We start from the raw sequence: 142,380 nt of genomic DNA, 5'->3' as shown, positions 1-142,380 counted from the left end.
GCGCTAGGCCTACCCACACAAGTGAGGTATCATTTGTATCAGGAGACTTGGGGGAATGCTGGGTGGAAGGAAATTTGTGGCTCCTCTCTGATTCCAGAACTTTATGTCATCGAAAAATGAGGAAAATGTGTTTTTTTAGCCAAATTTTGAGGTTTGCAAAGGATTCTGCGTAACAGAACCTGTTCAGAGCCCCACAAGTAACCCCATCTTGGATTCCCTAGGTCTCTAGTTTTCAAAAATGTACAGGTTTGATAGGTTTCCCCAGGTGCCAGCTGAGCTAGAGGCCAAAATCCACAGGTAGGCACTGTTTCCTATGAAAAAATGTGATGTGTCCATGTTGCGTTTTGGGGCATTTCCTGTCACGGGCGCTAGGCCTACCAACACTAGTGAGGTATCATTTTTATCGGGAGACTTGGGGGAACGCTGGGTGGAAGGAAATTTGTGGCTCCTCTCTGGTTCCAGAACTTTCAGTCACCGAAATGAGAGGATAAAGTGTTTTTTTGGCCAAATTTTGATGTTTGCAAAGGATTCAGGGTAACAGAACCTGGTCAGAGCCCCACAAGTCACCCCATCTTGGATTCCCCTGGGTTTCTAGTTTTCAAAAATGTGATGGTTTTCTAGGTTTCCAACAGGTGCCGGCTGAGCTAGAGGCCAAAATCCACAGCTAGGCACTGTTTTCTATTAAAAAATGTGATGTGTCCACGTTGTGTTTTGGGCCATTTCCTTTCGTGGGCGCTAGGCCTGCCCACACAAGTGAGGTACCATTTTTATCGGGAGACTTGGGGGAACACTGGGTGGAAGGAAATTTGTGACTCCTCTGAGATTCCAGAACTTTCTGTCACCGAAATGAGTGGAAAACTTGTTTTTTTAGCCAAATTTTGTGGTTTGCAAAGGATTCTGGGTAACTGAACCTGGTCAGAGCCCCCAAAGTCACCCCTACTTGGATTCCCCTAGGTCTCTGGTTTTCAAAAATGCACAGTTTTGGTAGGTTTCCCTAGGTGCCGGCTGAGCTAAGGCCAAAATGTACAGGTAGGCGCTTTGCAAAAAACACCTCTGTTTTCTTTAAAAAAATGTGATGTGTCCACGTTGCATTTTGGGGCATTTCCTGTCATGGGGGGGTTAGGCCTACCCACACAAGTGAGGTATCATTTTTATCGGGAGACGTGGGGGGAACGCTGGGTGGAAGGAAATTTGTGGCTCCTCTCTTGTTCCAGAACTTTCTGTCACGGAAATGTGAGGAAAATGTGATTCTTTAGCCAAATTTTGAGGTTTGCAAAGGATTCTGGGTAACAGAACCTGGTCAGAGCCCCACAAGTCACCCCATTTTGGATTCCCCTAGGTCTCTAGTTTTCATAAATGCACAGATTTGGTAGGTTTCCCCAGGTGCCGGCTGAGCTAGAGGCCAAAATCCACAGGTAGGCACTGTTTTCGATGAAAAAATGTGATGTGTCCATGTTGCGTTTTGGGGCATTTCCTGTCGCGGGCACTAGGCCTACCCACACAAGTGAGGTATAATTTGTATCAGGAGACTTGGGGGAATGCTGGGTGGAAGGAAATTTGTGGCTCCTCTCTGATTCCAGAACTTTCTGTCATCGAAAAATGAGGAAAATGTGTTTATTTAGCCAAATTTTGAGGTTTGCAAAGGATTCTGCGCAACAGAACCTGTTCAGAGCCCCACAAGTAACCCCATCTTGGATTCCCTAGGTCTCTAGTTTTCAAAAATGTACAGGTTTGATAGGTTTCCCCAGGTGCCAGCTGAGCTAGAGGCCAAAATCCACAGGTAGGCACTGTTTTCAATGAAAAAATGTGATGTGTCCATGTTGCGTTTTGGGGCATTTCCTGTCACGGGCGCTAGGCCTACCCACACTAGTGAGGTATCATTTTTATCGGGAGACTTGGGGGAACGCTGGGTGGAAGGAAATTTGTGGCTCCTCTCTGGTTCCAGAACTTTCTGTCACCGAAATGAGAGGAAAATTTGTTTTTTAGCCAAATATTGAGGTTTGCAAAGGATTCTGGGTAACAGAACCTCGTCAGAGTCCCACAAGTCACCCCATCTTGGATTCCCCTAGGTCTCTAGTTTTAAAAAATTCACAGTTTCAGTAGGTTTCCCTAGGTGCCGGCTGAGCTAGAGGCCAAAATCTACAGGTAGGCACTTTGCAAAAAACACCTCTGTTTTCTTTCAAAAAATGTGATGTGTCCATGTTGCATTTTGGGGCATTTCCTGTCGCGGGCGCTAGGCCTACCCACACAAGTGAGGTATCATTTTTATCGGGAGACTTGGGGGAACGCTGGGTGGAAGGAAATTTGTAGCTCCTCTCTGGTTCCAGAACTTTCTGTCACCGAAATGAGAGGATAAAGTGTTTTTTGGCGAAATTTTGATGTTTGCAAAGGATTCAGGGTAACAGAACCTGGTCAGAGCCCCACAAGTCACCCCATCTTGGATTCCCTTGGGTTTCTAGTTTTCAAAAATGTGATGGTTTTCTAGGTTTCCAATAGGTGCCGGCTGAGCTAGAGGCCAAAATCCACAGGTAGGCACTGTTTTCTATGAAAAAATGTGATTTGTCCACGTTGTGTTTTGGGCCATTTCCTGTTGTGGGCGCTAGGCCTACCCACACAAGTGAGGTACCATTTTTATCGGGAGACTTGGGGGAAAGCTGGGTGGAAGGAAATTTGTGACTCCTCTGAGATTCCAGAACTTTCTGTCACCGAAATGAGTGGAAAACGTGTTTTTTTAGCCAGATTTTGAGGTTTGCAAAGGATTCTGGGTAACAGACCCTGGTCAGAGCCCCACAAGTCACCCCATCTTGGATTCCCCTAGGTCTCTAGTTTTCAAAAATGTACAGTTTCGGTAGGTTTCCCTAGGTGCCGGCTGAGCTAAGGCCAAAATCCACAGGTAGGCACTGTTTTCTATGAAAAAATGTGATGTGTCCATGTTGCGTTTTGGGGCATTTCCTGTCACGGGCGCTAGGCCTACCCACACAAGTGAGGTATCATTTTTATCGGGAGACTTTGGGGAACGCTGGGTGTAAGGAAATTTGTGGCTCCTCTCTGGTTCCAGAACTTTCTGTCACCGAAATGTGAGGAAAATTTGTTTTTTAGCCAAATTTTGAGGTTTGCAAAGGATTCTGGGTAACAGAACCTGGTCAGAGCCCCACAAGTCACCCCATCTTGGATTCCCCTAGGTCTCTAGTTTTAAAAAATTCACAGTTTCAGTAGGTTTCCCTAGGTGCCGGCTGAGCTAGAGGCCAAAATCTACAGGTAGGCACTTTGCAAAAAACACCTCTGTTTTCTTTCAAAAAATGTGATGTGTCCATGTTGCATTTTGGGGCATTTCCTGTCGCGGGCGCTAGGCCTACCCACACAAGTGAGGTATCATTTTTATCGGGAGACTTGGGGGAACGCTGGGTGGAAGGAAATTTGAAGCTCCTCTCTGGTTCCAGAACTTTCTGTCACCGAAATGAGAGGATAAAGTGTTTTTTGGTGAAATTTTGATGTTTGCAAAGGATTCAGGGTAACAGAACCTGGTCAGAGCCCCACAAGTCACCCCATCTTGGATTCCCCTGGGTTTCTAGTTTTCAAAAATGTGATGGTTTTCTAGGTTTCCAACAGGTGCCGGCTGAGCTAGAGGCCAAAATCCACAGGTAGGCACTGTTTTCTTTGAAAGAATTTGATGTGTCCACGTTGTGTTTTGGGCCATTTCCTTTCGTGGGCGCTAGGCCTACCCACACAAGTGAGGTACCATTTTTATCGGGAGACTTGGGGGAACGCTGGGTGGAAGGAAATTTGTGACTCTTCTGAGATTCCAGAACTTTCTGTCACCGAAATGAGTGGAAAACGTGTTTTTTTAGCCAAATTTTGAGGTTTGCAAAGGAGTCTGGGTAACAGAACCTGGTCAGAGCCCCACAAGTCACCCCTAATTGGAATCCCCTAGGTCTCTAGTTTTAAAAAATGCACAGTTTCGGTAGGTTTCCCTAGGTGCCGGCTGAGCTAAGGCCAAAATCAACAGGTAGGCACTTTGCAAAAAATACCTCTGTTTTCTTTCATAAAATGTGATGTGTCCACGTTGCGTTTTGGGGCATTTCCTGTCGCGGGCGCTAGGCCTACCCACACAAGTGAGGTATCATTTGTATCAGGAGACTTGGGGGAATGCTGGGTGGAAGGAAATTTGTGGCTCCTCTCTGATTCCAGAACTTTATGTCATCGAAAAATGAGGAAAATGTGTTTTTTTAGCCAAATTTTGAGGTTTGCAAAGGATTCTGCGTAACAGAACCTGTTCAGAGCCCCACAAGTAACCCCATCTTGGATTCCCTAGGTCTCTAGTTTTCAAAAATGTACAGGTTTGATAGGTTTCCCCAGGTGCCAGCTGAGCTAGAGGCCAAAATCCACAGGTAGGCACTGTTTTCTATGAAAAAATGTGATGTGTCCATGTTGCGTTTTGGGGCATTTCCTGTCACGGGCGCTAGGCCTACCCACACTAGTGAGGTATCATTTTTATCGGGAGACTTGGGGGAATGCTGGGTGGAAGGAAATTTGTGGCTCCTCTCTGGTTCCAGAACTTTCTGTCACCGAAATGTGAGGAAAATTTGTTTTTTAGCCAAATATTGAGGTTTGCAAATGATTCTGGGTAACAGAACCTGGTCAGAGTACCACAAGTCACCCCATCTTGGATTCCCCTAGGTCTCTAGTTTTAAAAAATTCACAGTTTCAGTAGGTTTCCCTAGGTGCCGGCTGAGCTAGAGGCCAAAATCTACAGGTAGGCACTTTGCAAAAAACACCTCTGTTTTCTTTAAAAAAATGTGATGTGTCCATGTTGCATTTTGGGGCATTTCCTGTCGCGAGCGCTAGGCCTACCCACACAAGTGAGGTATCATTTTTATCGGGAGACTTGGGGGAACGCTGGGTGGAAGGAAATTTGTGGCTCCTCTCTGGTTCCAGAACTTTCTGTCACCGAAATGAGAGGATAAAGTGTTTTTTTGGCCAAATTTTGATGTTTGCAAAGGATTCTGGGTAACAGAACCTGGTCAGAGCCCCACAAGTCACCCCATCTTGGATTCCCCTGGGTTTCTAGTTTTCAAAAATGTGATGGTTTTCTAGGTTTCCAACAGGTGCCGGCTGAGCTAGAGGCCAAAATCCACAGCTAGGCACTGTTTTCTATGAAAAAATGTGATGTGTCCACGTTGTGTTTTGGGCCATTTCCTTTCGTGGGCGCTAGGCCTACCCACACAAGTGAGGTACCATTTTTATCGGGAGACTTGGGGGAACGCTGGGTGGAAGGAAATTTGTGGCTCCTCTCTGGTTCCAGAACTTTCTGTCACCGAAATGTGAGGAAAATGTGTTTTTTAGCCAAATATTGAGGTTTGCAAATGATTCTGGGTAACAGAACCTGGTCAGAGTCCCACAAGTCACCCCATCTTGGATTCCCCTAGGTCTCTAGTTTTAAAAAATTCACAGTTTCAGTAGGTTTCCCTAGGTGCCGGCTGAGCTAGAGGCCAAAATCTACAGGTAGGCACTTTGCAAAAAACACCTCTGTTTTCTTTAAAAAAATGTGATGTGTCCATGTTGCATTTTGGGGCATTTCCTGTCGCGGGCGCTAGGCCTACCCACACAAGTGAGGTATCATTTTTATCGGGAGACTTGGGGGAACGCTGGGTGGAAGGAAATTTGTGGCTCCTCTCTGGTTCCAGAACTTTCTGTCACCGAAATGAGAGGATAAAGTGTTTTTTTGGCCAAATTTTGATGTTTGCAAAGGATTCTGGGTAACAGAACCTGGTCAGAGCCCCACAAGTCACCCCATCTTGGATTCCCCTGGGTTTCTAGTTTTCAAAAATGTGATGGTTTTCTAGGTTTCCAACAGGTGCCGGCTGAGCTAGAGGCCAAAATCCACAGGTAGGCACTGTTTTCTATGAAAAAATGTGATTTGTCCACGTTGTGTTTTGGGCCATTTCCTGTTGTGGGCGCTAGGCCTACCCACACAAGTGAGGTACCATTTTTATCGGGAGACTTGGGGGAACGCTGGGTGGAACGAAATTTGTGACTCCTCTGAGATTCCAGAACTTTCTGTCACCAAAATGAGTAGAAAACATGTTTTTTTAGCCAGATTTTGAGGTTTGCAAAGGATTCTGGGTAACAGAACCTGGTCAGAGCCCCACAAGTCACCCCATCTTGGATTCCCCTAGGTCTCTAGTTTTCAAAAATGTACAGTTTCGGTAGGTTTCCCTAGGTGCCGGCTGAGCTAAGGCCAAAATCTACCGGTGGGCACTTTGCAAAAAACACCTCTGTTTTCTTTCAAAAAATTTGATGTGTCCACGTTGCGTTTTGGGGCATTTCCTGTCACGGGCGCTAGGCCTACCCACACTAGTGAGGTATCATTTATATCGGGAGACTTGGGGGAACGCTGGGTGGAAGGAAATTTGTGGCTCCTTTCTGGTTCCAGAACTTTCTGTCACCAAAATGTGAGGAAATTTTTTTTTTTAACCAAATATTGAGGTTTCCAAAGGATTCTGGGTAACAGAACCTGGTCAGAGCCCCACAAGTCACCCCATCTTGAATTCCACTAGGTCTCTAGTTTTCAAAAATTTACAGGTTTGGTAGGTTTCCCCAGGTGCCAGCTGAGCTAGAGGCCAAAATCCACAGGTAGGCACTGTTTTCTATGAAAAAATGTGATGTGTCCACGTTGCGTTTTGCAGCATTTCCTGTCGCGGGCGCTAGGCCTACCCACACAAGTGAGGTATCATTTGTATCAGGAGACTTGGGGGAATGCTGGGTGGAAGGAAATTTGTAGCTCCTCTCTGATTCCAGAACTTTCTGTCACCGAAATGTGTGGAAAACGTGTTTTTTTAGCCAAATTTGGAGGTTTGCAAAGGATTCTGGGTAACAGAACCTGGTCAGAGCCCCACAAGTCACCCCATTTTGGATTCCCCTAGGTCTCTAGTTTTCAAAAATTCACAGTTTCAGTAAGTTTCCCTAGGTGCCGGCTGAGCTAGAGGCCAAAATCTACAGGTAGGCACTTTGCAAAAAACACCTTTGTTTTCTTTCAAAAAATGTGATGTGTCCACGTGGCGTTTTGGGGCATTTCCTGTCGCAGGCGCTAGGCCTACCCACACAAGTGAGGTATAATTTTTATCGGGAGACTTGGGGGAACGCTGGTTGGAAGGAAATTTGTGGCTCCTCTTTGGTTCCAGAACTTTCTGTCACCGAAATGAGAGGATAAAGTGTTTTTTTGGCCAAATTTTGATGTTTGCAAAGGATTCAGGGTAACAGAACCTGGTCAGAGCCCCACAAGTCACCCCATCTTGGATTCCCCTGGGTTTCTAGTTTTCAAAAATTTGATGGTTTTCTAGGTTTCTAACAGGTGCCGGCTGAGCTAGAGGCCAAAATCCACAGCTAGGCACTGTTTTCTATGAAAAAATGTGATGTGTCCACGTTGTGTTTTGGGCCATTTCCTTTCGTGGGCGCTAGGCCTACCCACACAAGTGAGGTACCATTTTTATCGGGAGACTTGGGGGAACGCTGGGTGGAAGGAAATTTGTGACTCCTCTGAGATTCCAGAACTTTCTGTCACCGAAATGAGTGGAAAACGTGTTTTTGTAGCCAAATTTTGAGGTTTGCAAAGGATTCTGGGTAACAGAACCTGGTCAGAGCCCCACAAGTCACCCCTACGTGGATTCCCCTAGGTCTCTGGTTTTCAAAAATGCACAGTTTCGGTAGGTTTCCCTAGGTGCTGGCTGAGCTAAGGCCAAAATGTACAGGTAGGCGCTTTGCAAAAAACACCTCTGTTTTCTTTCAAAAAATGTGATGTGTCCATGTTGCATTTTGGGGCATTTCCTGTCGTGGGGGGGTTAGGCCTACCCACACAAGTGAGGTATCATTTTTATCGGGAGACGTTGGGGGAACGCTGGGTGGAAGGAAATTTGTGGCTCCTCTCTGGTTCCAGAACTATCTGTCACGGAAATGTGAGGAAAATGTGTTTTTTTAGCCAAATTTTGAGGTTTGCAAAGGATTCTGGGTAACAGAACCTGGTCAGAGCCCCACAAGTCACCCCTACTTGGATTCCCCTAGGTCTCTGGTTTTCAAAAATGCACAGTTTCAGTAGGTTTCCCTAGGTGCCGGCTGAGCTAGAGGCCAAAATCTACAGGTAGGCACTTTGCAAAAAACACCTCTGTTTTCTTTCAAAAAATGTGATGTGTCCACGTTGCGTTTTGGGGCATTTCCTGTCGCGGGCGCTAGGCCTACCCACACAAGTGAGGTATCATTTGTATCAGGAGACTTGGGGGAATGCTGGGTGGAAGGAAATTTGTGGCTCCTCTCTAAATTCCAGAACTTTCTGTCATCGAAAAATGAGGAAAATGTGTTTTTTTAGCCAAATTTTGAGGTTTGCAAAGGATTCTGCATAACAGAACCTGTTCAGAGCCCCACAAGTAACCCCATCTTGGATTCCCTAGGTCTCTAGTTTTCAAAAATGTACAGGTTTGATAGGTTTCCCCAGGTGCCAGCTGAGCTAGAGGCCAAAATCCACAGGTAGGCACTGTTTTCTATGAAAAAATGTGATGTGTCCATGTTGCGTTTTGGGGCATTTCCTGTCACGGGCGCTAGGCCTACCCACACTAGTGAGGTATCATTTTTATCGGGAGACTTGGGGGAACGCTGGGTGGAAGGAAATTTGTGGCTCCTCTCTGGTTCCAGAACTTTCTGTCACCGAAATGTGAGGAAAATGTGTTTTTTAGCCAAATATTGAGGTTTGCAAATGATTCTGGGTAACAGAACCTGGTCAGAGTCCCACAAGTCACCCCATCTTGGATTCCCCTAGGTCTCTAGTTTTAAAAAATTCACAGTTTCAGTAGGTTTCCCTAGGTGCCGGCTGAGCTAGAGGCCAAAATCTACAGGTAGGCACTTTGCAAAAAACACCTCTGTTTTCTTTCAAAAAATGTGATGTGTCCATGTTGCATTTTGGGGCATTTCCTGTCGCGGGCGCTAGGCCTACCCACACAAGTGAGGTATCATTTTTATCGGGAGACTTGGGGGAACGCTGGGTGGAAGGAAATTTGTGGCTACTCTCTGTTTCCAGAACTTTCTGTCACCGAAATGAGAGGATAAAGTGTTTTTTTGGCCAAATTTTGATGTTTGCAAAGGATTCTGGGTAACAGAACCTGGTCAGAGCCCCACAAGTCACCCCATCTTGGATTCCCCTGGGTTTCTAGTTTTCAAAAATGTGATGGTTTTCTAGGTTTCCAACAGGTGCCGGCTGAGCTAGAGGCCAAAATCCACAGGTAGGCACTGTTTTCTATGAAAAAATGTGATTTGTCCACGTTGTGTTTTGGGCCATTTCCTGTCGTGGGCGCTAGGCCTACCCACACAAGTGAGGTACCATTTTTATCGGGAGACTTGGGGGAACGCTGGGTGGAAGGAAATTTGTGACTCCTCTGAGATTCCAGAACTTTCTGACACCGAAATGAGTGGAAAACATGTTTTTTTAGCCAGATTTTGAGGTTTGTAAAGGATTCTGGGTAACAGAACCTGGTCAGAGCCCCACAAGTCACCCCATCTTGGATTCCCCTAGGTCTCTAGTTTTCAAAAATGGACAGTTTCGGTAGGTTTCCCTACGTGCCGGCTGAGCTAAGGCCAAAATCTACAGGTGGGCACTTTGCAAAAAACACCTCTGTTTTCTTTCAAAAAATTGGATGTGTCCACGTTGCGTTTTGGGGCATTTCCTGTCACGGGCGCTAGGCCTACCCACACTAGTGAGGTATCATTTATATCGGGAGACTTGGGGGAACGCTGGGTGGAAGGAAATTTGTGGCTCCTTTCTGGTTCCAGAACTTTCTGTCACCGAAATGTGAGGAAAATTGTTTTTTTAACCAAATATTGAGGTTCCCAAAGGATTCTGGGTAACAGAACCTGGTCAGAGCCCCACAAGTCACCCCATCTTGAATTCCACTAGGTCTCTAGTTTTCAAAAATGTTCAGGTTTGGTAGGTTTCCCCAGGTGCCAGCTGAGGTAGAGGCCAAAATCCACAGGTAGGCACTGTTTTCTATGAAAAAATGTGATGTGTCCACGTTGCGTTTTGCGGCATTTCCTGTCGCGGGCGCTAGGCCTACCCACACAAGTGAGGTATCATTTGTGTCAGGAGACTTGGGGGAATGCTGGGTGGAAGGAAATTTGTAGCTATTCTCTGATTCCAGAACTTTCTGTCACCGAAATGTGTGGAAAACGTGTTTTTTTAGCCAAATTTGGAGGTTTGCAAAGGATTCTGGGTAACAGAACCTGGTCAGAGCCCCACAAGTCACCCCATCTTGGATTCCCCTAGGTCTCTAGTTTTCAAAAATTCACAGTTTCAGTAGGTTTCCCTAGGTGCCGGCTGAGCTAGAGGCCAAAATCTACAGGTAAGCACTTTGCAAAAAACACCTTTGTTTTCTTTCAAAAAATGTGATGTGTCCACGTGGCGTTTTGGGGCATTTCCTGTCGCAGGCGCTAGGCCTACCCACACAAGTGAGGTATCATTTTTATCGGGAGACTTGGGGGAACGCTGGTTGGAAGGAAATTTGTGGCTCCTCTTTGGTTCCAGAACTTTCTGTCACCGAAATGAGAGGATAAAGTGTTTTTTTGGCCAAATTTTGATGTTTGCAAAGGATTCAGGGTAACAGAACCTGGTCAGAGCCCCACAAGTCACTCCATCTTGGATTCCCCTGGCTGTCTTGTTTTCAAAAATGTGATGGTTTTCTAGGTTTCCAACAGGTGCCGGCTGAGCTAGAGGCCAAAATCCACAGCTAGGCACTGTTTTCTATGAAAAAATGTCATGTGTCCACGTTGTGTTTTGGGCCATTTCCTTTCGTGGGCGCTAGGCCTACCCACACAAGTGAGGTACCATTTTTATCGGGAGACTTGGGGGAACGCTGGGTGGAAGGAAATTTGTGACTCCTCTGAGATTCCAGAACTTTCTGTCACCGAAATGAGTGTAAAACGTGTTTTTTTAGCCAAATTTTGTGGTTTGCAAAGGATTCTGGGTAACAGAACCTGGTCAGAGCCCCACAAGTCACCCCTACTTGGATTCCCCTAGGTCTCTGGTTTTAAAAAATGCACAGTTTTGGTAGGTTTCCCTAGGTGCCGGCTGAGCTAAGGCCAAAATGTACAGGTAGGCGCTTTGCAAAAAACACCTCTGTTTTCTTTAAAAAAATGTGATGTGTCCACGTTGCATTTTGGGGCATTTCCTGTCGTGGGGGGGTTAGGCCTACCCACACAAGTGAGGTATCATTTTTATCGGGAGACGTGGGGGGAACGCTGGGTGGAAGGAAATTTGTGGCTCCTCTCTGGTTCCAGAACTTTCTGTCACGGAAATGTGAGGAAAATGTGATTCTTTAGCCAAATTTTGAGGTTTGCAAAGGATTCTGGGTAACATAACCTGGTCAGAGCCCCACAAGTCACCCCATTTTGGATTCCCCTAGGTCTCTAGTTTTCATAAATGCACAGGTTTGGTAGGTTTCCCCAGGTGCCGGCTGAGCTAGAGGCCAAAATCCACAGGTAGGCACTGTTTTCTATGAAAAAATGTGATGTGTCCATGTTGCGTTTTGGGGCATTTCCTGTCGCGGGCGCTAGGCCTACCCACACAAGTGAGGTATCATTTGTATCAGGAGACTTGGGGGAATGCTGGGTGGAAGGAAATTTGTGGCTCCTCTCTGATTCCAGAACTTTCTGTTCTTGAAAAATGAGGAAAATGTGTTTATTTAGCCAAATTTTGAGGTTTGCAAAGGATTCTGCGCAACAGAACCTGATCAGAGCCCCACAAGTAACCCCATCTTGGATTCCCTAGGTCTCTAGTTTTCAAAAATGTACAGGTTTGATAGGTTTCCCCAGGTGCCAGCTGAGCTAGAGGCCAAAATCCACAGGTAGGCACTGTTTTCAATGAAAAAATGTGATGTGTCCATGTTGCGTTTTGGGGCATTTCCTGTCACGGGCGCTAGGCCTACCCACACTAGTGAGGTATCATTTTTATCGGGAGACTTGGGGGAACGCTGGGTGGAAGGAAATTTGTGGCTCCTCTCTGGTTCCAGAACTTTCTGTCACCGAAATGTGAGGAAAATTTGTTTTTTAGCCAAATATTGAGGTTTGCAAAGGATTCTGGGTAACAGAACCTCGTCAGAGTCCCACAAGTCACCCCATCTTGGATTCCCCTAGGTCTCTAGTTTTAAAAAATTCACAGTTTCAGTAGGTTTCCCTAGGTGCCGGCTGAGCTAGAGGCCAAAATCTACAGGTAGGCACTGATTTCAATGAAAAAATGTGATGTGTCCATGTTGCATTTTGGGCATTTCCTGTTGCGGGCGCTAGGCCTACCCACACAAGTGAGGTATAATTTTTATCGGGAGACTTGGGGGAACGCTGGGGGGAAGGAAATTTGTGTCTCCTCTCTGGTTCCAGAACTTTCTGTCACCGAAATGAGAGGATAAAGTGTTTTTTTGGCCAAATTTTGATGTTTGCAAAGGATTCTGGGTAACAGAACCTGGTCAGAGGCCCACAAGTCACCCCATCTTGGATTCCCTTGGGTTTCTAGTTTTCAAAAATGTGATGGTTTTCTAGGTTTCCAATAGGTGCCGGCTGAGCTAGAGGCCAAAATCCACAGGTAGGCACTGTTTTCTATGAAAAAATGTGATTTGTCCACGTTGTGTTTTGGGCCATTTCCTGTCGTGGGCGCTAGGCCTACCCACACAAGTGAGGTACCATTTTTATCGGGAGACTTGGGGGAACGCTGGGTGGAAGGAAATTTGTGACTCCTCTGAGATTCCAGAACTTTCTGTCACCGAAATGAGTGGAAAACGTGTTTTTTTAGCCAGATTTTGAGGTTTGCAAAGGATTCTGGGTAACAGACCCTGGTCAGAGCCCCACAAGTCACCCCATCTTGGATTCCCCTAGGTCTCTAGTTTTCAAAAATGTACAGTTTCGGTAGGTATCCCTAGGTGCCGGCTGAGCTAAGGCCAAAATCTACAGGTGGGCACTTTGCAAAAAACACCTCTGTTTTCTTTCAAAAAATGTGATGTGTCCACGTTGCGTTTTGGGGCATTTCCTGTCACAGGCGCTAGGCCTACCCACACTAGTGAGGTATCATTTTTATCGGGAGACTTGGGGGAACGCTGGGTGGAAGGAAATTTGTGGCGCCTCTCTGGTTCCAGAACTTTCTGTCACCGAAATTTGAGGAAAATGTGTTTTTTAGCCAAATATTGAGGTTTGCAAAGGATTCTGGGTAACAGAACCTGGTCAGAGCCCCACAAGTCACCCCATCTTGAATTCCCCTAGGTCTCTAGTTTTCAAAAATGTACAGGTTTGGTAGGTTTCCCAAGGTGCCAGCTGAGCTAGAGGCCAAAATCCACAGGTAGGCACTGTTTTCTATGAAAAAATGTGATGTGTCCATGTTGCGTTTTGGGGCATTTCCTGTCACGGGCGCTAGGCCTACCCACACTAGTGAGGTATCATTTTTATCGGGAGACTTGGGGGAACGCTGGGTGGAAGGAAATTTGTAGCTCCTCTCTGGTTCCAGAAGTTTCTGTCACCGAAATGAGAGGATAAAGTGTTTTTTGGCCAAATTTTGATGTTTGCAAAGGATTCTGGGTAACAGAACCTGGTCAGAGCCCCACAAGTCAACCCATCTTGGATTCCCCTGGGTTTCTAGTTTTCAAAAATGTGATGGTTTTCTAGGTTTCCAACAGGTGCCGGCTGAGCTAGAGGCCAAAATCCACAGGTAGGCACTGTTTTCTTTGAAAGAATTTGATGTGTCCACGTTGTGTTTTGGGCCATTTCCTTTCGTGGGCGCTAGGCCTACCCACACAAGTGAGGTACCATTTTTATCGGGAGACTTGGGGGAACGCTGGGTGGAAGGAAATTTGTGACTCTTCTGAGATTCCAGAACTTTCTGTCACCGAAATGAGTGGAAAACGTGTTTTTTTAGCCAAATTTTGAGGTTTGCAAAGGAGTCTGGGTAACAGAACCTGGTCAGAGCCCCACAAGTCACCCCTAATTGGATTCCCCTAGGTCTCTAGTTTTAAAAAATGCACAGTTTCGGTAGGTTTCCCTAGGTGCCGGCTGAGCTAAGGCCAAAATCTACAGGTAGGCACTTTGCAAAAAACACCTCTGTTTTCTTTCAAAAAATGTGATGTGTCCACGTTGCGTTTTGGGGCATTTCCTGTCGCGGGCGCTAGGCCTACCCACACAAGTGAGGTATCATTTTTATCGGGAGACGTGGGGGGAACGCTGGGTGGAAGGAAATTTGTGGCTCCTCTCTGGTTCCAGAATTTTCTGTCACGGAAATGTGAGGAAAATGTGTTTCTTTAGCCAAATTTTGAGGTTTGCAAAGGATTCTGGGTAACATAACCTAGTCAGAGCCCCACAAGTCACCCCATTTTGGATTCCCCTAGGTCTCTAGTTTTCATAAATGCACAGGTTTGGTAGGTTTCCCAAGGTGCCGGCTGAGCTAGAGGCCAAAATCCACAGGCAGGCACTGTTTTCTATGAAAAAATGTGATGTGTCCACGTTGCGTTTTGGGGCATTTCCTGTTGCGGGCGCTAGGCCTACCCACACAAGTGAGGTATCATTTGTATCAGGAGACTTGGGGGAATGCTGGGTGGAAGGAAATTTGTGGCTCCTCTCTGATTCCAGAACTTTCTGTCACCGAAATGTGTGGAAAACGTGTTTTTTTAGCCAAATTTTGAGGTTTGCAAAGGATTCTGGGTAACAGAACCTGGTCAGAGCCCCACAAGTCACCCCATCTTGGATTCCCCTAGGTCTCTAGTTTTCAAAAATGCACAGTTTCGGTAGTTTTCCCTAGGTGCAGGCTGAGCTAAGGCCAAAATCTACACGTAGGCACTTTGCAAAAAACACCTCTGTTTTCTTTCAAAAAATGTGATGTGTCCACGTTGCGTTTTGGGGCATTTCCTGTCGCGGACACTAGGCCTACCCACACAAGTGAGGTATCATTTTTATCGGGAGACGTGGGGGAACGCTGGGTGGAAGGAAATTTGTGGCTCCTCTCTGGTTCCAGAACTTTCTGTCACGGAAATGTGAGGAAAAAGTGTTTCTTTAGCCAAGTTTTGAGGTTTGCAAAGGATTCTGGGTAACATAACCTGGTCAGAGCCCAACAAGTCACCCCATTTTGGATTCCCCTAATTCTCTAGTTTTCATAAATGCACAGGTTTGGTAGGTTTCCCCAGGTGCCGGCTGAGCTAGAGGCCAAAATCCACAGGTAGGCACTGTTTTCTATGAAAAAATGTGATGTGTCCACGTTGCGTTTTGGGGCATTTCCTGTCACGGGCGCTAGGCCTACCCACACAAGTGAGGTATCATTTGTATCAGGAGACTTGGGGGAACGCTGGGTGGAAGGAAATTTGTGGCTCCTCTCTGATTCCAGAACTTTCTGTCATCGAAATGTGAGGAAAATGTGTTTTTTTAGCCAAATTTTGAGGTTTGCAAAGGATTCTGCGTAACAGAACCTGTTCAGAGCCCCACAAGTAACCCCATCATGGATTCCCTAGGTCTCTAGTTTTCAAAAATGTACAGGTTTGATAGGTTTCGCCAGGTGCCAGCTGAGCTAGAGGCCAAAATCCAAAGGTAGGCACTGTTTTCTATGAAAAAATGTGATGTGTCCATGTTGCGTTTTGGGGCATTTCCTGTCACGGGCGCTAGGCCTACCCACACTAGTGAGGTATCATTTTTATCGGGAGACTTGGGGGAACGCTGGGTGGAAGGAAATTTGTGGCTCCTCTCTGGTTCCAGAACTTTCTGTCACCGAAATGTGAGGAAAATGTGTTTTTTAGCCAAATATTGAGGTTTGCAAAGGATTCTGGGTAACAGAACCTGGTCAGAGTCCCACAAGTCACCCCATCTTGGATTCCCCTAGGTCTCTAGTTTTAAAAAATTCACAGTTTCAGTAGGTTTCCCTAGGTGCCGGCTGAGCTAGACGCCAAAATCTACAGGTAGGCACTTTGCAAAAAACACCTCTGTTTTCTTTCAAAAAATGTGATGTGTCCATGTTGCATTTTGGGGCATTTCCTGTCGCGGGCGCTAGGCCTACCCACACAAGTGAGGTATCATTTTTATCGGGAGACTTGGGGGAACGCTGGGTGGAAGGAAATTTGTGGCTCCTCTCTGGTTCAAGAACTTTCTGTCACCGAAATGAGAGGATAAAGTGTTTTTTGGGCCACATTTTGATGTTTGCAAAGGATTCTGGGTAACAGAACCTGGTCAGAGCCCCACAAGTCACCCCATCTTGGATTCCCCTGGGTTTCTAGTTTTCAAAAATGTGATGGTTTTCTAGGTTTCCAACAGGTGCCGTCTGAGCTAGAGGCCAAAATCCACAGGTAGGCACTGTTTTCTATGAAAAAATGTGATTTGTCCACGTTGTGTTTTGGGCCATTTCCTGTCGTGGGCGCTAGGCCTACCCACACAAGTGAGGTACCATTTTTATCGAGAGACTTGGGGGAACGCTGGGTGGAACGAAATTTGTGACTCCTCTGAGATTCCAGAACTTTCTGTCACCGAAATGAGTAGAAAACATGTTTTTTTAGCCAGATTTTGAGGTTTGCAAAGGATTCTGGGTAACAGAACCTGGTCAGAGCCCCACAAGTCACCCCATCTTGGATTCCCCTAGGTCTCTAGTTTTCAAAAATGTACAGTTTCGGTAGGTTTCCCTAGGTGCCGGCTGAGCTAAGGCCAAAATCTACAGGTGGGCACTTTGCAAAAAACACCTCTGTTTTCTTTCAAAAAATGTGATGTGTCCACGTTGCGTTTTGGGGCATTTCCTGTCACGGGCGCTAGGCCTACCCACACTAGTGAGGTATCATTTATATCGGGAGACTTGGGGGAACGCTGGGTGGAAGGAAATTTGTGGCTCCTTTCTGGTTCCAGAACTTTCTGTCACCAAAATGTGAGGAAATTTTTTTTTTAACCAAATATTGAGGTTTCCAAAGGATTCTGGGTAACAGAACCTGGTCAGAGCCCCACAAGTCACCCCATCTTGAATTCCACTAGGTCTCTAGTTTTCAAAAAATTACAGGTTTGGTAGGTTTCCCCAGGTGCCAGCTGAGCTAGAGGCCAAAATCCACAGGTAGGCACTGTTTTCTATGAAAAAATGTGATGTGTCCACGTTGCGTTTTGCGGCATTTCCTGTTGCGGGCGCTAGGCCTACCCACACAAGTGAGGTATCATTTGTATCAGGAGACTTGGGGGAATGCTGGGTGGAAGGAAATTTGTAGCTCCTCTCTGATTCCAGAACTTTCTGTCACCGAAATGTGTGGAAAATGGTTTTTTTTAGCCAAATTTGGAGGTTTGCAAAGGATTCTGGGTAACAGAACCTAGTCAGAGCCCCACAAGTCACCCCATCTTGGATTCCCCTAGGTCTCTAGTTTTCAAAAATTCACAGTTTCAGTAAGTTTCCCTAGGTGCCGGCTGAGCTAGAGGCCAAAATCTACAGGTAGGCACTTTGCAAAAAACACCTTTGTTTTCTTTAAAAAAATGTGATGTGTCCACGTGGCGTTTTGGGGCATTTCCTGTCGCAGGCGCTAGGCCTACCCACACAAGTGAGGTATCATTTGTATCAGGAGACTTGGGGGAACGCTGGGTGGAAGGAAATTTGTGGCTCCTCTCTGATTCCAGAACTTTCTGTCATCGAAATGTGAGGAAAATGTGTTTTTTTAGCCAAATTTTGAGGTTTGCAAAGGATTCTGCGTAACAGAACCTGTTCAGAGCCCCACAAGTAACCCCATCTTGGATTCCCTAGGTCTCTAGTTTTCAAAAATGTACAGGTTTGATAGGTTTCCCCAGGTGCCAGCTGAGCTAGAGGCCAAAATCCAAAGGTAGGCACTGTTTTCTATGAAAAAATGTGATGTGTCCATGTTGCGTTTTGGGGCATTTCCTGTCACGGGCGCTAGGCCTACCCACACTAGTGAGGTATCATTTTTATCGGGAGACTTGGGGGAACGCTGGGTGGAAGGAAATTTGTGGCTCCTCTCTGGTTCCAGAACTTTCTGTCACCGAAATGTGAGGAAAATGTGTTTTTTAGCCAAATATTGAGGTTTGCAAAGGATTCTGGGTAACAGAACCTGGTCAGAGTCCCACAAGTCACCCCATCTTGGATTCCCCTAGGTCTCTAGTTTTAAGAAAAATTCACAGTTTCATTAGGTTTCCCTGAGCTAGACGCCAAAATCTACAGGTAGGCACTTTGCAAAAAACACCTCTGTTTTCTTTAAAAAAATGTGATGTGTCCATGTTGCATTTTGGGGCATTTCCTGTTGCGGGCGCTAGGCCTACCCACACAAGTGAGGTATCATTTTTATCGGGAGACTTGGGGGAACGCTGGGTGGAAGGAAATTTGTGGCTCCTCTCTGGTTCCAGAACTTTCTGTCACCGAAATGAGAGGATAAAGTGTTTTTTTGGCCACATTTTGATGTTTGCAAAGGATTCTGGGTAACAGAACCTGGTCAGAGCCCCACAAGTCACCCCATCTTGGATTCCCCTGGGTTTCTAGTTTTCAAAAATGTGATGGTTTTCTAGGTTTCCAACAGGTGCCGTCTGAGCTAGAGGCCAAAATCCACAGGTAGGCACTGTTTTCTATGAAAAAATTTGATTTGTCCACGTTGTGTTTTGGGCCATTTCCTGTCGTGGGCGCTAGGCCTACCCACACAAGTGAGGTACCATTTTTATCGGGAGACTTGGGGGAACGCTGGGTGGAAGGAAATTTGTGACTCCTCTGAGATTCCAGAACTTTCTGTCACCGAAATGAGTAGAAAACATGTTTTTTTAGCCAGATTTTGAGGTTTGCAAAGGATTCTGGGTAACAGAACCTGGTCAGAGCCCCACAAGTCACCCCATCTTGGATTCCCCTAGGTCTCTACTTTTCAAAAATGTACAGTTTCGGTAGGTTTCCCTAGGTGCCGGCTGAGCTAAGGCCAAAATCTACAGGTGGGCACTTTGCAAAAAACACCTCTGTTTTCTTTCAAAAAATGTGATGTTTCCACGTTGCGTTTTGGGGCATTTCCTGTCACGGGCGCTAGGCCTACCCACACTAGTGAGGTATCATTTATATCGGGAGACTTGGGGGAACGCTGGGTGGAAGGAAATTTGTGGCTCCTTTCTGGTTCCAGAACTTTCTGTCACCGAAATGTGATGAAATTATTTTTTTTAACCAAATATTGAGGTTTCCAAAGGATTCTGGGTAACAGAACCTGGTCAGAGCCCCACAAGTCACCCCATCTTGAATTCCACTAGGTCTCTAGTTTTCAAAAAATTACAGGTTTGGTAGGTTTCCCCAGGTGCCAGCTGAGCTAGAGGCCAAAATCCACAGGTAGGCACTGTTTTCTATGAAAAAATGTGATGTGTCCACGTTGCGTTTCGCGGCATTTCCTGTTGCGGGCGCTAGGCCTACCCACACAAGTGAGGTATCATTTGTATCAGGAGACTTGGGGGAATGCTGGGTGGAAGGAAATTTGTAGCTCCTCTCTGATTCCAGAACTTTCTGTCACCGAAATGTGTGGAAAATGGGTTTTTTTAGCCAAATTTGGAGGTTTGCAAAGGATTCTGGGTAACAGAACCTAGTCAGAGCGCCACAAGTCACCCCATCTTGGATTCCCCTAGGTCTCTAGTTTTCAAAAATTCACAGTTTCAGTAAGTTTCCCTAGGTGCCGGCTGAGCTAGAGGCCAAAATCTACAGGTAGGCACTTTGCAAAAAACACCTTTGTTTTCATTCAAAAAATGTGATGTGTCCACGTGGCGTTTTGGGCATTTCCTGTCGCAGGCGCTAGGCCTACCCACACAAGTGAGGTATCATTTTTATCGGGAGACTTGGGGGAACGCTGGTTGGAAGGAAATTTGTGGCTCCTCTTTGGTTCCAGAACTTTCTGTCACCGAAATGAGAGGATAAAGTGTTTTTTGGGCCAAATTTTGATGTTTGCAAAGGATTCAGGGTAACAGAACCTGGTCAGAGCCCCACAAGTCACCCCATCTTGGATTCCCCTGGGTTTCTAGTTTTCAAAAATGTGATGGTTTTCTAGGTTTCCAACAGGTGCCGGCTGAGCTAGAGGCCAAAATCCACAGCTAGGCACTGTTTTCTATGAAAAAATGTGATGTGTCCACGTTGCATTTTGGGGCATTTCCTGTCGTGGGGGGGTTAGGCCTACCCACACAAGTGAGGTATCATTTTTATCGGGAGACGTGGGGGGAACGCTGGGTGGAAGGAAATTTGTGGCTCCTCTCTGGTTCCAGAACTTTCTGTCACGGAAATGTGAGGAAAATGTGTTTTTTTAGCCAAATGTTGAGGTTTGCAAAGGATTCTGGGTAACAGAACCTGGTCAGAGCCCCACAAGTCACCCCTACTTGGATTCCCCTAGGTCTCTGGTTTTAAAAAATGCACAGTTTCAGTAGGTTTCCCTAGGTGCCGGCTGAGCTAGAGGCCAAAATCTACAGGTAGGCACTTTGCAAAAAACACCTCTGTTTTCTTTCAAAAAATGCGTTGTGTCCACGTTGCGTTTTGGGGCATTTCCTGTCGCGGGCGCTAGGCCTACCCACACAAGTGAGGTATCATTTGTATCAGGAGACTTGGGGGAATGCTGGGTGGAAGGAAATTTGTGGCTCCTCTCTGATTCCAGAACTTTCTGTCATCAAAAAATGAGGAAAATGTATTTTTTTAGCCAAATTTTGAGGTTTGCAAAGGATTCTGCGTAACAGAACCTGTTCAGAGCCCCACAAGTAACCCCATCTTGGATTCCCTAGGTCTCTAGTTTTCAAAAATGTACAGGTTTGATAGGTTTCCCCAGGTGCCAGCTGAGCTAGAGGCCAAAATCCACAGGTAGGCACTGTTTTCTATGAAAAAATGTGATGTGTCCATGTTGCGTTTTGGGGCATTTCCTGTCACGGGCGCTAGGCCTACCCACACTAGTGAGGTATCATTTTTATCGGGAGACTTGGGGGAATGCTGGGTGGAAGGAAATGTGTGGCTCCTCTCTGGTTCCAGAATTTTCTGTCACCGAAATGTGAGGAAAATTTGTTTTTTAGCCAAATATTGAGGTTTGCAAATGATTCTGGGTAACAGAACCTGGTCAGAGTCCCACAAGTCACCCCATCTTGGATTCCCCTAGGTCTCTAGTTTTAAAAAATTCACAGTTTCAGTAGGTTTCCCTAGGTGCCGGCTGAGCTAGAGGCCAAAATCTACAGGTAGGCACTTTGCAAAAAACACCTCTGTTTTCTTTAAAAAAATGTGATGTGTCCATGTTGCATTTTGGGGCCTTTCCTGTCGCGGGCGCTAGGCCTACCCACACAAGTGAGGTATCATTTTTATCGGGAGACTTGGGGGAACGCTGGGTGGAAGGAAATTTGTGGCTCCTCTCTGGTTCCAGAACTTTCTGTCACCGAAATGAGAGGATAAAGTGTTTTTTTGGCCAAATGTTGATGTTTGCAAAGGATTCTGGGTAACAGAACCTGGTCAGAGCCCCACAAGTCACCCCATCTTGGATTCCCCTGGGTTTCTAGTTTTCAAAAATGTGATGGTTTTCTAGGTTTCCAACAGGTGCCGGCTGAGCTAGAGGCCAAAATCCACAGGTAGGCACTGTTTTCTATGAAAAAATGTGACTAGTCCACGTTGTGTTTTGGGCCATTTCCTTTCGTGGGAGCTAGGCCTACCCACACAAGTGAGGTACCATTTTTATCGGGAGACTTGGGGGAACGCTGAGTGGAAGGAAATTTGTGACTCCTCTGAGATTCCAGAACTTTCTGTCACCGAAATGAGTGGAAAACGTGTTTTTGTAGCCAAATTTTGAGGTTTGCAAATGATTCTGGGTAACAGAACCTGGTCAGAACCCCACAAGTCACCCCTACTTGGATTCCCCTAGGTCTCTGGTTTTCAAAAATGCACAGTTTCGGTAGGTTTCCCTAGGTGCCGGCTGAGCTAAGGCCAAAATGTACAGGTAGGCGCTTTGCAAAAAACACCTCTGTTTTCTTTCAAAAAATGTGATGTGTCCACGTTGCATTTTGGGGCATTTCCTGTCGTGGGGGGGTTAGGCCTACCCACACAAGTGAGGTATCATTTTTATCGGGAGACGTGGGGGGAACGCTGGGTGGAAGGAAATTTGTGGCTCCTCTCTGGTTCCAGAACTTTCTGTCACGGAAATGGTAGGAAAATGTGTTTTTTTAGCCAAATTTTGAGGTTTGCAAAGGATTCTGGGTAACAGAACCTGGTCAGAGCCCCACAAGTCACCCCTACTTGGATTCCCCTAGGTCTCTGGTTTTCAAAAATGTACAGTTTCGGTAGGTTTCCCTAGGTGCCGGCTGAGCTAAGGCCAAAATCTACAGGTGGGCACTTTGCAAAAAACACCTCTGTTTTCTTTAAAAAAATGTGATGTGTCCACGTTGCGTTTTGGGGCATTTCCTGTCACGGGCGCTAGGCCTACCCACACTAGTGAGGTATCATTTATATCGGGAGACTTGGGGGAACGCTGGGTGGAAGGAAATTTGTGGCTCCTTTCTGGTTCCAGAACTCTCTGTCACCGAAATGTGAGGAATTTTTTTTTTTTTAACCAAATATTGAGGTTTCCAAAGGATTCTGGGTAACAGAACCTGGTCAGAGCCCCACAAGTCACCCCATCTTGGATTCCCTTGGGTTTCTAGTTTTCAAAAATGTGATGGTTTTCTAGGTTTCCAATAGGTGCCGGCTGAGCTAGAGGCCAAAATCCACAGGTAGGCACTGTTTTCTATGAAAAAATTTGATTTGTCCACGTTGTGTTTTGGGCCATTTCCTGTCGTGGGCGCTAGGCCTACCCACACAAGTGAGGTACCATTTTTATTGGGAGACTTGGGGGAACGCTGGGTGGAAGGAAATTTGTGACTCCTCTGAGATTCCAGAACTTTCTGTCACCGAAATGAGTGGAAAACGTGTTTTTTTCGCCAGATTTTGAGGTTTGCAAAGGATTCTGGGTAACAGACCCTGGTCAGAGCCCCACAAGTCACCCCATCTTGGATTCCCCTAGGTCTCTAGTTTTCAAAAATGTACAGTTTCGGTAGGTTTCCCTAGGTGCCGGCTGAGCTAAGGCCAAAATCTACAGGTAGGCACTGTTTTCTATGAAAAAATGTGATGTGTCCATGTTGCGTTTTGGGGCATTTCCTGTCACGGGCGCTAGGCCTACCCACACTAGTGAGGTATCATTTTTATCGGGAGACTTGGGGGAACGCTGGGTGGAAGGAAATTTGTGGCGCCTCTCTGGTTCCAGAACTTTCTGTCACCGAAATTTGAGGAAAATGTGTTTTTTAGCCAAATATTGAGGTTTGCAAAGGATTCTGGGTAACAGAACCTGGTCAAAGCCCCACAAGTCACCCCATCTTTAATTCCCCTAGGTCTCTAGTTTTCAAAAATGTACAGGATTGGTAGGTTTCCCAAGGTGCCAGCTGAGCTAGAGGCCAAAATCCACAGGTAGGCACTGTTTTCTATGAAAAAATGTGATGTGTCCATGTTGCGTTTTGGGGCATTTCCTGTCACGGGCGCTAGGCCTACCCACACAAGTGAGGTATCATTTTTATCGGGAGACTTTGGGGAACGCTGGGTGGAAGGAAATTTGTGGCTCCTCTCTGGTTCCAGAACTTTCTGTCACCGAAATGTGAGGAAAATGTGTTTTTTAGCCAAATTTTGAGGTTTGCAAAGGATTCTGGGTAACAGAACCTGGTCAGAGCCCCACAAGTCACCCCATCTTGGATTCCCCTAGGTCTCTAGTTTTAGAAAATTCACAGTTTCAGTAGGTTTCCCTAGGTGCCGGCTGAGCTAGAGGCCAAAATCTACAGGTAGGCACTTTGCAAAAAACACCTCTGTTTTCTTTCAAAAAATGTGATGTGTCCATGTTGCATTTTGGGGCATTTCCTGTCGCGGGCGCTAGGCCTACCCACACAAGTGAGGTATCATTTTTATCGGGAGACTTGGGGGAACGCTGAGTGGAAGGAAATTTGTAGCTCCTCTCTGGTTCCAGAACTTTCTGTCACCGAAATGAGAGGATAAAGTGTTTTTTGGCCAAATTTTGATGTTTGCAAAGGATTCAGGGTAACAGAACCTGGTCAGAGCCCCACAAGTCACCCCATCTTGGATTCCCCTGGGTTTCTAGTTTTCAAAAATGTGATGGTTTTCTAGGTTTCCAACAGGTGCCGGCTGAGCTAGAGGCCAAAATCCACAGGTAGGCACTGTTTTCTTTGAAAGAATTTGATGTGTCCACGTTGTGTTTTGGGCCATTTCCTTTCGTGGGCGCTAGGCCTACCCACACAAGTGAGGTACCATTTTTATCGGGAGACTTGGGGGAACGCTGGGTGGAAGGAAATTTGTGACTCTTCTGAGATTCCAGAACTTTCTGTCACCGAAATGAGTGGAAAACGTGTTTTTTTAGCCAAATTTTGAGGTTTGCAAAGGAGTCTGGGTAACAGAACCTGGTCAGAGCCCCACAAGTCACCCCTAATTGGATTCCCCTAGGTCTCTAGTTTTAAAAAATGCACAGTTTCGGTAGGTTTCCCTAGGTGCCGGCTGAGCTAAGGCCAAAATCTACAGGTAGGCACTTTGCAAAAAACACCTCTGTTTTCTTTAAAAAAATGTGATGTGTCCACGTTGCGTTTTGGGGCATTTCCTGTCGCGGGCGCTAGGCCTACCCACACAAGTGAGGTATCATTTTTATCGGGAGACGTGGGGGGAACGCTGGGTGGAAGGAAATTTGTGGCTCCTCTCTGGTTCCAGAATTTTCTGTCACGGAAATGTGAGGAAAATGTGTTTCTTTAGCCAAATTTTGAGGTTTGCAAAGGATTCTGGGTAACATAACCTGGTCAGAGCCCCACAAGTCACCCCATTTTGGATTCCCCTAGGTCTCTAGTTTTCATAAATGCACAGGTTTGGTAGGTTTCCCAAGGTGCCGGCTGAGCTAGAGGCCAAAATCCACAGGTAGGCACTGTTTTCTATGAAAAAATGTGATGTGTCCACGTTGCGTTCTGGGGCATTTCCTGTTGCGGGCGCTAGGCCTACCCACACAAGTGAGGTATCATTTGTATCAGGAGACTTGGGGGAATGCTGGGTGGAAGGAAATTTGTGGCTCCTCTCTGATTCCAGAACTTTCTGTCACCGAAATGTGTGGAAAACGTGTTTTTTTAGCCAAATTTTGAGGTTTGCAAAGGATTCTGGGTAACAGAACCTGGTCAGAGCCCCACAAGTCACCCCATCTTGGATTCCCCTAGGTCTCTAGTTTTCAAAAATGCACAGTTTCGGTAGTTTTCCCTAGGTGCAGGCTGAGCTAAGGCCAAAATCTACAGGTGGGCACTTTGCAAAAAACACCTCTGTTTTCTTTAAAAAAATGTGATGTGTCCACGTTGCGTTTTGGGGCATTTCCTGTCACGGGCGCTAGGCCTACCCACACTAGTGAGGTATCATTTATATCGGGAGACTTGGGGGAACGCTGGGTGGAAGGAAATTTGTGGCTCCTTTCTGGTTCCAGAACTCTCTGTCACCGAAATGTGAGGATTTTTTTTTTTTTTAACCAAATATTGAGGTTTCCAAAGGATTCTGGGTAACAGAACCTGGTCAGAGCCCCACAAGTCACCCCATCTTGGATTCCCTTGGGTTTCTAGTTTTCAAAAATGTGATGGTTTTCTAGGTTTCCAATAGGTGCCGGCTGAGCTAGAGGCCAAAATCCACAGGTAGGCACTGTTTTCTATGAAAAAATTTGATTTGTCCACGTTGTGTTTTGGGCCATTTCCTGTCGTGGGCGCTAGGCCTACCCACACAAGTGAGGTACCATTTTTATCGGGAGACTTGGGGGAACGCTGGGTGGAAGGAAATTTGTGACTCCTCTGAGATTCCAGAACTTTCTGTCACCGAAATGAGTGGAAAACGTGTTTTTTTAGCCAGATTTTGAGGTTTGCAAAGGATTCTGGGTAACAGACCCTGGTCAGAGCCCCACAAGTCACCCCATCTTGGATTCCCCTAGGTCTCTAGTTTTCAAAAATGTACAGTTTCGGTAGGTTTCCCTAGGTGCCGGCTGAGCTAAGGCCAAAATCTACAGGTGGGCACTTTGCAAAAAACACCTCTGTTTTCTTTCAAAAAATGTGATGTGTCCACGTTGCGTTTTGGGGCATTTCCTGTCACGGGCGCTAGGCCTACCCACACTAGTGAGGTATCATTTTTATCGGGAGACTTGGGGGAACGCTGGGTGGAAGGAAATTTGTGGCGCCTCTCTGGTTCCAGAACTTTCTGTCACCGAAATTTGAGGAAAATGTGTTTTTTAGCCAAATATTGAGGTTTGCAAAGGATTCTGGGTAACAGAACCTGGTCAGAGCCCCACAAGTCACCCCATCTTTAATTCCCCTAGGTCTCTAGTTTTCAAAAATGTACAGGATTGGTAGGTTTCCCAAGGTGCCAGCTGAGCTAGAGGCCAAAATCCACAGGTAGGCACTGTTTTCTATGAAAAAATGTGATGTGTCCATGTTGCGTTTTGGGGCATTTCCTGTCACGGGCGCTAGGCCTACCCACACAAGTGAGGTATGATTTTTATCGGGAGACTTTGGGGAACGCTGGGTGGAAGGAAATTTGTGGCTCCTCTCTGGTTCCAGAACTTTCTGTCACCGAAATGTGAGGAAAATGTGTTTTTTAGCCAAATTTTGAGGTTTGCAAAGGATTCTGGGTAACAGAACCTGGTCAGAGCCCCACAAGTCACCCCATCTTGGATTCCCCTAGGTCTCTAGTTTTAAAAAATTCACAGTTTCAGTAGGTTTCCCTAGGTGCCGGCTGAGCTAGAGGCCAAAATCTACAGGTAGGCACTTTGCAAAAAACACCTCTGTTTTCTTTCAAAAAATGTGATGTGTCCATGTTGCATTTTGGGGCATTTCCTGTCGCGGGCGCTAGGCCTACCCACACAAGTGAGGTATCATTTTTATCGGGAGACTTGGGGGAACGCTGAGTGGAAGGAAATTTGTAGCTCCTCTCTGGTTCCAGAACTTTCTGTCACCGAAATGAGAGGATAAAGTGTTTTTTGGCCAAATTTTGATGTTTGCAAAGGATTCAGGGTAACAGAACCTGGTCAGAGCCCCACAAGTCACCCCATCTTGGATTCCCCTGGGTTTCTAGTTTTCAAAAATGTGATGGTTTTCTAGGTTTCCAACAGGTGCCGGGTGAGCTAGAGGCCAAAATCCACAGGTAGGCACTGTTTTCTTTGAAAGAATTTAATGTGTCCACGTTGTGTTTTGGGCCATTTCCTTTCGTGGGCGCTAGGCCTACCCACACAAGTGAGGTACCATTTTTATCGGGAGACTTGGGGGAACGCTGGGTGGAAGGAAATTTGTGACTCTTCTGAGATTCCAGAACTTTCTGTCACCGAAATGAGTGGAAAACGTGTTTTTTTTGCCAAATTTTGAGGTTTGCAAAGGAGTCTGGGTAACAGAACCTGGTCAGAGCCCCACAAGTCACCCCTAATTGGATTCCCCTAGGTCTCTAGTTTTAAAAAATGCACAGTTTCGGTAGGTTTCCCTAGGTGCCGGCTGAGCTAAGGCCAAAATCTACAGGTAGGCACTTTGCAAAAAACACCTCTGTTTTCTTTAAAAAAATGTGATGTGTCCACGTTGCGTTTTGGGGCATTTCCTGTCGCGGGCGCTAGGCCTACCCACACAAGTGAGGTATCATTTTTATCGGGAGACGTGGGGGGAACGCTGGGTGGAAGGAAATTTGTGGCTCCTCTCTGGTTCCAGAATTTTCTGTCACGGAAAAGTGAGGAAAATGTGTTTCTTTAGCCAAATTTTGAGGTTTGCAAAGGATTCTGGGTAACATAACCTGGTCAGAGCCCCACAAGTCACCCCATTTTGGATTCCCCTAGGTCTCTAGTTTTCATAAATGCACAGGTTTGGTAGGTTTCCCAAGGTGCCGGCTGAGCTAGAGGCCAAAATCCACAGGTAGGCACTGTTTTCTATGAAAAAATGTGATGTGTCCACGTTGCGTTCTGGGGCATTTCCTGTTGCGGGCGCTAGGCCTACCCACACAAGTGAGGTATCATTTGTATCAGGAGACTTGGGGGAATGCTGGGTGGAAGGAAATTTGTGGCTCCTCTCTGATTCCAGAACTTTCTGTCACCGAAATGTGTGGAAAACGTGTTTTTTTAGCCAAATTTTGAGGTTTGCAAAGGATTCTGGGTAACAGAACCTGGTCAGAGCCCCACAAGTCACCCCATCTTGGATTCCCCTAGGTCTCTAGTTTTCAAAAATGCACAGTTTCGGTAGTTTTCCCTAGGTGCAGGCTGAGCTAAGGCCAAAATCTACATGTAGGCACTTTGCAAAAAACACCTCTGTTTTCTTTCAAAAAATGTGATGTGTCCATGTTGCGTTTTGGGGCATTTCCTGTCGCGGACGCTAGGCCTACCCACACAAGTGAGGTATCATTTTTATCGGGAGACGTGGGGGAACGCTGGGTGGAAGGAAATTTGTGGCTCCTCTCTGGTTCCAGAACTTTCTGTCACGGAAATGTGAGGAAAAAGTGTTTCTTTAGCCAAGTTTTGAGGTTTGCAAAGGATTCTGGGTAACATAACCTGGTCAGAGCCCAACAAGTCACCCCATTTTGGATTCCCCTAGGTCTCTAGTTTTCATAAATGCACAGGTTTGTAAGGTTTCCCCAGGTGCCGGCTGAGCTAGAGGCCAAAATCCACAGGTAGGCACTGTTTTCTATGAAAAAATGTGATGTGTCCACGTTGCGTTTTGGGGCATTTCCTTTCGCGGGCGCTAGACCTACCCACACAAGTGAGGTATCATTTGTATCAGGAGACTTGGGGGAACGCTGGGTGGAAGGAAATTTGTGGCTCCTCTCTGATTCCAGAACTTTCTGTCATCGAAATGTGAGGAAAATGTGTTTTTTTAGCCAAATTTTGAGGTTTGCAAAGGATTCTGCGTAACAGAACCTGTTCAGAGCCCCACAAGTAACCCCATCTTGGATTCCCTAGGTCTCTAGTTTTCAAAAATGTACAGGTTTGATAGGTTTCCCCAGGTGCCAGCTGAGCTAGAGGCCAAAATCCAAAGGCAGGCACTGTTTTCTATGAAAAAATGTGATGTGTCCATGTTGCGTTTTGGGGCATTTCCTGTCACGGGCGCTAGGCCTACCCACACTAGTGAGGTATCATTTTTATCGGGAGACTTGGGGGAACGCTGGGTGGAAGGAAATTTGTGGCTCCTCTCTGGTTCCAGAACTTTCTGTCACCGAAATGTGAGGAAAATGTGTTTTTTAGCCAAATATTGAGGTTTGCAAAGGATTCTGGGTAACAGAACCTGGTCAGAGTCCCACAAGTCACCCCATCTTGGATTCCCCTAGGTCTCTAGTTTTAAAAAATTCACAGTTTCAGTAGGTTTCCCTAGGTGCCGGCTGAGCTAGACGCCAAAATCTACAGGTAGGCACTTTGCAAAAAACACCTCTGTTTTCTTTCAAAAAATGTGATGTGTCCATGTTGCATTTTGGGGCATTTCCTGTCGCGGGCGCTAGGCCTACCCACACAAGTGAGGTATCATTTTTATCGGGAGACTTGGGGGAACGCTGGGTGGAAGGAAATTTGTGACTCCTCTCTGGTTCCAGAACTTTCTGTCACCGAAATGAGAGGATAAAGTGTTTTTTTGGCCACATTTTGATGTTTGCAAAGGATTCTGGGTAACAGAACCTGGTCAGAGCCCCACAAGTCACCCCATCTTGGATTCCCCTGGGTTTCTAGTTTTCAAAAATGTGATGGTTTTCTAGGTTTCCAACAGGTGCCGTCTGAGCTAGAGGCCAAAATCCACATGTAGGCATTGTTTTCTATGAAAAAATGTGATTTGTCCACGTTGTGTTTTGGGCCATTTCCTGTCGTGGGCGCTAGGCCTACCCACACAAGTGAGGTACCATTTTTATCGGGAGACTTGGGGGAACGCTGGGTGGAAGGAAATTTGTGACTCCTCTGAGATTCCAGAACTTTCTGTCACCGAAATGAGTAGAAAACATGTTTTTTAGCCAGATTTTGAGGTTTGCAAAGGATTCTGGGTAACAGAACCTGGTCAGAGCCCCACAAGTCACCCCATCTTGGATTCCCCTAGGTCTCTAGTTTTCAAAAATGTACAGTTTCGGTAGGTTTCCCTAGGTGCCGGCTGAGCTAAGGCCAAAATCTACAGGTGGGCACTTTGCAAAAAACACCTCTGTTTTCTTTCAAAAAATGTGATGTGTCCACGTTGCGTTTTGGGGCATTTCCTGTCACGGGCGCTAGGCCTACCCACACTAGTGAGGTATCATTTATATCGGGAGACTTGGGGGAACGCTGGGTGGAAGGAAATTTGTGGCTCCTTTCTGGTTCCAGAACTTTCTGTCACCGAAATGTGAGGATTTTTTTTTTTTTAACCAAATATTGAGGTTTCCAAAGGATTCTGGGTAACAGAACCTGGTCAGAGCCCCACAAGTCACCCCATCTTGAATTCCACTAGGTCTCTAGTTTTCAAAAAATTACAGGTTTGGTGGGTTTCCCAAGGTGCCAGCTGAGCTAGAGGCCAAAATCCACAGGTAGGCACTGTTTTCTATGAAAAAATGTGATGTGTCCACGTTGCGTTTTGCGGCATTTCCTGTTGCGGGCGCTAGGCCTACCCACACAAGTGAGGTATCATTTGTACCAGGAGACTTGGGGGAATGCTGGGTGGAAGGAAATTTGTAGCTCCTCTCTGATTCCAGAACTTTCTGTCACCGAAATGTGTGGAAAATGGTTTTTTTTAGCCAAATTTGGAGGTTTGCAAAGGATTCTGGGTAACAGAACCTGGTCAGAGCCCCACAAGTCACCCCATCTTGGATTCCCCTAGGTCTCTAGTTTTCAAAAATTCACAGTTTCAGTAAGTTTCCCTAGGTGCCGGCTGAGCTAGAGGCCAAAATCTACAGGTAGGCACTTTGCAAAAAACACCTTTGTTTTCTTTCAAAAAATGTGATGTGTCCACGTGGCGTTTTGGGGCATTTCCTGTCGCAGGCGCTAGGCCTACCCACACAAGTGAGGTATCATTTTTATCGGGAGACTTGGGGGAACGCTGGTTGGAAGGAAATTTGTGGCTCCTCTTTGGTTCCAGAACTTTCTGTCACCGAAATGGGTGGAAAACGTGTTTTTGTAGCCAAATTTTGAGGTTTGCAAAGGATTCTGGGTAACTGAACCTGGTCAGAGCCCCACAAGTCACCCCTACTTGGATTCCCCTAGGTCTCTGGTTTTCAAAAATGCACAGTTTCGGTAGGTTTCCCTAGGTGCCGGCTGAGCTAAGGCCAAAATCCACAGGTAGGCACTGTTTTCTATGAAAAAATGTGATGTGTCCATGTTGCGTTTTGGGGCATTTCCTGTCACGGGCGCTAGGCCTACCCACACTAGTGAGGTATCATTTATATCGGGAGACTTGGGGGAACGCTGGGTGGAAGGAAATTTGTGGCTCCTTTCTGGTTCCAGAACTTTCTGTCACCGAAATGTGAGGAAAATTGTTTTTTTAACCAAATATTGAGGTTTCCAAAGGATTCTGGGTAACAGAACCTGGTCAGAGCCCCACAAGTCACCCCATCTTGAATTCCACTAGGTCTCTAGTTTTCACAAATTTACAGGTTTGGTAGGTTTCCCCACGTGCCAGCTGAGCTAGAGGCCAAAATCCACAGGTAGGCACTGTTTACTATGAAAAAATGTGATGTGTCCACGTTGCGTTTTGCGGCATTTCCTGTCGCGGGCGCTAGGCCTACCCACACAAGTGAGGTATCATTTGTATCAGGAGACTTGGGGGAACGCTGGGTGGAAGGAAATTTGTGACTCCTCTGAGATTCCAGAACTTTCTGTCACCGAAATGGGTGGAAAACCTGTTTTTGTAGCCAAATTTTGAGGTTTGCAAAGGATTCTGAGTAACTGAACCTGGTCAGAGCCCCACAAGTCACCCCTACTTGGATTCCCCTAGGTCTCTGGTTTTCAAAAATGCACAGTTTCGGTAGGTTTCCCTAGGTGCCGGCTGAGCTAAGGCCAAAATGTACAGGTAGGCGCTTTGCAAAAAACACCTCTGTTTTCTTTCAAAAAATGTGATGTGTCCACGTTGCATTTTGGGGCATTTCCTGTCGTGGGGGGGTTAGGCCTACCCACACAAGTGAGGTATCATTTTTATCGGGAGACGTGGGGGGAACGCTGGGTGGAAGGAAATTTGTGGCTCCTCTCTGGTTCCAGAACTTTCTGTCACGGAAATGTGAGGAAAATGTGTTTTTTTAGCCAAATTTTGAGGTTTGCAAAGGATTCTGGGTAACAGAACCTGGTCAGAGCCCCACAAGTCACCCCTACTTGGATTCCCCTAGGTCTCTGGTTTTCAAAAATGCACAGTTTCAGTAGGTTTCCCTAGGTGCCGGCTGAGCTAGAGGCCAAAATCTACAGGTAGGCACTTTGCAAAAAACACCTCTGTTTTCTTTCAAAAAATGTGATGTGTCCACGTTGCGTTTTGGGGCATTTCCTGTCGCGGGCGCTAGGCCTACCCACACAAGTGAGGTATCATTTGTATCAGGAGACTTGGGGGAATGCTGGGTGGAAGGAAATTTGTGGCTCCTCTCTGATTCCAGAACTTTCTGTCATCGAAAAATGAGGAAAATGTGTTTTTTTAGCCAAATTTTGAGGTTTGCAAAGGATTCTGCGTAACAGAACCTGTTCAGAGCCCCACAAGTAACCCCATCTTGGATTCCCTAGGTCTCTAGTTTTCAAAAATGTACAGGTTTGATAGGTTTCCCCAGGTGCCAGCTGAGCTAGAGGCCAAAATCCACAGGTAGGCACTGTTTTCTATGAAAAAATGTGATGTGTCCATGTTGCGTTTTGGGGCATTTCCTGTCACGGGCGCTAGGCCTACCCACACTAGTGAGGTATCATTTTTATCGGGAGACTTGGGGGAATGCTGGGTGGAAGGAAATTTGTGGCTCCTCTCTGGTTCCAGAATTTTCTGTCACCGAAATGTGAGGAAAATTTGTTTTTTAGCCAAATATTGAGGTTTGCAAATGATTCTGGGTAACAGAACCTGGTCAGAGTCCCACAAGTCACCCCATCTTGGATTCCCCTAGGTCTCTAGTTTTAAAAAATTCACAGTTTCAGTAGGTTTCCCTAGGTGCCGGCTGAGCTAGAGGCCAAAATCTACAGGTAGGCACTTTGCAAAAAACACCTCTGTTTTCTTTAAAAAAATGTGATGTGTCCATGTTGCATTTTGGGGCATTTCCTGTCGCGGGCGCTAGGCCTACCCACACAAGTGAGGTATCATTTTTATCGGGAGACTTGGGGGAACGCTGAGTGGAAGGAAATTTGTAGATCCTCTCTGGTTCCAGAACTTTCTGTCACCGAAATGAGAGGATAAAGTGTTTTTTGGCCAAATTTTGATGTTTGCAAAGGATTCAGGGTAACAGAACCTGGTCAGAGCCCCACAAGTCACCCCATCTTGGATTCCCCTGGGTTTCTAGTTTTCAAAAATGTGATGGTTTTCTAGGTTTCCAACAGGTGCCGGCTGAGCTAGAGGCCAAAATCCACAGGTAGGCACTGTTTTCTTTGAAAGAATTTGATGTGTCCACGTTGTGTTTTGGGCCATTTCCTTTCGTGGGCGCTAGGCCTACCCACACAAGTGAGGTACCATTTTTATCGGGAGACTTGGGGGAACGCTGGGTGGAAGGAAATTTGTGACTCTTCTGAGATTCCAGAACTTTCTGTCACTGAAATGAGTGGAAAACGTGTTTTTTTAGCCAAATTTTGAGGTTTGCAAAGGAGTCTGGGTAACAGAACCTGGTCAGAGCCCCACAAGTCACCCCTAATTGGATTCCCCTAGGTCTCTAGTTTTAAAAAATGCACAGTTTCGGGAGGTTTCCCTAGGTGCCGGCTGAGCTAAGGCCAAAATCTACAGGTAGGCACTTTGCAAAAAACACCTCTGTTTTCTTTCAAAAAATGTGATGTGTCCACGTTGCGTTTTGGGGCATTTCCTGTCGCGGGCGCTAGGCCTACCCACACAAGTGAGGTATCATTTTTATCGGGAGACGTGGGGGGAACGCTGGGTGGAAGGAAATTTGTGGCTCCTCTCTGGTTCCAGAACTTTCTGTCACGGAAATGTGAGGAAAATGTGTTTTTTTAGCCAAATTTTGAGGTTTGCAAAGGATTCTGGGTAACAGAACCTGGTCAGAGCCCCACAAGTCACCCCTACTTGGATTCCCCTAGGTCTCTGGTTTTCAAAAATGCACAGTTTCAGTAGGTTTCCCTAGGTGCCGGCTGAGCTAGAGGCCAACATCTACAGGTAGGCACTTTGCAAAAAACACCTCTGTTTTCTTTCAAAAAATGTGATGTGTCCACGTTGCGTTTTGGGGCATTTCCTGTCGTGGGCGCTAGGCCTACCCACACTAGTGAGGTATCATTTTTATCGGGAGACTTGGGGGAACGCTGGGTGGAAGGAAATTTGTGGCTCCTCTCTGGTTCCAGAACTTTCTGTCACCGAAATGTGAGGAAAATGTGTTTTTTAGCCAAATATTGAGGTTTGCAAAGGATTCTGGGTAACAGAACCTGGTCAGAGTCCCACAAGTCACCCCATCTTGGATTCCCCTAGGTCTCTAGTTTTAAAAAATTCACAGTTTCAGCAGGTTTCCCTAGGTGCCGGCTGAGCTAGACGCCAAAATCTACAGGTAGGCACTTTGAAAAAAACACCTCTGTTTTCTTTCAAAAAATGTGATGTGTCCATGTTGCATTTTGGGGCATTTCCTGTCGTGGGCGCTAGGCCTACCCACACAAGTGAGGTATCATTTTTATCGGGAGACTTGGGGGAACGCTGGGTGGAAGGAAATTTGTGGCTCCTCTCTGGTTCCAGAACTTTCTGTCACCGAAATGAGAGGATAAAGTGTTTTTTGGGCCACATTTTGATGTTTGCAAAGGATTCTGGGTAACAGAACCTGGTCAGAGCCCCACAAGTCACCCCATCTTGGATTCCCCTGGGTTTCTAGTTTTCAAAAATGTGATGGTTTTCTAGGTTTCCAACAGGTGCCGTCTGAGCTAGAGGCCAAAATCCACAGGGAGGCACTGTTTTCTATGAAAAAATGTGATTTGTCCACGTTGTGTTTTGGGCCATTTCCTGTCGTGGGCGCTAGGCCTACCCACACAAGTGAGGTACCATTTTTATCGGGATACTTGGGGGAACGCTGGGTGGAAGGAAATTTGTGACTCCTCTGAGATTCCAGAACTTTCTGTCACCGAAATGAGTAGAAAACATGTTTTTTTAGCCAGATTTTGAGGTTTGCAAAGGATTCTGGGTAACAGAACCTGGTCAGAGCCCCACAAGTCACCCCATCTTGGATTCCCCTAGGTCTCTAGTTTTCAAAAATGTACAGTTTCGGTAGGTTTCCCTAGGTGCCGGCTGAGCTAAGGCCAAAATCTACAGGTGGGCACTTTGCAAAAAACACCTCTGTTTTCTTTCAAAAAATGTGATGTGTCCACGTTGCGTTTTGGGGCATTTCCTGTCACGGGCGCTAGGCCTACCCACACTAGTGAGGTATCATTTTTATCGGGAGACGTGGGGGGAACGCTGGGTGGAAGGAAATTTGTGGCTCCTCTCTGGTTCCAGAATTTTCTGTCACGGAAATGTGAGGAAAATGTGTTTCTTTAGCCAAATTTTGAGGTTTGCAAAGGATTCTGGGTAACATAACCTGGTCAGAGCCCCACAAGTCACCCCATTTTGGATTCCCCTAGGTCTCTAGTTTTCATAAATGCACAGGTTTGGTAGGTTTCCCAAGGTGCCGGCTGAGCTAGAGGCCAAAATCCACAGGTAGGCACTGTTTTCTATGAAAAAATGTGATGTGTCCACGTTGCGTTCTGGGGCATTTCCTGTTGCGGGCGCTAGGCCTACCCACACAAGTGAGGTATCATTTGTATCAGGAGACTTGGGGGAATGCTGGGTGGAAGGAAATTTGTGGCTCCTCTCTGATTCCAGAACTTTCTGTCACCGAAATGTGTGGAAAACGTGTTTTTTTAGCCAAATTTTGAGGTTTGCAAAGGATTCTGGGTAACAGAACCTGGTCAGAGCTCCACAAGTCACCCCATCTTGGATTCCCCTAGGTCTCTAGTTTTCAAAAATGCACAGTTTCGGTAGTTTTCCCTAGGTGCAGGCTGAGCTAAGGCCAAAATCTACATGTAGGCACTTTGCAAAAAACACCTCTGTTTTCTTTCAAAAAATGTGATGTGTCCACGTTGCGTTTTGGGGCATTTCCTGTCGCGGACGCTAGGCCTACCCACACAAGAGAGGTATCATTCTTATCGGGAGACGTGGGGGAACGCTGGGTGGAAGGAAATTTGTGGCTCCTCTCTGGTTCCAGAACTTTCTGTCACGGAAATGTGAGTAAAAAGTCTTTCTTTAGCCAAGTTTTGAGGTTTGCAAAGGATTCTGGGTAACATAACCTGGTCAGAGCCCAACAAGTCACCCCATTTTGGATTCCCCTAGGTCTCTAGTTTTCATAAATGCACAGGTTTGGTAGGTTTCCCCAGGTGCCGGCTGAGCTAGAGGCCAAAATCCACAGGTAGGCACTGTTTTCTATGAAAAAATGTGATGTGTCCACGTTGCGTTTTGGGGCATTTCCTTTCGCGGGCGCTAGACCTACCCACACAAGTGAGGTATCATTTGTATCAGGAGACTTGGGGGAACGCTGGGTGGAAGGAAATTTGTGGCTCCTCTCTGATTCCAGAACTTTCTGTCATCGAAATGTGAGGAAAATGTGTTTTTTTAGCCAAATTTTGAGGTTTGCAAAGGATTCTGCGTAACAGAACCTGTTCAGAGCCCCACAAGTAACCCCATCTTGGATTCCCTAGGTCTCTAGTTTTCAAAAATGTACAGGTTTGATAGGTTTCCCCAGGTGCCAGCTGAGCTAGAGGCCAAAATCCAAAGGTAGGCACTGTTTTCTATGAAAAAATGTGATGTGTCCATGTTGCGTTTTGGGGCATTTCCTGTCACGGGCGCTAGGCCTACCCACACTAGTGAGGTATCATTTTTATCGGGAGACTTGGGGGAACGCTGGGTGGAAGGAAATTTGTGGCTCCTCTCTGGTTCCAGAACTTTCTGTCACCGAAATGTGAGGAAAATGTGTTTTTTAGCCAAATATTGAGGTTTGCAAAGGATTCTGGGTAACAGAACCTGGTCAGAGTCCCACAAGTCACCCCATCTTGGATTCCCCTAGGTCTCTAGTTTTAAAAAATTCACAGTTTCAGTAGGTTTCCCTAGGTGCCGGCTGAGCTAGACGCCAAAATCTACAGGTAGGCACTTTGCAAAAAACACCTCTGTTTTCTTTCAAAAAATGTGATGTGTCCATGTTGCATTTTGGGGCATTTCCTGTCGCGGGCGCTAGGCCTACCCACACAAGTGAGGTATCATTTTTATCGGGAGACTTGGGGGAACGCTGGGTGGAAGGAAATTTGTGACTCCTCTCTGGTTCCAGAACTTTCTGTCACCGAAATGAGAGGATAAAGTGTTTTTTTGGCCACATTTTGATGTTTGCAAAGGATTCTGGGTAACAGAACCTGGTCAGAGCCCCACAAGTCACCCCATCTTGGATTCCCCTGGGTTTCTAGTTTTCAAAAATGTGATGGTTTTCTAGGTTTCCAACAGGTGCCGTCTGAGCTAGAGGCCAAAATCCACAGGTAGGCACTGTTTTCTATGAAAAAATGTGATTTGTCCACGTTGTGTTTTGGGCCATTTCCTGTCGTGGGCGCTAGGCCTACCCACACAAGTGAGGTACCATTTTTATCGGGAGACTTGGGGGAACGCTGGGTGGAAGGAAATTTGTGACTCCTCTGAGATTCCAGAACTTTCTGTCACCGAAATGAGTGGAAAACGTGTTTTTTTAGCCAAATTTTGAGGTTTGCAAAGGATTCTGGGTAACTGAACCTGGTCAGAGCCCCACAAGTCACCCCATCTTGAATTTCACTAGGTCTCTAGTTTTCATAAATGCACAGGTTTGGTAGGTTTCCCCAGGTGCCAGCTGAGCTAGAGGCCAAAATCCACAGGTAGGCACTGTTTTCTATGAAAAAATGTGATGTGTCCACGTTGCGTTTTGCGGCATTTCCTGTTGCGGGCGCTAGGCCTACCCACACAAGTGAGGTATCATTTGTATCAGGAGACTTGGGGGAATGCTGGGTGGAAGGAAATTTGTAGCTCCTCTCTGATTCCAGAACTTTCTGTCACCGAAATGTGTGGAAAATGGTTTTTTTTAGCCAAATTTGGAGGTTTGCAAAGGATTCTGGGTAACAGAACCTAGTCAGAGCCCCACAAGTCACCCCATCTTGGATTCCCCTAGGTCTCTAGTTTTCAAAAATTCACAGTTTCAGTAAGTTTCCCTAGGTGCCGGCTGAGCTAGAGGCCAAAATCTACAGGTAGGCACTTTGCAAAAAACACCTTTGTTTTCTTTCAAAAAATGTGATGTGTCCACGTGGCGTTTTGGGGCATTTCCTGTCGCAGGCGCTAGGCCTACCCACACAAGTGAGGTATCATTTTTATCGGGAGACTGGGGGAACGCTGGTTGGAAGGAAATTTGTGGCTCCTCTTTGGTTCCAGAACTTTCTGTCACCGAAATGAGAGGATAAAGTGTTTTTTGGGCCAAATTTTGATGTTTGCAAAGGATTCAGGGTAACAGAACCTGGTCAGAGCCCCACAAGTCACCCCATCTTGGATTCCCCTGGGTTTCTAGTTTTCAAAAATGTGATGGTTTTCTAGGTTTCCAACAGGTGCCGGCTGAGCTAGAGGCCAAAATCCACAGCTAGGCACTGTTTTCTATGAAAAAATGTGATGTGTCCACGTTGTGTTTTGGGCCATTTCCTTTCGTGGGCGCTAGGCCTACCCACACAAGTGAGGTACCATTTTTATCGGGAGACTTGGGGGAACGCTGGGTCGAAGGAAATTTGTGACTCCTCTAAGATTCCAGAACTTTCTGTCACCGAAATGGGTGGAAAACGTGTTTTTGTAGCCAAATTTTGAGGTTTGCAAAGGATTCTGGGTAACTGAACCTGGTCAGAGCCCCACAAGTCAACCCTACTTGGATTCCCCTAGGTCTCTGGTTTTCAAAAATGCACAGTTTCGGTAGGTTTCCCTAGGTGCCGGCTGAGCTAAGGCCAAAATTTACAGGTAGGCGCTTTGCAAAAAACACCTCTGTTTTCTTTCAAAAAATGTGATGTGTCCACGTTGCATTTTGGGGCATTTCCTGTCATGGGGGGGTTAGGCCTACCCACACAAGTGAGGTATCATTTTTATCGGGAGACGTGGGGGGAACGCTGGGTGGAAGGAAATTTGTGGCTCCTCTCTGGTTCCAGAACTTTCTGTCACGGAAATGTGAGGAAAATGTGTTTTTTTAGCCAAATGTTGAGGTTTGCAAAGGATTCTGGGTAACAGAACCTGGTCAGAGCCCCACAAGTCACCCCTACTTGGATTCCCCTAGGTCTCTGGTTTTAAAAAATGCACAGTTTCAGTAGGTTTCCCTAGGTGCCGGCTGAGCTAGAGGCCAAAATCTACAGGTAGGCACTTTGCAAAAAACACCTCTGTTTTCTTTCAAAAAATGCGATGTGTCCACGTTGCGTTTTGGGGCATTTCCTGTCGCGGGCGCTAGGCCTACCCACACAAGTGAGGTATCATTTGTATCAGGAGACTTGGGGGAATGCTGGGTGGAAGGAAATTTGTGGCTCCTCTCTGATTCCAGAACTTTCTGTCATCGAAAAATGAGGAAAATGTATTTTTTTAGCCAAATTTTGAGGTTTGCAAAGGATTCTGCGTAACAGAACCTGTTCAGAGCCCCACAAGTAACCCCATCTTGGATTCCCTAGGTCTCTAGTTTTCAAAAATGTACAGGTTTGAAAGGTTTCCCCAGGTGCCAGCTGAGCTAGAGGCCAAAATCCACAGGTAGGCACTGTTTTCTATGAAAAAATGTGATATGTCCATGTTGCGTTTTGGGGCATTTCCTGTGACGGGCGCTAGGCCTACCCACACTAGTGAGGTATCATTTTTATCGGGAGACTTGGGGGAATGCTGGGTGGAAGGAAATTTGTGGCTCCTCTCTGGTTCCAGAACTTTCTGTCACCGAAATGTGAGGAAAATTTGTTTTTTAGCCAAATATTGAGGTTTGCAAATGATTCTGGGTAACAGAACCTGGTCAGAGTCCGACAAGTCACCCCATCTTGGATTCCCCTAGGTCTCTAGTTTTAAAAAATTCACAGTTTCAGTAGGTTTCCCTAGGTGCCGGCTGAGCTAGAGGCCAAAATCTACAGGTAGGCACTTTGCAAAAAACACCTCTGTTTTCTTTCAAAAAATGTGATGTGTCCATGTTGCATTTTGGGGCATTTCCTGTCGCGGGCGCTAGGCCTACCCACACAAGTGAGGTATCATTTTTATCGGGAGACTTGGGGGAACGCTGGGTGGAAGGAAATTTGTGGCTCCTCTCTGGTTCCAGAACTTTCTGTCACCGAAATGAGAGGATAAAGTGTTTTTTTGGCCAAATTTTGATGTTTGCAAAGGATTCTGGGTAACAGAACCTGGTCAGAGCCCCACAAGTCACCCCATCTTGGATTCCCCTGGGTTTCTAGTTTTCAAAAATGTGATGGTTTTCTAGGTTTCCAACAGGTGCCGGCTGAGCTAGAGGCCAAAATCCACAGGTAGGCACTGTTTTCTATGAAAAAATGTGACTAGTCCACGTTGTGTTTTGGGCCATTTCCTTTCGTGGGCGCTAGGCCTACCCACACAAGTGAGGTACCATTTTTATCGGGAGACTTGGGGGAACGCTGGGTGGAAGGAAATTTGTGACTCCTCTGAGATTCCAGAACTTTCTGTCACCGAAATGAGTGGAAAACGTGTTTTTGTAGCCAAAGTTTGAGGTTTGCAAATGATTCTGGGTAACAGAACCTGGTCAGAGCCCCACAAGTCACCCCTACTTGGATTCCCCTAGGTCTCTGGTTTTCAAAAATGCACAGTTTCGGTAGGTTTCCCTAGGTGCCGGCTGAGCTAAGGCCAAAATGTACAGGTAGGCGCTTTGCAAAAAACACCTCTGTTTTCTTTCAAAAAATGTGATGTGTCCACGTTGCATTTTGGGGCATTTCCTGTCGTGGGGGGGTTAGGCCTACCCACACAAGTGAGGTATCATTTTTATCGGGAGACGTGGGGGGAACGCTGGGTGGAAGGAAATTTGTGGCTCCTCTCTGGTTCCAGAACTTTCTGTCACGGAAATGTGAGGAAAATGTATTTTTTTAGCCAAATTTTGAGGTTTGCAAAGGATTCTGGGTAACAGAACCTGGTCAGAGCCCCACAAGTCACCCCTACTTGGATTCCCCTAGGTCTCTGGTTTTAAAAAATGCACAGTTTCAGTAGGTTTCCCTAGGTGCCGGCTGAGCTAGAGGCCAACATCTACAGGTAGGCACTTTGCAAAAAACACCTCTGTTTTCTTTCAAAAAATGTGATGTGTCCACGTTGCGTTTTGGGGCATTTCCTGTCGCGGGCGCTAGGCCTACACACACAAGTGAGGTATCATTTGTATCAGGAGACTTGGGGGAATGCTGGGTGGAAGAAAATTTGTGGCTCCTCTCTGATTCCAGAACTTTCTGTCATCGAAAAATGAGGAAAATGTGTTTTTTTAGCCAAATTTGGAGGTTTGCAAAGGATTCTGCGTAACAGAACCTGTTCAGAGCCCCACAAGTAACCCCATCTTGGATTCCCTAGGTCTCTAGTTTTCAAAAATGTACAGGTTTGATAGGTTTCCCCAGGTGCCAGCTGAGCTAGAGGCCAAAATCCACAGGTAGGCACTGTTTTCTATAAAAAAATGTGATGTGTCCATGTTGCGTTTTGGGGCATTTCCTGTCGCGGGCGCTAGGCCTACCCACACAAGTGAGGTATCATTTTTATCGGGAGACTTGGGGGAACGCTGGGTGGAAGGAAATTTGTGGCTCCTCTCTGGTTCCAGAACTTTCTGTCACCGAAATGTGAGGAAAATGTGTTTTTTAGCCAAATATTGAGGTTTGCAAATGATTCTGGGTAACAGAACCTGGTCAGGATTCCCCTACGTCTCTAGTTTTAAAAAATTCACAGTTTCAGTAGGTTTCCCTAGGTGCCGGCTGAGCTAGAGGCCAAAATCTACAGGTAGGCACTTTGCAAAAAACACCTCTGTTTTCTTTCAAAAAATGTGATGTGTCCATGTTGCATTTTGGGGCATTTCCTGTCGCGGGCGCTAGGCCTACCCACACAAGTGAGGTATCATTTTTATCGGGAGACTTCGGGGAACGCTGGGTGGAAGGAAATTTGTGGCTCCTCTCTGTTTCCAGAACTTTCTGTCACCGAAATGAGAGGATAAAGTGTTTTTTTGGCCTAATTTTGATGTTTGCAAAGGATTCTGGGTAACAGAACCTGGTCAGAGCCCCACAAGTCACCCCATCTTGGATTCCCCTGGGTTTCTAGTTTTCAAAAATGTGATGGTTTTCTAGGTTTCCAACAGGTGCCGGCTGAGCTAGAGGCCAAAATCCACAGGTAGGCACTGTTTTCTATGAAAAAATGTGATTTGTCCACGTTGTGTTTTGGGCCATTTCCTGTCGTGGGCGCTAGGCCTACCCCCACAACTGAGGTACCATTTTTATCGGGAGACATGGGGGAACGCTGGGTGGAAGGAAATTTGTGACTCCTCTGAGATTCCAGAACTTTCTGTCACCGAAATGAGTGGAAAACATGTTTTTTTAGCCAGATTTTGAGGTTTGCAAAGGATTCTGGGTAACAGAACCTGGTCAGAGCCCCCACAAGTCACCCCATCTTGGATTCCCCTAGGTCTCTAGTTTTCAAAAATGTACAGTTTCGGTAGGTTTCCCTAGGTGCCGGCTGAGCTAAGGCCAAAATCTACAGGTGGGCACTTTGCAAAAAACACCTCTGTTTTCTTTCAAAAAATGTGATGTGTCCACGTTGCATTTTGGGGCATTTCCTGTCACGGGCGCTAGGCCTACCCACACTAGTGAGGTATCATTTATATCGGGAGACTTGGGGGAACGCTGGGTGGAAGGAAATTTGTGGCTCCTTTCTGGTTCCAGAACTTTCTGTCACCGAAATGTGAGGAAAATTGTTTTTTTAACCAAATATTGAGGTTTCCAAAGGATTCTGGGTAACAGAACCTGGTCAGAGCCCCACAAGTCACCCCATCTTGAATTCCACTAGGTCTCTAGTTTTCAAAAATTTACAGGTTTGGTAGGTTTCCCCACGTGCCAGCTGAGCTAGAGGCCAAAATCCACAGGTAGGCACTGTTTTCTATGAAAAAATGTGATGTGTCCACGTTGCGTTTTGCGGCATTTCCTGTCGCGGGCGCTAGGCCTACCCACACAAGTGAGGTATCATTTGTATCAGGAGACTTGGGGGAACGCTGGGTGGAAGGAAATTTGTGACTCCTCTGAGATTCCAGAACTTTCTGTCACCGAAATGGGTGGAAAACCTGTTTTTGTAGCCAAATTTTGAGGTTTGCAAAGGATTCTGAGTAACTGAACCTGGTCAGAGCCCCACAAGTCACCCCTACTTGGATTCCCCTAGGTCTCTGGTTTTCAAAAATGCACAGTTTCGGTAGGTTTCCCTAGGTGCCGGCTGAGCTAAATGTTAGGGTTTGTGCACAGCAAAGAGCATGTCCCCTCTCACTGCACTAGTGGGTTCTGTAATAGCTCCCTTTTAAACTTACTATTCAAACCCTTTCTTGTTATCTCACCTTCCCCCCCCCTTAGGCTTCTGTGTATGTTGTTTAATGTGCTGTTTTGTTTACACATTGGGCCTTGCTTTTACCAAGGCTTCTTTAAAACACTCCTCCTTAGGCCATGTGTTAATTCAACTCATTTGCATAATAACTGAAACTCTGCACACCTTTCAAGAACATGTGCAGCATGTGAGGACCACACCCAGCCCTTCAAACCACACCCAGCTCTTCGAACCACACCCAGCCCTGTCTATAAAAGGCAGCCCCCGAGCCTCACCCAGTGCTTGTGCTCGTCTACCTCCCGCTTACCTGAGAACAGATCCCTCGGCGCTGGCACTCCTGCTCTCTACAGACTTTCATTGGCTTCAATGCGCGCAGCTGCTGGCTCTTCCTTCTTCTGGTTTCCGGTTCCTCCTTGCCTCAGCCTCTCTCCTACAAACAACCTGCAAAAGAGAAAGAAGACAAGGTTAGACTGATCAGTATCTCTTGCCAGCAACAAGTAAGTGCAAAACTTTTTATTACCTGAAGGAACTTTGACAACAATTTCTGGATTCGTGTGTGGACGGTTTGAAGCAAGATACCTTCCACGAACATTGTGATTCAGGCTCTTTGTTGCAAGAATACCTTGCGGAGCTTTGTGAAACAAACATTGTTTTTTTTTTATGGAACTTTTAAGAATCGAACAGTGGAAACCATTAACAGCAAGGCAAACAGTAAATCAAGGACTTGCACAAATTACATGCTGTATTTTGATGTAAAAGTACAGTATTTGTTTTCCAAAAGATTCTGGAGATATGGGAAAAGTGAGTCTGCTATTGGGAATTTAGGCTTTAGTTATATTAAGATGAATGTTTGATATTGGTAATTCTGATAACGGTATTTGTTTAATGTTTTAGAAGCTTTACAGTAATAGAAAGCACATCCCAGAGCAGTAACACATTCCAAACCTGGAAACTCGAGACCAGGATCCAAGAGGTACTTTTAGAAGAGAATTTCTAATAAATAAAGGGATAGTCAGGAACCCATTTAGGAATAGGTTGCACTTATCTGTTCTTTGTTTATGTTTCATTAGGCACCAGTTTCTACGGAAGTCAGAAAGGGCCGCAGATTTGTGCAGCACTTCAACAGTGGAAACGCAAGAACGGTGTTGTCTCTCTTTTTTTATTTTATCCACTTCCCCCCTACCCTTGAGCTTCTGTTCTTAGTGCACTGTGTTAAAAACTAGTGTGCTGGAACAAGCAGTTTCAGGGTGGGGTCGGATTGTCTTCAACCTCCATCAGAACTGAACAAGAACTCAGGTGAGCTGGGCTTTGACAGAAGCACAAGCCTTAAAAAAATTCAGTTCTGGTGGACGATGAATACCGGGGAAGAAATAGAGGGCATTGACGTCACGGATATGGCGCAGGCCCTAAATGAGGACTTGGCTCATAATGAATCAGTGTCTGGCATATTACAACATATGCAAGAGGAAATAGAGAGATTAAAGATGGAGAATACCTCTTTAAAACAGGATTTAAGCAGGTATAAATTTAGGGGATCTCAGTGGAACACAGCTTTTACGCCTTTGTTTAAAACCACCTCAGAGACAGGGGCGCCATCAAAACATACAACTTTGCCTCCCCCAGTTGAGGTTACTGTTAATGTTCCTAATGCTGTGCCCTTAGCAGCACCTGAACGTTTTCATGGAGATAGTAACAAATTCCATGTTTTTATCCATCAATGTCAATTACACTTCGTTTGTAAGCCACAACAGTTCCCTACTGATGCTACGAAAGTGGCATTCGTCTTGTCTTATTTGGGTGGCACAGCAGCCAATTGGTCAATTCCTTTCGTGGATAGAGATGATCCCATCCTCCATAATTGGAATCAATTTAAACGTACCATGACCAGCCTTTTTGCAAAACACACTTTCATGCAGGCAAGTGATAATGAGCTTTTAAATCTTAAACAAGGTAACAAGGATTTATTGACCTATCTCACTAGTTTTAATCGTTTACTCACCGAGACACAGTGGCCAGAAGGAAAGCGTGTCTCCCTTTTTTATAAAGGTTTGAGAGACGAGTTAAAAGACGCGCTGGCTCATATCGTTGATTTGCCAGAAGACTATTCGGACTTTGTAGATTTAGTTGTGAAATTAGAACATAGACTAGGAGAAAGAAAGGGAGATAAATACAAACTGGAATCACGGTTAACTTTTATTAAACACGAGAAGAAAGACACAGATAATAAACTCCCTGAACCTGAGCCTATGCAAATAGGGACACTCAGAGGTCCACTCACATCAGAGGAAAAAGAAAGAAGGAGAAAACTTCAATTATGTTTATATTGTGGCAGGGCAGGTCACTTTGCCAGAGAATGTCCAGTAAAGCCTAAAACTCCACAAAAGGGTGCTGTTTCCTCCACCTCCTCAACTGAATCGGGAAACGATTAAGCTCGACAAGGGGAGAGGTTACTTGTTCGAGAAAACATCTTAATCAAACCTCTAATGCTGCAGCCTTCATGGTACCACACATTCCTAGACATTTCATAATTCAGGTCGTTTTAATTGTTACTACCCAAGTGAGGCATTCTCTCCCTGTCCTACTGGACTCAGGCGCGACAGGAAATTTTGTGGATAATAAGTTAGCTGAAAACTTAGGACTTCCTATGTGCCTAAAGCCTTGTCCAGAAGCAGTATGTGCAGTGGATGGGTCAGAATTGACCTCTGGATTAATCACAAAACAAACAAGTCCACTTGTTATGGTCTGTCAGAACGGGCACACAGAGGTGATTAGCTTTGATCTGATAGATACTCCTAATTTTGGTTTGATTCTCGGGGTACCCTGGTTAACAACTCATAACCCAAAAATTGACTGGGTGAATAGAACTGTTACTTTGGATTCCTCTTTCTGTAGAACCAATTGCTATCAAGAAGCAGGTACAGAACAGAGCACAGTATTACACTGTGCTAGTGTTACACAAGATGAACCAAGTCTCCCTCCTGAATATTCTGACTTTAAAGACGTCTTTGATCCAGTAAAGGCTAGTGTGCTGCCCCCACATCGGTCTTATGACTGCCGTATAGATCTTATCCCAGGGGCCCCTTTACCTAATAACAGAGTATATGCTTTGACTGACGAAGAAACCAAATACTTAAGAACCTACCTAGATGACCTACTACAGTCTGGGTTCATCCGTCATTCCACATCTCCGGTATCATCTCCACTCTTTTTTATCCCGAAGCCGGATAAATCCCTGCGCGCGTGTATCGATTATAGAGGACTAAATAAGGCTACAATAAAGAATAAATATCCTCTTCCTCTAATACCTGTGTTGTTGGATCAATTAAGACATTCTACTGTATACACTAAACTAGATCTGCGGGGAGCTTACCACCTGGTCCGAGTAAAAGAGGGGGATGAGTGGAAGACAGCTTTCAAGACAAAGTTTGGTTTATTTGAGTACACAGTAATGCCCTTTGGGTTATGTAATGCCCCTGCGGCCTTTCAGTTCTTTATAAATGAGGTCCTACACGAATTCCTGGACGTTTGTGTCATAGTATACATAGACGACATCCTCATTTACTCTAAGAACTCAGAAGAACATACCCAACATGTTCGTGCAGTATTATCAAAGTTAAAAGAAAATCATCTTTTTGCTAAGTTAGAAAAGTGTACTTTTAATGTCAGCAAGGTGGACTTTTTAGGATACTGCCTGTCACCTCAAGGAATAACTATGGATGTAAAGAAAATCAGTGCTATTGCTGATTGGCCAGAACCATCCTCTGTAAAAGATATTCAGAAATTTCTGGGTTTCGCCAATTTTTATAGGAGGTTTATTGCACATTTTGCAGACATTGCGGCCCCAATAACTACCTTGTTGCGGAAAGGGCAACGATTTCTTTGGACTGATGAGGCGGCACACGCCTTTCAACTCCTAAAACAAAAGTTCACTTCAGCCCCAATTCTGAAACATCCTGATCCTGACTTGCCCTTTTTTGTTGAAGCGGATGCTTCACAAGTAGCTTTAGGAGGAGTTCTCTCTCAACGAGATATAGTAGATGGCCAGTTACATCCTATAGCCTTCTATTCCAAAAAGTTATTACCAGCTGAACAAAATTACACTGTGGCTGAAAGGGAACTACTAGCTATCAAAGTAGCCTTTTCAGAATGGAGGCATCATTTAATGGGAGCCAAGTACCCAGTTACAATCTTTTCTGACCATAAGAACCTACAGTTTTTTGGATCACTTAAAGCACTAACACCACGTCAGATGCGCTGGTTAAATTTTTTTAGCACATTTGACTTTGTTATAACCTATAGACCAGGTGCACAACAAATTCAATCTGATGTGTTATCTAGATACGGACATACCTCAGACATGAAACAAGATAAAATAGGAGAACCCATTATTCCTCCCCAAAAGTTTTTGGCACCAGTACAACAGAAGGATTTCATCACAGATCTATATAATGCACACATGCAAATAGCACCTCAGGATTGGTTAAAGGATTCCCATAACACAATACAACGAGGTTTATTGTATCACGACAACATGCTGTTAGTGCCCACCTCTGAATTACAAACACAGGTGATAATTTGGCATCACGCCTCACCATTGGCAGGTCATCCTGGTTGGGTAAAAACCCTGGAAAATGTGCAAAAACACTTTTGGTGGGACACTATAAGAAAGGACATTAAGCAATTTGTCACTACCTGTCCAATTTGTGCAAGACATAAATCTTCTCATAAGGCCCCTGACGGCTTGTTAATACCAATGCCAACACCCAAGCAACCTTGGCACACTGTGAGCGTAGACTTTATTGTAGGCTTACCACCTGTAAAATCCTTCACAACAGTGTTGGTTATAGTGGATTTTTTATCTAAAATGGCACATTTTGTACCATTACGGAAATTACCCACGGCGGCAGAATTTGCCGATATTTTTATAAGGGAAATTGTGCGTTTACATGGTTTGCCAAGCAAAGTGGTGTCAGATCGAGGGAGCCAGTTCAACTCTAGATTTTGGAAAAAATTATGTGAAAAACTGAAAATAGATGTGGCATTATCCACTGCTTTCCACCCAGAGACAGATGGACAGACTGAACGACTGAACCAAACCTTACTTCAAACGCTACGTTGTTTATTGGCTGATTATTCTAGTGAATGGTTGGAAGCTCTCCCTGTAGCGGAGTTTGTTTATAATAATACTGAGCATTCAGCTCTACTTTGCTCACCATTCTATTTCTTGCAGGGGTATCATCCAAGAGCTATACCCATTTTGTTAGAAGAGTCCCTGTTGCCTACAGTAACGGATAGACTAACGAGGTTAGGTGACATACAAGACAAAGCCAGGAAACATTTATTAAAGTACAAGGAAAGCATGAAAAGACAAGCAGACAAACACAGATCTGAGGCCCCAATGTATAAAATTGGTGACAAGGTATGGCTCTCCACAAAGAACCTAAACATAGAGGGATCCCGAAAGCTGCAACCACGTTTCATTGGACCCTTTAGTATAACTGCCATAGTAAACCCGGTAACAGTAAAATTAGATTTACCAAAAGAATATCCAGTACATACTACATTCCATGTGTCCTTGCTTAAGCCGTACAACCCAAAAACCCGACCTGAACCACCACCTCCACCCATACCAATTAAGGGAAATCTAGAATATGAAGTGAAAAGCATAAAAGACTCAAAAAGAATTAGTGGACGTCTGTTTTATTTAGTAGAATGGAAAGGATATGATGAATCTGAGAATTCATGGGAACCAGCATCATATGTACATGCCCCACAGCTGATTAGACGGTTTTATTTAAAAAACCCAGGAAAACCCCGTCCTGTAGGAGGGCCTTTGAGGGGGGCAACTGTTAGGGTTTGTGCACAGCAAAGAGCATGTCCCCTCTCACTGCACTAGTGGGTTCTGTAATAGCTCCCTTTTAAACTTACTATTCAAACCCTTTCTTGTTATCTCACCTTCCCCCCCCCTTAGGCTTCTGTGTATGTTGTTTAATGTGCTGTTTTGTTTACACATTGGGCCTTGCTTTTACCAAGGCTTCTTTAAAACACTCCTCCTTAGGCCATGTGTTAATTCAACTCATTTGCATAATAACTGAAACTCTGCACACCTTTCAAGAACATGTGCAGCATGTGAGGACCACACCCAGCCCTTCAAACCACACCCAGCTCTTCGAACCACACCCAGCCCTGTCTATAAAAGGCAGCCCCCGAGCCTCACCCAGTGCTTGTGCTCGTCTACCTCCCGCTTACCTGAGAACAGATCCCTCGGCGCTGGCACTCCTGCTCTCTACAGACTTTCATTGGCTTCAATGCGCGCAGCTGCTGGCTCTTCCTTCTTCTGGTTTCCGGTTCCTCCTTGCCTCAGCCTCTCTCCTACAAACAACCTGCAAAAGAGAAAGAAGACAAGGTTAGACTGATCAGTATCTCTTGCCAGCAACAAGTAAGTGCAAAACTTTTTATTACCTGAAGGAACTTTGACAACAATTTCTGGATTCGTGTGTGGACGGTTTGAAGCAAGATACCTTCCACGAACATTGTGATTCAGGCTCTTTGTTGCAAGAATACCTTGCGGAGCTTTGTGAAACAAACATTGTTTTTTTTTTATGGAACTTTTAAGAATCGAACAGTGGAAACCATTAACAGCAAGGCAAACAGTAAATCAAGGACTTGCACAAATTACATGCTGTATTTTGATGTAAAAGTACAGTATTTGTTTTCCAAAAGATTCTGGAGATATGGGAAAAGTGAGTCTGCTATTGGGAATTTAGGCTTTAGTTATATTAAGATGAATGTTTGATATTGGTAATTCTGATAACGGTATTTGTTTAATGTTTTAGAAGCTTTACAGTAATAGAAAGCACATCCCAGAGCAGTAACACATTCCAAACCTGGAAACTCGAGACCAGGATCCAAGAGGTACTTTTAGAAGAGAATTTCTAATAAATAAAGGGATAGTCAGGAACCCATTTAGGAATAGGTTGCACTTATCTGTTCTTTGTTTATGTTTCATTAGGCACCAGTTTCTACGGAAGTCAGAAAGGGCCGCAGATTTGTGCAGCACTTCAACAGTGGAAACGCAAGAACGGTGTTGTCTCTCTTTTTTTATTTTATCCACTTCCCCCCTACCCTTGAGCTTCTGTTCTTAGTGCACTGTGTTAAAAACTAGTGTGCTGGAACAAGCAGTTTCAGGGTGGGGTCGGATTGTCTTCAACCTCCATCAGAACTGAACAAGAACTCAGGTGAGCTGGGCTTTGACACTAAGGCCAAAATGTACAGGTAGGCGCTTTGCAAAAAACACCTCTGTTTTCTTTCAAAAAATGTGATGTGTCCACATTGCATTTTGGGGCATTTCCTGTCGTGGGGGGGTTAGGCCTACCCACACAAGTGAGGTATCATTTTTATCGGGAGACGTGGGGGGAACGCTGGGTGGAAGGAAATTTGTGGCTCCTCTCTGGTTCCAGAACTTTCTGTCACGGAAATGTGAGGAAAATGTGTTTTTTTAGCCAAATTTTGAGGTTTGCAAAGGATTCTGGGTAACAGAACCTGGTCAGAGCCCCACAAGTCACCCCTACTTGGATTCCCCTAGGTCTCTGTTTTTCAAAAATGCACAGTTTCAGTAGGTTTCCCTAGGTGCCGGCTGAGCTAGAGGCCAAAATCTACAGGTAGGCACTTTGCAAAAAACACCTCTGTTTTCTTTCAAAAAATGTGATGTGTCCATGTTGCGTTTTGGGGCATTTCCTGTCGCGGGCGCTAGGCCTACCCACACAAGTGAGGTATCATTTGTATCAGGAGACTTGGGGGAATGCTGGGTGGAAGGAAATTTGTGGCTCCTCTCTGATTCCAGAACTTTCTGTCATCGAAAAATGAGGAAAATGTGTTTTTTTAGCCAAATTTTGAGGTTTGCAAAGGATTCTGCGTAACAGAACCTGTTCAGAGCCCCACAAGTAACCCCATCTTGGATTCCCTAGGTCTCTAGTTTTCAAAAATGTACAGGTTTGATAGGTTTCCCCAGGTGCCAGCTGAGCTAGAGGCCAAAATCCACAGGTAGGCACTGTTTTCTATGAAAAAATGTGATGTGTCCATGTTGCGTTTTGGGGCATTTCTTGTCGCGGGCGCTAGGCCTACCCACACAAGTGAGGTATCATTTTTATCGGGAGACTTGGGGGAACGCTGGGTGGAAGGAAATTTGTGGCTCCTCTCTGGTTCCAGAACTTTCTGTCACCGAAATGAGAGGAAAATGTGTTTTTTAGCCAAATATTGAGGTTTGCAAATGATTCTGGGTAACAGAACCTGGTCAGGATTCCCCTAGGTCTCTAGTTTTAAAAAATTCACAGTTTCAGTAGGTTTCCCTAGGTGCCGGCTGAGCTAGAGGCCAAAATCTACAGGTAGGCACTTTGCAAAAAACACCTCTGTTTTCTTTCAAAAATGTGATGTGTCCATGTTGCATTTTGGGGCATTTCCTGTCGCGGGCGCTAGGCCTACCCACACAAGTGAGGTATCATTTTTATCGGGAGACTTCGGGGAACGCTGGGTGGAAGGAAATTTGTGGCTCCTCTCTGTTTCCAGAACTTTCTGTCACCGAAATGAGAGGATAAAGTGTTTTTTTGGCCAAATTTTGATGTTTGCAAAGGATTCTGGGTAACAGAACCTGGTCAGAGCCCCACAAGTCACCCCATCTTGGATTCCCCTGGGTTTCTAGTTTTCAAAAATGTGATGGTTTTCTAGGTTTCCAACAGGTGTCGGCTGAGCTAGAGGCCAAAATCCACAGGTAGGCACTGTTTTCTATGAAAAAATGTGATTTGTCCACGTTGTGTTTTGGGCCATTTCCTGTCGTGGGCGCTAGGCCTACCCACACAAGTGAGGTACCATTTTTATCGGGAGACTTGGGGGAACGCTGGGTGGAAGGAAATTTGAGACTCCTCTGAGATTCCAGAACTTTCTGTCACCGAAATGAGTGGAAAACATGTTTTTTTAGCCAGATTTTGAGGTTTGCAAAGGATTCTGGGTAACAGAACCTGGTCAGAGCCCCACAAGTCACGCCATCTTGGATACCCCTAGGTCTCTAGTTTTCAAAAATGTACAGTTTCGGTAGGTTTCCCTAGGTGCCGGCTGAGCTAAGGCCAAAATCTACAGGTGGGCACTTTGCAAAAAACACCTCTGTTTTCTTAAAAAAAATGTGATGTGTCCACGTTGCGTTTTGGGGCATTTCCTGTCACGGGCGCTAGGCCTACCCACACTAGTGAGGTATCATTTATATCGGGAGACTTGGGGGAACGCTGGGTGGAAGGAAATTTGTGGCTCCTTTCTGGTTCCAGAACTTTCTGTCACCGAAATGTGAGGAAAATTGTTTTTTTAACCAAATATTGAGGTTTCCAAAGGATTCTGGGTAACAGAACCTGGTCAGAGCCCCACAAGTCACCCCATCTTGAATTCCACTAGGTCTCTAGTTTTCAAAAATGTACAGGTTTGGTAGGTTTCCCCACGTGCCAGCTGAGCTAGACGCCAAAATCCACAGGTAGGCACTGTTTTCTATGAAAAAATGTGATGTGTCCACGTTGCGTTTTGCGGCATTTCCTGTCGCGGGCGCTAGGCCTACCCACACAAGTGAGGTATCATTTGTATCAGGAGACTTGGGGGAACGCTGGGTGGAAGGAAATTTGTGACTCCTCTGAGATTCCAGAACTTTCTGTCACCGAAATGGGTGGAAAACCTGTTTTTGTAGCCAAATTTTGAGGTTTGCAAAGGATTCTGAGTAACTGAACCTGGTCAGAGCCCCACAAGTCACCCCTACTTGGATTCCCCTAGGTCTCTGGTTTTTAAAAATGCACAGTTTCGGTAGGTTTCCCTAGGTGCCGGCTGAGCTAAGGCCAAAATGTACAGGTAGGCGCTTTGCAAAAAACACCTCTGTTTTCTTTCAAAAAATGTGATGTGTCCACGTTGCATTTTGGGGCATTTCCTGTTGTGGGGGGGTTAGGCCTACCCACACAAGTGAGGTATCATTTGTATCAGGAGACTTGGGGGAATGCTGGGTGGAAGGAAATTTGTAGCTCCTCTCTGATTCCAGAACTTTCTGTCACCGAAATGTGTGGAAAACGTGTTTTTTTAGCCAAATTTGGAGGTTTGCAAAGGATTCTGGGTAACAGAACCTGGTCAGAGCCCCACAAGTCACCCCATCTTGGATTCCCCTAGGTCTCTAGTTTTCAAAAATTCACAGTTTCAGTAGGTTTCCCTAGGTGCCGGCTGAGCTAGAGGCCAAAATCTACAGGTAGGCACTTTGCAAAAAATACCTTTGTTTTCTTTAAAAAAATGTGATGTGTCCACGTGGCGTTTTGGGGCATTTCCTGTCGCAGGCGCTAGGCCTACCCACACAAGTGAGGTATCATTTTTATCCGGAGACTTGGGGGAACGCTGGTTGGAAGGAAATTTGTGGCTCCTCTTTGGTTCCAGAACTTTCTGTCACCGAAATGAGAGGATAAAGTGTTTTTTTGGCCAAATTTTGATGTTTGCAAAGGATTCAGGGTAACAGAACCTGGTCAGAGCCCCACAAGTCACCCCATCTTGGATTCCCCTGGGTTTCTAGTTTTAAAAAATTCACAGTTTCAGTAGGTTTCCCTAGGTGCCGGCTGAGCTAGAGGCCAAAATCTACAGGTAGGCACTTTGCAAAAAACACCTCTGTTTTCTTTAAAAAAATGTGATGTGTCCACGTTGAGTTTTGGGGCATTTCCTGTCGCGGGCGCTAGGCCTACCCACACAAGTGAGGTATCATTTTTATCGGGATACTTGGGGGAACGCTGGGTGGAAGGAAATTTGTAGCTCCTCTCTGGTTCCAGAACTTTCTGTCACCGAAATGAGAGGATAAAGTGTTTTTTGGCCAAATTTTGATGTTTGCAAAGGATTCAGGGTAACAGAACCTGGTCAGAGCCCCACAAGTCCCCCCATCTTGGATTACCCTGGGTTTCTAGTTTTTAAAAATGTGATGGTTTTCTAGGTTTCCAACAGGTGCCGGCTGAGCTAGAGGCCAAAATCCACAGGTAGGCACTGCTTTCTTTGAAAGAATTTGATGTGTCCACGTTGTGTTTTGGGCCATTTCCTTTCGTGGGCGCTAGGCCTACCAACACAAGTGAAGTACCATTTTTATCGGGAGACTTGGGGGAACGCTGGGTGGAAGGAAATTTGTGACTCTTCTGAGATTCCAGAACTTTCTGTCACCGAAATGAGTGGAAAACGTGTTTTTTTAGCCAAATTTTGAGGTTTGCAAAGGAGTCTGGGTAACACAACCTGGTCAGAGCCCCACAAGTCACCCCTAATTGGATTCCCCTAGGTCTCTAGTTTTAAAAAATGAACAGTTTCGGTAGGTTTCCCTAGGTGCCGGCTGAGCTAAGGCCAAAATCTACAGGTAGGCACTTTGCAAAAAACCCCTCTGTTTTCTTTCAAAAAATGTGATGTGTCCACGTTGCGCTTTGGGGCATTTCCTGTCGCGGGCGCTAGGCCTACCCACACAAGTGAGGTATCATTTTTATCGGGAGACGTGGGGGGAACGCTGGGTGGAAGGAAATTTGTGGCTCCCCTCTGGTTCCAGAATTTTCTGTCACGGAAATGTGAGGAAAATGTGTTTCTTTAGCCAAATTTTGAGGTTTGCAAAGGATTCTGGGTAACATAACCTGGTCAGAGCCCAACAAGTCACCCCATTTTGGATTCCCCTAGGTGTCTAGTTTTCATAAATGCACAGGTTTGGTAGGTTTCCCAAGGTGCCGGCTGAGCTAGAGGCCAAAATCCACAGGAAGGCACTGTTTTCTATGAAAAAATGTGATGTGTCCACGTTGCGTTCTGGGGCATTTCCTGTTGCGGGCGCTAGGCCTACCCACACAAGTGAGGTATCATTTGTATCAGGAGACTTGGGGGAATGCTGGGTGGAAGGAAATTTGTGGCTCCTCTCTGATTCCAGAACTTTCTGTCACCGAAATGTGTGGAAAACGTGTTTTTTTATCCAAATTTTGAGGTTTGCAAAGGATTCTGGGTAACAGAACCTGGTCAGAGCCCCACAAGTCACCCCATCTTGGATTCCCCTAGGTCTCTAGTTTTCAAAAATGCACAGTTTCGGTAGTTTTCCCTAGGTGCCGGCTGAGCTAAGGCCAAAATCTACATGTAGGCACTTTGCAAAAAACACCTCTGTTTTCTTTCAAAAAATGTGATGTGTCCACGTTGCGTTTTGGGGCATTTCCTGTCGCGGACGCTAGGCCTACCCACACAAGTGAGGTATCATTTTTATCGGGATACGTGGGGGAACGCTGGGTGGAAGGAAATTTGTGGCTCCTCTCTGGTTCCAGAACTTTCTGTCACGGAAATGTGAGGAAAATGTGTTTCTTTAGCCAAGTTTTGAGGTTTGCAAAGGATTCTGGGTAACATAACCTGGTCAGAGCCCAACAAGTCACCCCATTTTGGATTCCCCGAGGTCTCTAGTTTTCATAAATGCACAGGTTTGGTAGGTTTCCCCAGGTGCCGGCTGAGCTAGAGGCCAAAATCCACAGGTAGGCACTGTTTTCTATGAAAAAATGTGATGTGTCCACGTTGCGTTTTTGGGCATTTCCTGTCGCGGGCGCTAGGCCTACCCACACAAGTGAGGTATCATTTTTATCGGGAGACTTGGGGGAACGCTGGGTGGAAGGAAATTTGTGGCGCCTCTCTGGTTCCAGAACTTTCTGTCACCGAAATTTGAGGAAAATGTGTTTTTTAGCCAAATATTGAGGTTTGCAAAGGATTCTGGGTAACAGAACCTGGTCAGAACCCCACAAGTCACCCCATCTTGGATTCCCCTAGGTCTCTAGTTTTCAAAAATGCACAGTTTCGGTAGTTTTCCCTAGGTGCCGGCTGAGCTAAGGCCAAAATCTACATGTAGGCACTTTGCAAAAAACACCTCTGTTTTCTTTCAAAAAATGTGATGTGTCCACGTTGCGTTTTGGGGCATTTCCTGTCGCGGACGCTAGGCCTACCCACACAAGTGAGGTATCATTTTTATCGGGAGACGTGGGGGAACGCTAAGTGGAAGGAAATTTGTGGCTCCTCTCTGGTTCCAGAACTTTCTGTCACGGAAATGTGAGGAAAATGTGTTTCTTTAGCCAAGTTTTGAGGTTTGCAAAGGATTCTGGGTAACATAACCTGGTCAGAGCCCAACAAGTCATCCCATTTTGGATTCCCCTAGGTCTCTAGTTTTCATAAATGCACAGGTTTGGTAGGTTTCCCCAGGTGCCGGCTGAGCTAGAGGCCAAAATCCACAGGTAGGCACTGTTTTCTATGAAAAAATGTGATGTGTCCACGTTGCGTTTTTGGGGATTTCCTGTCACGGGCGCTAGGCCTACCCACACAAGTGAGGTATCATTTTTATCGGGAGACTTGGGGGAACGCTGGGTGGAAGGAAATTTGTGGCGCCTCTCTGGTTCCAGAACTTTCTGTCACCGAAATTTGAGGAAAATGTGTTTTTTAGCCAAATATTGAGGTTTGCAAAGGATTCTGGGTAACAGAACCTGGTCAGAACCCCACAAGTCACCCCATCTTGAATTCCCCTAGGTCTCTAGTTCTTAAAAATGTACAGGTTTGGTAGGTTTCCCCAGGTGCCAGCTGAGCTAGAGGCCAAAATCCACAGGTAGGCACTGTTTTCTATGAAAAAATGTTATGTGTCCATGTTGCGTTTTGGGGCATTTCCTGTCACGGGCGCTAGGCCTACCCACACAAGTGAGGTATCATTTTTATCGGGAGACTTGGGGGAACGCTGGGTGGAAGGAAATTTGTGACTCCTCTGAGATTCCAGAACTTTCTGTCACCGAAATGAGTGGAAAACGTGTTTTTTTAGCCAGATTTTGAGGTTTGCAAAGGATTCTGGGTAACAGAACCTGGTCAGAGCCCCACAAGTCACCCCATCTTGGATTCCCCTAGGTCTCTAGTTTTCAAAAATGTACAGTTTCGGTAGGTTTCCCTAGGTGCCGGCTGAGCTAAGGCCAAAATCTACAGGTGGGCACTTTGCAAAAAACACCTCTGTTTTCTTTCAAAAAATGTGATGTGTCCACGTTGCCTTTTGGGGCATTTCCTGTCACGGGCGCTAGGCCTACCCACACTAGTGAGGTATCATTTTTATCGGGAGACTTGGGGGAACGCTGGGTGGAAGGAAATTTGTGGCGCCTCTCTGGTTCCAGAACTTTCTGTCACCGAAATTTGAGGAAAATGTGTTTTTTAGCCAAATATTGAGGTTTGCAAAGGATTCTGGGTAACAGAACCTGGTCAGAGCCCCACAAGTCACCCCATCTTGAATTCCCCTAGGTCTCTAGTTTTCAAAAATGTACAGTTTCAGTAGGTTTCCCTAGGTGCCGGCTGAGCTAGAGGCCAAAATCTACAGGTAGGCACTTTGCAAAAAACACCTCTGTTTTCTTTCAAAAAATGTGATGTGTCCATGTTGCATTTTGGGGCATTTCCTGTCGCGGGCGCTAGGCCTACCCACACAAGTGAGGTATCATTTTTATCGGGAGACTTGGGGGAACGCTGGGTGGAAGGAAATTTGTAGCTCCTGTCTGGTTCCAGAACTTTCTGTCACCGAAATGAGAGGATAAAGTGTTTTTTGGCCAAATTTTGATGTTTGCAAAGGATTCAGGGTAACAGAACCTGGTCAGAGCCCCACAAGTCACCCCATCTTGGATTCCCCTGGGTTTCTAGTTTTCAAAAATGTGATGGTTTTCTAGGTTTCCAACAGGTGCCGGCTGAGCTAGAGGCCAAAATCCACAGGTAGGCACTGTTTTCTTTGAAAGAATTTGATGTGTCCACGTTGTGTTTTGGGCCATTTCCTTTCGTGGGCGCTAGGCCTACCCACACAAGTGAGGTACCATTTTTATCGGGAGACTTGGGGGAACGCTGGGTGGAAAGAAAATTTGTGACTCTTCTGAGATTCCAGAACTTTCTGTCACCGAAATGAGTGGAAAACGTGTTTTTTTAGCCAAATTTTGAGGTTTGCAAAGGAGTCTGGGTAACAGAACCTGGTCAGAGCCCCACAAGTCACCCCTAATTGGATTCCCCTAGGTCTCTAGTTTAAAAAAATGCACAGTTTCGGTAGGTTTCCCTAGGTGCCGGCTGAGCTAAGGCCAAAATCTACAGGTAGGCACTTTGCAAAAAACCCCTCTGTTTTCTTTCAAAAAATGTGATGTGTCCACGTTGCGTTTTGGGGCATTTCCTGTCGCGGGCGCTAGGCCTACCCACACAAGTGAGGTATCATTTTTATCGGGAGACGTGGGGGGAACGCTGTTTGAATGGAAATTTGTGGCTCCTCTCTGGTTCCAGAATTTTCTGTCACGGAAATGTGAGGAAAATGTGTTTCTTTAGCCAAATTTTGAGGTTTGCAAAGGATTCTGGGTAACATAACCTGGTCAGAGCCCCACAAGTCACCCCATTTTGGATTCCCCTAGGTCTCTAGTTTTCATAAATGCACAGGTTTGGTAGGTTTCCCAAGGTGCCGGCTGAGCTAGAGGTCAAAATCCACAGGTAGGCACTGTTTTCTATGAAAAAATGTGATGTGTCCACGTTGCGTTCTGGGGCATTTCCTGTTGCGGGCGCTAGGCCTACCCACACAAGTGAGGTATCATTTGTATCAGGAGACTTGGGGGAATGCTGGGTGGAAGGAAATTTGTGGCTCCTCTCTGATTCCAGAACTTTCTGTCACCGAAATGTGTGGAAAACGTGTTTTTTTAGCCAAATTTTGAGGTTTGCAAAGGATTCTGGGTAACAGAACCTGGTCAGAGCCCCACAAGTCACCCCATCTTGAATTCCCCTAGGTCTCTAGTTTTCAAAAATGTACAGTTTCAGTAGGTTTCCCTAGGTGCCGGCTGAGCTAGAGGCCAAAATCTACAGGTAGGCACTTTGCAAAAAACACCTCTGTTTTCTTTCAAAAAATGTGATGTGTCCATGTTGCATTTTGGGGCATTTCCTGTCGCGGGCGCTAGGCCTACCCACACAAGTGAGGTATCATTTTTATCGGGAGACTTGGGGGAACGCTGGGTGGAAGGAAATTTGTAGCTCCTGTCTGGTTCCAGAACTTTCTGTCACCGAAATGAGAGGATAAAGTGTTTTTTGGCCAAATTTTGATGTTTGCAAAGGATTCAGGGTAACAGAACCTGGTCAGAGCCCCACAAGTCACCCCATCTTGGATTCCCCTGGGTTTCTAGTTTTCAAAAATGTGATGGTTTTCTAGGTTTCCAACAGGTGCCGGCTGAGCTAGAGGCCAAAATCCACAGGTAGGCACTGTTTTCTTTGAAAGAATTTGATGTGTCCACGTTGTGTTTTGGGCCATTTCCTTTCGTGGGCGCTAGGCCTACCCACACAAGTGAGGTACCATTTTTATCGGGAGACTTGGGGGAACGCTGGGTGGAAAGAAAATTTGTGACTCTTCTGAGATTCCAGAACTTTCTGTCACCGAAATGAGTGGAAAACGTGTTTTTTTAGCCAAATTTTGAGGTTTGCAAAGGAGTCTGGGTAACAGAACCTGGTCAGAGCCCCACAAGTCACCCCTAATTGGATTCCCCTAGGTCTCTAGTTTAAAAAAATGCACAGTTTCGGTAGGTTTCCCTAGGTGCCGGCTGAGCTAAGGCCAAAATCTACAGGTAGGCACTTTGCAAAAAACCCCTCTGTTTTCTTTCAAAAAATGTGATGTGTCCACGTTGCGTTTTGGGGCATTTCCTGTCGCGGGCGCTAGGCCTACCCACACAAGTGAGGTATCATTTTTATCGGGAGACGTGGGGGGAACGCTGTTTGAATGGAAATTTGTGGCTCCTCTCTGGTTCCAGAATTTTCTGTCACGGAAATGTGAGGAAAATGTGTTTCTTTAGCCAAATTTTGAGGTTTGCAAAGGATTCTGGGTAACATAACCTGGTCAGAGCCCCACAAGTCACCCCATTTTGGATTCCCCTAGGTCTCTAGTTTTCAAAAATGCACAGTTTCGGTAGTTTTCCCTAGGTGCCGGCTGAGCTAAGGCCAAAATCTACATGTAGGCACTTTGCAAAAAACACCTCTGTTTTCTTTCAAAAAATGTGATGTGTCCACGTTGCGTTTTGGGGCATTTCCTGTCGCGGACGCTAGGCCTACCCACACAAGTGAGGTATCATTTTTATCGGGAGACGTGGGGGAACGCTGGGTGGAAGGAAATTTGTGGCTCCTCTCTGGTTCCAGAGCTTTCTGTCACGGAAATGTGAGGAAAATGTGTTTCTTTAGCCAAGTTTTGAGGTTTGCAAAGGATTCTGGGTAACATAACCTGGTCAGAGCCCAACAAGTCACCCCATTTTGGATTCCCCTAGGTCTCTAGTTTTCATAAATGCACAGGTTTGGTAGGTTTCCCCAGGTGCCGGCTGAGCTAGAGGCCAAAATCCACAGGTAGGCACTGTTTTCTATGAAAAAATGTGATGTGTCCACGTTGCGTTTTGGGGCATTTCCTGTCGCGGGCGCTAGACCTACCCACACAAGTGAGGTATCATTTGTATCAGGAGACTTGGGGGAATGCTGGGTGGAAGGAAATTTGTGGCTCCTCTCTGATTCCAGAACTTTCTGTCATCGAAATGGGAGGAAAATGTGTTTTTTTAGCCAAATTTTGAGGTTTGCAAAGGATTCTGCGTAACAGAACCTGTTCAGAGCCCCACAAGTAACCCCATCTTGGATTCCCTAGGTCTCTAGTTTTCAAAAATGCACAGTTTAGGTAGGTTTCCCTAGGTGCCGGCTGAGCTAGAGGCCAAAATCTACAGGTAGGCACTTTGCAAAAAACACCTCTGTTTTCTTTCAAAAAATGTGATGTGTCCACGTTGCGTTTTGGGGCATTTCCTGTCACGGGCGCTAGGCCTACCCACACTAGTGAGGTATCATTTTTATCCGGAGACTTGGGGGAACGCTGAGTGGAAGGAAATTTGTGGCTCCTCTCTGGTTCCAGAACTTTCTGTCACCGAAATGTGAGGAAAATGTGTTTTTTAGCCAAAAATTGAGGTTTGCAAAGGATTCTGGGTAACAGAACCTGGTCAGAGCCCCACTAGTCCCCCCATCTTGAATTCCCCTAGGTCTCTAGTTTTCATAAATGCACAGGTTTGGTAGGTTTCCCCAGGTGCCGGCTGAGCTAGAGGCCAAAATCCACAGGTAGGCACTGTTTTCTATGAAAAAATGTGATGTGTCCACGTTGCATTTTGGGGCATTTCCTGTCGCGGGCGCTAGGCCTACCCACACAAGTGAGGTATCATTTGTATCAGAAGACTTGGGGGAATGCTGGGTGGAAGGAAATTTGTGTCTCCTCTCTGATTCCAGAACTTTCTGTCATCGAAATGTGAGGAAAATGTGTTTTTTTAGCCAAATTTTGAGGTTTCCAAAGGATTCTATGTAACAGAACCTGTTCAGAGCCCCACAAGTAACCCCATCTTGGATTCCCTAGGTCTCTAGTTTTCAAAAATGCACAGTTTAGGTAGGTTTCCCTAGGTGCCGGCTGAGCTAGAGGCTAAAATCTACAGGTAGGCACTTTGCAAAAAACACCTCTGTTTTCTTTCAAAAAATGTGATGTGTCCACGTTGCGTTTTGGGGCATTTCCTGTCACGGGCGCTAGGCCTACCCACACTAGTGAGGTATCATTTTTATCGGGAGACTTGGGGGAACGCTGAGTGGAAGGAAATTTGTGGCTCCTCTCTGGTTCCAGAACTTTCTGTCACCGAAATGTGAGGAAAATGTGTTTTTTAGCCAAATATTGAGGTTTGCAAAGGATTCTGGGTAACAGAACCTGGTCAGAGCCCCACAAGTCACCCCATCTTGAATTCCCCTGGGTCTCTAGTTTTCAAAAATTTACAGGTTTGGTAGGTTTCCCCAGGTGCCAGCTGAGCTAGAGGCCAAAATCCACAGGTAGGCACTGTTTTCTATGAAAAAATGTGATGTGTCCACGTTGCGTTTTGGGGCATTTCCTGTCGCGGGTGCTAGGCCTACCCACACAAGTGAGGTATCATTTGTATCAGGAGACTTGGGGGAATGCTGGGTGGAAGGAAATTTGTAGCTCCTCTCTGATTTCAGAACTTTCTGTCACCGAAATGTGTGGAAAACGTGTTTTTTTAGCCAAATTTTGAGGTTTGCAAAGGATTCTGGGTAACAGAACCTGGTCAGAGCCCCACAAGTCACCCCATCTTGGATTCCTCTAGGTCTCTAGTTTTCAAAAATTCACAGTTTCAGTAGGTTTCCCTAGGTGCCGGCTGAGCTAGAGGCCAAAATCTACAGGTAGGCACTTTGAAAAAAACACCTCTGTTTTCTTTCAAAAAATGTGATGTGTCCACGTTGCATTTTGGGGCATTTCCTGTCGCGGGCTCTAGGCCTACCCACACAAGTGAGGTATCATTTTTATCGGGAGACTTGGGGAAACGCTGGTTGGAAGGAAATTTGTGGCTCCTCTCTGGTTCCAGAACTTTCTGTCACCGAAATGAGAGGATAAAGTGTTTTTTTGGCCAAATTTTGATGTTTGCAAAGGATTCAGGGTAACAGAACCTGGTCGGAGCCCCACAAGTCACCCCATCTTGGATTCCCCTGGGTTTCTAGTTTTCAAAAATGTGATGGTTTTCTAGGTTTCCAAAAGGTGCCGGCTGAGCTAGAGGCCAAAATCCACAGGTAGGCACTGTTTTCTATGAAAAAATGTGATGTGTCCACATTGTGTTTTGGGCCATTTCCTTTCGTGGGCGCTTGGCCTACCCACACAAGTGAGGTACCATTTTTATCGGGAGACTTGGGGGAACGCTGGTTGGAAGGAAATTTGTGACTCCTCTGAGATTCCAGAACTTTCTGTCACCGAAATGAGTGGAAAACGTGGTTTTTTAGCCAAATTTTGAGGTTTGCAAAGGATTCTGGGTAACAGAACCTGGTCAGAGCCCCACAAGTCACACCAACTTGGATTCCCCTAGGTCTCTAGTTTTAAAAAATGCACAGTTTCGGTAGGTTTCCCTAGGTGCCGGCTGAGCTAAGGCCAAAATCTACAGGTAGGCACTTTGCAAAAAACACCTCTGTTTTCTTTTTAAAAATGTGATGTGTCCACGTTGCGTTTTGGGGCATTTCCTGTTGCGGGCGCTAGGACTACCCACACAAGTGAGGTATCATTTTTATCGGGAGACGTGGGGGGAACGCTGGATGGAAGGAAATTTGTGGCTCCTCTCTGGTTCCAGAACTTTCTGTCACGGAAATGTGAGGAAAATGTGTTTCTTTAGCCAAATGTTGAGGTTTGCAAAGGATTCTGGGTAACATAACCTCGTCAGAGCCCCACAAGTCACCCCATTTTGTATTCCCCTAGGTCTCTAGTTTTCATAAATGCACAGGTTTGGTAGGTTTCCCCAGGTGCCGGCTGAGCTAGAGGCCAAAATCCTCAGGTAGGCACTGTTTTCTATGAAAAAATGTGATGTGTTCACGTTGCGTTTTGGGGCATTTCCTGTCGCGGGCGCTATTCCTACCCACACAAGTGAGGTATCATTTGTATCAGGAGACTTGGGGGAATGCTGGGTGGAAGGAAATTTGTGGCTCCTCTCTGATTCCAGAACTTTCTGTCACCGAAATGTGTGGAAAACGTGTTTTTTTAGCCAAATTTTGAGGTTTGCAAAGGATTCTGGGTAACAGAACCTGGTCAGAGCCCCACAAGTCACCCCATCTTGGATTCCCCTAGGTCTCTAGTTTTCAAAAATGTACAGTTTCGGTAGGTTTCCCTAGGTGCCGGCTGAGCTAAGGCCAAAATCTACAGGTGGGCACTTTGCAAAAAACACCTCTGTTTTCTTTAAAAAAATGTGATGTGTCCACGTTGCGTTTTGGGGCATTTCCTGTCACGGGCGCTAGGCCTCCCCACACTAGTGAGGTATCATTTTTATCGGGAGACTTGGGGGAACGCTGGGTGGAAGGAAATTTGTGGCGCCTCTCTGGTTCCAGAACTTTCTGTCAACGAAATGTGAGGAAAATGTGTTTTTTAGCCAAATATTGAGGTTTGCAAAGGATTCTGGGTAACAGAACCTGGTCAGAGCCCCACAAGTCACCCCATCTTGAATTCCCCTAGGTCTCTAGTTTTCAAAAATGTACAGGTTTGGTAGGTTTCCCCAGGTGCCAGCTGAGCTAGAGGCCAAAATCCACAGGTAGGCACTGTTTTCTATGAAAAAATGTGATGTGTCCATGTTGCGTTTTGGGGCATTTCCTGTCACGGGCGCAAGGCATACCCACACAAGTGAGGTATCATTTTTATCGGGAGACTTTGGGGAACGCTGGGTGGAAGGAAATTTGTGGCTCCTCTCTGGTTCCAGAACGTTCTGTCACCGAAATGTGAGGAAAATGTGTTTTTTAGCCAAATTTTGAGGTTTGCAAAGGATTCTGGGTAACAGAACCTGGTCAGAGCCCCACAAGTCACCCCATCTTGGATTCCCCTAGGTCTCTAGTTTTCAAAAATTCACAGTTTCAGTAGGTTTCCCTAGGTGCCGGCTGAGCTAGAGGCCAAAATCTACAGGTAGGCACTTTGCAAAAAACTCCTCTGTTTTCTTTCAAAAAATGTGATGTGTCCACGTTGAGTTTTGGAGCATTTCCTGTCGCGGGCGCTAGGCCTACCCACACAAGTGAGGTATCATTTTTATCGGGAGACTTGGGGGAACGCTGGGTGGAAGGAAATTTGTAGCTCCTCTCTGGTTCCAGAACTTTCTGTCACCGAAATGAGAGGATAAAGTGTTTTTTGGCCAAATTTTGATGTTTGCAAAGGATTCAGGGTAACAGAACCTGGTCAGAGCCCCACAAGTCACCCCATCTTAGATTCCCCTGGGTTTCTAGTTTTGAAAAATGTGATGGTTTTCTAGGTTTCCAACAGGTGCCGGCTGAGCTAGAGGCCAAAATCCACAGGCAGGCCCTGTTTTCTTTGAAAGAATTTGATGTGTCCACGTTGTGTTTTGGGCCATTTCCTTTCGTGGGCGCTAGGCCTACCCACACAAGTGAGGTACCATTTTTATCGGGAGACTTGGGGGAACGCTGGGTGGAAGGACATCTGTGACTCTTCTGAGATTCCAGAACTTTCTGTCACCGAAATGAGTGGAAAATGTGTTTTTTTAGCCAAATTTTGAGATTTGCAAAGGAGTCTGGGTAACAGAACCTGGACAGAGCCCCACAAGTCACCCCTAATTGGATTCCCCTAGGTCTCTAGTTTTAAAAAATGCACAGTTTCGGTAGGTTTCCCTAGGTGCCGGCTGAGCTAAGAACAAAATCTACAGGTAGGCACTTTGCAAAAAACACCTCTGTTTTCTTTCAAAAAAATGTGATGTGTCCACGTTGCGTTTTGGGGCATTTCCTGTCGCGGGCGCTAGGCCTACCCACACAAGTGAGGTATCATTTTTATCGGGAGACGTGGGGGGAACGCTGGGTGGAAGGAAATTTGTGGCTCCTCTCTGGTTCCAGAATTTTCTGTCACGGAAATGTGAGGAAAATGTGTTTCTTTAGCCAAATTTTGAGGTTTGCAAAGGATTCTGGGTAACATAACCTGGTCAGAGCCCCACAAGTCACCCAATTTTGGATTCTACTAGGTCTCTAGTTTTCATAAATGCACAGGTTTGGTAGGTTTCCCAAGGTGCCGGCTGAGCGAGAGGCCAAAATCCACAGGTAGGCACTGTTTTCTATGAAAAAATGTGATGTGTCCACGTTGCGTTCTGGGGCATTTCCTGTCGCGGGCGCTAGGCCTACCCACACAAGTGAGGTATCATTTGTATCGGGAGACTTGGGGGAATGCTGGGTGGAAGGAAATTTGTGGCTCCTCTCTGATTCCAGAACTTTCTGTCACCGAAATGTGTGGAAAACGTGTTTTTTTAGCCAAATTTTGAGGTTTGCAAAGGATTCTGGGTAACAGAACCTGGTCAGAGCCCCACAAGTCACCCCATCTTGGATTCCCCTAGGTCTCTAGTTTTCAAAAATGCACAGTTTCGGTAGTTTTCCCTAGGTGCCGGCTGAGCTAAGGCCAAAATCTACATGTAGGCACTTTGCAAAAAAACCCTCTGTTTTCTTTCAAAAAATGTGATGTGTCCACGTTGCGTTTTGGGGCATTTCCTGTCGCGGACGCTAGGCCTACCCACACAAGTGAGGTATCATTTTTATCGGGAGACGTGGGGGAACGCTGGGTGGAAGGAAATTTGTGGCTCCTCTCTGGTTCCAGAACTTTCTGTCACGGAAATGTGAGGAAAATGTGTTTCTTTAGCCAAGTTTTGAGGTTTGCAAAGGATTCTGGGTAACATAACCTGGTCAGAGCCCAACAAGTCACCCCATTTTGGATTCCCCTAGGTCTCTAGTTTTCAAAAATGTACAGGTTTGGTAGGTTGACCCAGGTGCCGGCTGAGCTAGAGGCCAAAATCCACAGGTAGGCACTGTTTTCTATGAAAAAATGTGATGTGTCCATGTTGCGTTTTGGGGCATTTCCTGTCGCGGGCGCTAGGCCTACCCACACAAGTGAGGTATCATTTGTATCAGGAGACTTGGGGGAATGCCGGGTGGATGAAATTTGTAGTTCCTCTCTGATTTCAGAACTTTCTGTCACCGAAATGTGTGGAAAACGTGTTTTTTTAGCCAAATTTTGAGGTTTGCAAAGGATTCTGGGTAACAGAACCTGGTCAGAGCCCCACAAGTCACCCCATCTTGGATTCCCCTAGGTCTCGAGTTTTCAAAAATTCACAGTTTCAGTAGGTTTCCCTAGGTGCCGGCTGAGCTAGAGGCCAAAATCTACAGGTAGGCACTTTGCAAAAAACACCTCTGTTTTCTTTCCAAAAATGTGATGTGTCCACGTTGCGTTTTGGGGCATTTCCTGTCACGGGCGCTAGGCCTCCCCACACTAGTGAGGTATCATTTTTATCGGGAGACTTGGGGGAACGCTGGGTGGAAGGAAATTTGTGGCGCCTCTCTGGTTCCAGAACTTTCTGTCAACGAAATGTGAGGAAAATGTGTTTTTTAGCCAAATATTGAGGTTTGCAAAGGATTCTGGGTAACAGAACCTGGTCAGAGCCCCACAAGTCACCCCATCTTGAATTCCCCTAGGTCTCTAGTTTTAAAAAATGTACAGGTTTTCTAGGTTTCCCCAGGTGCCAGCTGAGCTAGAGGCCAAAATCCACAGGTAGGCCCTGTTTTCTTTGAAAGAATTTGATGTGTCCACGTTGTGTTTTGGGGCATTTCCTGTCACGGGCGCAAGGCCTACCCACACAAGTGAGGTACCATTTTTATCGGGAGACTTGGGGGAACGCTGGGTGGAAGGAAATTTGTGACTCTTCTGAGATTCCAGAACTTTCTGTCACCGAAATGAGTGGAAAACGTGTTTTTTTAGCCAAATTTTGAGGTTTGCAAAGGAGTCTGGGTAACAGAACCTGGTCAGAGCCCCACAAGTCACCCCTAATTGGATTCCCCTAGGTCTCTAGTTTTAAAAAATGCACAGTTTCGGTAGGTTTCCCTAGGTGCCGGCTGAGCTAAGAACAAAATCTTCAGGTAGGCACTTTGCAAAAAACACCTCTGTTTTCTTTCAAAAAAATGTGATGTGTCCACGTTGCGTTTTGGGGCATTTCCTGTCGCGGGCGCTAGTCCTACCCACACAAGTGAGGTATCATTTTTATCGGGAGACGTGGGGGGAACGCTGGGTGGAAGGAAATTTGTGGCTCCTCTCTGGTTCCAGAACTTTCTGTCACCGAAATGAGTGGAAAATGTGTTTTTTTAGCCAAATTTTGAGGTTTGCAAAGGAGTCTGGGTAACAGAACCTGGTCAGAGCCCCACAAGTCACCCCTAATTGGATTCCCCTAGGTCTCTAGTTTTAAAAAATGCACAGTTTCGGTAGGTTTCCCTAGGTGCCGGCTGAGCTAAGAACAAAATCTACAGGTAGGCACTTTGCAAAAAACACCTCTGTTTTCTTTCAAAAAAATGTGATGTGTCCACGTTGCGTTTTGGGGCATTTCCTGTCGCGGGCGCTAGTCCTACCCACACAAGTGAGGTATCATTTTTATCGGGAGACGTGGGGGGAACGCTGGGTGGAAGGAAATTTGTGGCTCCTCTCTGGTTCCAGAATTTTCTGTCACGGAAATGTGAGGAAAATGTGTTTCTTTAGCCAAATTTTGAGGTTTGCAAAGGATTCTGGGTAACATAACCTGGTCAGAGCCCCACAAGTCACCCCATTTTGGATTCCCCTAGGTCTCTAGTTTTCATAAATGCACAGGTTTGGTAGGTTTCCCAAGGTGCCGGCTGAGCGAGAGGCCAAAATCCACAGGTAGGCACTGTTTTCTATGGAAAAATGTGATGTGTCCACGTTGCGTTCTGGGGCATTTCCTGTCGCGGGCGCTAGGCCTACCCACACAAGTGAGGTATCATTTGTATCAGGAGACTTGGGGGAATGCTGGGTGGAAGGAAATTTGTGGCTCCTCTCTGATTCCAGAACTTTCTGTCACCGAAATGTGTGGAAAACGTGTTTTTTTAGCCAAATTTTGAGGTTTGCAAAGCATTCTGGGTAACAGAACCTGGTCAGAGCCCCACAAGTCACCCCATCTTGGATTCCCCTAGGTCTCTAGTTTTCAAAAATGCACAGTTTCGGTAGTTTTCCCTAGGTGCCGACTGAGCTAAGGCCAAAATCTACATGTAGGCACTTTGCAAAAAACACCTCTGTTTTCTTTAAAAAAATGTGATGTGTCCACGTTGCGTTTTGGGACATTTCCTGTCGCGGACACTAGGCCTACCCACACAAGTGAGGTATCATTTTTATCGGGAGACGTGAAGGAACGCTGGGTGGAAGGAAATTTGTGGCTCCTCTCTGGTTCCAGAACTTTCTGTCACGGAAATGTGAGGAAAATGTGTTTCTTTAGCCAAGTTTTGAGGTTTGCAAAGGATTCTGGGTAACATAACCTGGTCAGAGCCCAACAAGTCACCCCATTTTGGATTCCCCTAGGTCTCTAGTTTTCATAAATGCACAGGTTTGGTAGGTTACCCCAGGTGCCGGCTGAGCTAGAGGCCAAAATCCACAGGTAGGCACTGTTTTCTATGAAAAAATGTGATGTGTCCACGTTGCGTTTTGGGGCATTTCCTGTCACGGGCGCTAGGCCTACCCACACAAGTGAGGTATCATTTGTATCAGGACACTTGGGGGAATGCTGGGTGGAAGGAAATTTGTGGCTCCTCTCTGATTCCAGAACTTTCTGTCATCGAAATGTGAGGAAAATTTGTTTTTTTAGCCAAATTTTGAGGTTTGCAAAGGATTCTGCGTAACAGAACCTGTTCAGAGCCCCACAAGTAACCCCATCTTGGATTCCCTAGGTCTCTAGTTTTCAAAAATGCACAGTTTAGGTAGGTGTCCCTAGGTGCCGGCTGAGCTAGAGGCCAAAATCTACAGGTAGGCACTTTGCAAAAAACACCTCTGTTTTCTTTCAAAAAATGTGATGTGTCCACGTTGCGTTTTGGGGCATTTCCTGTCACGGGCGCTAGGCCTACCCACACTAGTGAGGTATCATTTTTATCGGGAGACTTGGGGGAACGCTGAGTGGAAGGAAATTTGTGGCTCCTCTCTGGTTCCAAAACTTTCTGTCACCGAAATGTGAGGAAAATGAGTTTTTTAGCCAAATATTGAGGTTTGCAAAGGATTCTGGGTAACAGAACCTGGTCAGAGCCCCACAAGTCACCCCATCTTGAATTCCCCTGGGTCTCTAGTTTTCAAAAATGTACAGGTTTGGTAGGTTGACCCAGGTGCCAGCTGAGCTAGAGGCCAAAATCCACAGGTAGGCACTGTTTTCTATGAAAAAATGTGATGTGTCCACGTTGCGTTTTGGGGCATTTCCTGTCGCGGGCGCTAGGCCTACCCACACAAGTGAGGTATCATTTGTATCAGGAGACTTGGGGGAATGCCGGGTGGATGAAATTTGTAGCTCCTCTCTGATTTCAGAACTTTCTGTCACCGAAATGTGTGGAAAACGTGTTTTTTTAGCCAAATTTTGAGGTTTGCAAAGGATTCTGGGTAACAGAACCTGGTCAGAGCCCCACAAGTCACCCCATCTTGGATTCCCCTAGGTCTCTAGTTTTCAAAAATTCACAGTTTAGGTAGGTTTCCCTAGGTGCCGGCTGAGCTAGAGGCCAAAATCTACAGGTAGGCACTTTGCAAAAAACACCTCTGTTTTCTTTCAAAAAATGTGATGTGTCCATGTTGCATTTTGGGGCATTTCCTGTCGCGGGCGCTAGGCCTACCCACACAAGTGAGGTATCATTTTTATCGGGAGACTTGGGGGAACGCTGGGTGGAAGGAAATTTGTGACTCCTCTCTGGTTCCAGAACTTTCTGTCACCGAAATGAGAGGATAAAGTGTTTTTTTGGCCACATTTTGATGTTTGCAAAGGATTCTGGGTAACAGAACCTGGTCAGAGCCCCACAAGTCACCCCATCTTGGATTCCCCTGGGTTTCTAGTTTTCAAAAATGTGATGGTTTTCTAGGTTTCCAACAGGTGCCGTCTGAGCTAGAGGCCAAAATCCACATGTAGGCATTGTTTTCTATGAAAAAATGTGATTTGTCCACGTTGTGTTTTGGGCCATTTCCTGTCGTGGGCGCTAGGCCTACCCACACAAGTGAGGTACCATTTTTATCGGGAGACTTGGGGGAACGCTGGGTGGAAGGAAATTTGTGACTCTTCTGAGATTCCAGAACTTTCTGTCACCGAAATGAGTGGAAAACGTGTTTTTTTAGCCAAATTTTGAGGTTTGCAAAGGAGTCTGGGTAACAGAACCTGGTCAGAGCCCCACAAGTCACCCCTAATTGGATTCCCCTAGGTCTCTAGTTTTAAAAAATGCACAGTTTCGGTAGGTTTCCCTAGGTGCCGGCTGAGCTAAGGCCAAAATCTACAGGTAGGCACTTTGCAAAAAACACCTCTGTTTTCTTTAAAAAAATGTGATGTGTCCACGTTGCGTTTTGGGGCATTTCCTGTCGCGGGCGCTAGGCCTACCCACACAAGTGAGGTATCATTTTTATCGGGAGACGTGGGGGGAACGCTGGGTGGAAGGAAATTTGTGGCTCCTCTCTGGTTCCAGAATTTTCTGTCACGGAAATGTGAGGAAAATGTGTTTCTTTAGCCAAATTTTGAGGTTTGCAAAGGATTCTGGGTAACATAACCTGGTCAGAGTCCCACAAGTCACCCCATCTTGGATTCCCCTAGGTCTCTAGTTTTAAAAAATTCACAGTTTCAGTGGGTTTCCCTAGGTGCCGGCTGAGCTAGAGGCCAAAATCTACAGGTAGGCACTTTGCAAAAAACACCTCTGTTTTCTTTAAAAAAATGTGATGTGTCCATGTTGCATTTTGGGGCATTTCCTGTCGCGGGCGCTAGGCCTACCCACACAAGTGAGGTATCATTTTTATCGGGAGACTTGGGGGAACGCTGGGTGGAAGGAAATTTGTGGCTCCTCTCTGGTTCCAGAACTTTCTGTCACCGAAATGAGAGGATAAAGTGTTTTTTTGGCCAAATGTTGATGTTTGCAAAGGATTCTGGGTAACAGAACCTGGTCAGAGCCCCACAAGTCACCCCATCTTGGATTCCCCTGGGTTTCTAGTTTTCAAAAATGTGATGGTTTTCTAGGTTTCCAACAGGTGCCGGCTGAGCTAGAGGCCAAAATCCACAGGTAGGCACTGTTTTCTATGAAAAAATGTGACTAGTCCACGTTGTGTTTTGGGCCATTTCCTTTCGTGGGAGCTAGGCCTACCCACACAAGTGAGGTACCATTTTTATCGGGAGACTTGGGGGAACGCTGAGTGGAAGGAAATTTGTGACTCCTCTGAGATTCCAGAACTTTCTGTCACCGAAATGAGTGGAAAACGTGTTTTTGTAGCCAAATTTTGAGGTTTGCAAATGATTCTGGGTAACAGAACCTGGTCAGAACCCCACAAGTCACCCCTACTTGGATTCCCCTAGGTCTCTGGTTTTCAAAAATGCACAGTTTCGGTAGGTTTCCCTAGGTGCCGGCTGAGCTAAGGCCAAAATGTACAGGTAGGCGCTTTGCAAAAAACACCTCTGTTTTCTTTCAAAAAATGTGATGTGTCCACGTTGCATTTTGGGGCATTTCCTGTCGTGGGGGGGTTAGGCCTACCCACACAAGTGAGGTATCATTTTTATCGGGAGACGTGGGGGGAACGCTGGGTGGAAGGAAATTTGTGGCTCCTCTCTGGTTCCAGAACTTTCTGTCACGGAAATGGTAGGAAAATGTGTTTTTTTAGCCAAATTTTGAGGTTTGCAAAGGATTCTGGGTAACAGAACCTGGTCAGAGCCCCACAAGTCACCCCTACTTGGATTCCCCTAGGTCTCTGGTTTTCAAAAATGTACAGTTTCGGTAGGTTTCCCTAGGTGCCGGCTGAGCTAAGGCCAAAATCTACAGGTGGGCACTTTGCAAAAAACACCTCTGTTTTCTTTAAAAAAATGTGATGTGTCCACGTTGCGTTTTGGGGCATTTCCTGTCACGGGCGCTAGGCCTACCCACACTAGTGAGGTATCATTTATATCGGGAGACTTGGGGGAACGCTGGGTGGAAGGAAATTTGTGGCTCCTTTCTGGTTCCAGAACTCTCTGTCACCGAAATGTGAGGAATTTTTTTTTTTTTAACCAAATATTGAGGTTTCCAAAGGATTCTGGGTAACAGAACCTGGTCAGAGCCCCACAAGTCACCCCATCTTGGATTCCCTTGGGTTTCTAGTTTTCAAAAATGTGATGGTTTTCTAGGTTTCCAATAGGTGCCGGCTGAGCTAGAGGCCAAAATCCACAGGTAGGCACTGTTTTCTATGAAAAAATTTGATTTGTCCACGTTGTGTTTTGGGCCATTTCCTGTCGTGGGCGCTAGGCCTACCCACACAAGTGAGGTACCATTTTTATTGGGAGACTTGGGGGAACGCTGGGTGGAAGGAAATTTGTGACTCCTCTGAGATTCCAGAACTTTCTGTCACCGAAATGAGTGGAAAACGTGTTTTTTTCGCCAGATTTTGAGGTTTGCAAAGGATTCTGGGTAACAGACCCTGGTCAGAGCCCCACAAGTCACCCCATCTTGGATTCCCCTAGGTCTCTAGTTTTCAAAAATGTACAGTTTCGGTAGGTTTCCCTAGGTGCCGGCTGAGCTAAGGCCAAAATCTACAGGTAGGCACTGTTTTCTATGAAAAAATGTGATGTGTCCATGTTGCGTTTTGGGGCATTTCCTGTCACGGGCGCTAGGCCTACCCACACTAGTGAGGTATCATTTTTATCGGGAGACTTGGGGGAACGCTGGGTGGAAGGAAATTTGTGGCGCCTCTCTGGTTCCAGAACTTTCTGTCACCGAAATTTGAGGAAAATGTGTTTTTTAGCCAAATATTGAGGTTTGCAAAGGATTCTGGGTAACAGAACCTGGTCAAAGCCCCACAAGTCACCCCATCTTTAATTCCCCTAGGTCTCTAGTTTTCAAAAATGTACAGGATTGGTAGGTTTCCCAAGGTGCCAGCTGAGCTAGAGGCCAAAATCCACAGGTAGGCACTGTTTTCTATGAAAAAATGTGATGTGTCCATGTTGCGTTTTGGGGCATTTCCTGTCACGGGCGCTAGGCCTACCCACACAAGTGAGGTATCATTTTTATCGGGAGACTTTGGGGAACGCTGGGTGGAAGGAAATTTGTGGCTCCTCTCTGGTTCCAGAACTTTCTGTCACCGAAATGTGAGGAAAATGTGTTTTTTAGCCAAATTTTGAGGTTTGCAAAGGATTCTGGGTAACAGAACCTGGTCAGAGCCCCACAAGTCACCCCATCTTGGATTCCCCTAGGTCTCTAGTTTTAGAAAATTCACAGTTTCAGTAGGTTTCCCTAGGTGCCGGCTGAGCTAGAGGCCAAAATCTACAGGTAGGCACTTTGCAAAAAACACCTCTGTTTTCTTTCAAAAAATGTGATGTGTCCATGTTGCATTTTGGGGCATTTCCTGTCGCGGGCGCTAGGCCTACCCACACAAGTGAGGTATCATTTTTATCGGGAGACTTGGGGGAACGCTGAGTGGAAGGAAATTTGTAGCTCCTCTCTGGTTCCAGAACTTTCTGTCACCGAAATGAGAGGATAAAGTGTTTTTTGGCCAAATTTTGATGTTTGCAAAGGATTCAGGGTAACAGAACCTGGTCAGAGCCCCACAAGTCACCCCATCTTGGATTCCCCTGGGTTTCTAGTTTTCAAAAATGTGATGGTTTTCTAGGTTTCCAACAGGTGCCGGCTGAGCTAGAGGCCAAAATCCACAGGTAGGCACTGTTTTCTTTGAAAGAATTTGATGTGTCCACGTTGTGTTTTGGGCCATTTCCTTTCGTGGGCGCTAGGCCTACCCACACAAGTGAGGTACCATTTTTATCGGGAGACTTGGGGGAACGCTGGGTGGAAGGAAATTTGTGACTCTTCTGAGATTCCAGAACTTTCTGTCACCGAAATGAGTGGAAAACGTGTTTTTTTAGCCAAATTTTGAGGTTTGCAAAGGAGTCTGGGTAACAGAACCTGGTCAGAGCCCCACAAGTCACCCCTAATTGGATTCCCCTAGGTCTCTAGTTTTAAAAAATGCACAGTTTCGGTAGGTTTCCCTAGGTGCCGGCTGAGCTAAGGCCAAAATCTACAGGTAGGCACTTTGCAAAAAACACCTCTGTTTTCTTTAAAAAAATGTGATGTGTCCACGTTGCGTTTTGGGGCATTTCCTGTCGCGGGCGCTAGGCCTACCCACACAAGTGAGGTATCATTTTTATCGGGAGACGTGGGGGGAACGCTGGGTGGAAGGAAATTTGTGGCTCCTCTCTGGTTCCAGAATTTTCTGTCACGGAAATGTGAGGAAAATGTGTTTCTTTAGCCAAATTTTGAGGTTTGCAAAGGATTCTGGGTAACATAACCTGGTCAGAGCCCCACAAGTCACCCCATTTTGGATTCCCCTAGGTCTCTAGTTTTCATAAATGCACAGGTTTGGTAGGTTTCCCAAGGTGCCGGCTGAGCTAGAGGCCAAAATCCACAGGTAGGCACTGTTTTCTATGAAAAAATGTGATGTGTCCACGTTGCGTTCTGGGGCATTTCCTGTTGCGGGCGCTAGGCCTACCCACACAAGTGAGGTATCATTTGTATCAGGAGACTTGGGGGAATGCTGGGTGGAAGGAAATTTGTGGCTCCTCTCTGATTCCAGAACTTTCTGTCACCGAAATGTGTGGAAAACGTGTTTTTTTAGCCAAATTTTGAGGTTTGCAAAGGATTCTGGGTAACAGAACCTGGTCAGAGCCCCACAAGTCACCCCATCTTGGATTCCCCTAGGTCTCTAGTTTTCAAAAATGCACAGTTTCGGTAGTTTTCCCTAGGTGCAGGCTGAGCTAAGGCCAAAATCTACAGGTGGGCACTTTGCAAAAAACACCTCTGTTTTCTTTAAAAAAATGTGATGTGTCCACGTTGCGTTTTGGGGCATTTCCTGTCACGGGCGCTAGGCCTACCCACACTAGTGAGGTATCATTTATATCGGGAGACTTGGGGGAACGCTGGGTGGAAGGAAATTTGTGGCTCCTTTCTGGTTCCAGAACTCTCTGTCACCGAAATGTGAGGATTTTTTTTTTTTTTAACCAAATATTGAGGTTTCCAAAGGATTCTGGGTAACAGAACCTGGTCAGAGCCCCACAAGTCACCCCATCTTGGATTCCCTTGGGTTTCTAGTTTTCAAAAATGTGATGGTTTTCTAGGTTTCCAATAGGTGCCGGCTGAGCTAGAGGCCAAAATCCACAGGTAGGCACTGTTTTCTATGAAAAAATTTGATTTGTCCACGTTGTGTTTTGGGCCATTTCCTGTCGTGGGCGCTAGGCCTACCCACACAAGTGAGGTACCATTTTTATCGGGAGACTTGGGGGAACGCTGGGTGGAAGGAAATTTGTGACTCCTCTGAGATTCCAGAACTTTCTGTCACCGAAATGAGTGGAAAACGTGTTTTTTTAGCCAGATTTTGAGGTTTGCAAAGGATTCTGGGTAACAGACCCTGGTCAGAGCCCCACAAGTCACCCCATCTTGGATTCCCCTAGGTCTCTAGTTTTCAAAAATGTACAGTTTCGGTAGGTTTCCCTAGGTGCCGGCTGAGCTAAGGCCAAAATCTACAGGTGGGCACTTTGCAAAAAACACCTCTGTTTTCTTTCAAAAAATGTGATGTGTCCACGTTGCGTTTTGGGGCATTTCCTGTCACGGGCGCTAGGCCTACCCACACTAGTGAGGTATCATTTTTATCGGGAGACTTGGGGGAACGCTGGGTGGAAGGAAATTTGTGGCGCCTCTCTGGTTCCAGAACTTTCTGTCACCGAAATTTGAGGAAAATGTGTTTTTTAGCCAAATATTGAGGTTTGCAAAGGATTCTGGGTAACAGAACCTGGTCAGAGCCCCACAAGTCACCCCATCTTTAATTCCCCTAGGTCTCTAGTTTTCAAAAATGTACAGGATTGGTAGGTTTCCCAAGGTGCCAGCTGAGCTAGAGGCCAAAATCCACAGGTAGGCACTGTTTTCTATGAAAAAATGTGATGTGTCCATGTTGCGTTTTGGTGCATTTCCTGTCACGGGCGCTAGGCCTACCCACTCAAGTGAGGTATGATTTTTATCGGGAGACTTTGGGGAACGCTGGGTGGAAGGAAATTTGTGGCTCCTCTCTGGTTCCAGAACTTTCTGTCACCGAAATGTGAGGAAAATGTGTTTTTTAGCCAAATTTTGAGGTTTGCAAAGGATTCTGGGTAACAGAACCTGGTCAGAGCCCCACAAGTCACCCCATCTTGGATTCCCCTAGGTCTCTAGTTTTAAAAAATTCACAGTTTCAGTAGGTTTCCCTAGGTGCCGGCTGAGCTAGAGGCCAAAATCTACAGGTAGGCACTTTGCAAAAAACACCTCTGTTTTCTTTCAAAAAATGTGATGTGTCCATGTTGCATTTTGGGGCATTTCCTGTCGCGGGCGCTAGGCCTACCCACACAAGTGAGGTATCATTTTTATCGGGAGACTTGGGGGAACGCTGAGTGGAAGGAAATTTGTAGCTCCTCTCTGGTTCCAGAACTTTCTGTCACCGAAATGAGAGGATAAAGTGTTTTTTGGCCAAATTTTGATGTTTGCAAAGGATTCAGGGTAACAGAACCTGGTCAGAGCCCCACAAGTCACCCCATCTTGGATTCCCCTGGGTTTCTAGTTTTCAAAAATGTGATGGTTTTCTAGGTTTCCAACAGGTGCCGGCTGAGCTAGAGGCCAAAATCCACAGGTAGGCACTGTTTTCTTTGAAAGAATTTAATGTGTCCACGTTGTGTTTTGGGCCATTTCCTTTCGTGGGCGCTAGGCCTACCCACACAAGTGAGGTACCATTTTTATCGGGAGACTTGGGGGAACGCTGGGTGGAAGGAAATTTGTGACTCTTCTGAGATTCCAGAACTTTCTGTCACCGAAATGAGTGGAAAACGTGTTTTTTTTGCCAAATTTTGAGGTTTGCAAAGGAGTCTGGGTAACAGAACCTGGTCAGAGCCCCACAAGTCACCCCTAATTGGATTCCCCTAGGTCTCTAGTTTTAAAAAATGCACAGTTTCGGTAGGTTTCCCTAGGTGCCGGCTGAGCTAAGGCCAAAATCTACAGGTAGGCACTTTGCAAAAAACACCTCTGTTTTCTTTAAAAAAATGTGATGTGTCCACGTTGCGTTTTGGGGCATTTCCTGTCGCGGGCGCTAGGCCTACCCACACAAGTGAGGTATCATTTTTATCGGGAGACGTGGGGGGAACGCTGGGTGGAAGGAAATTTGTGGCTCCTCTCTGGTTCCAGAATTTTCTGTCACGGAAATGTGAGGAAAATGTGTTTCTTTAGCCAAATTTTGAGGTTTGCAAAGGATTCTGGGTAACATAACCTGGTCAGAGCCCCACAAGTCACCCCATTTTGGATTCCCCTAGGTCTCTAGTTTTCATAAATGCACAGGTTTGGTAGGTTTCCCAAGGTGCCGGCTGAGCTAGAGGCCAAAATCCACAGGTAGGCACTGTTTTCTATGAAAAAATGTGATGTGTCCACGTTGCGTTCTGGGGCATTTCCTGTTGCGGGCGCTAGGCCTACCCACACAAGTGAGGTATCATTTGTATCAGGAGACTTGGGGGAATGCTGGGTGGAAGGAAATTTGTGGCTCCTCTCTGATTCCAGAACTTTCTGTCACCGAAATGTGTGGAAAACGTGTTTTTTTAGCCAAATTTTGAGGTTTGCAAAGGATTCTGGGTAACAGAACCTGGTCAGAGCCCCACAAGTCACCCCATCTTGGATTCCCCTAGGTCTCTAGTTTTCAAAAATGCACAGTTTCGGTAGTTTTCCCTAGGTGCAGGCTGAGCTAAGGCCAAAATCTACATGTAGGCACTTTGCAAAAAACACCTCTGTTTTCTTTCAAAAAATGTGATGTGTCCATGTTGCGTTTTGGGGCATTTCCTGTCGCGGACGCTAGGCCTACCCACACAAGTGAGGTATCATTTTTATCGGGAGACGTGGGGGAACGCTGGGTGGAAGGAAATTTGTGGCTCCTCTCTGGTTCCAGAACTTTCTGTCACGGAAATGTGAGGAAAATGTGTTTTTTTAGCCAAATGTTGAGGTTTGCAAAGGATTCTGCGTAACAGAACCTGTTCAGAGCCCCACAAGTAACCCCATCTTGGATTCCCTAGGTCTCTAGTTTTCAAAAATGTACAGGTTTGATAGGTTTCCCCAGGTGCCAGCTGAGCTAGAGGCCAAAATCCAAAGGTAGGCACTGTTTTCTATGAAAAAATGTGATGTGTCCATGTTGCGTTTTGGGGCATTTCCTGTCACGGGCGCTAGGCCTACCCACACTAGTGAGGTATCATTTTTATCGGGAGACTTGGGGGAACGCTGGGTGGAAGGAAATTTGTGGCTCCTCTCTGGTTCCAGAACTTTCTGTCACCGAAATGTGAGGAAAATGTGTTTTTTAGCCAAATATTGAGGTTTGCAAAGGATTCTGGGTAACAGAACCTGGTCAGAGTCCCACAAGTCACCCCATCTTGGATTCCCCTAGGTCTCTAGTTTTAAAAAATTCACAGTTTCAGTAGGTTTCCCTAGGTGCCGGCTGAGCTAGACGCCAAAATCTACAGGTAGGCACTTTGCAAAAAACACCTCTGTTTTCTTTCAAAAAATGTGATGTGTCCATGTTGCATTTTGGGGCATTTCCTGTCGCGGGCGCTAGGCCTACCCACACAAGTGAGGTATCATTTTTATCGGGAGACTTGGGGGAACGCTGGGTGGAAGGAAATTTGTGACTCCTCTCTGGTTCCAGAACTTTCTGTCACCGAAATGAGAGGATAAAGTGTTTTTTTGGCCACATTTTGATGTTTGCAAAGGATTCTGGGTAACAGAACCTGGTCAGAGCCCCACAAGTCACCCCATCTTGGATTCCCCTGGGTTTCTAGTTTTCAAAAATGTGATGGTTTTCTAGGTTTCCAACAGGTGCCGTCTGAGCTAGAGGCCAAAATCCACATGTAGGCATTGTTTTCTATGAAAAAATGTGATTTGTCCACGTTGTGTTTTGGGCCATTTCCTGTCGTGGGCGCTAGGCCTACCCACACAAGTGAGGTACCATTTTTATCGGGAGACTTGGGGGAACGCTGGGTGGAAGGAAATTTGTGACTCCTCTGAGATTCCAGAACTTTCTGTCACCGAAATGAGTAGAAAACATGTTTTTTAGCCAGATTTTGAGGTTTGCAAAGGATTCTGGGTAACAGAACCTGGTCAGAGCCCCACAAGTCACCCCATCTTGGATTCCCCTAGGTCTCTAGTTTTCAAAAATGTACAGTTTCGGTAGGTTTCCCTAGGTGCCGGCTGAGCTAAGGCCAAAATCTACAGGTGGGCACTTTGCAAAAAACACCTCTGTTTTCTTTCAAAAAATGTGATGTGTCCACGTTGCGTTTTGGGGCATTTCCTGTCACGGGCGCTAGGCCTACCCACACTAGTGAGGTATCATTTATATCGGGAGACTTGGGGGAACGCTGGGTGGAAGGAAATTTGTGGCTCCTTTCTGGTTCCAGAACTTTCTGTCACCGAAATGTGAGGAATTTTTTTTTTTTAACCAAATATTGAGGTTTCCAAAGGATTCTGGGTAACAGAACCTGGTCAGAGCCCCACAAGTCACCCCATCTTGAATTCCACTAGGTCTCTAGTTTTCAAAAAATTACAGGTTTGGTAGGTTTCCCCAGGTGCCAGCTGAGCTAGAGGCCAAAATCCACAGGTAGGCACTGTTTTCTATGAAAAAATGTGATGTGTTCACGTTGCGTTTTGCGGCATTTCCTGTTGCGGGCGCTAGGCCTACCCACACAAGTGAGGTATCATTTGTACCAGGAGACTTGGGGGAATGCTGGGTGGAAGGAAATTTGTAGCTCCTCTCTGATTCCAGAACTTTCTGTCACCGAAATGTGTGGAAAATGGTTTTTTTTAGCCAAATTTGGAGGTTTGCAAAGGATTCTGGGTAACAGAACCTGGTCAGAGCCCCACAAGTCACCCCATCTTGGATTCCCCTAGGTCTCTAGTTTTCAAAAATTCACAGTTTCAGTAAGTTTCCCTAGGTGCCGGCTGAGCTAGAGGCCAAAATCTACAGGTAGGCACTTTGCAAAAAACACCTTTGTTTTCTTTCAAAAAATGTGATGTGTCCACGTGGCGTTTTGGGGCATTTCCTGTCGCAGGCGCTAGGCCTACCCACACAAGTGAGGTATCATTTTTATCGGGAGACTTGGGGGAACGCTGGTTGGAAGGAAATTTGTGGCTCCTCTTTGGTTCCAGAACTTTCTGTCACCGAAATGAGAGGATAAAGTGTTTTTTGGGCCAAATTTTGATGTTTGCAAAGGATTCAGGGTAACAGAACCTGGTCAGAGCCCCACAAGTCACCCCATCTTGGATTCCCCTGGGTTTCTAGTTTTCAAAAATGTGATGGTTTTCTAGGTTTCCAACAGGTGCCGGCTGAGCTAGAGGCCAAAATCCACAGCTAGGCACTGTTTTCTATGAAAAAATGTGATGTGTCCACGTTGTGTTTTGGGCCATTTCCTTTCGTGGGCGCTAGGCCTACCCACACAAGTGAGGTACCATTTTTATCGGGAGACTTGGGGGAACGCTGGGTCGAAGGAAATTTGTGACTCCTCTAAGATTCCAGAACTTTCTGTCACCGAAATGGGTGGAAAACGTGTTTTTGTAGCCAAATTTTGAGGTTTGCAAAGGATTCTGGGTAACTGAACCTGGTCAGAGCCCCACAAGTCACCCCTACTTGGATTCCCCTAGGTCTCTGGTTTTCAAAAATGCACAGTTTCGGTAGGTTTTCCTAGGTGCCGGCTGAGCTAAGGCCAAAATGTACAGGTAGGCGCTTTGCAAAAAACACCTCTGTTTTCTTTCAAAAAATGTGATGTGTCCATGTTGCATTTTGGGGCATTTCCTGTCGTGGGGGGGTTAGGCCTACCCACACAAGTGAGGTATCATTTTTATCGGGAGACGTGGGGGGAACGCTGGGTGGAAGGAAATTTGTGGCTCCTCTCTGGTTCCAGAACTTTCTGTCACGGAAATGTGAGGAAAATGTGTTTTTTTAGCCAAATGTTGAGGTTTGCAAAGGATTCTGGGAAACAGAACCTGGTCAGAGCCCCACAAGTCACCCCTACTTGGATTCCCCTAGGTCTCTGGTTTTAAAAAATGCACAGTTTCAGTAGGTTTCCCTAGGTGCCGGCTGAGCTAGAGGCCAAAATCTACAGGTAGGCACTTTGCAAAAAACACCTCTGTTTTCTTTCAAAAAATGCGATGTGTCCACGTTGCGTTTTGGGGCATTTCCTGTCGCGGGCGCTAGGCCTACCCACACAAGTGAGGTATCATTTGTATCAGGAGACTTGGGGGAATGCTGGGTGGAAGGAAATTTGTGGCTCCTCTCTGATTCCAGAACTTTCTGTCATCGAAAAATGAGGAAAATGTATTTTTTTAGCCAAATTTTGAGGTTTGCAAAGGATTCTGCGTAACAGAACCTGCTCAGAGCCCCACAAGTAACCCCATCTTGGATTCCCTAGGTCTCTAGTTTTCAAAAATGTACAGGTTTGAAAGGTTTCCCCAGGTGCCAGCTGAGCTAGAGGCCAAAATCCACAGGTAGGCACTGTTTTCTATGAAAAAATGTGATGTATCCATGTTGCGTTTTGGGGCATTTCCTGTCACGGGCGCTAGGCCGACCCACACTAGTGAGGTATCATTTTTATCGGGAGACTTGGGGGAATGCTGGGTGGAAGGAAATTTGTGGCTCCTCTCTGGTTCCAGAACTTTCTGTCACCGAAATGTGAGGAAAATTTGTTTTTTAGCCAAATATTGAGGTTTGCAAATGATTCTGGGTAACAGAACCTGGTCAGAGTCCCACAAGTCACCCCATCTTGGATTCCCCTAGGTCTCTAGTTTTAAAAAATTCACAGTTTCAGTAGGTTTCCCTAGGTGCCGGCTGAGCTAGAGGCCAAAATCTACAGGTAGGCACTTTGCAAAAAACACCTCTGTTTTCTTTAAAAAAATGTGATGTGTCCATGTTGCATTTTGGGGCATTTCCTGTCGCGGGCGCTAGGCCTACCCACACAAGTGAGGTATCATTTTTATCGGGAGACTTGGGGGAACGCTGGGTGGAAGGAAATTTGTGGCTCCTCTCTGGTTCCAGAACTTTCTGTCACCGAAATGAGAGGATAAAGTGTTTTTTTGGCCAAATTTTGATGTTTGCAAAGGATTCTGGGTAACAGAACCTGGTCAGAGCCCCACAAGTCACCCCATCTTGGATTCCCCTGGGTTTCTAGTTTTCAAAAATGTGATGGTTTTCTAGGTTTCCAACAGGTGCCGGCTGAGCTAGAGGCCAAAATCCACAGGTAGGCACTGTTTTCTATGAAAAAATGTGACTAGTCCACGTTGTGTTTTGGGCCATTTCCTTTCGTGGGCGCTAGGCCTACCCACACAAGTGAGGTACCATTTTTATCGGGAGACTTGGGGGAACGCTGGGTGGAAGGAAATTTGTGACTCCTCTGAGATTCCAGAACTTTCTGTCACCGAAATGAGTGGAAAACGTGTTTTTGTAGCCAAATTTTGAGGTTTGCAAATGATTCTGGGTAACAGAACCTGGTCAGAGCCCCACAAGTCACCCCTACTTGGATTCCCCTAGGTCTCTGGTTTTCAAAAATGCACAGTTTCGGTAGGTTTCCCTAGGTGCCGGCTGAGCTAAGGCCAAAATGTACAGGTAGGCGCTTTGCAAAAAACACCTCTGTTTTCTTTCAAAAAATGTGATGTGTCCACGTTGCATTTTGGGGCATTTCCTGTCGTGGGGGGGTTAGGCCTACCCACACAAGTGAGGTATCATTTTTATCGGGAGACGTGGGGGGAACGCTGGGTGGAAGGAAATTTGTGGCTCCTCTCTGGTTCCAGAACTTTCTGTCACGGAAATGTGAGGAAAATGTGTTTTTTTAGCCAAATTTTGAGGTTTGCAAAGGATTCTGGGTAACAGAACCTGGTCAGAGCCCCACAAGTCACCCCTACTTGGATTCCCCTAGGTCTCTGGTTTTCAAAAATGCACAGTTTCAGTAGGTTTCCCTAGGTGCCGGCTGAGCTAGAGGCCAAAATCTACAGGTAGGCACTTTGCAAAAAACACCTCTGTTTTCTTTCAAAAAATGTGATGTGTCCACGTTGCGTTTTGGGGCATTTCCTGTCGCGGGCGCTAGGCCTACCCACACAAGTGAGGTATCATTTGTATCAGGAGACTTGGGGGAATGCTGGGTGGAAGGAAATTTGTGGCTCCTCTCTGATTCCAGAACTTTCTGTCATCGAAAAATGAGGAAAATGTGTTTTTTTAGCCAAATTTGGAGGTTTGCAAAGGATTCTGCGTAACAGAACCTGTTCAGAGCCCCACAAGTAACCCCATCTTGGATTCCCTAGGTCTCTAGTTTTCAAAAATGTACAGGTTTGATAGGTTTCCCCAGGTGCCAGCTGAGCTAGAGGCCAAAATCCACAGGTAGGCACTGTTTTCTATAAAAAAAATGTGATGTGTCCATGTTGCGTTTTGGGGCATTTCCTGTCGCGGGCGCTAGGCCTACCCACACAAGTGAGGTATCATTTTTATCGGGAGACTTGGGGGAAGCTGGGTGGAAGGAAATTTGTGGCTCCTCTCTGGTTCCAGAACTTTCTGTCACCGAAATGTGAGGAAAATGTGTTTTTTAGCCAAATATTGAGGTTTGCAAATGATTCTGGGTAACAGAACCTGGTCAGGATTCCCCTAGGTCTCTAGTTTTAAAAAATTCACAGTTTCAGTAGGTTTCCCTAGGTGCCGGCTGAGCTAGAGGCCAAAATCTACAGGTAGGCACTTTGCAAAAAACACCTCTGTTTTCTTTCAAAAAATGTGATGTGTCCATGTTGCATTTTGGGGCATTTCCTGTCGCGGGCGCTAGGCCTACCCACACAAGTGAGGTATCATTTTTATCGGGAGACTTCGGGGAACGCTGGGTGGAAGGAAATTTGTGGCTCCTCTCTGTTTCCAGAACTTTCTGTCACCGAAATGAGAGGATAAAGTGTTTTTTTGGCCTAATTTTGATGTTTGCAAAGGATTCTGGGTAACAGAACCTGGTCAGAGCCCCACAAGTCACCCCATCTTGGATTCCCCTGGGTTTCTAGTTTTCAAAAATGTGATGGTTTTCTAGGTTTCCAACAGGTGCCGGCTGAGCTAGAGGCCAAAATCCACAGGTAGGCACTGTTTTCTATGAAAAAATGTGACTTGTCCACGTTGTGTTTTGGGCCATTTCCTGTCGTGGGCGCTAGGCCTACCCACACAAGTGAGGTACCATTTTTATCGGGAGACTTGGGGGAACGCTGGGTGGAAGGAAATTTGTGACTCCTCTGAGATTCCAGAACTTTCTGTCACCGAAATGAGTGGAAAACATGTTTTTTTAGCCAGATTTTGAGGTTTGCAAAGGATTCTGGGTAACAGAACCTGGTCAGAGCCCCCACAAGTCACCCCATCTTGGATTCCCCTAGGTCTCTAGTTTTCAAAAATGTACAGTTTCGGTAGGTTTCCCTAGGTTCCGGCTGAGCTAAGGCCAAAATCTACAGGTGGGCACTTTGCAAAAAACACCTCTGTTTTCTTTCAAAAAATGTGATGTGTCCACGTTGCGTTTTGGGGCATTTCCTGTCACGGGCGCTAGGCCTACCCACACTAGTGAGGTATCATTTATATCGGGAGACTTGGGGGAACGCTGGGTGGAAGGAAATTTGTGGCTCCTTTCTGGTTCCAGAACTTTCTGTCACCGAAATGTGAGGAAAATTGTTTTTTTAACCAAATATTGAGGTTTCCAAAGGATTCTGGGTAACAGAACCTGGTCAGAGCCCCACAAGTCACCCCATCTTGAATTCCACTAGGTCTCTAGTTTTCACAAATTTACAGGTTTGGTAGGTTTCCCCACGTGCCAGCTGAGCTAGAGGCCAAAATCCACAGGTAGGCACTGTTTACTATGAAAAAATGTGATGTGTCCACGTTGCGTTTTGCGGCATTTCCTGTCGCGGGCGCTAGGCCTACCCACACAAGTGAGGTATCATTTGTATCAGGAGACTTGGGGGAACGCTGGGTGGAAGGAAATTTGTGACTCCTCTGAGATTCCAGAACTTTCTGTCACCGAAATGGGTGGAAAACCTGTTTTTGTAGCCAAATTTTGAGGTTTGCAAAGGATTCTGAGTAACTGAACCTGGTCAGAGCCCCACAAGTCACCCCTACTTGGATTCCCCTAGGTCTCTGGTTTTCAAAAATGCACAGTTTCGGTAGGTTTCCCTAGGTGCCGGCTGAGCTAAGGCCAAAATGTACAGGTAGGCGCTTTGCAAAAAACACCTCTGTTTTCTTTCAAAAAATGTGATGTGTCCACGTTGCATTTTGGGGCATTTCCTGTCGTGGGGGGGTTAGGCCTACCCACACAAGTGAGGTATCATTTTTATCGGGAGACGTGGGGGGAACGCTGGGTGGAAGGAAATTTGTGGCTCCTCTCTGGTTCCAGAACTTTCTGTCACGGAAATGTGAGGAAAATGTGTTTTTTTAGCCAAATTTTGAGGTTTGCAAAGGATTCTGGGTAACAGAACCTGGTCAGAGCCCCACAAGTCACCCCTACTTGGATTCCCCTAGGTCTCTGGTTTTCAAAAATGCACAGTTTCAGTAGGTTTCCCTAGGTGCCGGCTGAGCTAGAGGCCAAAATCTACAGGTAGGCACTTTGCAAAAAACACCTCTGTTTTCTTTCAAAAAATGTGATGTGTCCACGTTGCGTTTTGGGGCATTTCCTGTCGCGGGCGCTAGGCCTACCCACACAAGTGAGGTATCATTTGTATCAGGAGACTTGGGGGAATGCTGGGTGGAAGGAAATTTGTGGCTCCTCTCTGATTCCAGAACTTTCTGTCATCGAAAAATGAGGAAAATGTGTTTTTTTAGCCAAATTTTGAGGTTTGCAAAGGATTCTGCGTAACAGAACCTGTTCAGAGCCCCACAAGTAACCCCATCTTGGATTCCCTAGGTCTCTAGTTTTCAAAAATGTACAGGTTTGATAGGTTTCCCCAGGTGCCAGCTGAGCTAGAGGCCAAAATCCACAGGTAGGCACTGTTTTCTATGAAAAAATGTGATGTGTCCATGTTGCGTTTTGGGGCATTTCCTGTCACGGGCGCTAGGCCTACCCACACTAGTGAGGTATCATTTTTATCGGGAGACTTGGGGGAATGCTGGGTGGAAGGAAATTTGTGGCTCCTCTCTGGTTCCAGAATTTTCTGTCACCGAAATGTGAGGAAAATTTGTTTTTTAGCCAAATATTGAGGTTTGCAAATGATTCTGGGTAACAGAACCTGGTCAGAGTCCCACAAGTCACCCCATCTTGGATTCCCCTAGGTCTCTAGTTTTAAAAAATTCACAGTTTCAGTAGGTTTCCCTAGGTGCCGGCTGAGCTAGAGGCCAAAATCTACAGGTAGGCACTTTGCAAAAAACACCTCTGTTTTCTTTAAAAAAATGTGATGTGTCCATGTTGCATTTTGGGGCATTTCCTGTCGCGGGCGCTAGGCCTACCCACACAAGTGAGGTATCATTTTTATCGGGAGACTTGGGGGAACGCTGAGTGGAAGGAAATTTGTAGATCCTCTCTGGTTCCAGAACTTTCTGTCACCGAAATGAGAGGATAAAGTGTTTTTTGGCCAAATTTTGATGTTTGCAAAGGATTCAGGGTAACAGAACCTGGTCAGAGCCCCACAAGTCACCCCATCTTGGATTCCCCTGGGTTTCTAGTTTTCAAAAATGTGATGGTTTTCTATGTTTCCAACAGGTGCCGGCTGAGCTAGAGGCCAAAATCCACAGGTAGGCACTGTTTTCTTTGAAAGAATTTGATGTGTCCACGTTGTGTTTTGGGCCATTTCCTTTCGTGGGCGCTAGGCCTACCCACACAAGTGAGGTACCATTTTTATCGGGAGACTTGGGGGAACGCTGGGTGGAAGGAAATTTGTGACTCTTCTGAGATTCCAGAACTTTCTGTCACTGAAATGAGTGGAAAACGTGTTTTTTTAGCCAAATTTTGAGGTTTGCAAAGGAGTCTGGGTAACAGAACCTGGTCAGAGCCCCACAAGTCACCCCTAATTGGATTCCCCTAGGTCTCTAGTTTTAAAAAATGCACAGTTTCGGTAGGTTTCCCTAGGTGCCGGCTGAGCTAAGGCCAAAATCTACAGGTAGGCACTTTGCAAAAAACACCTCTATTTTCTTTCAAAAAATGTGATGTGTCCACGTTGCGTTTTGGGGCATTTCCTGTCGCGGGCGCTAGGCCTACCCACACAAGTGAGGTATCATTTTTATCGGGAGACGTGGGGGGAACGCTGGGTGGAAGGAAATTTGTGGCTCCTCTCTGGTTCCAGAACTTTCTGTCACGGAAATGTGAGGAAAATGTGTTTTTTTAGCCAAATTTTGAGGTTTGCAAAGGATTCTGGGTAACAGAACCTGGTCAGAGCCCCACAAGTCACCCCTACTTGGATTCCCCTAGGTCTCTGGTTTTCAAAAATGCACAGTTTCAGTAGGTTTCCCTAGGTGCCGGCTGAGCTAGAGGCCAACATCTACAGGTAGGCACTTTGCAAAAAACACCTCTGTTTTCTTTCAAAAAATGTGATGTGTCCACGTTGCGTTTTGGGGCATTTCCTGTCGTGGGCGCTAGGCCTACCCACACTAGTGAGGTATCATTTTTATCGGGAGACTTGGGGGAACGCTGGGTGGAAGGAAATTTGTGGCTCCTCTCTGGTTCCAGAACTTTCTGTCACCGAAATGTGAGGAAAATGTGTTTTTTAGCCAAATATTGAGGTTTGCAAAGGATTCTGGGTAACAGAACCTGGTCAGAGTCCCACAAGTCACCCCATCTTGGATTCCCCTAGGTCTCTAGTTTTAAAAAATTCACAGTTTCAGCAGGTTTCCCTAGGTGCCGGCTGAGCTAGACGCCAAAATCTACAGGTAGGCACTTTGAAAAAAACACCTCTGTTTTCTTTCAAAAAATGTGATGTGTCCATGTTGCATTTTGGGGCATTTCCTGTCGTGGGCGCTAGGCCTACCCACACAAGTGAGGTATCATTTTTATCGGGAGACTTGGGGGAACGCTGGGTGGAAGGAAATTTGTGGCTCCTCTCTGGTTCCAGAACTTTCTGTCACCGAAATGAGAGGATAAAGTGTTTTTTGGGCCACATTTTGATGTTTGCAAAGGATTCTGGGTAACAGAACCTGGTCAGAGCCCCACAAGTCACCCCATCTTGGATTCCCCTGGGTTTCTAGTTTTCAAAAATGTGATGGTTTTCTAGGTTTCCAACAGGTGCCGTCTGAGCTAGAGGCCAAAATCCACAGGGAGGCACTGTTTTCTATGAAAAAATGTGATTTGTCCACGTTGTGTTTTGGGCCATTTCCTGTCGTGGGCGCTAGGCCTACCCACACAAGTGAGGTACCATTTTTATCGGGAGACTTGGGGGAACGCTGGGTGGAAGGAAATTTGTGACTCCTCTGAGATTCCAGAACTTTCTGTCACCGAAATGAGTAGAAAACATGTTTTTTTAGCCAGATTTTGAGGTTTGCAAAGGATTCTGGGTAACAGAACCTGGTCAGAGCCCCACAAGTCACCCCATCTTGGATTCCCCTAGGTCTCTAGTTTTCAAAAATGTACAGTTTCGGTAGGTTTCCCTAGGTGCCGGCTGAGCTAAGGCCAAAATCTACAGGTGGGCACTTTGCAAAAAACACCTCTGTTTTCTTTCAAAAAATGTGATGTGTCCACGTTGCGTTTTGGGGCATTTCCTGTCACGGGCGCTAGGCCTACCCACACTAGTGAGGTATCATTTTTATCGGGAGACGTGGGGGGAACGCTGGGTGGAAGGAAATTTGTGGCTCCTCTCTGGTTCCAGAATTTTCTGTCACGGAAATGTGAGGAAAATGTGTTTCTTTAGCCAAATTTTGAGGTTTGCAAAGGATTCTGGGTAACATAACCTGGTCAGAGCCCCACAAGTCACCCCATTTTGGATTCCCCTAGGTCTCTAGTTTTCATAAATGCACAGGTTTGGTAGGTTTCCCAAGGTGCCGGCTGAGCTAGAGGCCAAAATCCACAGGTAGGCACTGTTTTCTATGAAAAAATGTGATGTGTCCACGTTGCGTTCTGGGGCATTTCCTGTTGCGGGCGCTAGGCCTACCCACACAAGTGAGGTATCATTTGTATCAGGAGACTTGGGGGAATGCTGGGTGGAAGGAAATTTGTGGCTCCTCTCTGATTCCAGAACTTTCTGTCACCGAAATGTGTGGAAAACGTGTTTTTTTAGCCAAATTTTGAGGTTTGCAAAGGATTCTGGGTATCAGAACCTGGTCAGAGCTCCACAAGTCACCCCATCTTGGATTCCCCTAGGTCTCTAGTTTTCAAAAATGCACAGTTTCGGTAGTTTTCCCTAGGTGCAGGCTGAGCTAAGGCCAAAATCTACATGTAGGCACTTTGCAAAAAACACCTCTGTTTTCTTTCAAAAAATGTGATGTGTCCACGTTGCGTTTTGGGGCATTTCCTGTCGCGGACGCTAGGCCTACCCACACAAGAGAGGTATCATTCTTATCGGGAGACGTGGGGGAACGCTGGGTGGAAGGAAATTTGTGGCTCCTCTCTGGTTCCAGAACTTTCTGTCACGGAAATGTGAGTAAAAAGTCTTTCTTTAGCCAAGTTTTGAGGTTTGCAAAGGATTCTGGGTAACATAACCTGGTCAGAGCCCAACAAGTCACCCCATTTTGGATTCCCCTAGGTCTCTAGTTTTCATAAATGCACAGGTTTGGTAGGTTTCCCCAGGTGCCGGCTGAGCTAGAGGCCAAAATCCACAGGTAGGCACTGTTTTCTATGAAAAAATGTGATGTGTCCACGTTGCGTTTTGGGGCATTTCCTTTCGCGGGCGCTAGACCTACCCACACAAGTGAGGTATCATTTGTATCAGGAGACTTGGGGGAACGCTGGGTGGAAGGAAATTTGTGGCTCCTCTCTGATTCCAGAACTTTCTGTCATCGAAATGTGAGGAAAATGTGTTTTTTTAGCCAAATTTTGAGGTTTGCAAAGGATTCTGCGTAACAGAACCTGTTCAGAGCCCCACAAGTAACCCCATCTTGGATTCCCTAGGTCTCTAGTTTTCAAAAATGTACAGGTTTGATAGGTTTCCCCAGGTGCCAGCTGAGCTAGAGGCCAAAATCCAAAGGTAGGCACTGTTTTCTATGAAAAAATGTGATGTGTCCATGTTGCGTTTTGGGGCATTTCCTGTCACGGGCGCTAGGCCTACCCACACTAGTGAGGTATCATTTTTATCGGGAGACTTGGGGGAACGCTGGGTGGAAGGAAATTTGTGGCTCCTCTCTGGTTCCAGAACTTTCTGTCACCGAAATGTGAGGAAAATGTGTTTTTTAGCCAAATATTGAGGTTTGCAAAGGATTCTGGGTAACAGAACCTGGTCAGAGTCCCACAAGTCACCCCATCTTGGATTCCCCTAGGTCTCTAGTTTTAAAAAATTCACAGTTTCAGTAGGTTTCCCTAGGTGCCGGCTGAGCTAGACGCCAAAATCTACAGGTAGGCACTTTGCAAAAAACACCTCTGTTTTCTTTCAAAAAATGTGATGTGTCCATGTTGCATTTTGGGGCATTTCCTGTCGCGGGCGCTAGGCCTACCCACACAAGTGAGGTATCATTTTTATCGGGAGACTTGGGGGAACGCTGGGTGGAAGGAAATTTGTGACTCCTCTCTGGTTCCAGAACTTTCTGTCACCGAAATGAGAGGATAAAGTGTTTTTTTGGCCACATTTTGATGTTTGCAAAGGATTCTGGGTAACAGAACCTGGTCAGAGCCCCACAAGTCACCCCATCTTGGATTCCCCTGGGTTTCTAGTTTTCAAAAATGTGATGGTTTTCTAGGTTTCCAACAGGTGCCGTCTGAGCTAGAGGCCAAAATCCACAGGTAGGCACTGTTTTCTATGAAAAAATGTGATTTGTCCACGTTGTGTTTTGGGCCATTTCCTGTCGTGGGCGCTAGGCCTACCCACACAAGTGAGGTACCATTTTTATCGGGAGACTTGGGGGAACGCTGGGTGGAAGGAAATTTGTGACTCCTCTGAGATTCCAGAACTTTCTGTCACCGAAATGAGTGGAAAACGTGTTTTTTTAGCCAAATTTTGAGGTTTGCAAAGGATTCTGGGTAACTGAACCTGGTCAGAGCCCCACAAGTCACCCCATCTTGAATTTCACTAGGTCTCTAGTTTTCATAAATGCACAGGTTTGGTAGGTTTCCCCAGGTGCCAGCTGAGCTAGAGGCCAAAATCCACAGGTAGGCACTGTTTTCTATGAAAAAATGTGATGTGTCCACGTTGCGTTTTGCGGCATTTCCTGTTGCGGGCGCTAGGCCTACCCACACAAGTGAGGTATCATTTGTATCAGGAGACTTGGGGGAATGCTGGGTGGAAGGAAATTTGTAGCTCCTCTCTGATTCCAGAACTTTCTGTCACCGAAATGTGTGGAAAATGGTTTTTTTTAGCCAAATTTGGAGGTTTGCAAAGGATTCTGGGTAACAGAACCTAGTCAGAGCCCCACAAGTCACCCCATCTTGGATTCCCCTAGGTCTCTAGTTTTCAAAAATTCACAGTTTCAGTAAGTTTCCCTAGGTGCCGGCTGAGCTAGAGGCCAAAATCTACAGGTAGGCACTTTGCAAAAAACACCTTTGTTTTCTTTCAAAAAATGTGATGTGTCCACGTGGCGTTTTGGGGCATTTCCTGTCGCAGGCGCTAGGCCTACCCACACAAGTGAGGTATCATTTTTATCGGGAGACTTGGGGGAACGCTGGTTGGAAGGAAATTTGTGGCTCCTCTTTGGTTCCAGAACTTTCTGTCACCGAAATGAGAGGATAAAGTGTTTTTTGGGCCAAATTTTGATGTTTGCAAAGGATTCAGGGTAACAGAACCTGGTCAGAGCCCCACAAGTCACCCCATCTTGGATTCCCCTGGGTTTCTAGTTTTCAAAAATGTGATGGTTTTCTAGGTTTCCAACAGGTGCCGGCTGAGCTAGAGGCCAAAATCCACAGCTAGGCACTGTTTTCTATGAAAAAATGTGATGTGTCCACGTTGTGTTTTGGGCCATTTCCTTTCGTGGGCGCTAGGCCTACCCACACAAGTGATGTACCATTTTTATCGGGAGACTTGGGGGAACGCTGGGTCGAAGGAAATTTGTGACTCCTCTAAGATTCCAGAACTTTCTGTCACCGAAATGGGTGGAAAACGTGTTTTTGTAGCCAAATTTTGAGGTTTGCAAAGGATTCTGGGTAACTGAACCTGGTCAGAGCCCCACAAGTCAACCCTACTTGGATTCCCCTAGGTCTCTGGTTTTCAAAAATGCACAGTTTCGGTAGGTTTCCCTAGGTGCCGGCTGAGCTAAGGCCAAAATTTACAGGTAGGCGCTTTGCAAAAAACACCTCTGTTTTCTTTCAAAAAATGTGATGTGTCCACGTTGCATTTTGGGGCATTTCCTGTCATGGGGGGGTTAGGCCTACCCACACAAGTGAGGTATCATTTTTATCGGGAGACGTGGGGGGAACGCTGGGTGGAAGGAAATTTGTGGCTCCTCTCTGGTTCCAGAACTTTCTGTCACGGAAATGTGAGGAAAATGTGTTTTTTTAGCCAAATGTTGAGGTTTGCAAAGGATTCTGGGTAACAGAACCTGGTCAGAGCCCCACAAGTCACCCCTACTTGGATTCCCCTAGGTCTCTGGTTTTAAAAAATGCACAGTTTCAGTAGGTTTCCCTAGGTGCCGGCTGAGCTAGAGGCCAAAATCTACAGGTAGGCACTTTGCAAAAAACACCTCTGTTTTCTTTCAAAAAATGCGATGTGTCCACGTTGCGTTTTGGGGCATTTCCTGTCGCGGGCGCTAGGCCTACCCACACAAGTGAGGTATCATTTGTATCAGGAGACTTGGGGGAATGCTGGGTGGAAGGAAATTTGTGGCTCCTCTCTGATTCCAGAACTTTCTGTCATCGAAAAATGAGGAAAATGTATTTTTTTAGCCAAATTTTGAGGTTTGCAAAGGATTCTGCGTAACAGAACCTGTTCAGAGCCCCACAAGTAACCCCATCTTGGATTCCCTAGGTCTCTAGTTTTCAAAAATGTACAGGTTTGAAAGGTTTCCCCAGGTGCCAGCTGAGCTAGAGGCCAAAATCCACAGGTAGGCACTGTTTTCTATGAAAAAATGTGATGTGTCCATGTTGCGTTTTGGGGCATTTCCTGTGACGGGCGCTAGGCCTACCCACACTAGTGAGGTATCATTTTTATCGGGAGACTTGGGGGAATGCTGGGTGGAAGGAAATTTGTGGCTCCTCTCTGGTTCCAGAACTTTCTGTCACCGAAATGTGAGGAAAATTTGTTTTTTAGCCAAATATTGAGGTTTGCAAATGATTCTGGGTAACAGAACCTGGTCAGAGTCCGACAAGTCACCCCATCTTGGATTCCCCTAGGTCTCTAGTTTTAAAAAATTCACAGTTTCAGTAGGTTTCCCTAGGTGCCGGCTGAGCTAGAGGCCAAAATCTACAGGTAGGCACTTTTCAAAAAACACCTCTGTTTTCTTTCAAAAAATGTGATGTGTCCATGTTGCATTTTGGGGCATTTCCTGTCGCGGGCGCTAGGCCTACCCACACAAGTGAGGTATCATTTTTATCGGGAGACTTGGGGGAACGCTGGGTGGAAGGAAATTTGTGGCTCCTCTCTGGTTCCAGAACTTTCTGTCACCGAAATGAGAGGATAAAGTGTTTTTTTGGCCAAATTTTGATGTTTGCAAAGGATTCTGGGTAACAGAACCTGGTCAGAGCCCCACAAGTCACCCCATCTTGGATTCCCCTGGGTTTCTAGTTTTCAAAAATGTGATGGTTTTCTAGGTTTCCAACAGGTGCCGGCTGAGCTAGAGGCCAAAATCCACAGGTAGGCACTGTTTTCTATGAAAAAATGTGACTAGTCCACGTTGTGTTTTGGGCCATTTCCTTTCGTGGGCGCTAGGCCTACCCACACAAGTGAGGTACCATTTTTATCGGGAGACTTGGGGGAACGCTGGGTGGAAGGAAATTTGTGACTCCTCTGAGATTCCAGAACTTTCTGTCACCGAAATGAGTGGAAAACGTGTTTTTGTAGCCAAAGTTTGAGGTTTGCAAATGATTCTGGGTAACAGAACCTGGTCAGAGCCCCACAAGTCACCCCTACTTGGATTCCCCTAGGTCTCTGGTTTTCAAAAATGCACAGTTTCGGTAGGTTTCCCTAGGTGCCGGCTGAGCTAAGGCCAAAATGTACAGGTAGGCGCTTTGCAAAAAACACCTCTGTTTTCTTTCAAAAAATGTGATGTGTCCACGTTGCATTTTGGGGCATTTCCTGTCGTGGGGGGGTTAGGCCTACCCACACAAGTGAGGTATCATTTTTATCGGGAGACGTGGGGGGAACGCTGGGTGGAAGGAAATTTGTGGCTCCTCTCTGGTTCCAGAACTTTCTGTCACGGAAATGTGAGGAAAATGTATTTTTTTAGCCAAATTTTGAGGTTTGCAAAGGATTCTGGGTAACAGAACCTGGTCAGAGCCCCACAAGTCACCCCTACTTGGATTCCCCTAGGTCTCTGGTTTTAAAAAATGCACAGTTTCAGTAGGTTTCCCTAGGTGCCGGCTGAGCTAGAGGCCAACATCTACAGGTAGGCACTTTGCAAAAAACACCTCTGTTTTCTTTCAAAAAATGTGATGTGTCCACGTTGCGTTTTGGGGCATTTCCTGTCGCGGGCGCTAGGCCTACACACACAAGTGAGGTATCATTTGTATCAGGAGACTTGGGGGAATGCTGGGTGGAAGAAAATTTGTGGCTCCTCTCTGATTCCAGAACTTTCTGTCATCGAAAAATGAGGAAAATGTGTTTTTTTAGCCAAATTTGGAGGTTTGCAAAGGATTCTGCGTAACAGAACCTGTTCAGAGCCCCACAAGTAACCCCATCTTGGATTCCCTAGGTCTCTAGTTTTCAAAAATGTACAGGTTTGATAGGTTTCCCCAGGTGCCAGCTGAGCTAGAGGCCAAAATCCACAGGTAGGCACTGTTTTCTATAAAAAAATGTGATGTGTCCATGTTGCGTTTTGGGGCATTTCCTGTCGCGGGCGCTAGGCCTACCCACACAAGTGAGGTATCATTTTTATCGGGAGACTTGGGGGAACGCTGGGTGGAAGGAAATTTGTGGCTCCTCTCTGGTTCCAGAACTTTCTGTCACCGAAATGTGAGGAAAATGTGTTTTTTAGCCAAATATTGAGGTTTGCAAATGATTCTGGGTAACAGAACCTGGTCAGGATTCCCCTACGTCTCTAGTTTTAAAAAATTCACAGTTTCAGTAGGTTTCCCTAGGTGCCGGCTGAGCTAGAGGCCAAAATCTACAGGTAGGCACTTTGCAAAAAACACCTCTGTTTTCTTTCAAAAAATGTGATGTGTCCATGTTGCATTTTGGGGCATTTCCTGTCGCGGGCGCTAGGCCTACCCACACAAGTGAGGTATCATTTTTATCGGGAGACTTCGGGGAACGCTGGGTGGAAGGAAATTTGTGGCTCCTCTCTGTTTCCAGAACTTTCTGTCACCGAAATGAGAGGATAAAGTGTTTTTTTGGCCTAATTTTGATGTTTGCAAAGGATTCTGGGTAACAGAACCTGGTCAGAGCCCCACAAGTCACCCCATCTTGGATTCCCCTGGGTTTCTAGTTTTCAAAAATGTGATGGTTTTCTAGGTTTCCAACAGGTGCCGGCTGAGCTAGAGGCCAAAATCCACAGGTAGGCACTGTTTTCTATGAAAAAATGTGATTTGTCCACGTTGTGTTTTGGGCCATTTCCTGTCGTGGGCGCTAGGCCTACCCACACAAGTGAGGTACCATTTTTATCGGGAGACATGGGGGAACGCTGGGTGGAAGGAAATTTGTGACTCCTCTGAGATTCCAGAACTTTCTGTCACCGAAATGAGTGGAAAACATGTTTTTTTAGCCAGATTTTGAGGTTTGCAAAGGATTCTGGGTAACAGAACCTGGTCAGAGCCCCCACAAGTCACCCCATCTTGGATTCCCCTAGGTCTCTAGTTTTCAAAAATGTACAGTTTCGGTAGGTTTCCCTAGGTGCCGGCTGAGCTAAGGCCAAAATCTACAGGTGGGCACTTTGCAAAAAACACCTCTGTTTTCTTTCAAAAAATGTGATGTGTCCACGTTGCATTTTGGGGCATTTCCTGTCACGGGCGCTAGGCCTACCCACACTAGTGAGGTATCATTTATATCGGGAGACTTGGGGGAACGCTGGGTGGAAGGAAATTTGTGGCTCCTTTCTGGTTCCAGAACTTTCTGTCACCGAAATGTGAGGAAAATTGTTTTTTTAACCAAATATTGAGGTTTCCAAAGGATTCTGGGTAACAGAACCTGGTCAGAGCCCCACAAGTCACCCCATCTTGAATTCCACTAGGTCTCTAGTTTTCAAAAATTTACAGGTTTGGTAGGTTTCCCCACGTGCCAGCTGAGCTAGAGGCCAAAATCCACAGGTAGGCACTGTTTTCTATGAAAAAATGTGATGTGTCCACGTTGCGTTTTGCGGCATTTCCTGTCGCGGGCGCTAGGCCTACCCACACAAGTGAGGTATCATTTGTATCAGGAGACTTGGGGGAACGCTGGGTGGAAGGAAATTTGTGACTCCTCTGAGATTCCAGAACTTTCTGTCACCGAAATGGGTGGAAAACCTGTTTTTGTAGCCAAATTTTGAGGTTTGCAAAGGATTCTGAGTAACTGAACCTGGTCAGAGCCCCACAAGTCACCCCTACTTGGATTCCCCTAGGTCTCTGGTTTTCAAAAATGCACAGTTTCGGTAGGTTTCCCTAGGTGCCGGCTGAGCTAAGGCCAAAATGTACAGGTAGGCGCTTTGCAAAAAACACCTCTGTTTTCTTTCAAAAAATGTGATGTGTGCACATTGCATTTTGGGGCATTTCCTGTCGTGGGGGGGTTAGGCCTACCCACACAAGTGAGGTATCATTTTTATCGGGAGACGTGGGGGGAACGCTGGGTGGAAGGAAATTTGTGGCTCCTCTCTGGTTCCAGAACTTTCTGTCACGGAAATGTGAGGAAAATGTGTTTTTTTAGCCAAATTTTGAGGTTTGCAAAGGATTCTGGGTAACAGAACCTGGTCAGAGCCCCACAAGTCACCCCTACTTGGATTCCCCTAGGTCTCTGGTTTTCAAAAATGCACAGTTTCAGTAGGTTTCCCTAGGTGCCGGCTGAGCTAGAGGCCAAAATCTACAGGTAGGCACTTTGCAAAAAACACCTCTGTTTTCTTTCAAAAAATGTGATGTGTCCATGTTGCGTTTTGGGGCATTTCCTGTCGCGGGCGCTAGGCCTACCCACACAAGTGAGGTATCATTTGTATCAGGAGACTTGGGGGAATGCTGGGTGGAAGGAAATTTGTGGCTCCTCTCTGATTCCAGAACTTTCTGTCATCGAAAAATGAGGAAAATGTGTTTTTTTAGCCAAATTTTGAGGTTTGCAAAGGATTCTGCGTAACAGAACCTGTTCAGAGCCCCACAAGTAACCCCATCTTGGATTCCCTAGGTCTCTAGTTTTCAAAAATGTACAGGTTTGATAGGTTTCCCCAGGTGCCAGCTGAGCTAGAGGCCAAAATCCACAGGTAGGCACTGTTTTCTATGAAAAAATGTGATGTGTCCATGTTTCGTTTTGGGGCATTTCTTGTCGCGGGCGCTAGGCCTACCCACACAAGTGAGGTATCATTTTTATCGGGAGACTTGGGGGAACGCTGGGTGGAAGGAAATTTGTGGCTCCTCTCTGGTTCCAGAACTTTCTGTCACCGAAATGAGAGGAAAATGTGTTTTTTAGCCAAATATTGAGGTTTGCAAATGATTCTGGGTAACAGAACCTGGTCAGGATTCCCCTAGGTCTCTAGTTTTAAAAAATTCACAGTTTCAGTAGGTTTCCCTAGGTGCCGGCTGAGCTACAGGCCAAAATCTACAGGTAGGCACTTTGCAAAAAACACCTCTGTTTTCTTTCAAAAATGTGATGTGTCCATGTTGCATTTTGGGGCATTTCCTGTCGCGGGCGCTAGGCCTACCCACACAAGTGAGGTATCATTTTTATCGGGAGACTTCGGGGAACGCTGGGTGGAAGGAAATTTGTGGCTCCTCTCTGTTTCCAGAACTTTCTGTCACCGAAATGAGAGGATAAAGTGTTTTTTTGGCCAAATTTTGATGTTTGCAAAGGATTCTGGGTAACAGAACCTGGTCAGAGCCCCACAAGTCACCCCATCTTGGATTCCCCTGGGTTTCTAGTTTTCAAAAATGTGATGGTTTTCTAGGTTTCCAACAGGTGTCGGCTGAGCTAGAGGCCAAAATCCACAGGTAGGCACTGTTTTCTATGAAAAAATGTGATTTGTCCACGTTGTGTTTTGGGCCATTTCCTGTCGTGGGCGCTAGGCCTACCCACACAAGTGAGGTACCATTTTTATCGGGAGACTTGGGGGAACGCTGGGTGGAAGGAAATTTGAGACTCCTCTGAGATTCCAGAACTTTCTGTCACCGAAATGAGTGGAAAACATGTTTTTTTAGCCAGATTTTGAGGTTTGCAAAGGATTCTGGGTAACAGAACCTGGTCAGAGCCCCACAAGTCACGCCATCTTGGATACCCCTAGGTCTCTAGTTTTCAAAAATGTACAGTTTCGGTAGGTTTCCCTAGGTGCCGGCTGAGCTAAGGCCAAAATCTACAGGTGGGCACTTTGCAAAAAACACCTCTGTTTTCTTTAAAAAAATGTGATGTGTCCACGTTGCGTTTTGGGGCATTTCCTGTCACGGGCGCTAGGCCTACCCACACTAGTGAGGTATCATTTATATCGGGAGACTTGGGGGAATGCTGGGTGGAAGGAAATTTGTGGCTCCTTTCTGGTTCCAGAACTTTCTGTCACCGAAATGTGAGGAAAATTGTTTTTTTAACCAAATATTGAGGTTTCCAAAGGATTCTGGGTAACAGAACCTGGTCAGAGCCCCACAAGTCACCCCATCTTGAATTCCACTAGGTCTCTAGTTTTCAAAAATGTACAGGTTTGGTAGGTTTCCCCACGTGCCAGCTGAGCTAGACGCCAAAATCCACAGGTAGGCACTGTTTTCTATGAAAAAATGTGATGTGTCCACGTTGCGTTTTGCGGCATTTCCTGTCGCGGGCGCTAGGCCTACCCACACAAGTGAGGTATCATTTGTATCAGGAGACTTGGGGGAACGCTGGGTGGAAGGAAATTTGTGACTCCTCTGAGATTCCAGAACTTTCTGTCACCGAAATGGGTGGAAAACCTGTTTTTGTAGCCAAATTTTGAGGTTTGCAAAGGATTCTGAGTAACTGAACCTGGTCAGAGCCCCACAAGTCACCCCTACTTGGATTCCCCTAGGTCTCTGGTTTTTAAAAATGCACAGTTTCGGTAGGTTTCCCTAGGTGCCGGCTGAGCTAAGGCCAAAATGTACAGGTAGGCGCTTTGCAAAAAACACCTCTGTTTTCTTTCAAAAAATGTGATGTGTCCACGTTGCATTTTGGGGCATTTCCTGTCGTGGGGGGGTTAGGCCTACCCACACAAGTGAGGTATCATTTGTATCAGGAGACTTGGGGGAATGCTGGGTGGAAGGAAATTTGTAGCTCCTCTCTGATTCCAGAACTTTCTGTCACCGAAATGTGTGGAAAACGTGTTTTTTTAGCCAAATTTGGAGGTTTGCAAAGGATTCTGGGTAACAGAACCTGGTCAGAGCCCCACAAGTCACCCCATCTTGGATTCCCCTAGGTCTCTAGTTTTCAAAAATTCACAGTTTCAGTAGGTTTCCCTAGGTGCCGGCTGAGCTAGAGGCCAAAATCTACAGGTAGGCACTTTGCAAAAAATACCTTTGTTTTCTTTAAAAAAATGTGATGTGTCCACGTGGCGTTTTGGGGCATTTCCTGTCGCAGGCGCTAGGCCTACCCACACAAGTGAGGTATCATTTTTATCCGGAGACTTGGGGGAACGCTGGTTGGAAGGAAATTTGTGGCTCCTCTTTGGTTCCAGAACTTTCTGTCACCGAAATGAGAGGATAAAGTGTTTTTTTGGCCAAATTTTGATGTTTGCAAAGGATTCAGGGTAACAGAACCTGGTCAGAGCCCCACAAGTCACCCCATCTTGGATTCCCCTGGGTTTCTAGTTTTAAAAAATTCACAGTTTCAGTAGGTTTCCCTAGGTGCCGGCTGAGCTAGAGGCCAAAATCTACAGGTAGGCACTTTGCAAAAAACACCTCTGTTTTCTTTAAAAAAATGTGATGTGTCCACGTTGAGTTTTGGGGCATTTCCTGTCGCGGGCGCTAGGCCTACCCACACAAGTGAGGTATCATTTTTATCGGGATACTTGGGGGAACGCTGGGTGGAAGGAAATTTGTAGCTCCTCTCTGGTTCCAGAACTTTCTGTCACCGAAATGAGAGGATAAAGTGTTTTTTGGCCAAATTTTGATGTTTGCAAAGGATTCAGGGTAACAGAACCTGGTCAGAGCCCCACAAGTCCCCCCATCTTGGATTACCCTGGGTTTCTAGTTTTTAAAAATGTGATGGTTTTCTAGGTTTCCAACAGGTGCCGGCTGAGCTAGAGGCCAAAATCCACAGGTAGGCACTGCTTTCTTTGAAAGAATTTGATGTGTCCACGTTGTGTTTTGGGCCATTTCCTTTCATGGGCGCTAGGCCTACCAACACAAGTGAAGTACCATTTTTATCGGGAGACTTGGGGGAACGCTGGGTGGAAGGAAATTTGTGACTCTTCTGAGATTCCAGAACTTTCTGTCACCGAAATGAGTGGAAAACGTGTTTTTTTAGCCAAATTTTGAGGTTTGCAAAGGAGTCTGGGTAACACAACCTGGTCAGAGCCCCACAAGTCACCCCTAATTGGATTCCCCTAGGTCTCTAGTTTTAAAAAATGAACAGTTTCGGTAGGTTTCCCTAGGTGCCGGCTGAGCTAAGGCCAAAATCTACAGGTAGGCACTTTGCAAAAAACCCCTCTGTTTTCTTTCAAAAAATGTGATGTGTCCACGTTGCGCTTTGGGGCATTTCCTGTCGCGGGCGCTAGGCCTACCCACACAAGTGAGGTATCATTTTTATCGGGAGACGTGGGGGGAACGCTGGGTGGAAGGAAATTTGTGGCTCCCCTCTGGTTCCAGAATTTTCTGTCACGGAAATGTGAGGAAAATGTGTTTCTTTAGCCAAATTTTGAGGTTTGCAAAGGATTCTGGGTAACATAACCTGGTCAGAGCCCAACAAGTCACCCCATTTTGGATTCCCCTAGGTGTCTAGTTTTCATAAATGCACAGGTTTGGTAGGTTTCCCAAGGTGCCGGCTGAGCTAGAGGCCAAAATCCACAGGAAGGCACTGTTTTCTATGAAAAAATGTGATGTGTCCACGTTGCGTTCTGGGGCATTTCCTGTTGCGGGCGCTAGGCCTACCCACACAAGTGAGGTATCATTTGTATCAGGAGACTTGGGGGAATGCTGGGTGGAAGGAAATTTGTGGCTCCTCTCTGATTCCAGAACTTTCTGTCACCGAAATGTGTGGAAAACGTGTTTTTTTAGCCAAATTTTGAGGTTTGCAAAGGATTCTGGGTAACAGAACCTGGTCAGAGCCCCACAAGTCACCCCATCTTGGATTCCCCTAGGTCTCTAGTTTTCAAAAATGCACAGTTTCGGTAGTTTTCCCTAGGTGCCGGCTGAGCTAAGGCCAAAATCTACATGTAGGCACTTTGCAAAAAACACCTCTGTTTTCTTTCAAAAAATGTGATGTGTCCACGTTGCGTTTTGGGGCATTTCCTGTCGCGGACGCTAGGCCTACCCACACAAGTGAGGTATCATTTTTATCGGGATACGTGGGGGAACGCTGGGTGGAAGGAAATTTGTGGCTCCTCTCTGGTTCCAGAACTTTCTGTCACGGAAATGTGAGGAAAATGTGTTTCTTTAGCCAAGTTTTGAGGTTTGCAAAGGATTCTGGGTAACATAACCTGGTCAGAGCCCAACAAGTCACCCCATTTTGGATTCCCCGAGGTCTCTAGTTTTCATAAATGCACAGGTTTGGTAGGTTTCCCCAGGTGCCGGCTGAGCTAGAGGCCAAAATCCAGAGGTAGGCACTGTTTTCTATGAAAAAATGTGATGTGTCCACGTTGCGTTTTTGGGCATTTCCTGTCACGGGCGCTAGGCCTACCCACACAAGTGAGGTATCATTTTTATCGGGAGACTTGGGGGAACGCTGGGTGGAAGGAAATTTGTGGCGCCTCTCTGGTTCCAGAACTTTCTGTCACCGAAATTTGAGGAAAATGTGTTTTTTAGCCAAATATTGAGGTTTGCAAAGGATTCTGGGTAACAGAACCTGGTCAGAACCCCACAAGTCACCCCATCTTGGATTCCCCTAGGTCTCTAGTTTTCAAAAATGCACAGTTTCGGTAGTTTTCCCTAGGTGCCGGCTGAGCTAAGGCCAAAATCTACATGTAGGCACTTTGCAAAAAACACCTCTGTTTTCTTTCAAAAAATGTGATGTGTCCACGTTGCGTTTTGGGGCATTTCCTGTCGCGGACGCTAGGCCTACCCACACAAGTGAGGTATCATTTTTATCGGGAGACGTGGGGGAACGCTAAGTGGAAGGAAATTTGTGGCTCCTCTCTGGTTCCAGAACTTTCTGTCACGGAAATGTGAGGAAAATGTGTTTCTTTAGCCAAGTTTTGAGGTTTGCAAAGGATTCTGGGTAACATAACCTGGTCAGAGCCCAACAAGTCATCCCATTTTGGATTCCCCTAGGTCTCTAGTTTTCATAAATGCACAGGTTTGGTAGGTTTCCCCAGGTGCCGGCTGAGCTAGAGGCCAAAATCCACAGGTAGGCACTGTTTTCTATGAAAAAATGTGATGTGTCCACGTTGCGTTTTTGGGGATTTCCTGTCACGGGCGCTAGGCCTACCCACACAAGTGAGGTATCATTTTTATCGGGAGACTTGGGGGAACGCTGGGTGGAAGGAAATTTGTGGCGCCTCTCTGGTTCCAGAACTTTCTGTCACCGAAATTTGAGGAAAATGTGTTTTTTAGCCAAATATTGAGGTTTGCAAAGGATTCTGGGTAACAGAACCTGGTCAGAACCCCACAAGTCACCCCATCTTGAATTCCCCTAGGTCTCTAGTTCTTAAAAATGTACAGGTTTGGTAGGTTTCCCCAGGTGCCAGCTGAGCTAGAGGCCAAAATCCACAGGTAGGCACTGTTTTCTATGAAAAAATGTTATGTGTCCATGTTGCGTTTTGGGGCATTTCCTGTCACGGGCGCTAGGCCTACCCACACAAGTGAGGTATCATTTTTATCGGGAGACTTGGGGGAACGCTGGGTGGAAGGAAATTTGTGACTCCTCTGAGATTCCAGAACTTTCTGTCACCGAAATGAGTGGAAAACGTGTTTTTTTAGCCAGATTTTGAGGTTTGCAAAGGATTCTGGGTAACAGAACCTGGTCAGAGCCCCACAAGTCACCCCATCTTGGATTCCCCTAGGTCTCTAGTTTTCAAAAATGTACAGTTTCGGTAGGTTTCCCTAGGTGCCGGCTGAGCTAAGGCCAAAATCTACAGGTGGGCACTTTGCAAAAAACACCTCTGTTTTCTTTCAAAAAATGTGATGTGTCCACGTTGCCTTTTGGGGCATTTCCTGTCACGGGCGCTAGGCCTACCCACACTAGTGAGGTATCATTTTTATCGGGAGACTTGGGGGAACGCTGGGTGGAAGGAAATTTGTGGCGCCTCTCTGGTTCCAGAACTTTCTGTCACCGAAATTTGAGGAAAATGTGTTTTTTAGCCAAATATTGAGGTTTGCAAAGGATTCTGGGTAACAGAACCTGGTCAGAGCCCCACAAGTCACCCCATCTTGAATTCCCCTAGGTCTCTAGTTTTCAAAAATGTACAGTTTCAGTAGGTTTCCCTAGGTGCCGGCTGAGCTAGAGGCCAAAATCTACAGGTAGGCACTTTGCAAAAAACACCTCTGTTTTCTTTCAAAAAATGTGATGTGTCCATGTTGCATTTTGGGGCATTTCCTGTCGCGGGCGCTAGGCCTACCCACACAAGTGAGGTATCATTTTTATCGGGAGACTTGGGGGAACGCTGGGTGGAAGGAAATTTGTAGCTCCTGTCTGGTTCCAGAACTTTCTGTCACCGAAATGAGAGGATAAAGTGTTTTTTGGCCAAATTTTGATGTTTGCAAAGGATTCAGGGTAACAGAACCTGGTCAGAGCCCCACAAGTCACCCCATCTTGGATTCCCCTGGGTTTCTAGTTTTCAAAAATGTGATGGTTTTCTAGGTTTCCAACAGGTGCCGGCTGAGCTAGAGGCCAAAATCCACAGGTAGGCACTGTTTTCTTTGAAAGAATTTGATGTGTCCACGTTGTGTTTTGGGCCATTTCCTTTCGTGGGCGCTAGGCCTACCCACACAAGTGAGGTACCATTTTTATCGGGAGACTTGGGGGAACGCTGGGTGGAAAGAAAATTTGTGACTCTTCTGAGATTCCAGAACTTTCTGTCACCGAAATGAGTGGAAAACGTGTTTTTTTAGCCAAATTTTGAGGTTTGCAAAGGAGTCTGGGTAACAGAACCTGGTCAGAGCCCCACAAGTCACCCCTAATTGGATTCCCCTAGGTCTCTAGTTTAAAAAAATGCACAGTTTCGGTAGGTTTCCCTAGGTGCCGGCTGAGCTAAGGCCAAAATCTACAGGTAGGCACTTTGCAAAAAACCCCTCTGTTTTCTTTCAAAAAATGTGATGTGTCCACGTTGCGTTTTGGGGCATTTCCTGTCGCGGGCGCTAGGCCTACCCACACAAGTGAGGTATCATTTTTATCGGGAGACGTGGGGGGAACGCTGTTTGAATGGAAATTTGTGGCTCCTCTCTGGTTCCAGAATTTTCTGTCACGGAAATGTGAGGAAAATGTGTTTCTTTAGCCAAATTTTGAGGTTTGCAAAGGATTCTGGGTAACATAACCTGGTCAGAGCCCCACAAGTCACCCCATTTTGGATTCCCCTAGGTCTCTAGTTTTCATAAATGCACAGGTTTGGTAGGTTTCCCAAGGTGCCGGCTGAGCTAGAGGTCAAAATCCACAGGTAGGCACTGTTTTCTATGAAAAAATGTGATGTGTCCACGTTGCGTTCTGGGGCATTTCCTGTTGCGGGCGCTAGGCCTACCCACACAAGTGAGGTATCATTTGTATCAGGAGACTTGGGGGAATGCTGGGTGGAAGGAAATTTGTGGCTCCTCTCTGATTCCAGAACTTTCTGTCACCGAAATGTGTGGAAAACGTGTTTTTTTAGCCAAATTTTGAGGTTTGCAAAGGATTCTGGGTAACAGAACCTGGTCAGAGCCCCACAAGTCACCCCATCTTGGATTCCCCTAGGTCTCTAGTTTTCAAAAATGCACAGTTTCGGTAGTTTTCCCTAGGTGCCGGCTGAGCTAAGGCCAAAATCTACATGTAGGCACTTTGCAAAAAACACCTCTGTTTTCTTTCAAAAAATGTGATGTGTCCACGTTGCGTTTTGGGGCATTTCCTGTCGCGGACGCTAGGCCTACCCACACAAGTGAGGTATCATTTTTATCGGGAGACGTGGGGGAACGCTGGGTGGAAGGAAATTTGTGGCTCCTCTCTGGTTCCAGAGCTTTCTGTCACGGAAATGTGAGGAAAATGTGTTTCTTTAGCCAAGTTTTGAGGTTTGCAAACGATTCTGGGTAACATAACCTGGTCAGAGCCCAACAAGTCACCCCATTTTGGATTCCCCTAGGTCTCTAGTTTTCATAAATGCACAGGTTTGGTAGGTTTCCCCAGGTGCCGGCTGAGCTAGAGGCCAAAATCCACAGGTAGGCACTGTTTTCTATGAAAAAATGTGATGTGTCCACGTTGCGTTTTGGGGCATTTCCTGTCGCGGGCGCTAGACCTACCCACACAAGTGAGGTATCATTTGTATCAGGAGACTTGGGGGAATGCTGGGTGGAAGGAAATTTGTGGCTCCTCTCTGATTCCAGAACTTTCTGTCATCGAAATGGGAGGAAAATGTGTTTTTTTAGCCAAATTTTGAGGTTTGCAAAGGATTCTGCGTAACAGAACCTGTTCAGAGCCCCACAAGTAACCCCATCTTGGATTCCCTAGGTCTCTAGTTTTCAAAAATGCACAGTTTAGGTAGGTTTCCCTAGGTGCCGGCTGAGCTAGAGGCCAAAATCTACAGGTAGGCACTTTGCAAAAAACACCTCTGTTTTCTTTCAAAAAATGTGATGTGTCCACGTTGCGTTTTGGGGCATTTCCTGTCACGGGCGCTAGGCCTACCCACACTAGTGAGGTATCATTTTTATCCGGAGACTTGGGGGAACGCTGAGTCGAAGGAAATTTGTGGCTCCTCTCTGGTTCCAGAACTTTCTGTCACCGAAATGTGAGGAAAATGTGTTTTTTAGCCAAAAATTGAGGTTTGCAAAGGATTCTGGGTAACAGAACCTGGTCAGAGCCCCACTAGTCCCCCCATCTTGAATTCCCCTAGGTCTCTAGTTTTCATAAATGCACAGGTTTGGTAGGTTTCCCCAGGTGCCGGCTGAGCTAGAGGCCAAAATCCACAGGTAGGCACTGTTTTCTATGAAAAAATGTGATGTGTCCACGTTGCATTTTGGGGCATTTCCTGTCGCGGGCGCTAGGCCTACCCACACAAGTGAGGTATCATTTGTATCAGAAGACTTGGGGGAATGCTGGGTGGAAGGAAATTTGTGTCTCCTCTCTGATTCCAGAACTTTCTGTCATCGAAATGTGAGGAAAATGTGTTTTTTTAGCCAAATTTTGAGGTTTCCAAAGGATTCTATGTAACAGAACCTGTTCAGAGCCCCACAAGTAACCCCATCTTGGATTCCCTAGGTCTCTAGTTTTCAAAAATGCACAGTTTAGGTAGGTTTCCCTAGGTGCCGGCTGAGCTAGAGGCTAAAATCTACAGGTAGGCACTTTGCAAAAAACACCTCTGTTTTCTTTCAAAAAATGTGATGTGTCCACGTTGCGTTTTGGGGCATTTCCTGTCACGGGCGCTAGGCCTACCCACACTAGTGAGGTATCATTTTTATCGGGAGACTTGGGGGAACGCTGAGTGGAAGGAAATTTGTGGCTCCTCTCTGGTTCCAGAACTTTCTGTCACCGAAATGTGAGGAAAATGTGTTTTTTAGCCAAATATTGAGGTTTGCAAAGGATTCTGGGTAACAGAACCTGGTCAGAGCCCCACAAGTCACCCCATCTTGAATTCCCCTGGGTCTCTAGTTTTCAAAAATTTACAGGTTTGGTAGGTTTCCCCAGGTGCCAGCTGAGCTAGAGGCCAAAATCCACAGGTAGGCACTGTTTTCTATGAAAAAATGTGATGTGTCCACGTTGCGTTTTGGGGCATTTCCTGTCGCGGGTGCTAGGCCTACCCACACAAGTGAGGTATCATTTGTATCAGGAGACTTGGGGGAATGCTGGGTGGAAGGAAATTTGTAGCTCCTCTCTGATTTCAGAACTTTCTGTCACCGAAATGTGTGGAAAACGTGTTTTTTTAGCCAAATTTTGAGGTTTGCAAAGGATTCTGGGTAACAGAACCTGGTCAGAGCCCCACAAGTCACCCCATCTTGGATTCCTCTAGGTCTCTAGTTTTCAAAAATTCACAGTTTCAGTAGGTTTCCCTAGGTGCCGGCTGAGCTAGAGGCCAAAATCTACAGGTAGGCACTTTGAAAAAAACACCTCTGTTTTCTTTCAAAAAATGTGATGTGTCCACGTTGCATTTTGGGGCATTTCCTGTCGCGGGCTCTAGGCCTACCCACACAAGTGAGGTATCATTTTTATCGGGAGACTTGGGGAAACGCTGGTTGGAAGGAAATTTGTGGCTCCTCTCTGGTTCCAGAACTTTCTGTCACCGAAATGAGAGGATAAAGTGTTTTTTTGGCCAAATTTTGATGTTTGCAAAGGATTCAGGGTAACAGAACCTGGTCGGAGCCCCACAAGTCACCCCATCTTGGATTCCCCTGGGTTTCTAGTTTTCAAAAATGTGATGGTTTTCTAGGTTTCCAAAAGGTGCCGGCTGAGCTAGAGGCCAAAATCCACAGGTAGGCACTGTTTTCTATGAAAAAATGTGATGTGTCCACATTGTGTTTTGGGCCATTTCCTTTCGTGGGCGCTTGGCCTACCCACACAAGTGAGGTACCATTTTTATCGGGAGACTTGGGGGAACGCTGGTTGGAAGGAAATTTGTGACTCCTCTGAGATTCCAGAACTTTCTGTCACCGAAATGAGTGGAAAACGTGGTTTTTTAGCCAAATTTTGAGGTTTGCAAAGGATTCTGGGTAACAGAACCTGGTCAGAGCCCCACAAGTCACACCAACTTGGATTCCCCTAGGTCTCTAGTTTTAAAAAATGCACAGTTTCGGTAGGTTTCCCTAGGTGCCGGCTGAGCTAAGGCCAAAATCTACAGGTAGGCACTTTGCAAAAAACACCTCTGTTTTCTTTTTAAAAATGTGATGTGTCCACGTTGCGTTTTGGGGCATTTCCTGTTGCGGGCGCTAGGACTACCCACACAAGTGAGGTATCATTTTTATCGGGAGACATGGGGGGAACGCTGGATGGAAGGAAATTTGTGGCTCCTCTCTGGTTCCAGAACTTTCTGTCACGGAAATGTGAGGAAAATGTGTTTCTTTAGCCAAATGTTGAGGTTTGCAAAGGATTCTGGGTAACATAACCTCGTCAGAGCCCCACAAGTCACCCCATTTTGTATTCCCCTAGGTCTCTAGTTTTCATAAATGCACAGGTTTGGTAGGTTTCCCCAGGTGCCGGCTGAGCTAGAGGCCAAAATCCTCAGGTAGGCACTGTTTTCTATGAAAAAATGTGATGTGTTCACGTTGCGTTTTGGGGCATTTCCTGTCGCGAGCGCTATTCCTACCCACACAAGTGAGGTATCATTTGTATCAGGAGACTTGGGGGAATGCTGGGTGGAAGGAAATTTGTGGCTCCTCTCTGATTCCAGAACTTTCTGTCACCGAAATGTGTGGAAAACGTGTTTTTTTAGCCAAATTTTGAGGTTTGCAAAGGATTCTGGGTAACAGAACCTGGTCAGAGCCCCACAAGTCACCCCATCTTGGATTCCCCTAGGTCTCTAGTTTTCAAAAATGTACAGTTTCGGTAGGTTTCCCTAGGTGCCGGCTGAGCTAAGGCCAAAATCTACAGGTGGGCACTTTGCAAAAAACACCTCTGTTTTCTTTAAAAAAATGTGATGTGTCCACGTTGCGTTTTGGGGCATTTCCTGTCACGGGCGCTAGGCCTCCCCACACTAGTGAGGTATCATTTTTATCGGGAGACTTGGGGGAACGCTGGGTGGAAGGAAATTTGTGGCGCCTCTCTGGTTCCAGAACTTTCTGTCAACGAAATGTGAGGAAAATGTGTTTTTTAGCCAAATATTGAGGTTTGCAAAGGATTCTGGGTAACAGAACCTGGTCAGAGCCCCACAAGTCACCCCATCTTGAATTCCCCTAGGTCTCTAGTTTTCAAAAATGTACAGGTTTGGTAGGTTTCCCCAGGTGCCAGCTGAGCTAGAGGCCAAAATCCACAGGAAGGCACTGTTTTCTATGAAAAAATGTGATGTGTCCATGTTGCGTTTTGGGGCATTTCCTGTCACGGGCGCAAGGCATACCCACACAAGTGAGGTATCATTTTTATCGGGAGACTTTGGGGAACGCTGGGTGGAAGGAAATTTGTGGCTCCTCTCTGGTTCCAGAACGTTCTGTCACCGAAATGTGAGGAAAATGTGTTTTTTAGCCAAATTTTGAGGTTTGCAAAGGATTCTGGGTAACAGAACCTGGTCAGAGCCCCACAAGTCACCCCATCTTGGATTCCCCTAGGTCTCTAGTTTTCAAAAATTCACAGTTTCAGTAGGTTTCCCTAGGTGCCGGCTGAGCTAGAGGCCAAAATCTACAGGTAGGCACTTTGCAAAAAACTCCTCTGTTTTCTTTCAAAAAATGTGATGTGTCCACGTTGAGTTTTGGAGCATTTCCTGTCGCGGGCGCTAGGCCTACCCACACAAGTGAGGTATCATTTTTATCGGGAGACTTGGGGGAACGCTGGGTGGAAGGAAATTTGTAGCTCCTCTCTGGTTCCAGAACTTTCTGTCACCGAAATGAGAGGATAAAGTGTTTTTTGGCCAAATTTTGATGTTTGCAAAGGATTCAGGGTAACAGAACCTGGTCAGAGCCCCACAAGTCACCCCATCTTAGATTCCCCTGGGTTTCTAGTTTTGAAAAATGTGATGGTTTTCTAGGTTTCCAACAGGTGCCGGCTGAGCTAGAGGCCAAAATCCACAGGCAGGCCCTGTTTTCTTTGAAAGAATTTGATGTGTCCACGTTGTGTTTTGGGCCATTTCCTTTCGTGGGCGCTAGGCCTACCCACACAAGTGAGGTACCATTTTTATCGGGAGACTTGGGGGAACGCTGGGTGGAAGGACATCTGTGACTCTTCTGAGATTCCAGAACTTTCTGTCACCGAAATGAGTGGAAAATGTGTTTTTTTAGCCAAATTTTGAGATTTGCAAAGGAGTCTGGGTAACAGAACCTGGACAGAGCCCCACAAGTCACCCCTAATTGGATTCCCCTAGGTCTCTAGTTTTAAAAAATGCACAGTTTCGGTAGGTTTCCCTAGGTGCCGGCTGAGCTAAGAACAAAATCTACAGGTAGGCACTTTGCAAAAAACACCTCTGTTTTCTTTCAAAAAAATGTGATGTGTCCACGTTGCGTTTTGGGGCATTTCCTGTCGCGGGCGCTAGGCCTACCCACACAAGTGAGGTATCATTTTTATCGGGAGACGTGGGGGGAACGCTGGGTGGAAGGAAATTTGTGGCTCCTCTCTGGTTCCAGAATTTTCTGTCACGGAAATGTGAGGAAAATGTGTTTCTTTAGCCAAATTTTGAGGTTTGCAAAGGATTCTGGGTAACATAACCTGGTCAGAGCCCCACAAGTCACCCCATTTTGGATTCTACTAGGTCTCTAGTTTTCATAAATGCACAGGTTTGGTAGGTTTCCCAAGGTGCCGGCTGAGCGAGAGGCCAAAATCCACAGGTAGGCACTGTTTTCTATGAAAAAATGTGATGTGTCCACGTTGCGTTCTGGGGCATTTCCTGTCGCGGGCGCTAGGCCTACCCACACAAGTGAGGTATCATTTGTATCGGGAGACTTGGGGGAATGCTGGGTGGAAGGAAATTTGTGGCTCCTCTCTGATTCCAGAACTTTCTGTCACCGAAATGTGTGGAAAACGTGTTTTTTTAGCCAAATTTTGAGGTTTGCAAAGGATTCTGGGTAACAGAACCTGGTCAGAGCCCCACAAGTCACCCCATCTTGGATTCCCCTAGGTCTCTAGTTTTCAAAAATGCACAGTTTCGGTAGTTTTCCCTAGGTGCCGGCTGAGCTAAGGCCAAAATCTACATGTAGGCACTTTGCAAAAAAACCCTCTGTTTTCTTTCAAAAAATGTGATGTGTCCACGTTGCGTTTTGGGGCATTTCCTGTCGCGGACGCTAGGCCTACCCACACAAGTGAGGTATCATTTTTATCGGGAGACGTGGGGGAACGCTGGGTGGAAGGAAATTTGTGGCTCCTCTCTGGTTCCAGAACTTTCTGTCACGGAAATGTGAGGAAAATGTGTTTCTTTAGCCAAGTTTTGAGGTTTGCAAAGGATTCTGGGTAACATAACCTGGTCAGAGCCCAACAAGTCACCCCATTTTGGATTCCCCTAGGTCTCTAGTTTTCAAAAATGTACAGGTTTGGTAGGTTGACCCAGGTGCCGGCTGAGCTAGAGGCCAAAATCCACAGGTAGGCACTGTTTTCTATGAAAAAATGTGATGTGTCCATGTTGCGTTTTGGGGCATTTCCTGTCGCGGGCGCTAGGCCTACCCACACAAGTGAGGTATCATTTGTATCAGGAGACTTGGGGGAATGCCGGGTGGATGAAATTTGTAGTTCCTCTCTGATTTCAGAACTTTCTGTCACCGAAATGTGTGGAAAACGTGTTTTTTTAGCCAAATTTTGAGGTTTGCAAAGGATTCTGGGTAACAGAACCTGGTCAGAGCCCCACAAGTCACCCCATCTTGGATTCCCCTAGGTCTCGAGTTTTCAAAAATTCACAGTTTCAGTAGGTTTCCCTAGGTGCCGGCTGAGCTAGAGGCCAAAATCTACAGGTAGGCACTTTGCAAAAAACACCTCTGTTTTCTTTCCAAAAATGTGATGTGTCCACGTTGCGTTTTGGGGCATTTCCTGTCACGGGCGCTAGGCCTCCCCACACTAGTGAGGTATCATTTTTATCGGGAGACTTGGGGGAACGCTGGGTGGAAGGAAATTTGTGGCGCCTCTCTGGTTCCAGAACTTTCTGTCAACGAAATGTGAGGAAAATGTGTTTTTTAGCCAAATATTGAGGTTTGCAAAGGATTCTGGGTAACAGAACCTGGTCAGAGCCCCACAAGTCACCCCATCTTGAATTCCCCTAGGTCTCTAGTTTTAAAAAATGTACAGGTTTTCTAGGTTTCCCCAGGTGCCAGCTGAGCTAGAGGCCAAAATCCACAGGTAGGCCCTGTTTTCTTTGAAAGAATTTGATGTGTCCACGTTGTGTTTTGGGGCATTTCCTGTCACGGGCGCAAGGCCTACCCACACAAGTGAGGTACCATTTTTATCGGGAGACTTGGGGGAACGCTGGGTGGAAGGAAATTTGTGACTCTTCTGAGATTCCAGAACTTTCTGTCACCGAAATGAGTGGAAAACGTGTTTTTTTAGCCAAATTTTGAGGTTTGCAAAGGAGTCTGGGTAACAGAACCTGGTCAGAGCCCCACAAGTCACCCCTAATTGGATTCCCCTAGGTCTCTAGTTTTAAAAAATGCACAGTTTCGGTAGGTTTCCCTAGGTGCCGGCTGAGCTAAGAACAAAATCTTCAGGTAGGCACTTTGCAAAAAACACCTCTGTTTTCTTTCAAAAAAATGTGATGTGTCCACGTTGCGTTTTGGGGCATTTCCTGTCGCGGGCGCTAGTCCTACCCACACAAGTGAGGTATCATTTTTATCGGGAGACGTGGGGGGAACGCTGGGTGGAAGGAAATTTGTGGCTCCTCTCTGGTTCCAGAACTTTCTGTCACCGAAATGAGTGGAAAATGTGTTTTTTTAGCCAAATTTTGAGGTTTGCAAAGGAGTCTGGGTAACAGAACCTGGTCAGAGCCCCACAAGTCACCCCTAATTGGATTCCCCTAGGTCTCTAGTTTTAAAAAATGCACAGTTTCGGTAGGTTTCCCTAGGTGCCGGCTGAGCTAAGAACAAAATCTACAGGTAGGCACTTTGCAAAAAACACCTCTGTTTTCTTTCAAAAAAATGTGATGTGTCCACGTTGCGTTTTGGGGCATTTCCTGTCGCGGGCGCTAGTCCTACCCACACAAGTGAGGTATCATTTTTATCGGGAGACGTGGGGGGAACGCTGGGTGGAAGGAAATTTGTGGCTCCTCTCTGGTTCCAGAATTTTCTGTCACGGAAATGTGAGGAAAATGTGTTTCTTTAGCCAAATTTTGAGGTTTGCAAAGGATTCTGGGTAACATAACCTGGTCAGAGCCCCACAAGTCACCCCATTTTGGATTCCCCTAGGTCTCTAGTTTTCATAAATGCACAGGTTTGGTAGGTTTCCCAAGGTGCCGGCTGAGCGAGAGGCCAAAATCCACAGGTAGGCACTGTTTTCTATGGAAAAATGTGATGTGTCCACGTTGCGTTCTGGGGCATTTCCTGTCGCGGGCGCTAGGCCTACCCACACAAGTGAGGTATCATTTGTATCAGGAGACTTGGGGGAATGCTGGGTGGAAGGAAATTTGTGGCTCCTCTCTGATTCCAGAACTTTCTGTCACCGAAATGTGTGGAAAACGTGTTTTTTTAGCCAAATTTTGAGGTTTGCAAAGCATTCTGGGTAACAGAACCTGGTCAGAGCCCCACAAGTCACCCCATCTTGGATTCCCCTAGGTCTCTAGTTTTCAAAAATGCACAGTTTCGGTAGTTTTCCCTAGGTGCCGACTGAGCTAAGGCCAAAATCTACATGTAGGCACTTTGCAAAAAACACCTCTGTTTTCTTTAAAAAAATGTGATGTGTCCACGTTGCGTTTTGGGACATTTCCTGTCGCGGACACTAGGCCTACCCACACAAGTGAGGTATCATTTTTATCGGGAGACGTGGAGGAACGCTGGGTGGAAGGAAATTTGTGGCTCCTCTCTGGTTCCAGAACTTTCTGTCACGGAAATGTGAGGAAAATGTGTTTCTTTAGCCAAGTTTTGAGGTTTGCAAAGGATTCTGGGTAACATAACCTGGTCAGAGCCCAACAAGTCACCCCATTTTGGATTCCCCTAGGTCTCTAGTTTTCATAAATGCACAGGTTTGGTAGGTTTCCCCAGGTGCCGGCTGAGCTAGAGGCCAAAATCCACAGGTAGGCACTGTTTTCTATGAAAAAATGTGATGTGTCCACGTTGCGTTTTGGGGCATTTCCTGTCACGGGCGCTAGGCCTACCCACACAAGTGAGGTATCATTTGTATCAGGAGACTTGGGGGAATGCTGGGTGGAAGGAAATTTGTGGCTCCTCTCTGATTCCAGAACTTTCTGTCATCGAAATGTGAGGAAAATTTGTTTTTTTAGCCAAATTTTGAGGTTTGCAAAGGATTCTGCGTAACAGAACCTGTTCAGAGCCCCACAAGTAACCCCATCTTGGATTCCCTAGGTCTCTAGTTTTCAAAAATGCACAGTTTAGGTAGGTGTCCCTAGGTGCCGGCTGAGCTAGAGGCCAAAATCTACAGGTAGGCACTTTGCAAAAAACACCTCTGTTTTCTTTCAAAAAATGTGATGTGTCCACGTTGCGTTTTGGGGCATTTCCTGTCACGGGCGCTAGGCCTACCCACACTAGTGAGGTATCATTTTTATCGGGAGACGTGGGGGGAACGCTGGGTGGAAGGAAATTTGTGGCTCCTCTCTGGTTCCAGAATTTTCTGTCACGGAAATGTGAGGAAAATGTGTTTCTTTAGCCAAATTTTGAGGTTTGCAAAGGATTCTGGGTAACATAACCTGGTCAGAGCCCCACAAGTCACCCCATTTTGGATTCCCCTAGGTCTCTAGTTTTCATAAATGCACAGGTTTGGTAGGTTTCCCAAGGTGCCGGCTGAGCTAGAGGCCAAAATCCACAGGTAGGCACTGTTTTCTATGAAAAAATGTGATGTGTCCACGTTGCGTTCTGGGGCATTTCCTGTTGCGGGCGCTAGGCCTACCCACACAAGTGAGGTATCATTTGTATCAGGAGACTTGGGGGAATGCTGGGTGGAAGGAAATTTGTGGCTCCTCTCTGATTCCAGAACTTTCTGTCACCGAAATGTGTGGAAAACGTGTTTTTTTAGCCAAATTTTGAGGTTTGCAAAGGATTCTGGGTATCAGAACCTGGTCAGAGCTCCACAAGTCACCCCATCTTGGATTCCCCTAGGTCTCTAGTTTTCAAAAATGCACAGTTTCGGTAGTTTTCCCTAGGTGCAGGCTGAGCTAAGGCCAAAATCTACATGTAGGCACTTTGCAAAAAACACCTCTGTTTTCTTTCAAAAAATGTGATGTGTCCACGTTGCGTTTTGGGGCATTTCCTGTCGCGGACGCTAGGCCTACCCACACAAGAGAGGTATCATTCTTATCGGGAGACGTGGGGGAACGCTGGGTGGAAGGAAATTTGTGGCTCCTCTCTGGTTCCAGAACTTTCTGTCACGGAAATGTGAGTAAAAAGTCTTTCTTTAGCCAAGTTTTGAGGTTTGCAAAGGATTCTGGGTAACATAACCTGGTCAGAGCCCAACAAGTCACCCCATTTTGGATTCCCCTAGGTCTCTAGTTTTCATAAATGCACAGGTTTGGTAGGTTTCCCCAGGTGCCGGCTGAGCTAGAGGCCAAAATCCACAGGTAGGCACTGTTTTCTATGAAAAAATGTGATGTGTCCACGTTGCGTTTTGGGGCATTTCCTTTCGCGGGCGCTAGACCTACCCACACAAGTGAGGTATCATTTGTATCAGGAGACTTGGGGGAACGCTGGGTGGAAGGAAATTTGTGGCTCCTCTCTGATTCCAGAACTTTCTGTCATCGAAATGTGAGGAAAATGTGTTTTTTTAGCCAAATTTTGAGGTTTGCAAAGGATTCTGCGTAACAGAACCTGTTCAGAGCCCCACAAGTAACCCCATCTTGGATTCCCTAGGTCTCTAGTTTTCAAAAATGTACAGGTTTGATAGGTTTCCCCAGGTGCCAGCTGAGCTAGAGGCCAAAATCCAAAGGTAGGCACTGTTTTCTATGAAAAAATGTGATGTGTCCATGTTGCGTTTTGGGGCATTTCCTGTCACGGGCGCTAGGCCTACCCACACTAGTGAGGTATCATTTTTATCGGGAGACTTGGGGGAACGCTGGGTGGAAGGAAATTTGTGGCTCCTCTCTGGTTCCAGAACTTTCTGTCACCGAAATGTGAGGAAAATGTGTTTTTTAGCCAAATATTGAGGTTTGCAAAGGATTCTGGGTAACAGAACCTGGTCAGAGTCCCACAAGTCACCCCATCTTGGATTCCCCTAGGTCTCTAGTTTTAAAAAATTCACAGTTTCAGTAGGTTTCCCTAGGTGCCGGCTGAGCTAGACGCCAAAATCTACAGGTAGGCACTTTGCAAAAAACACCTCTGTTTTCTTTCAAAAAATGTGATGTGTCCATGTTGCATTTTGGGGCATTTCCTGTCGCGGGCGCTAGGCCTACCCACACAAGTGAGGTATCATTTTTATCGGGAGACTTGGGGGAACGCTGGGTGGAAGGAAATTTGTGACTCCTCTCTGGTTCCAGAACTTTCTGTCACCGAAATGAGAGGATAAAGTGTTTTTTTGGCCACATTTTGATGTTTGCAAAGGATTCTGGGTAACAGAACCTGGTCAGAGCCCCACAAGTCACCCCATCTTGGATTCCCCTGGGTTTCTAGTTTTCAAAAATGTGATGGTTTTCTAGGTTTCCAACAGGTGCCGTCTGAGCTAGAGGCCAAAATCCACAGGTAGGCACTGTTTTCTATGAAAAAATGTGATTTGTCCACGTTGTGTTTTGGGCCATTTCCTGTCGTGGGCGCTAGGCCTACCCACACAAGTGAGGTACCATTTTTATCGGGAGACTTGGGGGAACGCTGGGTGGAAGGAAATTTGTGACTCCTCTGAGATTCCAGAACTTTCTGTCACCGAAATGAGTGGAAAACGTGTTTTTTTAGCCAAATTTTGAGGTTTGCAAAGGATTCTGGGTAACTGAACCTGGTCAGAGCCCCACAAGTCACCCCATCTTGAATTTCACTAGGTCTCTAGTTTTCATAAATGCACAGGTTTGGTAGGTTTCCCCAGGTGCCAGCTGAGCTAGAGGCCAAAATCCACAGGTAGGCACTGTTTTCTATGAAAAAATGTGATGTGTCCACGTTGCGTTTTGCGGCATTTCCTGTTGCGGGCGCTAGGCCTACCCACACAAGTGAGGTATCATTTGTATCAGGAGACTTGGGGGAATGCTGGGTGGAAGGAAATTTGTAGCTCCTCTCTGATTCCAGAACTTTCTGTCACCGAAATGTGTGGAAAATGGTTTTTTTTAGCCAAATTTGGAGGTTTGCAAAGGATTCTGGGTAACAGAACCTAGTCAGAGCCCCACAAGTCACCCCATCTTGGATTCCCCTAGGTCTCTAGTTTTCAAAAATTCACAGTTTCAGTAAGTTTCCCTAGGTGCCGGCTGAGCTAGAGGCCAAAATCTACAGGTAGGCACTTTGCAAAAAACACCTTTGTTTTCTTTCAAAAAATGTGATGTGTCCACGTGGCGTTTTGGGGCATTTCCTGTCGCAGGCGCTAGGCCTACCCACACAAGTGAGGTATCATTTTTATCGGGAGACTTGGGGGAACGCTGGTTGGAAGGAAATTTGTGGCTCCTCTTTGGTTCCAGAACTTTCTGTCACCGAAATGAGAGGATAAAGTGTTTTTTGGGCCAAATTTTGATGTTTGCAAAGGATTCAGGGTAACAGAACCTGGTCAGAGCCCCACAAGTCACCCCATCTTGGATTCCCCTGGGTTTCTAGTTTTCAAAAATGTGATGGTTTTCTAGGTTTCCAACAGGTGCCGGCTGAGCTAGAGGCCAAAATCCACAGCTAGGCACTGTTTTCTATGAAAAAATGTGATGTGTCCACGTTGTGTTTTGGGCCATTTCCTTTCGTGGGCGCTAGGCCTACCCACACAAGTGATGTACCATTTTTATCGGGAGACTTGGGGGAACGCTGGGTCGAAGGAAATTTGTGACTCCTCTAAGATTCCAGAACTTTCTGTCACCGAAATGGGTGGAAAACGTGTTTTTGTAGCCAAATTTTGAGGTTTGCAAAGGATTCTGGGTAACTGAACCTGGTCAGAGCCCCACAAGTCAACCCTACTTGGATTCCCCTAGGTCTCTGGTTTTCAAAAATGCACAGTTTCGGTAGGTTTCCCTAGGTGCCGGCTGAGCTAAGGCCAAAATTTACAGGTAGGCGCTTTGCAAAAAACACCTCTGTTTTCTTTCAAAAAATGTGATGTGTCCACGTTGCATTTTGGGGCATTTCCTGTCATGGGGGGGTTAGGCCTACCCACACAAGTGAGGTATCATTTTTATCGGGAGACGTGGGGGGAACGCTGGGTGGAAGGAAATTTGTGGCTCCTCTCTGGTTCCAGAACTTTCTGTCACGGAAATGTGAGGAAAATGTGTTTTTTTAGCCAAATGTTGAGGTTTGCAAAGGATTCTGGGTAACAGAACCTGGTCAGAGCCCCACAAGTCACCCCTACTTGGATTCCCCTAGGTCTCTGGTTTTAAAAAATGCACAGTTTCAGTAGGTTTCCCTAGGTGCCGGCTGAGCTAGAGGCCAAAATCTACAGGTAGGCACTTTGCAAAAAACACCTCTGTTTTCTTTCAAAAAATGCGATGTGTCCACGTTGCGTTTTGGGGCATTTCCTGTCGCGGGCGCTAGGCCTACCCACACAAGTGAGGTATCATTTGTATCAGGAGACTTGGGGGAATGCTGGGTGGAAGGAAATTTGTGGCTCCTCTCTGATTCCAGAACTTTCTGTCATCGAAAAATGAGGAAAATGTATTTTTTTAGCCAAATTTTGAGGTTTGCAAAGGATTCTGCGTAACAGAACCTGTTCAGAGCCCCACAAGTAACCCCATCTTGGATTCCCTAGGTCTCTAGTTTTCAAAAATGTACAGGTTTGAAAGGTTTCCCCAGGTGCCAGCTGAGCTAGAGGCCAAAATCCACAGGTAGGCACTGTTTTCTATGAAAAAATGTGATGTGTCCATGTTGCGTTTTGGGGCATTTCCTGTGACGGGCGCTAGGCCTACCCACACTAGTGAGGTATCATTTTTATCGGGAGACTTGGGGGAATGCTGGGTGGAAGGAAATTTGTGGCTCCTCTCTGGTTCCAGAACTTTCTGTCACCGAAATGTGAGGAAAATTTGTTTTTTAGCCAAATATTGAGGTTTGCAAATGATTCTGGGTAACAGAACCTGGTCAGAGTCCGACAAGTCACCCCATCTTGGATTCCCCTAGGTCTCTAGTTTTAAAAAATTCACAGTTTCAGTAGGTTTCCCTAGGTGCCGGCTGAGCTAGAGGCCAAAATCTACAGGTAGGCACTTTTCAAAAAACACCTCTGTTTTCTTTCAAAAAATGTGATGTGTCCATGTTGCATTTTGGGGCATTTCCTGTCGCGGGCGCTAGGCCTACCCACACAAGTGAGGTATCATTTTTATCGGGAGACTTGGGGGAACGCTGGGTGGAAGGAAATTTGTGGCTCCTCTCTGGTTCCAGAACTTTCTGTCACCGAAATGAGAGGATAAAGTGTTTTTTTGGCCAAATTTTGATGTTTGCAAAGGATTCTGGGTAACAGAACCTGGTCAGAGCCCCACAAGTCACCCCATCTTGGATTCCCCTGGGTTTCTAGTTTTCAAAAATGTGATGGTTTTCTAGGTTTCCAACAGGTGCCGGCTGAGCTAGAGGCCAAAATCCACAGGTAGGCACTGTTTTCTATGAAAAAATGTGACTAGTCCACGTTGTGTTTTGGGCCATTTCCTTTCGTGGGCGCTAGGCCTACCCACACAAGTGAGGTACCATTTTTATCGGGAGACTTGGGGGAACGCTGGGTGGAAGGAAATTTGTGACTCCTCTGAGATTCCAGAACTTTCTGTCACCGAAATGAGTGGAAAACGTGTTTTTGTAGCCAAAGTTTGAGGTTTGCAAATGATTCTGGGTAACAGAACCTGGTCAGAGCCCCACAAGTCACCCCTACTTGGATTCCCCTAGGTCTCTGGTTTTCAAAAATGCACAGTTTCGGTAGGTTTCCCTAGGTGCCGGCTGAGCTAAGGCCAAAATGTACAGGTAGGCGCTTTGCAAAAAACACCTCTGTTTTCTTTCAAAAAATGTGATGTGTCCACGTTGCATTTTGGGGCATTTCCTGTCGTGGGGGGGTTAGGCCTACCCACACAAGTGAGGTATCATTTTTATCGGGAGACGTGGGGGGAACGCTGGGTGGAAGGAAATTTGTGGCTCCTCTCTGGTTCCAGAACTTTCTGTCACGGAAATGTGAGGAAAATGTATTTTTTTAGCCAAATTTTGAGGTTTGCAAAGGATTCTGGGTAACAGAACCTGGTCAGAGCCCCACAAGTCACCCCTACTTGGATTCCCCTAGGTCTCTGGTTTTAAAAAATGCACAGTTTCAGTAGGTTTCCCTAGGTGCCGGCTGAGCTAGAGGCCAACATCTACAGGTAGGCACTTTGCAAAAAACACCTCTGTTTTCTTTCAAAAAATGTGATGTGTCCACGTTGCGTTTTGGGGCATTTCCTGTCGCGGGCGCTAGGCCTACACACACAAGTGAGGTATCATTTGTATCAGGAGACTTGGGGGAATGCTGGGTGGAAGAAAATTTGTGGCTCCTCTCTGATTCCAGAACTTTCTGTCATCGAAAAATGAGGAAAATGTGTTTTTTTAGCCAAATTTGGAGGTTTGCAAAGGATTCTGCGTAACAGAACCTGTTCAGAGCCCCACAAGTAACCCCATCTTGGATTCCCTAGGTCTCTAGTTTTCAAAAATGTACAGGTTTGATAGGTTTCCCCAGGTGCCAGCTGAGCTAGAGGCCAAAATCCACAGGTAGGCACTGTTTTCTATAAAAAAATGTGATGTGTCCATGTTGCGTTTTGGGGCATTTCCTGTCGCGGGCGCTAGGCCTACCCACACAAGTGAGGTATCATTTTTATCGGGAGACTTGGGGGAACGCTGGGTGGAAGGAAATTTGTGGCTCCTCTCTGGTTCCAGAACTTTCTGTCACCGAAATGTGAGGAAAATGTGTTTTTTAGCCAAATATTGAGGTTTGCAAATGATTCTGGGTAACAGAACCTGGTCAGGATTCCCCTACGTCTCTAGTTTTAAAAAATTCACAGTTTCAGTAGGTTTCCCTAGGTGCCGGCTGAGCTAGAGGCCAAAATCTACAGGTAGGCACTTTGCAAAAAACACCTCTGTTTTCTTTCAAAAAATGTGATGTGTCCATGTTGCATTTTGGGGCATTTCCTGTCGCGGGCGCTAGGCCTACCCACACAAGTGAGGTATCATTTTTATCGGGAGACTTCGGGGAACGCTGGGTGGAAGGAAATTTGTGGCTCCTCTCTGTTTCCAGAACTTTCTCTCACCGAAATGAGAGGATAAAGTGTTTTTTTGGCCTAATTTTGATGTTTGCAAAGGATTCTGGGTAACAGAACCTGGTCAGAGCCCCACAAGTCACCCCATCTTGGATTCCCCTGGGTTTCTAGTTTTCAAAAATGTGATGGTTTTCTAGGTTTCCAACAGGTGCCGGCTGAGCTAGAGGCCAAAATCCACAGGTAGGCACTGTTTTCTATGAAAAAATGTGATTTGTCCACGTTGTGTTTTGGGCCATTTCCTGTCGTGGGCGCTAGGCCTACCCACACAAGTGAGGTACCATTTTTATCGGGAGACATGGGGGAACGCTGGGTGGAAGGAAATTTGTGACTCCTCTGAGATTCCAGAACTTTCTGTCACCGAAATGAGTGGAAAACATGTTTTTTTAGCCAGATTTTGAGGTTTGCAAAGGATTCTGGGTAACAGAACCTGGTCAGAGCCCCCACAAGTCACCCCATCTTGGATTCCCCTAGGTCTCTAGTTTTCAAAAATGTACAGTTTCGGTAGGTTTCCCTAGGTGCCGGCTGAGCTAAGGCCAAAATCTACAGGTGGGCACTTTGCAAAAAACACCTCTGTTTTCTTTCAAAAAATGTGATGTGTCCACGTTGCATTTTGGGGCATTTCCTGTCACGGGCGCTAGGCCTACCCACACTAGTGAGGTATCATTTATATCGGGAGACTTGGGGGAACGCTGGGTGGAAGGAAATTTGTGGCTCCTTTCTGGTTCCAGAACTTTCTGTCACCGAAATGTGAGGAAAATTGTTTTTTTAACCAAATATTGAGGTTTCCAAAGGATTCTGGGTAACAGAACCTGGTCAGAGCCCCACAAGTCACCCCATCTTGAATTCCACTAGGTCTCTAGTTTTCAAAAATTTACAGGTTTGGTAGGTTTCCCCACGTGCCAGCTGAGCTAGAGGCCAAAATCCACAGGTAGGCACTGTTTTCTATGAAAAAATGTGATGTGTCCACGTTGCGTTTTGCGGCATTTCCTGTCGCGGGCGCTAGGCCTACCCACACAAGTGAGGTATCATTTGTATCAGGAGACTTGGGGGAACGCTGGGTGGAAGGAAATTTGTGACTCCTCTGAGATTCCAGAACTTTCTGTCACCGAAATGGGTGGAAAACCTGTTTTTGTAGCCAAATTTTGAGGTTTGCAAAGGATTCTGAGTAACTGAACCTGGTCAGAGCCCCACAAGTCACCCCTACTTGGATTCCCCTAGGTCTCTGGTTTTCAAAAATGCACAGTTTCGGTAGGTTTCCCTAGGTGCCGGCTGAGCTAAGGCCAAAATGTACAGGTAGGCGCTTTGCAAAAAACACCTCTGTTTTCTTTCAAAAAATGTGATGTGTGCACATTGCATTTTGGGGCATTTCCTGTCGTGGGGGGGTTAGGCCTACCCACACAAGTGAGGTATCATTTTTATCGGGAGACGTGGGGGGAACGCTGGGTGGAAGGAAATTTGTGGCTCCTCTCTGGTTCCAGAACTTTCTGTCACGGAAATGTGAGGAAAATGTGTTTTTTTAGCCAAATTTTGAGGTTTGCAAAGGATTCTGGGTAACAGAACCTGGTCAGAGCCCCACAAGTCACCCCTACTTGGATTCCCCTAGGTCTCTGGTTTTCAAAAATGCACAGTTTCAGTAGGTTTCCCTAGGTGCCGGCTGAGCTAGAGGCCAAAATCTACAGGTAGGCACTTTGCAAAAAACACCTCTGTTTTCTTTCAAAAAATGTGATGTGTCCATGTTGCGTTTTGGGGCATTTCCTGTCGCGGGCGCTAGGCCTACCCACACAAGTGAGGTATCATTTGTATCAGGAGACTTGGGGGAATGCTGGGTGGAAGGAAATTTGTGGCTCCTCTCTGATTCCAGAACTTTCTGTCATCGAAAAATGAGGAAAATGTGTTTTTTTAGCCAAATTTTGAGGTTTGCAAAGGATTCTGCGTAACAGAACCTGTTCAGAGCCCCACAAGTAACCCCATCTTGGATTCCCTAGGTCTCTAGTTTTCAAAAATGTACAGGTTTGATAGGTTTCCCCAGGTGCCAGCTGAGCTAGAGGCCAAAATCCACAGGTAGGCACTGTTTTCTATGAAAAAATGTGATGTGTCCATGTTGCGTTTTGGGGCATTTCTTGTCGCGGGCGCTAGGCCTACCCACACAAGTGAGGTATCATTTTTATCGGGAGACTTGGGGGAACGCTGGGTGGAAGGAAATTTGTGGCTCCTCTCTGGTTCCAGAACTTTCTGTCACCGAAATGAGAGGAAAATGTGTTTTTTAGCCAAATATTGAGGTTTGCAAATGATTCTGGGTAACAGAACCTGGTCAGGATTCCCCTAGGTCTCTAGTTTTAAAAAATTCACAGTTTCAGTAGGTTTCCCTAGGTGCCGGCTGAGCTAGAGGCCAAAATCTACAGGTAGGCACTTTGCAAAAAACACCTCTGTTTTCTTTCAAAAATGTGATGTGTCCATGTTGCATTTTGGGGCATTTCCTGTCGCGGGCGCTAGGCCTACCCACACAAGTGAGGTATCATTTTTATCGGGAGACTTCGGGGAACGCTGGGTGGAAGGAAATTTGTGGCTCCTCTCTGTTTCCAGAACTTTCTGTCACCGAAATGAGAGGATAAAGTGTTTTTTTGGCCAAATTTTGATGTTTGCAAAGGATTCTGGGTAACAGAACCTGGTCAGAGCCCCACAAGTCACCCCATCTTGGATTCCCCTGGGTTTCTAGTTTTCAAAAATGTGATGGTTTTCTAGGTTTCCAACAGGTGTCGGCTGAGCTAGAGGCCAAAATCCACAGGTAGGCACTGTTTTCTATGAAAAAATGTGATTTGTCCACGTTGTGTTTTGGGCCATTTCCTGTCGTGGGCGCTAGGCCTACCCACACAAGTGAGGTACCATTTTTATCGGGAGACTTGGGGGAACGCTGGGTGGAAGGAAATTTGAGACTCCTCTGAGATTCCAGAACTTTCTGTCACCGAAATGAGTGGAAAACATGTTTTTTTAGCCAGATTTTGAGGTTTGCAAAGGATTCTGGGTAACAGAACCTGGTCAGAGCCCCACAAGTCACGCCATCTTGGATACCCCTAGGTCTCTAGTTTTCAAAAATGTACAGTTTCGGTAGGTTTCCCTAGGTGCCGGCTGAGCTAAGGCCAAAATCTACAGGTGGGCACTTTGCAAAAAACACCTCTGTTTTCTTTAAAAAAATGTGATGTGTCCACGTTGCGTTTTGGGGCATTTCCTGTCACGGGCGCTAGGCCTACCCACACTAGTGAGGTATCATTTATATCGGGAGACTTGGGGGAACGCTGGGTGGAAGGAAATTTGTGGCTCCTTTCTGGTTCCAGAACTTTCTGTCACCGAAATGTGAGGAAAATTGTTTTTTTAACCAAATATTGAGGTTTCCAAAGGATTCTGGGTAACAGAACCTGGTCAGAGCCCCACAAGTCACCCCATCTTGAATTCCACTAGGTCTCTAGTTTTCAAAAATGTACAGGTTTGGTAGGTTTCCCCACGTGCCAGCTGAGCTAGACGCCAAAATCCACAGGTAGGCACTGTTTTCTATGAAAAAATGTGATGTGTCCACGTTGCGTTTTGCGGCATTTCCTGTCGCGGGCGCTAGGCCTACCCACACAAGTGAGGTATCATTTGTATCAGGAGACTTGGGGGAACGCTGGGTGGAAGGAAATTTGTGACTCCTCTGAGATTCCAGAACTTTCTGTCACCGAAATGGGTGGAAAACCTGTTTTTGTAGCCAAATTTTGAGGTTTGCAAAGGATTCTGAGTAACTGAACCTGGTCAGAGCCCCACAAGTCACCCCTACTTGGATTCCCCTAGGTCTCTGGTTTTTAAAAATGCACAGTTTCGGTAGGTTTCCCTAGGTGCCGGCTGAGCTAAGGCCAAAATGTACAGGTAGGCGCTTTGCAAAAAACACCTCTGTTTTCTTTCAAAAAATGTGATGTGTCCACGTTGCATTTTGGGGCATTTCCTGTCGTGGGGGGGTTAGGCCTACCCACACAAGTGAGGTATCATTTGTATCAGGAGACTTGGGGGAATGCTGGGTGGAAGGAAATTTGTAGCTCCTCTCTGATTCCAGAACTTTCTGTCACCGAAATGTGTGGAAAACGTGTTTTTTTAGCCAAATTTGGAGGTTTGCAAAGGATTCTGGGTAACAGAACCTGGTCAGAGCCCCACAAGTCACCCCATCTTGGATTCCCCTAGGTCTCTAGTTTTCAAAAATTCACAGTTTCAGTAGGTTTCCCTAGGTGCCGGCTGAGCTAGAGGCCAAAATCTACAGGTAGGCACTTTGCAAAAAATACCTTTGTTTTCTTTAAAAAAATGTGATGTGTCCACGTGGCGTTTTGGGGCATTTCCTGTCGCAGGCGCTAGGCCTACCCACACAAGTGAGGTATCATTTTTATCCGGAGACTTGGGGGAACGCTGGTTGGAAGGAAATTTGTGGCTCCTCTTTGGTTCCAGAACTTTCTGTCACCGAAATGAGAGGATAAAGTGTTTTTTTGGCCAAATTTTGATGTTTGCAAAGGATTCAGGGTAACAGAACCTGGTCAGAGCCCCACAAGTCACCCCATCTTGGATTCCCCTGGGTTTCTAGTTTTAAAAAATTCACAGTTTCAGTAGGTTTCCCTAGGTGCCGGCTGAGCTAGAGGCCAAAATCTACAGGTAGGCACTTTGCAAAAAACACCTCTGTTTTCTTTAAAAAAATGTGATGTGTCCACGTTGAGTTTTGGGGCATTTCCTGTCGCGGGCGCTAGGCCTACCCACACAAGTGAGGTATCATTTTTATCGGGATACTTGGGGGAACGCTGGGTGGAAGGAAATTTGTAGCTCCTCTCTGGTTCCAGAACTTTCTGTCACCGAAATGAGAGGATAAAGTGTTTTTTGGCCAAATTTTGATGTTTGCAAAGGATTCAGGGTAACAGAACCTGGTCAGAGCCCCACAAGTCCCCCCATCTTGGATTACCCTGGGTTTCTAGTTTTTAAAAATGTGATGGTTTTCTAGGTTTCCAACAGGTGCCGGCTGAGCTAGAGGCCAAAATCCACAGGTAGGCACTGCTTTCTTTGAAAGAATTTGATGTGTCCACGTTGTGTTTTGGGCCATTTCCTTTCATGGGCGCTAGGCCTACCAACACAAGTGAAGTACCATTTTTATCGGGAGACTTGGGGGAACGCTGGGTGGAAGGAAATTTGTGACTCTTCTGAGATTCCAGAACTTTCTGTCACCGAAATGAGTGGAAAACGTGTTTTTTTAGCCAAATTTTGAGGTTTGCAAAGGAGTCTGGGTAACACAACCTGGTCAGAGCCCCACAAGTCACCCCTAATTGGATTCCCCTAGGTCTCTAGTTTTAAAAAATGAACAGTTTCGGTAGGTTTCCCTAGGTGCCGGCTGAGCTAAGGCCAAAATCTACAGGTAGGCACTTTGCAAAAAACCCCTCTGTTTTCTTTCAAAAAATGTGATGTGTCCACGTTGCGCTTTGGGGCATTTCCTGTCGCGGGCGCTAGGCCTACCCACACAAGTGAGGTATCATTTTTATCGGGAGACGTGGGGGGAACGCTGGGTGGAAGGAAATTTGTGGCTCCCCTCTGGTTCCAGAATTTTCTGTCACGGAAATGTGAGGAAAATGTGTTTCTTTAGCCAAATTTTGAGGTTTGCAAAGGATTCTGGGTAACATAACCTGGTCAGAGCCCAACAAGTCACCCCATTTTGGATTCCCCTAGGTGTCTAGTTTTCATAAATGCACAGGTTTGGTAGGTTTCCCAAGGTGCCGGCTGAGCTAGAGGCCAAAATCCACAGGAAGGCACTGTTTTCTATGAAAAAATGTGATGTGTCCACGTTGCGTTCTGGGGCATTTCCTGTTGCGGGCGCTAGGCCTACCCACACAAGTGAGGTATCATTTGTATCAGGAGACTTGGGGGAATGCTGGGTGGAAGGAAATTTGTGGCTCCTCTCTGATTCCAGAACTTTCTGTCACCGAAATGTGTGGAAAACGTGTTTTTTTAGCCAAATTTTGAGGTTTGCAAAGGATTCTGGGTAACAGAACCTGGTCAGAGCCCCACAAGTCACCCCATCTTGGATTCCCCTAGGTCTCTAGTTTTCAAAAATGCACAGTTTCGGTAGTTTTCCCTAGGTGCCGGCTGAGCTAAGGCCAAAATCTACATGTAGGCACTTTGCAAAAAACACCTCTGTTTTCTTTCAAAAAATGTGATGTGTCCACGTTGCGTTTTGGGGCATTTCCTGTCGCGGACGCTAGGCCTACCCACACAAGTGAGGTATCATTTTTATCGGGATACGTGGGGGAACGCTGGGTGGAAGGAAATTTGTGGCTCCTCTCTGGTTCCAGAACTTTCTGTCACGGAAATGTGAGGAAAATGTGTTTCTTTAGCCAAGTTTTGAGGTTTGCAAAGGATTCTGGGTAACATAACCTGGTCAGAGCCCAACAAGTCACCCCATTTTGGATTCCCCGAGGTCTCTAGTTTTCATAAATGCACAGGTTTGGTAGGTTTCCCCAGGTGCCGGCTGAGCTAGAGGCCAAAATCCAGAGGTAGGCACTGTTTTCTATGAAAAAATGTGATGTGTCCACGTTGCGTTTTTGGGCATTTCCTGTCACGGGCGCTAGGCCTACCCACACAAGTGAGGTATCATTTTTATCGGGAGACTTGGGGGAACGCTGGGTGGAAGGAAATTTGTGGCGCCTCTCTGGTTCCAGAACTTTCTGTCACCGAAATTTGAGGAAAATGTGTTTTTTAGCCAAATATTGAGGTTTGCAAAGGATTCTGGGTAACAGAACCTGGTCAGAACCCCACAAGTCACCCCATCTTGGATTCCCCTAGGTCTCTAGTTTTCAAAAATGCACAGTTTCGGTAGTTTTCCCTAGGTGCCGGCTGAGCTAAGGCCAAAATCTACATGTAGGCACTTTGCAAAAAACACCTCTGTTTTCTTTCAAAAAATGTGATGTGTCCACGTTGCGTTTTGGGGCATTTCCTGTCGCGGACGCTAGGCCTACCCACACAAGTGAGGTATCATTTTTATCGGGAGACGTGGGGGAACGCTAAGTGGAAGGAAATTTGTGGCTCCTCTCTGGTTCCAGAACTTTCTGTCACGGAAATGTGAGGAAAATGTGTTTCTTTAGCCAAGTTTTGAGGTTTGCAAAGGATTCTGGGTAACATAACCTGGTCAGAGCCCAACAAGTCATCCCATTTTGGATTCCCCTAGGTCTCTAGTTTTCATAAATGCACAGGTTTGGTAGGTTTCCCCAGGTGCCGGCTGAGCTAGAGGCCAAAATCCACAGGTAGGCACTGTTTTCTATGAAAAAATGTGATGTGTCCACGTTGCGTTTTTGGGGATTTCCTGTCACGGGCGCTAGGCCTACCCACACAAGTGAGGTATCATTTTTATCGGGAGACTTGGGGGAACGCTGGGTGGAAGGAAATTTGTGGCGCCTCTCTGGTTCCAGAACTTTCTGTCACCGAAATTTGAGGAAAATGTGTTTTTTAGCCAAATATTGAGGTTTGCAAAGGATTCTGGGTAACAGAACCTGGTCAGAACCCCACAAGTCACCCCATCTTGAATTCCCCTAGGTCTCTAGTTCTTAAAAATGTACAGGTTTGGTAGGTTTCCCCAGGTGCCAGCTGAGCTAGAGGCCAAAATCCACAGGTAGGCACTGTTTTCTATGAAAAAATGTTATGTGTCCATGTTGCGTTTTGGGGCATTTCCTGTCACGGGCGCTAGGCCTACCCACACAAGTGAGGTATCATTTTTATCGGGAGACTTGGGGGAACGCTGGGTGGAAGGAAATTTGTGACTCCTCTGAGATTCCAGAACTTTCTGTCACCGAAATGAGTGGAAAACGTGTTTTTTTAGCCAGATTTTGAGGTTTGCAAAGGATTCTGGGTAACAGAACCTGGTCAGAGCCCCACAAGTCACCCCATCTTGGATTCCCCTAGGTCTCTAGTTTTCAAAAATGTACAGTTTCGGTAGGTTTCCCTAGGTGCCGGCTGAGCTAAGGCCAAAATCTACAGGTGGGCACTTTGCAAAAAACACCTCTGTTTTCTTTCAAAAAATGTGATGTGTCCACGTTGCCTTTTGGGGCATTTCCTGTCACGGGCGCTAGGCCTACCCACACTAGTGAGGTATCATTTTTATCGGGAGACTTGGGGGAACGCTGGGTGGAAGGAAATTTGTGGCGCCTCTCTGGTTCCAGAACTTTCTGTCACCGAAATTTGAGGAAAATGTGTTTTTTAGCCAAATATTGAGGTTTGCAAAGGATTCTGGGTAACAGAACCTGGTCAGAGCCCCACAAGTCACCCCATCTTGAATTCCCCTAGGTCTCTAGTTTTCAAAAATGTACAGTTTCAGTAGGTTTCCCTAGGTGCCGGCTGAGCTAGAGGCCAAAATCTACAGGTAGGCACTTTGCAAAAAACACCTCTGTTTTCTTTCAAAAAATGTGATGTGTCCATGTTGCATTTTGGGGCATTTCCTGTCGCGGGCGCTAGGCCTACCCACACAAGTGAGGTATCATTTTTATCGGGAGACTTGGGGGAACGCTGGGTGGAAGGAAATTTGTAGCTCCTGTCTGGTTCCAGAACTTTCTGTCACCGAAATGAGAGGATAAAGTGTTTTTTGGCCAAATTTTGATGTTTGCAAAGGATTCAGGGTAACAGAACCTGGTCAGAGCCCCACAAGTCACCCCATCTTGGATTCCCCTGGGTTTCTAGTTTTCAAAAATGTGATGGTTTTCTAGGTTTCCAACAGGTGCCGGCTGAGCTAGAGGCCAAAATCCACAGGTAGGCACTGTTTTCTTTGAAAGAATTTGATGTGTCCACGTTGTGTTTTGGGCCATTTCCTTTCGTGGGCGCTAGGCCTACCCACACAAGTGAGGTACCATTTTTATCGGGAGACTTGGGGGAACGCTGGGTGGAAAGAAAATTTGTGACTCTTCTGAGATTCCAGAACTTTCTGTCACCGAAATGAGTGGAAAACGTGTTTTTTTAGCCAAATTTTGAGGTTTGCAAAGGAGTCTGGGTAACAGAACCTGGTCAGAGCCCCACAAGTCACCCCTAATTGGATTCCCCTAGGTCTCTAGTTTAAAAAAATGCACAGTTTCGGTAGGTTTCCCTAGGTGCCGGCTGAGCTAAGGCCAAAATCTACAGGTAGGCACTTTGCAAAAAACCCCTCTGTTTTCTTTCAAAAAATGTGATGTGTCCACGTTGCGTTTTGGGGCATTTCCTGTCGCGGGCGCTAGGCCTACCCACACAAGTGAGGTATCATTTTTATCGGGAGACGTGGGGGGAACGCTGTTTGAATGGAAATTTGTGGCTCCTCTCTGGTTCCAGAATTTTCTGTCACGGAAATGTGAGGAAAATGTGTTTCTTTAGCCAAATTTTGAGGTTTGCAAAGGATTCTGGGTAACATAACCTGGTCAGAGCCCCACAAGTCACCCCATTTTGGATTCCCCTAGGTCTCTAGTTTTCATAAATGCACAGGTTTGGTAGGTTTCCCAAGGTGCCGGCTGAGCTAGAGGTCAAAATCCACAGGTAGGCACTGTTTTCTATGAAAAAATGTGATGTGTCCACGTTGCGTTCTGGGGCATTTCCTGTTGCGGGCGCTAGGCCTACCCACACAAGTGAGGTATCATTTGTATCAGGAGACTTGGGGGAATGCTGGGTGGAAGGAAATTTGTGGCTCCTCTCTGATTCCAGAACTTTCTGTCACCGAAATGTGTGGAAAACGTGTTTTTTTAGCCAAATTTTGAGGTTTGCAAAGGATTCTGGGTAACAGAACCTGGTCAGAGCCCCACAAGTCACCCCATCTTGGATTCCCCTAGGTCTCTAGTTTTCAAAAATGCACAGTTTCGGTAGTTTTCCCTAGGTGCCGGCTGAGCTAAGGCCAAAATCTACATGTAGGCACTTTGCAAAAAACACCTCTGTTTTCTTTCAAAAAATGTGATGTGTCCACGTTGCGTTTTGGGGCATTTCCTGTCGCGGACGCTAGGCCTACCCACACAAGTGAGGTATCATTTTTATCGGGAGACGTGGGGGAACGCTGGGTGGAAGGAAATTTGTGGCTCCTCTCTGGTTCCAGAGCTTTCTGTCACGGAAATGTGAGGAAAATGTGTTTCTTTAGCCAAGTTTTGAGGTTTGCAAACGATTCTGGGTAACATAACCTGGTCAGAGCCCAACAAGTCACCCCATTTTGGATTCCCCTAGGTCTCTAGTTTTCATAAATGCACAGGTTTGGTAGGTTTCCCCAGGTGCCGGCTGAGCTAGAGGCCAAAATCCACAGGTAGGCACTGTTTTCTATGAAAAAATGTGATGTGTCCACGTTGCGTTTTGGGGCATTTCCTGTCGCGGGCGCTAGACCTACCCACACAAGTGAGGTATCATTTGTATCAGGAGACTTGGGGGAATGCTGGGTGGAAGGAAATTTGTGGCTCCTCTCTGATTCCAGAACTTTCTGTCATCGAAATGGGAGGAAAATGTGTTTTTTTAGCCAAATTTTGAGGTTTGCAAAGGATTCTGCGTAACAGAACCTGTTCAGAGCCCCACAAGTAACCCCATCTTGGATTCCCTAGGTCTCTAGTTTTCAAAAATGCACAGTTTAGGTAGGTTTCCCTAGGTGCCGGCTGAGCTAGAGGCCAAAATCTACAGGTAGGCACTTTGCAAAAAACACCTCTGTTTTCTTTCAAAAAATGTGATGTGTCCACGTTGCGTTTTGGGGCATTTCCTGTCACGGGCGCTAGGCCTACCCACACTAGTGAGGTATCATTTTTATCCGGAGACTTGGGGGAACGCTGAGTCGAAGGAAATTTGTGGCTCCTCTCTGGTTCCAGAACTTTCTGTCACCGAAATGTGAGGAAAATGTGTTTTTTAGCCAAAAATTGAGGTTTGCAAAGGATTCTGGGTAACAGAACCTGGTCAGAGCCCCACTAGTCCCCCCATCTTGAATTCCCCTAGGTCTCTAGTTTTCATAAATGCACAGGTTTGGTAGGTTTCCCCAGGTGCCGGCTGAGCTAGAGGCCAAAATCCACAGGTAGGCACTGTTTTCTATGAAAAAATGTGATGTGTCCACGTTGCATTTTGGGGCATTTCCTGTCGCGGGCGCTAGGCCTACCCACACAAGTGAGGTATCATTTGTATCAGAAGACTTGGGGGAATGCTGGGTGGAAGGAAATTTGTGTCTCCTCTCTGATTCCAGAACTTTCTGTCATCGAAATGTGAGGAAAATGTGTTTTTTTAGCCAAATTTTGAGGTTTCCAAAGGATTCTATGTAACAGAACCTGTTCAGAGCCCCACAAGTAACCCCATCTTGGATTCCCTAGGTCTCTAGTTTTCAAAAATGCACAGTTTAGGTAGGTTTCCCTAGGTGCCGGCTGAGCTAGAGGCTAAAATCTACAGGTAGGCACTTTGCAAAAAACACCTCTGTTTTCTTTCAAAAAATGTGATGTGTCCACGTTGCGTTTTGGGGCATTTCCTGTCACGGGCGCTAGGCCTACCCACACTAGTGAGGTATCATTTTTATCGGGAGACTTGGGGGAACGCTGAGTGGAAGGAAATTTGTGGCTCCTCTCTGGTTCCAGAACTTTCTGTCACCGAAATGTGAGGAAAATGTGTTTTTTAGCCAAATATTGAGGTTTGCAAAGGATTCTGGGTAACAGAACCTGGTCAGAGCCCCACAAGTCACCCCATCTTGAATTCCCCTGGGTCTCTAGTTTTCAAAAATTTACAGGTTTGGTAGGTTTCCCCAGGTGCCAGCTGAGCTAGAGGCCAAAATCCACAGGTAGGCACTGTTTTCTATGAAAAAATGTGATGTGTCCACGTTGCGTTTTGGGGCATTTCCTGTCGCGGGTGCTAGGCCTACCCACACAAGTGAGGTATCATTTGTATCAGGAGACTTGGGGGAATGCTGGGTGGAAGGAAATTTGTAGCTCCTCTCTGATTTCAGAACTTTCTGTCACCGAAATGTGTGGAAAACGTGTTTTTTTAGCCAAATTTTGAGGTTTGCAAAGGATTCTGGGTAACAGAACCTGGTCAGAGCCCCACAAGTCACCCCATCTTGGATTCCTCTAGGTCTCTAGTTTTCAAAAATTCACAGTTTCAGTAGGTTTCCCTAGGTGCCGGCTGAGCTAGAGGCCAAAATCTACAGGTAGGCACTTTGAAAAAAACACCTCTGTTTTCTTTCAAAAAATGTGATGTGTCCACGTTGCATTTTGGGGCATTTCCTGTCGCGGGCTCTAGGCCTACCCACACAAGTGAGGTATCATTTTTATCGGGAGACTTGGGGAAACGCTGGTTGGAAGGAAATTTGTGGCTCCTCTCTGGTTCCAGAACTTTCTGTCACCGAAATGAGAGGATAAAGTGTTTTTTTGGCCAAATTTTGATGTTTGCAAAGGATTCAGGGTAACAGAACCTGGTCGGAGCCCCACAAGTCACCCCATCTTGGATTCCCCTGGGTTTCTAGTTTTCAAAAATGTGATGGTTTTCTAGGTTTCCAAAAGGTGCCGGCTGAGCTAGAGGCCAAAATCCACAGGTAGGCACTGTTTTCTATGAAAAAATGTGATGTGTCCACATTGTGTTTTGGGCCATTTCCTTTCGTGGGCGCTTGGCCTACCCACACAAGTGAGGTACCATTTTTATCGGGAGACTTGGGGGAACGCTGGTTGGAAGGAAATTTGTGACTCCTCTGAGATTCCAGAACTTTCTGTCACCGAAATGAGTGGAAAACGTGGTTTTTTAGCCAAATTTTGAGGTTTGCAAAGGATTCTGGGTAACAGAACCTGGTCAGAGCCCCACAAGTCACACCAACTTGGATTCCCCTAGGTCTCTAGTTTTAAAAAATGCACAGTTTCGGTAGGTTTCCCTAGGTGCCGGCTGAGCTAAGGCCAAAATCTACAGGTAGGCACTTTGCAAAAAACACCTCTGTTTTCTTTTTAAAAATGTGATGTGTCCACGTTGCGTTTTGGGGCATTTCCTGTTGCGGGCGCTAGGACTACCCACACAAGTGAGGTATCATTTTTATCGGGAGACATGGGGGGAACGCTGGATGGAAGGAAATTTGTGGCTCCTCTCTGGTTCCAGAACTTTCTGTCACGGAAATGTGAGGAAAATGTGTTTCTTTAGCCAAATGTTGAGGTTTGCAAAGGATTCTGGGTAACATAACCTCGTCAGAGCCCCACAAGTCACCCCATTTTGTATTCCCCTAGGTCTCTAGTTTTCATAAATGCACAGGTTTGGTAGGTTTCCCCAGGTGCCGGCTGAGCTAGAGGCCAAAATCCTCAGGTAGGCACTGTTTTCTATGAAAAAATGTGATGTGTTCACGTTGCGTTTTGGGGCATTTCCTGTCGCGGGCGCTATTCCTACCCACACAAGTGAGGTATCATTTGTATCAGGAGACTTGGGGGAATGCTGGGTGGAAGGAAATTTGTGGCTCCTCTCTGATTCCAGAACTTTCTGTCACCGAAATGTGTGGAAAACGTGTTTTTTTAGCCAAATTTTGAGGTTTGCAAAGGATTCTGGGTAACAGAACCTGGTCAGAGCCCCACAAGTCACCCCATCTTGGATTCCCCTAGGTCTCTAGTTTTCAAAAATGTACAGTTTCGGTAGGTTTCCCTAGGTGCCGGCTGAGCTAAGGCCAAAATCTACAGGTGGGCACTTTGCAAAAAACACCTCTGTTTTCTTTAAAAAAATGTGATGTGTCCACGTTGCGTTTTGGGGCATTTCCTGTCACGGGCGCTAGGCCTCCCCACACTAGTGAGGTATCATTTTTATCGGGAGACTTGGGGGAACGCTGGGTGGAAGGAAATTTGTGGCGCCTCTCTGGTTCCAGAACTTTCTGTCAACGAAATGTGAGGAAAATGTGTTTTTTAGCCAAATATTGAGGTTTGCAAAGGATTCTGGGTAACAGAACCTGGTCAGAGCCCCACAAGTCACCCCATCTTGAATTCCCCTAGGTCTCTAGTTTTCAAAAATGTACAGGTTTGGTAGGTTTCCCCAGGTGCCAGCTGAGCTAGAGGCCAAAATCCACAGGAAGGCACTGTTTTCTATGAAAAAATGTGATGTGTCCATGTTGCGTTTTGGGGCATTTCCTGTCACGGGCGCAAGGCATACCCACACAAGTGAGGTATCATTTTTATCGGGAGACTTTGGGGAACGCTGGGTGGAAGGAAATTTGTGGCTCCTCTCTGGTTCCAGAACGTTCTGTCACCGAAATGTGAGGAAAATGTGTTTTTTAGCCAAATTTTGAGGTTTGCAAAGGATTCTGGGTAACAGAACCTGGTCAGAGCCCCACAAGTCACCCCATCTTGGATTCCCCTAGGTCTCTAGTTTTCAAAAATTCACAGTTTCAGTAGGTTTCCCTAGGTGCCGGCTGAGCTAGAGGCCAAAATCTACAGGTAGGCACTTTGCAAAAAACTCCTCTGTTTTCTTTCAAAAAATGTGATGTGTCCACGTTGAGTTTTGGAGCATTTCCTGTCGCGGGCGCTAGGCCTACCCACACAAGTGAGGTATCATTTTTATCGGGAGACTTGGGGGAACGCTGGGTGGAAGGAAATTTGTAGCTCCTCTCTGGTTCCAGAACTTTCTGTCACCGAAATGAGAGGATAAAGTGTTTTTTGGCCAAATTTTGATGTTTGCAAAGGATTCAGGGTAACAGAACCTGGTCAGAGCCCCACAAGTCACCCCATCTTAGATTCCCCTGGGTTTCTAGTTTTGAAAAATGTGATGGTTTTCTAGGTTTCCAACAGGTGCCGGCTGAGCTAGAGGCCAAAATCCACAGGCAGGCCCTGTTTTCTTTGAAAGAATTTGATGTGTCCACGTTGTGTTTTGGGCCATTTCCTTTCGTGGGCGCTAGGCCTACCCACACAAGTGAGGTACCATTTTTATCGGGAGACTTGGGGGAACGCTGGGTGGAAGGACATCTGTGACTCTTCTGAGATTCCAGAACTTTCTGTCACCGAAATGAGTGGAAAATGTGTTTTTTTAGCCAAATTTTGAGATTTGCAAAGGAGTCTGGGTAACAGAACCTGGACAGAGCCCCACAAGTCACCCCTAATTGGATTCCCCTAGGTCTCTAGTTTTAAAAAATGCACAGTTTCGGTAGGTTTCCCTAGGTGCCGGCTGAGCTAAGAACAAAATCTACAGGTAGGCACTTTGCAAAAAACACCTCTGTTTTCTTTCAAAAAAATGTGATGTGTCCACGTTGCGTTTTGGGGCATTTCCTGTCGCGGGCGCTAGGCCTACCCACACAAGTGAGGTATCATTTTTATCGGGAGACGTGGGGGGAACGCTGGGTGGAAGGAAATTTGTGGCTCCTCTCTGGTTCCAGAATTTTCTGTCACGGAAATGTGAGGAAAATGTGTTTCTTTAGCCAAATTTTGAGGTTTGCAAAGGATTCTGGGTAACATAACCTGGTCAGAGCCCCACAAGTCACCCCATTTTGGATTCTACTAGGTCTCTAGTTTTCATAAATGCACAGGTTTGGTAGGTTTCCCAAGGTGCCGGCTGAGCGAGAGGCCAAAATCCACAGGTAGGCACTGTTTTCTATGAAAAAATGTGATGTGTCCACGTTGCGTTCTGGGGCATTTCCTGTCGCGGGCGCTAGGCCTACCCACACAAGTGAGGTATCATTTGTATCGGGAGACTTGGGGGAATGCTGGGTGGAAGGAAATTTGTGGCTCCTCTCTGATTCCAGAACTTTCTGTCACCGAAATGTGTGGAAAACGTGTTTTTTTAGCCAAATTTTGAGGTTTGCAAAGGATTCTGGGTAACAGAACCTGGTCAGAGCCCCACAAGTCACCCCATCTTGGATTCCCCTAGGTCTCTAGTTTTCAAAAATGCACAGTTTCGGTAGTTTTCCCTAGGTGCCGGCTGAGCTAAGGCCAAAATCTACATGTAGGCACTTTGCAAAAAAACCCTCTGTTTTCTTTCAAAAAATGTGATGTGTCCACGTTGCGTTTTGGGGCATTTCCTGTCGCGGACGCTAGGCCTACCCACACAAGTGAGGTATCATTTTTATCGGGAGACGTGGGGGAACGCTGGGTGGAAGGAAATTTGTGGCTCCTCTCTGGTTCCAGAACTTTCTGTCACGGAAATGTGAGGAAAATGTGTTTCTTTAGCCAAGTTTTGAGGTTTGCAAAGGATTCTGGGTAACATAACCTGGTCAGAGCCCAACAAGTCACCCCATTTTGGATTCCCCTAGGTCTCTAGTTTTCAAAAATGTACAGGTTTGGTAGGTTGACCCAGGTGCCGGCTGAGCTAGAGGCCAAAATCCACAGGTAGGCACTGTTTTCTATGAAAAAATGTGATGTGTCCATGTTGCGTTTTGGGGCATTTCCTGTCGCGGGCGCTAGGCCTACCCACACAAGTGAGGTATCATTTGTATCAGGAGACTTGGGGGAATGCCGGGTGGATGAAATTTGTAGTTCCTCTCTGATTTCAGAACTTTCTGTCACCGAAATGTGTGGAAAACGTGTTTTTTTAGCCAAATTTTGAGGTTTGCAAAGGATTCTGGGTAACAGAACCTGGTCAGAGCCCCACAAGTCACCCCATCTTGGATTCCCCTAGGTCTCGAGTTTTCAAAAATTCACAGTTTCAGTAGGTTTCCCTAGGTGCCGGCTGAGCTAGAGGCCAAAATCTACAGGTAGGCACTTTGCAAAAAACACCTCTGTTTTCTTTCCAAAAATGTGATGTGTCCACGTTGCGTTTTGGGGCATTTCCTGTCACGGGCGCTAGGCCTCCCCACACTAGTGAGGTATCATTTTTATCGGGAGACTTGGGGGAACGCTGGGTGGAAGGAAATTTGTGGCGCCTCTCTGGTTCCAGAACTTTCTGTCAACGAAATGTGAGGAAAATGTGTTTTTTAGCCAAATATTGAGGTTTGCAAAGGATTCTGGGTAACAGAACCTGGTCAGAGCCCCACAAGTCACCCCATCTTGAATTCCCCTAGGTCTCTAGTTTTAAAAAATGTACAGGTTTTCTAGGTTTCCCCAGGTGCCAGCTGAGCTAGAGGCCAAAATCCACAGGTAGGCCCTGTTTTCTTTGAAAGAATTTGATGTGTCCACGTTGTGTTTTGGGGCATTTCCTGTCACGGGCGCAAGGCCTACCCACACAAGTGAGGTACCATTTTTATCGGGAGACTTGGGGGAACGCTGGGTGGAAGGAAATTTGTGACTCTTCTGAGATTCCAGAACTTTCTGTCACCGAAATGAGTGGAAAACGTGTTTTTTTAGCCAAATTTTGAGGTTTGCAAAGGAGTCTGGGTAACAGAACCTGGTCAGAGCCCCACAAGTCACCCCTAATTGGATTCCCCTAGGTCTCTAGTTTTAAAAAATGCACAGTTTCGGTAGGTTTCCCTAGGTGCCGGCTGAGCTAAGAACAAAATCTTCAGGTAGGCACTTTGCAAAAAACACCTCTGTTTTCTTTCAAAAAAATGTGATGTGTCCACGTTGCGTTTTGGGGCATTTCCTGTCGCGGGCGCTAGTCCTACCCACACAAGTGAGGTATCATTTTTATCGGGAGACGTGGGGGGAACGCTGGGTGGAAGGAAATTTGTGGCTCCTCTCTGGTTCCAGAACTTTCTGTCACCGAAATGAGTGGAAAATGTGTTTTTTTAGCCAAATTTTGAGGTTTGCAAAGGAGTCTGGGTAACAGAACCTGGTCAGAGCCCCACAAGTCACCCCTAATTGGATTCCCCTAGGTCTCTAGTTTTAAAAAATGCACAGTTTCGGTAGGTTTCCCTAGGTGCCGGCTGAGCTAAGAACAAAATCTACAGGTAGGCACTTTGCAAAAAACACCTCTGTTTTCTTTCAAAAAAATGTGATGTGTCCACGTTGCGTTTTGGGGCATTTCCTGTCGCGGGCGCTAGTCCTACCCACACAAGTGAGGTATCATTTTTATCGGGAGACGTGGGGGGAACGCTGGGTGGAAGGAAATTTGTGGCTCCTCTCTGGTTCCAGAATTTTCTGTCACGGAAATGTGAGGAAAATGTGTTTCTTTAGCCAAATTTTGAGGTTTGCAAAGGATTCTGGGTAACATAACCTGGTCAGAGCCCCACAAGTCACCCCATTTTGGATTCCCCTAGGTCTCTAGTTTTCATAAATGCACAGGTTTGGTAGGTTTCCCAAGGTGCCGGCTGAGCGAGAGGCCAAAATCCACAGGTAGGCACTGTTTTCTATGGAAAAATGTGATGTGTCCACGTTGCGTTCTGGGGCATTTCCTGTCGCGGGCGCTAGGCCTACCCACACAAGTGAGGTATCATTTGTATCAGGAGACTTGGGGGAATGCTGGGTGGAAGGAAATTTGTGGCTCCTCTCTGATTCCAGAACTTTCTGTCACCGAAATGTGTGGAAAACGTGTTTTTTTAGCCAAATTTTGAGGTTTGCAAAGCATTCTGGGTAACAGAACCTGGTCAGAGCCCCACAAGTCACCCCATCTTGGATTCCCCTAGGTCTCTAGTTTTCAAAAATGCACAGTTTCGGTAGTTTTCCCTAGGTGCCGACTGAGCTAAGGCCAAAATCTACATGTAGGCACTTTGCAAAAAACACCTCTGTTTTCTTTAAAAAAATGTGATGTGTCCACGTTGCGTTTTGGGACATTTCCTGTCGCGGACACTAGGCCTACCCACACAAGTGAGGTATCATTTTTATCGGGAGACGTGGAGGAACGCTGGGTGGAAGGAAATTTGTGGCTCCTCTCTGGTTCCAGAACTTTCTGTCACGGAAATGTGAGGAAAATGTGTTTCTTTAGCCAAGTTTTGAGGTTTGCAAAGGATTCTGGGTAACATAACCTGGTCAGAGCCCAACAAGTCACCCCATTTTGGATTCCCCTAGGTCTCTAGTTTTCATAAATGCACAGGTTTGGTAGGTTTCCCCAGGTGCCGGCTGAGCTAGAGGCCAAAATCCACAGGTAGGCACTGTTTTCTATGAAAAAATGTGATGTGTCCACGTTGCGTTTTGGGGCATTTCCTGTCACGGGCGCTAGGCCTACCCACACAAGTGAGGTATCATTTGTATCAGGAGACTTGGGGGAATGCTGGGTGGAAGGAAATTTGTGGCTCCTCTCTGATTCCAGAACTTTCTGTCATCGAAATGTGAGGAAAATTTGTTTTTTTAGCCAAATTTTGAGGTTTGCAAAGGATTCTGCGTAACAGAACCTGTTCAGAGCCCCACAAGTAACCCCATCTTGGATTCCCTAGGTCTCTAGTTTTCAAAAATGCACAGTTTAGGTAGGTGTCCCTAGGTGCCGGCTGAGCTAGAGGCCAAAATCTACAGGTAGGCACTTTGCAAAAAACACCTCTGTTTTCTTTCAAAAAATGTGATGTGTCCACGTTGCGTTTTGGGGCA

Source organism: Pleurodeles waltl, chromosome 10, assembly GCF_031143425.1.
Source record: "Pleurodeles waltl isolate 20211129_DDA chromosome 10, aPleWal1.hap1.20221129, whole genome shotgun sequence".
Classification (NCBI taxonomy): Eukaryota; Metazoa; Chordata; class Amphibia; order Caudata; family Salamandridae; genus Pleurodeles; species Pleurodeles waltl.
Note: the sequence above shows the minus strand (reverse complement) of the source record.